Genomic DNA, 144,179 nt, shown 5'->3' on the forward strand with positions numbered 1-144,179 from the left:
GGTGTCACATGACTCAGTGAGTGTATATTAAATCACTTGAGACATATGGATTACTTTTATGCTGCCTTCATGCGCTTTTGGAGCTTGAAAGGTATGGCCACCATTCACTTGCATTGTAAGGACCTACAGAGATTAGATATTCTTCTAAAAATCTTTATATGTGTTCTGCAGAAGAAAGAAAGTCACATAAATCTGGGATGGAATGAGGAGATGAGCGAATTTTAGGAGTGGTGGTGGTGCTTTTGGTCTAAGCACATAACTGGTAATCTGGTAATCAGAAGGACGTTGGTTCAAGCCCCACAGCCACCACCATTGTGTCCTTGAGCAAGACACTTGACTCCAGATTGCTCCAGGGGGATTGTCCCTGTAATAAGTGCACTGTAAGCCGCTTTGGATAAAAGCGTCTGCCAAATGCATAAATGTAAATGTTTTCATTTTTGGGTAAACTATCCCTTTAAAAGTGCCATTTCTCTGACAAGCTCTTTTTCTTCTTCTTTTTTTTTTACCATGAGAGTTTACGGGAAAATGTGTGTTTCTGGGTCACTTTGTTTGTGTTTTTTCTTTCTTTTCTTTTTTAATCTTTAAACAAATCTGGAGAACAGGATGCTATGGATTCAACTTTGTCAGCTCTCATTCCTAAATAATATGTATAACATTAGCAAGGACCTCAACATTTTCCAAGGTAAATAATTTAGCTAAAAGCTAATCACATTACTTTAAATCATTTATGTATTGATTCAGGTCTTAGTACAGGTGAGTTCACAGCACCATAGTGAGGGTATTATGTTATGCAGTTCTGTTCACTTACACTAATATCATCCGGTGTTTAATTGCCATCAAATTACTTTTTTTTTCTTTTTAAGTGACTGTAATAATCGTTTGCTTCAATTCTGATTCACAGTCTCCACAGTTTTCAATTAAATCACTGTATAATTAAAAAATGTCTTATATTATCCATTTAGTTTATGAGAATATTTTGGCAAAAGCCATGCCGTACATGGCAATCTTTCATTCATTCCTATGGAAATTTCTGCAAAGCTTGTCAGAGTGAGCAATGGTAACCAATGGGGATGGAGCTTAATGAAGGGTCAATTGAAATTAGCATCCAAAAATATCTATTTGAAAGCAATATATAATTGTGTTTGATCATCTGACAAAGGAAAGCTGATGTTCTTTTCAATATGGTCTCTAATTTAACATATGTAGAGTTTATGAATTGTTGATGTACTTTTTTAATTTAAGGTATAAGACAAAGAGTTCATTTGTATTTTTACATTGCAAGTCACACAGTACATACCCTACAAGTCACAAAACATTTTGAGAAACATGCAAGTAAGATTACCTCATTGTGTGAAATTCAGCCAGTGAGAACACAGAACTTTATATACCCATCTCACAAATTTTTCAGAAATAATTGTTGTCAAGATTTAAACATTATGGTGTTTTCTGCCTTAACTCTGCCTAAATATTGTACCTATACTTTACGTTAACACTTTGTATCATCTGTATTAATATTGTGCCTCACCAAAAAATAAAGTTTTTTTTCTGTTCCTTCTTTGGAACTAACTCTATATGACTGTTTAAAATCCTCATTCTTTGACTAAACTTGAGCCCAGATCCTAGCTGTGTGTAATGTGTTACTTTCCCGCCACAATTTTTCCAAATAAAGAACTGAGGATGCTGAACTATGGATGTGACCAAATGTTATACTGCTATGATTGTCTAGGAAATAGTAGGAAATTGGTGTCAATATCTCTCTCTCTATCTATCTGTCTGTCTGTCTGTCTGTCTGTCTATCTATATTTTTCTTACAAACAACAGCCTTGCATTGTTGCGCCTTAATTAAAATGTCGATTTGCATGGAGCTGAAGTATCCAGCATCTAAACGCACATGCGTAAGAGAACAGCATTGTGTCAAGCATTTCAATTAGATGTTTTATTAAAGACTAGATCTTCAATCGCCACCAATCACAGCTCTGGGAAATGTGTCTCAGTTGTGCCAGTTCCAGGTAAGGGGTGAGAGAATAGAGAAAAGATAATGCTATTCCACATTCAGCCACTTCTAGCAGAGGATGGAGAATGGATCAAAGGATTCAGTGTAAGCGACTGGAGTATTGGTGGACATCAGATTCAACTACAGAGGAGCCTAACAAAAGGGATGCAGGCTTTGTGCTCCTCTGTTAATTACCAATATGAAAGACCAAGAATTTTACATCACATGGAAAAAGGCTTATGAGTGAAGAACTTTGTTCCTAACCTACTATAGTAGTTGACAAATAACATGGACATGAACTTTCCTTTTTTTAATATCAATGTTTTAAATGATAAATGGGGGCATGTGTATATTATGTACTTTATATTTTATATATATTTTACACTCACTATTCATGCTATTGTCTAATCAGTCAACCATGTGGCAGCAGTGCAATGCATAAAATCATGCAGATATGGGTCAAGAGCTTCAGAATGTGGATGAAATGTAATCTCAGTAATTTCGACTGTGGCATTACTCAGTGTGTGCCAGACAGGCTGGTTTGAGTATTTCTGTAACTAATGGTCTCCTGGGATTTTCACGCACAACAGTCTCTAGACTGGTTTGAGCTGACAGAAAGGATACGGTAACTCTCTGTACAATTGTAGTGAGCATCTCAGAAGGCACAACATGTCAAACTTTGAGGCAAATGGGCTAAAACAGTAGAACACGTCGGGTTCCAATTCTGTCAGCCAAGAACAGAACGCTGAGATTGCATTGGGCACAGGCTCACCAAAACCAGACAGTAAAGACTGGAAAAACATAGCCTGGTCTGATGAATCTTTATTTCTGCAGAGCTTTTTTTTATATACAGTTGAAGTCAGAAGTTTACATACACTTAGGTTGAAGTCATCACAATTCCAGTGGGTCAGAAGTTTACATATACTAAGTTAACTGTGCCTTTAAGCAGCTTGGAAAATTCCAGAAAATGATGTCAAGCCTTTATCAATTAGCCAATTTGCTTCTTATAGGAGGTGTACTGAACTGGAGGTGTACCTGTGGATGTATTTTAAGGCCTACATTCAAACTCAGTGCCTCTTTGCTTAAGATCATGGGAAAATCAAAAGAATTCAGCCAAGACCTCAGAAAAAAATATTGTGGAACTTTGTAAGTCTGGTTCATCCTTGGGAGCAATTTCAAATGCCTGAAGGTACCACACTCATATGTACAAACAATAGTATGCAAGTATAAACACCATGGGACCACACAACTATCAGACTACTCAGGAAGGAAATGCATTCTGTCTCCTAGAGGTGAACATAGTTTGGTGTGAAAAGTGCAAATCAATTCCAGAACAACAGCAAAGGACCTTGTGAATATCCTGGAGGAAACAGGTAGACAAGTATCTATATCCACAGTAATACGAGTCCTATATCAACATAACCTGATAAGCCGCTCAGCACGGAAGAAGCCACTGCTCCAAAACTGCCATAAAAAAGCCAAACTACAGTTTGCAAGTGCACATGCCGACAAAGATCTTACTGTTTGCAGAAATTTCCTCTGGTCTGATGAAACAAATATTAAAATTTTGGCGATAATGACCATCATTATGCTTGGAGGAAAAATCATGAGGCTTGCAAGGTGAAGAACACCATCCCAACCATGAAGCATGGGGTGGAAGCAACATGTTGTGGGGGTGCTTTGCTGCAGGAGGGACTAGTGCACTTACAGATGGCATAATGAGGAAGGAAAATTACATGGATATATTGAAGCACATCTCAAGACATCAGCCATGATGTTAAAGCTTGGTCACAAATGGGTCTTCCAAATGGTGGAAGAAATGTGGTCAAAATGGCTTAAGGACAACAAAGTCAAAGTATTGGAGTAGCCATCACAAAGCCATGACCTCAATCTGATAGAAAATTTGTGGGCAGAACTGAAACCGTGTGTGTGAGAGCAAGGAGGCCTACAAACCTGACCAGTTCTGTCTGGAGGAAAGGGACAAAATTTCAGCAACATATTGTGAGTGTGTTGAAGCGTGTGGAAGACTATCCAAAAATATTTGACCAAAGTTAAACAATTTAAAGGCAATGCTACCAAATACTAACAAATTGTATATAAACTTCTGACCCACTGGGAATGTGATGAAAGAAATATAAACTTTAATAAATCATTCTCTCTACTATTATTCTGATAAATCACATTCTTAAAATAAAGTAGTGATCCTAACTGACTTAAGACAGAGAATGTTTTCTACGATTAAATGTCAGGAATTGTGGGAAAACAGAGTTTAAATGTTTTTGGCTAAGGTGCATGTAAACTTCTGACTTTATTTGTGATATTATATTAGCTTTATGATTGGGAAGGTCTTATAACTGAGAAGGTCAACTTAAGACCATTGCTGTGCTCCCCACCTCCCCCCTCCTTGTATGTAGTGCGGCCTATGCATTTCATTGTCTTTTATTTGAGTATTTTCAATGTCTGTATGTATGTCTTGCCACAAAATCAATTGCCCTCCAGGGACAAATAAAGTTGAAACTGAAAGTGAACGTAAGTTACACAGATGGTAAGCCCACTGCAGCCTCAGCTTTCGTTTCTTTGCTGACAGAATGAAACCCGACATGGTCTTCTGCTGTTGTAGCCCATCCACCTCAAGGTTCGACATGTTGTGCATTATTTCCCCATTCTGATGGTTTATGTGAACATTATCTGAAGCCCCAGACCCGTATCTGTATGATTTTATGCATTGCAATGCTAACACGTGATTTGCTGATTAGATAATCGCATGAATATGTAGGTGTACAGGTTTTACTAATAAAGTGGTCGGTGAGTGTGCGTCTGTGTGGCTGTAAACTAAAGCCTGTAGGCTATTTTTTAAAATGAGTAGTTCAACATATCCCGCCCCCACTTCCTGCTTCAGTAGTGAATACATCAAAAAAGCAAATGGAACTGCGCTCATTAACAGGGACTTTACTTCTACCTTATGTGCTATTGGAGTTATCCTACTTTCCACTTTTAAAGTGGTAATTACGAGCAAGTCACTTTCAAGTGCTTTGTTGTCGAAAAGAACAGGAAACAGCTTGCTAACGCTAATGGAATTTGGGTCAAATACAAGTTTTGAAAATGTACAACATGCATCAAATGATTGTTGATATACATTAATGTATATGACCGAAATGGCAATGGCTAACAATTAGCTTTATTCAGAAATAAATAATAAAACCTGTCATGCACTACCAGGGACTAAAATCTAAAGGTTCACTCAGAGCAGAAACTGCATTTTTTCGTTCCAGTTACAGCGATCCACTGACAACTTCCTAACTGGTAACCGGTTAGAACAAAATTAAAGCACTGTTAATAACATTTTTTTTTAAATGACAGTACTCTGTGCTAAGCGTGTGTGATGCACCAGTTGCAGTTTTACATGATATCTCAAGGAAAAAAAGGGACCTGGTCTGGAAAAATACACTCAAAATGAAGGACTTCCCTCAACCAAAATAAGTGATATAAAGCAATACATTTTTTCCCCATGTCTGGAAATGATCAAAATAGAAATCATAACAAGCAAAGTACAAAGTAGCCTATATAAAATAACGTAATTTTTTTTTAAATGTGTTTTTGATATTAAATATATCCCTAAAATTATTTTAAAAAATTCAAAAATACACCTGGTCATCTAAAATTACTTCATAGACAAAATCTCTCTCTTCTGCATGCATGCACACACTGCTTGGGCGTGTTTGGACTAAATGTCATCTTATGCAGGCCAAATTATTTTATTTTAAACATGTAATAATTATTTAATAGTGTCACAGAAGGCTACAGTCATTGCATTAAGGGGGGTAAAAATGGTAATTTAGCAGTTTCCTTCAGAATCAAGAAAGAAGCCCAATTTTTAGGGCAACAGGAAGTGTTGTAAAAAGATGTAAACCAAAAATGTACTGTAATAAAATATTTAGACTTTGGTTTCAAGAAAAAAATTATCGGAACTTAATGAACCGGTTACCAACATTTAAAAGGTTTTCACTCCAGAACAACTGAAAGAGACTTCCCGTTCCAGGTTACATTTTTTGTTCGTTAATGAAGACGACAAGGAAAAGAAGATTATGACAAAAATGTTATGATTTTAATTGGTAACAATACAAAAAAAGAATAATCGATTGTATTAAATAATCCAGGCATAGTGTTGAGGATTTCCCTGCTTGAGCTGTGAATTGAGCTGATCACCATTCACCATCTAAAACACAGAAACTTAATAACAGTCCCTAAAATGATTAACAACACCATAACTTCTAAATAGATAATGCTACTAACTAAGACTTTATACTCTTGAAATGCTTTTATTTCAGGGTAACTGTTTCAAGGACAGTTTTCATAGGCTGTGTTGTATATTTTCTTAGAACATAATCTTAGAAACACTCTGTGGAATCTATAATATATATAAATTAACAGTGCTGTCTGATCGTAATCTATTCACTTTTATATTCTAAATGAGTTGTGGTGGTGAGAAAAATGGTTTGCATCACTAGATTTATTTAATAAGTTTGTTTATAACTTGTATCGTCTATTTTTCAGTTTTGCTTATAAGTGTTCTTTCCACACTGTTGGTAATCATGATTGGCATGGCAGTGTGTGTCTACAAACCTCTTCGACGCCGGTGACAGGCCCTATGGATGAGAGATTTGATTCACGCAATGGACTGTGTGGGAATTCTACTATGGTGGAGGCTTGGTTCCTAATATTCATGAACTAAGCCTTCGCCATTGGACAACAATAACACAACGTCAGCACGAGCTAATTAATATTCTGGAGCCAAGCCTTTACCATTGGACAGCTACGTCAATAATAATGTTAATATTGATGAAGGACCCATCGTATTCTTTTCAACACTGTTGTCCATTAAAATCTTTTATCTCTAATTAAACGTCACTGGAATGGTGACCCCACCCCACCCCCTAAGAATTTAATGTATATCTATGATAGAGTAAAAATTTTTTTAAAAACAAATACAAAATACATGCATAAATAGTTGAATTGCATGTTTTTTTTAAGCTGCTAAATTATTTACTGTCTGATTTATCACATGTACTTGTATTTTTTTTTATTTATTATTGTTTAAGTATTGTAAAAGTACTGTATTTTATTTGGTGTATTTATTGTAAGATGTTTATTTGACTGGTTTTGGCATTTCAAGCATCTTTTGAATACAGGATAAATAAAAATCGAAACATGAATCTGTATGAATCACCAACTCTTTAGATTGTGTTTAGATAAAAAAAAACTGAGAAGTACTTAATGAAACAGTAGTCCACGAGTAAACACGAAGGCCAATCGACATATCACCAATTAAGCAAATATCATAAATATGACATCTGAATAGTTAATTAGTACTGTATTTGCCTTACAAAAACATACTGGGATGGTACCATGGAACAGGGATGGCAACTCCATGATACTTTGATCTATGTACCATGGTCATAAATTATTACTGTATACATGTACCACGATATTTACATGTTTGCAGAGAAATAAAACATGTAAATTTACATATAAAGAGACATTATAGGTTCTTAAGGTTAATAATGCTGCCAAAACAAGTTAAAAACTCTAAATAGAGGTATGATAAGGTACCCTCACCCCAGTGATGGCCCTGTATCTTAAAAGCTATGTTTCATTTTGTTTTGTATTTTTCCCTGAGAGTGTGCATGCTACATGTACAATAAACAAGGTAATACAATTGTAATGTGGTTGTAAATGCCATAATTAACAATGGTTGTACTATGGAAATTTGTGGTGTTTTTGTTTTCTTGGCTTTTTTTTGGTAAGTATAGGCCTAATATTTTTTCAATCTTAGTTAACAGCAGAGCACATTTAAAGCCTGTCTACTAGAGAAGAGCTGACAAATCCAATTCAGAAACAGCTCCAAATTTCACAGATAAATGTGGACAATCACAAGAGAATTCTCAAATTTCAGATAGATCAGGATTTATTCATGTCAAATTTGCTCTAATCATTACTTCTTTCTCCCCCTCTCTCTTGTCTAAGTGTGCTCACTGAGAGTAGCCCCACACTATATTGGTGTAGTGTGTCCTCTTCTCAATCCCATCACCCCCTCTGTGAATTTCTTCTGCTCAATAGGGGAGAGAGAAAGAAGGTTCGAGAGACACACAACTCATCCTGCTTGTCCAGCTGCATGGAAACAAGACAGCATCTGCTGAGCACGTTATCTCTGTCTCAGATTACAGAAAGGGCAGGTGGATACTTTATATGTATTTTCATCATATTATGGAAATATGCATTCATTTAGCACGTGGCTCGAATAAGAACACAAGAGTTTTGGAATCAAACTGTAAACACCTGGTTTGTTGAAGTCACTGGAACGGTTAATAGAAAGCTTCTTCATGTAATTTGCCAATATAGCACAAGACACTTCAGCTAATTAAGTCAGGCAACCCAAATGAGAGAAAGCAGCCATTTTCCTTTAAAAGCTTTTAAAGCCAATGAACACAAGCTTAGAATTCTCAGAATCTGTCTGTATTTTACATCATGTAACAAAAGATTTGCAATTCTATCTGTGTTCAGCAGTGTTGGGTCAGTTACTTAAAAAAGTAATAAACTACTAATTACTGATTATTTCTCTAAAATTGTAATTATTACTTTACTGTTAAATTCATTGGAAAGAAATCATATTACTAATTACTCTACTTTTAAGCTGCTTTCTAAAACCCTATTCAACTCAACAAATTCAAAATAATGTCTATTTTCTCCTTGTCGCACACAAGTCAAACATTTAGCACCTCACATTTCTCCCGGACAACACCCTAAAGGGATTACACCCAGCACATGTAAACATGACTGAATTGTATTCTAGTTGCATAGAAAATAACTGGATCATTTTGTTGTATTGTCACAACAAATTTAGGATGTACATTATTGAATTGAACATTTACATTAGGAGACAATAATAACTTTTTAGGAGTGTCCAATTATATGTTTGAAAGCCAAACAAATTTGATGTTAAAGGTTCAGTTTGTGTTAATAAATCATTTCTACAATACTTAAAACTACTTACAGGAAAATATTTGCTATAATGGTACAAACAGTCCCTGTACAAAAGAGACTTTCAGTTTGTTTTGTCATAAAAATATTATGTACACTGTTAGGAATGGTTCACCCAAAAATGAAAATTCTCTCATCATTTACTTACCCTCATGCCAGATGTGCATGACTTTCTTTCTTCTGCGCAACACAAATGAAGATTTTTAGAAGAATATCTCTCTTGAGATAGCTCTGTTGGTCTATACAATACAAGTGAATGGTGACCAGAATTTTTATGCTTCAAAAAGCCCATAAAGTCAGCATCAAGTAATCCATAATAGTCCAGTGATTTAATACATATCTTCTGAAGTTATCTAATCAGTTTTGGGTGAGAATAGACCAAAATGTAGCTCCATTTTCACAATGAAACTCGACACCAGTAGTCTGCTTGGCGATCATGATTTCAAGCTCAATTACACTTAGCACAATTCCACTGCGCATGTATCAAGCACTAGATAGTGTAATTGAGCTCGAAGTCATGATCGTGCCTAGAGACTGCAATGGCAAGATGTACAGTAAAAATTTGTAACATTTTGGTCTGATCTCCAATTAGAAAAAACAATAAGATCGATTCTGAAGACATGGTTTAAACCACTGAGTCATGTGGATTACTTAAATGCTCCCTTTATGTGCTTATTGGAGCTTGAAAGGGTTGGACCCCATTCACCTGCACCATATTGACCTACGGAGCCAAGATATTCTTCTAAAAATCTTTGATTTTTGTGGGGGGTCACACACACACATCTGGAATAGCATGAGAGTGAGTAAATGATACGAGAAATTTCATTTCTGGGTAAAATATCCCTTTAACTTAAGACTGAGATGTTATGTATTATGCATCCTTCCACATGCAATAAGACAGAAGGATGAGATTTACTGCTCACTGCCTCAAACCACTGCTGACATACAGCTTTCCTCTGCCAACAAATGGCACTCAAAGGTCTGTTGGGATGGGAGAGCAAATGAGGTAGCAACTGTTTACATCTCTTAGAAAATGTCACATGAGATTTCTCAATGGGAAATTGTATATTTATATGAATAAACAACCTCCTCCACGCACAAATCTGTTCCATAGAGATCGCCTTTCTCACACATATTTCTGTGTATCACCAAACACTAGTTTAGTTTTTTTCTTTATGTTTGATAAATTTCACTGCAGTTGGTGTGATGCACAGATGCCTAGGTCTAGATGCCATAATCGAATTGGCTGACTGTAGAAGGAAGACCAGAGCAGACATACTTTTGCTTGAAGACATTCATGATGGATGAATTAATATGTTTATGAAAAACACAGATGGTACAAGAGCACTCAAGATAACCCAAAACTACTGAGAGACTTGTTGTGAATCAGAACAGCGCCATCTGTTGGTTTGTGTGACAAACTCATGAAGCATAGCAGAGTCTATATTAGTTACAATATAGCCTATTATTAGAAGCTTCCAGTAAATTTGGAACTTGCCTGTGTCATGTAAAATGTGTGCTATATAGTTAATAAAGTGCAATGATGTCAACAAAGAGCTTTTATTAAAGTAAAAATATATATTTCTTTTCCTCAAACAACATCAAGTTTACAAATGCCTTCAGGATTTCAACATGCTCAGACAGGATTTTAACTTGCATTTTGCAGTGTGACAACTAACCGAGAATCAAACCACTGCTAACCCGGATACAGTAAAGATCATTAAACATTTTGGCAATTAGTTAGAGTTAAGACTTAGACCCAAGAAAATATCACAAGTTAAGTTTTAAAGAATGAATGGATTTGAATTCTGTGTCCAGTAATAATGTTGTGTTGTTATTCATAGTCAGAACTTTTTATTAATTTTACATTTTATTTATGTGCAGCATAGGAATAACAGGAAACCTAAATCAACTCCCTGTAAAAAAATAATAACCTATTAGGAATGCCCATTTGAAATGCATGTGAACTACCACCATCCTGGTGAAGCAGAATGACTTTCTACTAACATCATATCGTAATTAGACAGAGGACACTGTCAAAATCAGTTCAAGCACACACGTCATACAAAAGTAGTAAGAGAGATACTGCAAGCCCTAAGACAATACTTAGACATTTTTGAGTCTCACTAGGCTTTAAAAACACTCACAGAAAGAAGATGACAAAAGAAAGGACATTCAAGACATCAAGACAATATTGTGACAAAACATAAAACACTGTCAGCTACAAGAGGAAGGAACAGCGAGAGACTCCCTATCAAGCAGCCGGAAAATGTTGTACCACTGCAGCATCGATTCCTGAAGAGTGCAGGGCAGGTTCTTCCACATTTATACCACATAAGAACCTAAGTCACCAAACAATGCTGTCCAACCACAATCAAATTATTTTTACAACACCTTCAAACACACACTCGGCTGGTTTTCCTTTCACATTCAGCTAGTGCTTTAGTGTAGAATGAGGTTTTGTTGGTGCCAGAAAAGTGACCCAGTACTGCCACATTCATGCTTTGCATTAAAAGATAGTTATGGTGGTATTTGCTGTTGTATTGTATTATTTAACAAATTAGGAAGACTAAAAGCTTGAGGCATACTTGCTTGCATCTTACAGTCCATGTCAGGAATATTACGGTCTGTATGAGTGCCTCTTTTATCCTGGGAGGCACGGTGGTGTGAATTATTGCCTTTACAGTAGAGGTGCTTAAGTCAGTTGTCTTAAGTCAATAGAACACATTGAAAAATGTGTTCACCCAAAATGAAAGTTGTGCCATCATTTACACACCCTCACTTTCTGCAGTGGAACATGAGGAGAAAATCAGAAAAATGTTGATGCTGCTCTTTACCATACAATGACAATAAATCAGTCTGTCAGTCACTAACATTCTGCTCATCATCTCCTTTTTTGGTCTTGCAGAAGACATAAAGGTTTGGAACAACATTAAGATGAGTAAATGATGACAAAATTATTAGTTTTGGGTGAACTGCCCTACTGTTTTGTATAAAAATGTAACCTCTCATTTTACTTGGCTGTATTTAAAATGGTTTTAAAAGGAAAAGACAACTGATGACCAGTAGAACCCTGAGATACAGTATTAATATAAATCTAAAGCTAATGTTAATGCTAAACAAACGTATTCCTGTTTGTCACAAACGAAATTCACACCGTTTCTGTCAAGACACACACACACACACACACACACACACACACACACACACACACACGCAGGTTCATGTTTGGACTTTCAAGGACATCACATTACCTTTCTACCACATAATCTTAAAGCAACAGCGCTGCATTTTTTTTGTAAAATACAAAAAAGACTGAATGATCTCCTCTTTTGAGGAGGAAAATAAGGTGTAGCTCATATGAATTGTAAGATATTAATCTGTGATCAACAAATAAAGTAAAAATAAAATGCATGCTTAATTTTTTGGGATAAGGAACCAGAATATTTCCGATCGCCTCCATACTTGAAAATCCATACCTATAAATGTAGTCATATGTTTGTCAGAGGCAAGACAGAACTGCATGAATCTTAGGAGTGGTATAACTAAAAAGGTTGAATGGCAATGACAGGAACTCCCTTTGTTTTTCCTTCTCTCATCTTAACTGGTCACTTTTCTTTTAGTGAGAGCTGTATAATTCTCTCTAATTCTTCCTCTTCTTCATTCCTTCTCCTTTCCTCCTCTTCCTGTGCCCGTGCAGAGAGCTCCATAGCCAATCGCAGGTCAGTGTCGGGGCTAGAGGTGGAGCCAGAGCTTGAAGGTGTGGTGTCACTAAGATCTACTAGAACTCCCTCAGAACCGGACCTTTAACAAGACACAATGAGACAATTTATGGAAATGTACAAAGAAATTTCAAAAACTGCAAAAGATGCTATTGGCTAAAATTAAAATAAAACTTATTTTAAAATCCGGTAATAGAAACACGGAGAAAAATGCATTTGAGCTTTATTGTATCAGCACATCTCATTATTAAATAGGGTACACAGAAAATAATTACATAAAAATGTGTAGCCATTTAAAAGTAGGTTTAAGAAAACTTTTTTTGTTAACAACTCAACTGGATAACGAAGCAGCAAAATGAACAGTAATTCCACTGAAAATCTTCAGTGAACATGAAGGTAGTTCTGTTGGAAAGGTTTTCCCCCACATTAGCCCCTTTCCCACCTACAGCCCCAGTACATTTTCCTTAGTAAATTTCTATAAGAGAACTCTTATGAGGAACAGCACACCCAAAGAAAACTATTCCTCTTTTGCATTCACACTCACAAAAGTAATCCCCATAGTGACGTCATCTAGTATAGACCATTTGTCTTCTAACGTTTCTGGCCTACTCAACAACAACGAAATCAACAACACCGATGGAGGACGCCAGGATCAGAGATACATTTTTGTTAGGGCTGTTTTACATTAACTTTGGCTGCATCCGAAAACGTAGGCAGCTGCTTAATCCATTAATGGTTTAACCAACAGCATTTTTGGATGAATGAAACTCTTAAGGAAACTGGTCTCTGAACAGTTTAAAAAGCATCTTATTTCATTCTACCTCATTGTATAGCCTGCGAAGGCAGCATTTTCCTGTTTTCAGACACAGCCTGTGTCTTCATGTTACAGTTAACATAAAGCAAGAAAGAGTGATGCTGCGTCCTGATGCCGCAGTGAGAGAGGAAACAAGGTGCTCTGTAACCACGCTGTCAGCGTACAACATTTTGAAAATGCATTACAAACCTCTTTATCAACAATCATCTTTGTTTGGTGTATGTAGATTGAAAGCACTGATAGTACAAATTTTGGTCTTGTTTAGGGATTTAAAAAAAACTCTAAACCAAGTGTTGTCAAGCCAACATACATACTCAAAGCAAATGAAAGAAAAACATGTATTTCTGGGTAAATTGGACTATAATAAAAGGAAAATTACCCATCACTCAACCTGTTCTCGACAGTTTGTGTCAGCATCCCATCGGAATCACTCCAAGTGTCCTAAAAACCAGAGGGAACAAACAACCTCCTATTAGAGACAGGCAACATCAAGAAATGTACTAAAAGCAAATCCAGGAAGCTTTCTGACCTGTGTATTAAGTCCACTAGACTCAAGTAGGCTCTGGTGAATGGCGTATTGAAGCAGCTCTTCATCATGACTGGTAGGGTTGTGATGGCGTGTGTTTGAGTGGCGGTAGCCCCCTCTGTGGTGATAGTGTTCAGGTGTTGTGAATACAGAGGGACACACCTGGAACGGAGCAAGTCCTGCAGGTAAAAGATACACTAGGCTGTCTTTATAACATGTTGTGTTTATAAAAGAAAAAAAAAAACTGCATTGACGAAACTTTGTTAGAATCTTTCCATGCTTCATCAAAATAAACTTTTGATTGGGTGACTAAGGCCCAAATGTACTACAGGCAAAGTATGTCTACGTTTTAACCTTAAGTTTGTGGGTGGTAAATTAATAAATTAATCACTTTCTGAACCTGATGCCTGACTGCCCTCTCCATCTCCACACTTCTCCTCTGTAGGCGTTGGCGTAGAAGATGATTGGTTGGTGTCCAGAGGCTCATCTGTACTGGATTTGTTGACGTTTCCAAATGTGATGCGGGCATTCAACACGTGAAACAGTGGGATTTCTAAAGGAACAACAAAAATGATGGGCATTTTGTAGAATATTAACCTGACAGGTTCATTTTATTCTCCCATTATGGCCTTCTACATAAGTAATTTCAATGAAACAGGTGTTATATTAAAGCCATTCACACAAAAACAAAGAATGTATTAGTCGCATTTGCCTGTCAATAATCGACTCTCTTCAACTCAAGATTTATTTATATTTATTTTACCCTAAGAGGGTTTGGCCTTCTATTACATAAAAAAAAAAAAAAAAAAATGAAAAGTTACAAAGACTAAATGGAGGACCGCAACCCTTACATCATCAAAGAGGCCAAATCACCCCCAAAAAAGCAAATGTTAGTCCCCCAGCCAAAGGAGAGAGCCAACAGTTAACTATTTTCTTTCAACAAAACACCTAATTTGAGGCTTGAAACGTGACAGCAGCCTTGACAAATTTTGAGAGCTGAATATAGGTGAATTCATATCAAACCCCTCTTCCCTACATATTTTGCATATGTTTATTCAATTAAAAGTATCTAGCAGTAGTTTTGTCTGTTAGCTATTTTAAAATGCTTGGACCGCATATTACATTAGATAATATTCAAGCTGAGGCATGAAATTACAATACAAACCTTATGCCAGACTGGGTTCAATTTCAAAGCTGAAAGGTTGGGTCAATTATAGTTTGAAAAGTAAACAGACATTTACTCACCAATCTTCACAGGGAAGCCAGGGGGAAACTTGAGGTTGATGAAGTCCTTGAGTCGGGCGAAGTGAGTGCTGGTGCGGGCCATCAGGTCAATAATGGGCGTGACCTGCTCCACTAAAGACAGAGGATGCTCCTCACTCATCCACAGAGTGCCTTTAAATCTGAGAGGGTTTCATCAACACAAACTCAACCTGACTTTTAATTAAAATTATGTCATTGATTAGGACTGTCAACAGGACTGAGAAACAAAATTTATTTTGTAATTAAATATTGAATATAGAATTGTAGCGATTGTTAAAGAACATTTCTGACTGCTAACTAATGTATGTAAAATTTTAAATTAAAAGATTTACCCAGTTCAAATTCTCAGATATTTAGTTAAAGTAAAACAAGAAAAGAAAACCTTCAATAGATGGCTCTATGTGTTGCACATTAGCCTATACCGGTGCCATAGTAGGCCTACTACCATCTGTTTTAGGCCAAGAATGCAAGACATCATTAGTGCTTGGCAGACATTCAAAATTCAAATGCTCATTTAAGCATTCAAATGTGCATTTTTATCTTAAAAACGTCAAATATTCCAAATTTTCACTGATTTTCAGCCTTTTCACTGATATAACTATGCTTTTCACATTTCTGTCAAAAACTTACATTGGTTCTTCTCTATCAAAATATGTAAATGAAGTTTCTGAAACACACATTTTAACCTGCAGATATTTCTCCCGGTAAATAAAATCATCCAACCTAGATACTTCTCTAATATTTTTCAGATTATTTAGATGGTCAAAAAAACTACTTAAAACTGTTGTAGAGTAGCATGGCTTCGGCACAGACTTTTAAATAAATTAAAAACAATGCAACACCGAAAATGTTATAAATGTGATCGGGTTGTCCTTTCCTAAGAAGGGAAATTTGGAACTTCATCAGATTATCTGAAGAGATTTTACAAATAGATATGTGAAAATGATATTAACAAATTTGTTGAAACTGTACCATTTCTAGTTGGGTCAACAAAATTTGCAGAGCAAGATACTTAATTGGAATTAACTTAAGAGAAGTCAAGTGAAAGGGCCTTTCTTACTTCTGTGTTCTGATGGAGAGCTCAATGGGTCGGCCAATGTCTCTGCCCTCCAGGTCAAAGTTGGGGTTAAAGTACTCCTCTGGAGTAATGGCTGTGGGGTTTGTAGCTGTGGCAAACTCCAATGTCATATCCTGTAATCATACATCGGACTCAATTCAATATTAAATATATTCAGCTTTTGTAAAACAGACAAGAGAATAAATTCAGTTTGAAACTGCAGGAGTATGTTTTGTTCACTTGTCTTACCCCTTGAGCACCGATCTGTTGTTCTACTGTGCCGAGCAAAGATTCCAGAACATTCCTTTCACCTGAGGTGATCAAAAGCACCAGTAATTAATAGTTGAACAGAGTGCAGTTACCTTCCACTAAGAATCCTAAACTGTCTTGAAAATGTCAGTTGAATGGGTTTCAAAGCTCTACTATCTGTTCTGCAGGGATACTGTACAGTCTATGATATTTTTAGTGTAAATCTTAAACCGGGTCAATTACTTTTTATCCTGGCCTTCTCCTCGTCTGTGAGGTGCTCCGTCCTAGTGCGAATCACAACATTCACATTGTTCACGGAAAAAACCTGCCAAAAGCAACATCATCACCCATAGGACAAAGACTGCCTTGTCCTGAAACTCATTGCTCTATAGTCACACATTGGCTTTAATTACTTTTTATTTTTATTACTTTTCTCTTCCTGTTGTCTTTTGGCATAGAAGAAATTCTATTTACAAAAATGAATTCAAGGTCTGTAACCCTGCTTACACCTGGTATTAACATCCATTTTGGGTAATCTGATTGTGGTCAGAAGTAATTACAGGTGTAAACACTCAAACCCCATACTGATGTAGTCAAAAGTGCATGTAACCACATTGCATTTGTAGTGCAAACACTGAAAAACCTGACCTGATATGTTCTAGATATCAATGAAGGACCACCTACTCACCTGTCAATCAACCATTGCTCAACTTAAAGGTATAGTTCACCCAAAAATGAAAATGTTCTCATCATTTAGTCACCCTCATGCCATCAGAGATGTGTATGACTTTCTTCTGTAGAGCACAAAGATTTTTTGTAGAATATCTCAGAGCTCTGTAGGTCCACTGTAGGTCCATACAATGCAAGTGAAGACAAGTGTATAGCTGCAGGCATTGCTCAAAAAGGGGCATGAGCTCCAAATAGCCATTGAAGATATAGGGAGCCCCTAACCTAACCCTTTCCCCAACCTGAACAGTTAGTGAAACCCCACCCCATTTTGGAGTAATTCTGCCCTCATTTGGAGGTCTCCGGCCTGCAGCTATACCTACTTGCTAGTGAATGGTGTCCAAAACTTTGAAGCTCCAAAAGGCAGCATAAAAACAATCCTTACAACTCCAGTGGTTGATTCAATGTCTTCTGAAGTGATACAATCAGTTTTGGGTGAGAAAAGACCATACAATAACTCCTTTTTACTGTACATCTTGCCATTGCAGTCTCTAGGCATGAGCATGATTTAAAATTATGATTGTCAAGGAGACTGCTGATTTCAAGATTTATATAAAATAACAAAAAACATTTTATTTGGTCTGTTCTCACCCAAAATCGATTGGATCGCTTCAGAAGACATGCTTCCTTTATACTATTTTTGGAGCTTCAAAGTTGTCACCATTCACTTGTATTGCTTGGACCTACAGAGCTGAAAAGTTCTTCTAAAAATCTTTGTTTGTATTCTGCCGAAGAAAGAAAGCCGTTTACATCTGGGTTGGCATGAGGGTGAGTAAATTATGAGAGAATTTTCATTTTTGGGTTAACAATTCCTTTAAAAAAAGACAGCAGCAGTGTGTTGACTTTGTGTGTTTTAGTTTTTTGTTCTTTTTCAACATGCAACAATACACTGACATGCTGCTAAAGGATGTATGAGTTCAGAAACCCTCCCCTTGCTGAAATCCAATTGCAAGTGGTAACAGGAAACACATATACTGTAAATAACAGATGTAAACAGTAATGTGTCTTGTCTGACCACTTGCCACATGAGACGGATGTTAATACCAGGTTTAAAAAAAGCCTGTGAGATTATTACTGATATAATAATTCAAAATCACAAAGTATATGCTTACCTTGGCTTCAAATCCATTTACTACCTCCACTCTGTCCGACCTCCAACCCCAGATACCTGACTTACACCTGAGTACAGAATAAACGTTCCCATTCAATGACATTAGACATGGAGACTCTCTCTCATAATATTTGAAAAGATCCAGCATCATGAATATGGAGCTTTACCTCTCAAACGCAATGTCCTTCGTGTCCAGGTATGTGTTAACAATGGACGTTGTCAGTCTCTTGGCTACTTCTTGTTCGGCAGGCTGCATGGAGTCGAGTGTGACATCTTCTATCTCCCGTGATATATCAAAGCGTTCCGTGTCCACCACCTTTTCCTCGTGATTAACTTCCATCAGCTCTGTGCAGTTGTCTGTCAAAGTCCACATGATACTGATCAATTGCACATAAACATCAGTCCCTCCATTCATCCCCATGATTACAAATGCACTAGTAAGCATACAAATCAAAAATACTGTAGATTGCTACTTGCTGGAGCTACACGACCAAATTCATATGCATTAACATACAAACAGAAAGACAGAGAGAGTTATTAACCATCTCCTTTGAAGATATAGCTTCTTCTTCCTCTGATCCAGGTCATGTTTTCAAAGCCAAGCAGGGTGGTATCCACCCTAAGACAGGCACCACTCTTCCAGATTCTACACACGTCGCTGGGACACACGCGAGACACAAGAGGGACTGAAGTAAAAAACAAAAAAGTAGATGAGAATCATTGTATATCTTATAAAAGTCAAAGATTCACATACAGAAAATAGGCTGAGAAGAAAAGGACTTACTCCAACTAGTAAATTCCCACTTCATCTCCATGTAGAAATCTGGAGACTGAGGACAAAAAAGGTTTCATTACGCTAAAGCACCTTTTAAAAGCCTCGTGATTTTTAGGAAGCAAGAAGCCAAAATGTACACATTAAATGGTTTAAACTGAGCTTAGAACAGAAAAAAATCCATTGTTACACCAAACAAAACAGACTTCTTAATCAAAATCGCAACATGCCTTAGTTGTGGCATCATACAACTCTTAAGGCAAAGTTCGGAACAGCATTGTACTCATATTATTTCTGTAGTACGGTATCTATATATAGTACTGCAGAAATAGTAAGAGTTGAATGGTAATATGCCATTCTGGACATAGCATATAGATACACAAATGATCAGTCTTTATTCTATCTTTAATGATATGCCATACACATTTTCCAGTAATCACTAGCTGTGCTTCAAAAAGTCAGCAGCAAATGCACTGTAAACCCTGAAGTTTTCATTACTGAAAAAAGTTGTCATTAATATTTGTCATAAATACATTTCTTGAAATGTCAAGTTTTGGGCTCATAACTCAAATATCTTTGTTCCTTGAACTTATTTTTCTAAAAAATCCATAGACTTAAGATTTTAAGTCTTAATAACTCAAACTATTGAGAAGCAAATACCCATAATGCCCTTGAATTATTAAAGTACGTTTATGTTGGTCAAAAGGAACATATTGGGACATTTAAATAGTTGTTATTAAGAATTCATAGAGGTTTTAGCTCTTTTGTAGTATGATTTATGTTGTATTGTTGTAAATAGTTGTTTCTTGTAATGTAAACATTAGAGAGATCTGTGTCTCCTTTGGTCAAGTTGGACCCCGTTAACACTATCTCTGTTTTTGAGCATGTGCAACTGCATGACAGGTGTCAATGCATTTCTGTGATGAAATAAGTTTATTTAATGATTGAGCTAGAATTAGTTTTAATATTCTTTATTTAAGCTGTGGTATTGTAGGACATACATTTCCGTTCAATTACAATTACTAAGTAGAAACAACAACATTTAAATAGCAAATCTGAGTTAAGTCTACTTGCATCTAGTTACCTCAATGTAAATAGCTAAGTCCATTCTCATGATCACTATGTTAAGTGAACTAAAATACACGTTTTAGAGACGCCATTACTAAATTCAACTGAGAGAACGAGTTTCCTCAATCAACTGAGTAAAGTCAACTTATTGGGGTTTTCAGAGTGGGCTCAAAATTGAAATGGTTTGAACTTTCATCATCATGTTACAATGCATGACCTGTGTGCAACACCGTACTGGAGGTAATGCAGTAGCTTGGCACTTTGGTCCATAGCATTTAATGAATTGGAAACATCGACCAGAGTCATGTGAAAGAGTCTTAATAGTTCTTAAACGACTGTGAATATTAAATTAATACTTCATAATATTAAGTAGTGTGAGAACAGGAGAATAATCATAATAAAGCAGATCAAAGTATTGAGCATATTAAGGGCATCAATTAAGCAAATAAGAGACATGGGGTGGACAGAGAGAGGGGAATTGGGTAAGAATGAATATCTGGGTGATAAAATTATATAAACACACCTCTCGGATCTTGCACAGTAACTCTGGAACGCCACCCAGCGCAGTGGAGGCTTTGAGAAAATCTCGCCTCTGGAGCACCAGCTGCACCATCTCTGGATCTCCAGTGCTGACCGCCTCCTGCAGCACTGCACAGACATCCTTCTGCTTTAAATTGTTCTTCAGCCCTTTACACACTCAATGAGCCCTTTATTATGTACACCTGTACACCTAAATATTCGTGTGATTATCTAATCAGCCAATCATGTGACAGCAGTGCAATGCATAAAATCATTCAGATACGGGTCAGGAGCTTTAGTTAATGTGCAAATCATCCATCAGAATGGGGAAATAATTAGATTTTTTTTTTAACATGGCATAATTTTTGGTGCCAGACGGGCTGGTTTGAGTATTTTTTGTAACCGCTGATCTTCTGGGATTTTCATACACAACATTCTTGAGTTTACTCAGAATGGTGCCAAAAACAAAATCCATCCCGTGAGTGGATGGATGCAGACAGAAATGCCTTGTTGATGAGAGAGGTCAATGGAAAATTACCAGACTGGTTCGAGCTGACAGAAAGGCTATGGTAACTCAGGTGACCACTCTGTACAATTGTAGTGAGAAGAATAGAATCTGGAATGCACAACATGTCAAACCTTGTAGCAGATGGGCTACAACAGCAGAAGACCATGTCGAGCACTTTATGGACGATAATGTTCCTAATAAAGTGTTCAGTGAGCGTAAGCCTTGCAATTGAATGGTAAAACAAAAGGTGCAGGTTCACAACTAGGTTGAGGCAACTCAGGAACTTGAGTTACTGAGATCTCTTAGCACTTAATCCTAAATTGTCCCTATGCTGTACTGTACTATATAATGTACTTAAAGTCGCATATGATAAAACACAACAGATAAATGACCAGTAAGCATTTTGAAAGAGTGTATGAACCTGCATCCTCGAAAGGTCAGCGTACAAGATCCACTGTGAGTCATTGAGTTATTAAACGCTTTCACTGGCTAGAAAAATCCACAGATGACAAAAACTGAGAAAAAATGTGGTGGTAATAGTGATAATACTGTTCTGTGAGGGCCAATGCAATTTACTTTTCAGAATGCAGCAGACTGCAATGTTGATGGCACTGATACTGCAACCATATGTAGTCTTATCGACAATCTAAATCTGATAAAACTTCAGTTGAAGTCAGACGTTTATATACACCTTAGCCAAATACATTTAAACTCATTTTTTCACAATTCCTGAAATGTAATCATAGAAAACATTCCCTGTCTTAAATCAGATAGGATCACTACTTTATTTTAAGAATGTGAAATATCAGAATAATAGTAGAGAATTCATTATTTCAGCTTTTATTTCTTTCATCACATTCCCAGTGGGTAAGAAGTTTACATACACTTTGTTAGTATTTGCTAGCACTGTCTTTAAATTGTTTAAATTGGGTCAAACGTTTTGGGTAGCCTTCCACAAGCTTCTCACAATAAGTTGCTGGAATTTTGGTCCATTCCTCCAGACAGAACTGGTGTAACTAAGTCAGGTGTGTAGGCCTTCTTGCTAGCACATGCTTTTTCAGTTCTGCCCACATATTTTATATCGGATTGAAGTCAGGGCTTTGTGATGGCCACTCCAATACCTTGACTTTGTTGTCCTTAAGCCATTTTGCCACAACTTTGGAGGTTTACTTGGGGTCATTGTCCATTTGGAAGACCTATTTGCGACCAAGCTTTATCTTCCTGGCTGATGTCTTGAGATGTTGCTTCAATATATCCACATAATTTTCCTTCCTCATGATGCCATCTATTTTGTCAAGTGCACCAGTCCTTCCTGCAGCAAAGCACCCACACAACATGATTCTGCCACCCCCATGCTTCACAGCTGGGATGGTGTTCTCTGGCTTGCAAACCTCTCCCTTTTTCCTTCAAACATAATGATGGTCATTATGGCCAAAGTTCAATTTTTTTTCATCAGACCAGAGGACATTTCTCCAAAAAGTAAGACCTTTGTCCCAATGTGCACTTGCAAACTGTAGTCTGTTTTTTTTAACGGTGGTTTTGGAGCAGTGGCTTCTTCCTTGCTGAGCAGCACTGCAGGTTATGTTGATATCGGACAAGTTTTACTGCAGGTATAGAATACTGGTCAACCTGTTTCCTCCATCACCTTCACAGGGTCCTTTGCTGTTATTCTGGGATTGATTTGCACTTTTTGCACCAAACTACGTTCATCTCTAGGAGATAGAATGCGTCTGATGGCTGTGTGGTCCCATGTTGTTCATAGTTCCGTACTATTGTTTGTACAGATGAACGAGGTACCTTCAGGCATTTGAAAATTGTTCCCAAGGGTGAACCTAACTTGTGGAGGTCCTCAAATATTTTTATTTTTATTTATTTATAAATAGATATATTTTGATTTTCCCATGATGTCAAGCAAAGAGGCACTGAGTTTGAAGGTAGGCCTTAATATACATCCACAGTTACACCTCCAATTGACTCCAATTAGTCTATCAGCAGCTAATTGGCTAACTGCCTAAAGGCTTGACATAATTTTCTGGAATTTTCCAAGCGGCTTAAAGGCACAGGTAACATAGTGTATGTAAACAATCTATCTGTAAACAACTGTGGGAAAAATTACTCGAGTAATGCACAAAGTTGAGTGGTTAAAAAATGTGTTTTAATGATTTCAACCTACGTGTATGTAAACTTCTGAATTCAACTATAAATGCAAATCTTTCTCACCTGTCCAATGTTTGCCATTTTCTTTGGTAACATCCGCACCATGTCTGAGCAGCACTCTCACCGATTCCAGGTGCCCTAGCGAGACGGCCAGATGTAACGGGGTTCGACCTCTTGGATCAACCTCTTCGATGTTATTCTAAAAGCAGTGTAAACAGACATATCACAGACAAAAAACTTTTCTCCACCCACAAGGCATGCAATTGCAACCAATTGAAATGCAATGAAATGGCATGTCTACTTTCTCTTTGATCTACAGCATAGTGCAGTAAGCTCTACTGATGTTAGGGTGAGATCTCCAGCTTTCTAGTGCAATTCAATACAGTGGGAATGTGATTAACAAGTGGATTAAAAAGCTGATGAGGATCTGATTTTCACTAGACTAGATTATATACATGACAAGCATGTGATGACATCCATTGTTTCAGTGTACTGCTATTCCACCAGAAAGCCCACTAACTTTCTAATGTAACACTCTGAAATGCGCTGGGTCATTAGTTAACAAGTGGATGGTCAGTTAGTGAAGCACCAACTGCAATGCAGGAGATGGTTAAATAAATGACAAGCATGTTTGACATACGCTAGAGACAGACAGCTGCAGACCAATGACTTTACTACTAGCTGCAAAGACTACATACATCAGCGTTTACAGAAAGATATTTGACGCATACCGTCTGTATGTCGTTCTCCAGCCTCCTGTAGTCGTTCTCCCAGACAAGGACATGCAGTGGAAACCTGAGGCTGAAATCCTCGTCGCTGGCAGCACTGGCGGAAAGCATTCTGCCTCGATCAAACTCTCCGCTACTTTGGTTGCAAAATCAAGAGCCAGCCTGCGAGCTAGCAACTGTCACGAACCATTAACGCTCTTCATGCGTTTAATTGAATATAGCTAAATGTACACTGACTGTGACGGTTAAACAGGTGGATTTTTAGAAAGCTTGACGCCGAAAACGCAACCAACTTTTATCCAAATAAAACTTTGGAAAAACAAGGAAGTGGCAGGTTGACACTATTCTGGGCGGGGGTGTAAGAAGTAATTCCACAAATAACGCTTCTCCCAGCTTTTGCGTTTGATTCCATTTCTAATTAATGTGTAAAGAAAATTCTAATTAAAAAGTGCGATATCTAATTATCTAAGTAAAACAATCTTAAATGAGAAATCATCATTTAAAAAACATGTAATGGGCAAGCCCAACGTCCGACTGAACCATTTCATATGTAGGAGGGGTGATTGTACTATAAATCTGAGGCTAAAGTCTGCTCAAGTCAAACTGTGCTTTTGTGTGAATTTATTAGAACTTAAATAAAAAAAAAAGTAGAAATGCTTTTTTTGAATGTTTTCACACTAAACGATTTAATAATTAATCTAGCAAATTGTGGTACTATCTGAAATTCGCTATCTCACGCCTCCAGAGATTCTTTAATAAACTCTGCAGCTAGGATAGAGCAAACGGTCAACTAAAATGTTACGACAGCAAGTCACTGTTTGCGGAGACCACACAAATGAATGTGGAGAGCCGTAAACTGATACCTAACTGTTGCAAAACTGCCCGTGCCTTCACTTATAAAAACATAAAATGTCATACTGAACTCAACACAGAGTCAATTCCAAAAATATTTTTTTAGTTTAAAACACGTTAAAGATTCACAAACAGGGGGAAAATTCATTAAGTGACGAGCTGATCTTTACAAAAGCAGTTTACTCAGCAACAGCACACTGACGCATCTCTTTCATTGTCATCCTTTTTTTGTTTTTAATCGTCCTCGCCACTGTATCACCCACGGTCCGCCGCGATATGCTTTTGGAGCTTTTCAGGCTGTAGTCCAAAAACCGGAAGAGATTTCGCCATGGGTTCCCTCTGGATTTTCCTAGGTTTTTATTTATTTAAAAACAAAATGTATGTGTTTTTTCAATTTATGAGTAAAATAAGGTATGTGGCAAACATTACTTGACGATACGTGGACGTTTTGTTCTACAACATAAATTACACACAGTCGTACCTCAAACGTGAAGTTTGAAACTGTATTGTATTGCTTAAAATAAACACGCACACACAAATGGCAGATTCAGCAGATTCAAAATTCACGTTTCAGGTATGAAAGTGTGTAATTTATTTTGTAGAACAATAACGTCCACGTATATTCTAGTAGTGTTTACCAAATACCTAATTTTACTCATAGGTCGAAAAACAAAGGAAAATCTAGAGGGAACCCATGGTGAATTAGACTTGCTGCTTCGCCTACAAATTTACGTCATGGCTGATTAGGTCTATTTTATGCTAAGCCTGTAGGTCAGGGTAGAAGGGCTCTGGCTCGTAGGGATCGGTTGAAGCACGTCTGCGCCTGCGCGGACACAAACGCGTAAAGGGACGGTTCGTTCAAATTGAACACGTTTTGGCGCCGTATTTCAATTGTTTTTCTAAGTACAAATGTCAGACAAACGTCTTAGACCGTTGCACCACGTCTCCCTATTTTTAAGCGTCTCACGCAGCAGTGCCGAGTTTTTAGACGAAGTGTCAAGTCGTCAACTTTTAAAACGGGTATCAAGACAACTGCGTTCCGGTCTGCAAATTGTTCTGTTTTTTGGCGCAAGAACGATTTCAGTGTGAACAGCCCCTTATGCTATATAGATCACGTCCCATATGCGTTAAATATAATTGACAACAGTGTCTGGCCAGTTTATAAATATACGCCAAACATAAAATGTGGTTTATTATTTCAGAATGGAATATTTAATGTAATCCTAGAACCGCCTGAGAGTGAATAAACGGATGAGAATTGAGGAAATATATCACGCGCTGCACTGTCGCGTCTCTCCACTGCGTGTCAGGCAGCGATAGAAAGCTAATTAATCGTCACTATGAACTCAAATGTGTTTTCAGGTAAGACAGATGGCACTGTACTGCGATCTGACGGGTTGCTGGCAAGCATTTCCGTAGTGTAGTTTCTAATGTATTTTGACATGGGCTTCTACTGCCTGTCCTAAATTCAAGCTAGACATACATTATTTCATATCCAGCACCCAGTGCAGACGAATGCACGCGTTTAACTCTTCTGTATGCACGTCCTCTTGGGGCACGCGATCCTCTTTCTGTGATACAACAACACTATACGAATCCGGTCATTATGTCAAAGCGGTGGTGCATGCTTTAAATTCACCCGTGGATATTGTGGTCTAGATTATATATGGTAAAAGCCACGTTCCCGGAGACAAGGATGTCGAAACGGCTGCGAAATAGCGAAGTTTGTGCGGATTGCAGCAGTTCGGGTGAGTATAGTCCGTTAAATTTAGATTTTTAATAAATGATTTTATAGCTGACAACTTGCATTTGACAGCCAGATGAAAATAATAACTCATTGGAGGGAATAGTAACATTTATCTTAAATATATTGCATTCTGATACGTTTTCAGGCAAGCCTCTAGTCGCAATAAAATTTTATTTAGGTGTAAGATTTCTTGATTTGTAAGTGTTTAGGAGTATGATGTCGTGGCCCTGGGCTGGGTTTCACCAAAAGCATTGCAATCACAAGCTTAAATTGATCGTAGGCGCCGATGGTTTGTACGATCTACTTAGGCTGACGGTGGTTTTGGAAAACGCAGCCCTGGTTGTTTTTCAAAAACTAGTAAGCTCCCTACCCAGACAGCAACATAGGCATCATAGGTGCGTTCCAGGTCAGCTCATCTGATTCCTGCATGCATTTGACGCCCAGAAATGCGCAATTATATGCTCTTATGATGCCTAAAATGCTGTCTAGTTTGGAAGCTCACTTGGTTTTGAGACACAGTCACTTTATATGCTGCGTTGACTCAACTCTACTGGCCTGGCTCTTTTTTTTTTTTCTCTCCTTCAATTGATGCTGCACTCTATTTTATATGTATCTTATACACCATTGACTCTATATTTTATATTCTGGGGATAAATAGATACATGTATTTTACTGATCCACAAGGGGCCTGTTGATTAGTCTAACCAACACAAGCATTGGAGCAAAAATAAATGGTCACATTCTTGTCCTCATTATAATGTTCAAATACAGTTCATTTACTGCACTTGAGAGAAAGAAATGCACTGACCAAGACTATAAATAATAAAATCAGATTCAGTCCTATGGTGCTTGTTTAAACTTGAAACACTCACATTTATGACCTCCAGGCTCCATACCTGACATGAGACATGATAATCCACAATTTCCATTATAGAATAGTGTTCAAAATAATTTTATAGACTGAAACAATTTGTGAAATATACCCTTTGGGATTGACCTGTTTGGTACTTGGACTATGAAATATGGCTTACTTTTGTCCTATGAGGGAAGGCCTGTCTCTGGCTTTGATTCCCCTTGATTAGTTACGCCCCAATCGCCAGCTGGCCTGAGCTGCCCCAGCATGTCAGTATCATTGGGCAGTTGTTGTTACGGTGTGAATATTTTTAGTAATTCTGGACTGGGATTTTATTTTAGCTGCAACAGCACTTGAAGGGGAGCACTTGGTTCAGACAGAAAGCAAAGAGAGGGAGCGAGAATGAGGGTGAGAGGGGACTTATGCTTGTGCCAGGTGCTTGATTCTTGGCCCTTGCCTCTTTGCAGCTGTTGTGTTATACTTCCTGTGTTTGAAGGGAAGTGACTTTGCTTCTGTGCACTCTCAGCTTATCAGTGGATCAGTTTTTAATTCTGATCGTTGATCTTTCTGACAGTCTGATACAGTTGCAGTTTCAAATATCCCTCACTCTGGCTGTGAATTGCAAATCAATAACTTAAGTATGGGAAGCTGGCTGCATTACACAGTAAACAGGCATGTTTTCAGTCCCACTTGAAAAAAAATTTGTGTAAGTTGATTCATTTTTCTGCCTTGTTTGAATCATCTGTCAGGGCTTAACTGTAAGGATGTCCCGATGGCCATTTTGGGAGAGTTTATTACATTACAGGTACATAATGCCTGCTCTGACCCACCTCAGCCCCTAGTATCAAAGGCAGTTCTGAATCTGCTTTGGTTCTGTGTAAATGAAATGCAGCATCAGATCTTCCTTAAGCTTTTGTTGTTGTCATGATAGAGCATGTATTTATAATTTATAGTTTCATATTTAAAAGTATAATTTAATATTAAATGTTTTGTATTGTTATATGTAAAACATGAATCTCAGATCATTTAATTACGCAATTGTAATTCCTGTGTAAATGCACCTAAATGTTACTTCAGTTGCTGCTTCTGTGCCACCTTTGCAGTGTAAAGATGGCTTTGATGTAGGGCTGTACAATTTGGACAAAAAAAATCATATTGCGATCGCAATCATGTTGCGATTTGAACTGTAATATGAAAAACAAAACTAGTTGCGGAGAAGTTTACATACACTTTGTTAGTATTTGCTAGCATTGTCTTTAAATTGTTTAACTTGGGTCAAACATTTTGGGTAGCCTTCCACACACTTCTCATAATAAGTTGACAGAAATTTGGCCCATTCCTCCAGACAGAACTGGTATAACTATGTCAGGTTTGTAGGCCTCCTTGCCCGCTCACGCTTTTTCTGTTCTGCCCACAAATTTTCTGTCGGATTGAGGTCAGGGCTTTGTGTGCCACTCCTATACTTTGACTTTGTTGTCCTTAAGCCATTTTGTCACAACTTTGGAGTAGGGTTTCACGGAATACCACGAAATGAAAGGTACATACCATGTACATTTGCTTATCTACGATATTGAGAAAAAAAATGCAACCGGACGGAGAATCTCACCTGCACATGCGCATCTCCTTTCCTCCTCAACTGCCTGTCAGACTCATCAACTTGCACCACACACACACATGCAGTGTGTCAGAGGAGGGGTCTGACATAGTTTCTCAGCCGGTGGGTTTGCCACCCAAAAGTGGGTCGCAGGTCTCTGCGGACTGGGTCGCGGATGGCAGGGAAAGAACAATGCCATGGTTCTCCCATTGAAGATATTTCTGTGGCCGCCCAAGAGATAGCCTAGTACTGCTGTGGCAAATTGAATGATAATCTTGAAATCAGCAAAAGGCTTCTCATCTGCACATTCACAGGAGTTTAACAGAACCAGCTCGCAATCATGATCTACTCTTCTCTCTGGCACTCACGTGCAACAACCAGGCTTCTCTCGATATTGCGAAGAGCAGACTTAAAAACTTTTGTGACCAATTTCAATTCTAGGGAGACTTTTCTAGTCGAACCTCTCAAACAGTAGGCAGCCCTGATATGCCAAACCGCATTGAGAAGGAAAAGAGCAACACTGTGCTATGCAGTGATTTGTATTTAATTACCTTTACAAAATTGTTTCACTATTTTACATGAGTAAAAGTAACTGTTATGTTTTGACAATGTTATAGTTTCATATTAAATAATCTAAAGTTAGAATCTATTAGATCTCATTTTATATCAACAGTGGCAGTTGTAGTTAAAGTTTCAATATGTGTTTCAGCTAGTACTTATATTTTCAAAAATACTATAATTTATTATTATTATTTAAGACTAGCTACACTGAACTTACCATGGTAATGAGGAGCCTTTCCTCCTGTGTAATATTCATGTTCTGTTTGAATTATTTTTGAAATTAGGAATTAAACAGGATAATAATGGGCACATATAAGTAAATATGCTCTTCAATTTTTAAAAGGGGGAGAGAAAACTTCCAGTCACTACATCAACAACAAAAATAATGTCCCTTGATGCATTTCCTTGAACTTGAAAACCATGAACAAAACTATGCAACATAAATGGAAATGTGACCCAGGATACATTAAATACAGGTTATGTTTTTACTATGGTGGGTCCCCACTGATTACCCATAAAAAAACTGGGTCCTAAAGCAAAACCAGTTGAGAACCACTGAGTTAAAGAAACAGCCAGGAGCAGTCTGGCTGTGCTGTCACGCTCCTACAGTATATGTTAATTGTTAATAATCATAGGACATTACTTTTAAGCTGACACAGCTGATGTTATTTTTCATTTAGTAGTTAATTTAACATGCTATGCTAACTTGTAAACTAACGTGTTTAGTTGTAAGTTATAGTTACATGCTATTTTTTTATCATGTTTATAATTCAGTTTATTATTTTAATTCTTTTAGCTTTCTTATTTATTCAATTTATTTTATTTTATTTATTTTCAAAAGGGACACTTTTTTTTTTTTACACATACTTCCATTAAAAGAAAATTGTTTCAAGTTTCAGTTATAATAAAGCTTTTGTTCAACAACAAAAAAAATCCTTTAAAGGTCATTGTAACTGATGTGTAATACCATATATCTGTTTTCACTCCTTTAAAGGTCATTGAAACTGATGTTTAATACCATATAACGTTTCTGAGACGTACCGTGAAAACCTCATACCGTTGCTTGCAACCCTACTTTGAAGGTATGCTTGGGGTCATTGTCCATTTGGAAGATCCATTTGCGACCAAGCTTTAACTTCCTGGGTGATGTTTTGAGATGTTGCTTCAATATATCCACATAGATTTCCTTACTCATGATGCCATCTATTGTGTGATAGATCCTCCTGCAGCAAAGCACCTCCACAACATGATGCTGCCACTCCCATACTTCACAGTTGGGATAGTGTACTTCGGGTTGCAAGGCTCACCCTTTTTCCTCCAAACATAACAATGATCATTATGGCAAATGGTTAAATTGTTGTTTCATTAGACCAGAGGACATTTCTCCAAAAAATAATATCTTTGTCCCCATGTGCACTTGCAAACTATAGTCTGGCTTTTTATGGCTGTTTTGGAGCAGTGGGTTCTTCCTTGCGGAGCAGCCTTTCAGGTTATGTCGATATAGGACTCGTTTTACTGTGGATATAGATACTTGTCTACTTGTTTCCTCCAGCATCTTTATAAGGCCCTTTGCTGCTGTGCTGAGATTGATTTGCACTTTTCGCACCAAACTAATCCCTAGGAGACAGAATGCATCTCTTTCCTGAGCGGTATGATGGCTGCGTGGTCCCATGGTGTTTATACATGCATACTATTTTTGGTACAGATGAACGTGGTACCTTCAGGTTTTTTGAAATTGCTCCCAAGGATGAACCAGATATGTGGAAGTACACATATTTTTCTGAGGTCTACGCTGATTACTTTTGATTTTCCCATGATGTCAAGCAAAGAGGCACTGAGTTTGAAGGTAGGCCTTAAAATACATCCACATACAATTGACTCCAATTAGCCTATCAGCAGCTAATAGGATAATTGCCTAAAGGCTTGACATAATTTTCTGGAATTTTCCAAGCTTTTTAAAGGCACGGTTAACTTGGTGTATGTAAACTTCTGTCCCACTGGATTTGTGATATAGTCAAATAAAACTGAAACGATCTATCTGTAAACAATTGTTGGAAAAATTACTTGTGTCATGCAAAAAGATGTCCTAAACTATAAAAACTATAGTTTGCTAATATGAAATCTGTGGAGAGGTTAAAAAAAATTGTTTTAATTACTTCAACCTAAGTGTATGTAAACTTCTGACTACAACTGTAACTGTGAGAGCATACAGAGGCAGTTAGCGCATGCACGCTATGACTGTTATGAAACACAGTATTTTCTCTTCAAGAGTTTAGACCCATAAAGGTGTCTTTATATTCCTTCAGACTCGAGCTTTGCAAATGCAGGTATCTTCAGACCTCCTCACACACACGCTCTCTTGACTTGAACATCCACTGTTGTTGTTTTTACCTTCATCTCCCAATTTTTAGAGGTGATTACATCTTTGTGACTGCAATAGCTCAAAATGTAAGTGTTGCCACCTTGCGGACCCACTAATTAGTGCAAATATCCCAGGCCCATGCACATTCTGTGCGTTCAAAGAGCCGCGGTTAGAAAAAAATCGGGCTCTGCGTGTTTAGGGATCTCGCACTCTGCTGATGACTAGATTTGCATCACGCGTCCTAAGCATCCACGTCTGATCAAAGCATACTTTTGGCTCTAGGCTACTCTTTGAGGGTTCACACTTCAGTCATCTTAAAAAGAACCAAACTGACATTTTTCACTTCAGCCACAAATAAACAAATAATAAATAAAACATGAAACAAAGAGATCATATTCACATTGTACCTGTCCACTGTGTACTTGTTTTTGTCCACTTTGTGATAGGGTCTCATCCCACTATTCATCATCATTATTCTTTGGAACTCAGTCAACTTCAATATTATATTGATTATTATTATTATATAGTAATGCATTTCTGTAATAAAATATTTTCTTTCAAAAATATTATCAGATAACTGCACAAGAATTCCTGTGTTGCTGAATTCACAACAGCTATATAATGTGCTCCTTATTTTAACGTAATTTCCTCATCTGTCCAGAAATACTTGGAATTATGCAAAATAAGTAAATTAAAGTGAATCTGGAGTACTTTAAATACGAGATGAATGCAAATGGAAACTAACTCGGAGCACATGTTTTACTCTTGAGCATAGGACCACTCTGAAAACTCTGTAATAATGCACAATACAGACAGAGCAGCGCACAAACTTTTAAGCGAGCAGATAATTTGTTTTATTAAACTAAATGCCAGCACTTTGAGGTTTAATAATTGCACAATGTCATATTGCGATTTTCAGTCTTATTTCAATTATTTGTGCAGCACTTCTTTGAAGTAATGTTATAGCTTTTGCATTTAAAGAAAACATAAGATTTAAAAATGAACTTTTTATGACACAAATGTTATTAAAATATCTACAGTATTTACTTGTATAAAAGTTTTTGCTTGTAATCAGTCCTTGGGTGAAAATAAAATCCTCAAAATTCTCAGTTCTTTCTAACATTCCCAAGCAATGACTCGCATAATTTTTTCTGAAGGAAGTGAAATTGCTAGTTGGCCGCAATTTGCCCTTGGGACAAGTTGGGGGAAGGGTTGGAGAAAATACGATGCTGAAAATACAAACACGTCTAGGGCTGCTCAGGCACATTAGTCATACCACTAGTGTTATTGGCCTCACTTTCACTGATTTGGAATCATGACTCAGTGAAGGAGTGAGTCTGTGACATATTCTATTAAAAAACAACTTGGTATGGGGCGTCCATGAATGACGAGGGCCAATGACAAGTGTTAACGTATGAGGATTCTGTCTTGTTGAGCTTGTCTGTGGTGGGGTATCTCTGATAGAGCCTTCAGGCCTTTATGTGCAGCAGAGCAGTGATTCTCAACTGCTGGGTTGCAACCAAAAAATGGGTTGTGTTCTTCACACCAGGTGGAAAAAGAAAGATTGCAAGATGTTTGGCAATGAACAAGGGCTTGGGGCAAATATTCCTCAGAAACTGACAAAAATGGCACCAAAATAAATGGGCAAAAAATTACCCCGCAACGTTGTTTTATTCAATTGGCATAAAGGACTTGATAACAGTTTTGTTTAATAAAGGGGCTTTTCCACTGCATGGTACAACTCGACTCGACTCGACTCAACTCTGCTCACTTTTTTGGGGTTTTCCACTGTGGATAGTGCCTGGTACCTGATACTTTTTTTAGTACCATCTCGGTCGAGGTTCCAAACAAGCCGAGCCGATACTAAATGTGACGTCAAAATCCTGCAGATCACTAATTGGTCATGGAGAATCGTCACTACCAGCGTCACTGGACTTCTGACACACGACATCAATCCGCTAGTTTTAAAGTTAGTAACAGCGATAGCAGTATCATTTGTTCATGTGACTTTCGAATTGTGAAAAAAGAAATGGCTGTGCGCAAAACCATGCCATGGTCAATAAACGAGGTGCAGAGGGTCCACTCATAAGTGATGAGCGAAACGATAAAGTCTCTCAGGAAGTGTCTCAGCTTTTGGCTGCACACAGTTACCACCGGACCTATCAACAGTGTAGGGAGAAGTAAAAAAAAACTTAAACGTGATTACAGAAACATCAAGGAAAAGTGGAATTGGTTCGACCAAATGGTTGCTACCTAAACCGGCGAGCGATGGGAGGGAGAGTGCCCTGGACGCAGCCACAATGGAGGATGGCACGTTTTGTTACGTTAACTCTATACTCTGCTTGAAAGCTTCACTTTATTTAGTTGACCAGCTACTGAAAGCTTGCTTCTAAAATAACCAGGCCAATTTAACTGTTACACTTGTGTAAAAAAACATGCAACAACTGCTATATGCAGCACAATGAGCTAATAGTTAACAGATAGCAGTTGTGTTATTGTTTTAGTTTGTGTCGTGTTTAAGATGATGTCACGGTAGTAGAGGCGGTGCAACTATGACAATCAGCCTATAATTCCACCCACGTTGATGCAGCTCTAAACTGCAGTGGAAATGCAAGCTCAGAAAAGTCAAGCGAGTAGAGTTGAGGTGAGTCAAACCGTAACGTGCAGTGGAAAAGTGCCTTAAGCTCCTTATTCCAAATATGGAGAAATGCTGTCATCTCCTCATCTGTGTCATTGCATTATATTAGTTTTGAAGGTTATGTTAACATAGCATAAATAGTAAAAAAAAGTGATGTGAATGTGTTTCAGTCACAATGCACATTATGCAATGCAGAGATAAGACAATATGTAATAATTGAAACATGCCTGTTGACATTGTAAATTAAATATTCCCCAATTAATCGATATTGAATAGAGTCAAAATTGGAGTCTAATTGAATCAAATTGGGCATCAGTGTCAAAACCCAGCCATACAAATATAAGCTAGTTAATTTTATAAAGGATTTTATAACATTAGAAAACAATTGCCCTCACAAAGGAAAATAAAATTCCCCTGGAAATCAATTCCAGGAGGCATATAGGCTATTGCCCCTAATGAAAAATGTCATTTCTGACCCTGTTTTGTACGATGAACAGTTTTGTTGGGTTGCCAGTTGATGTCCAATGTAATATTTGTGTGCTGATGCAAAACCATTTGAGAACCACAGAAGTAGAGGACCCTCTTGAATAATCTATGATAAGGCCATCTGCTTGCACTCTGGAAATAAAGCTCAGCAGCTGTGGAACTGCTGCAACATTTGTTGTGGTTTGAAGCATGCATATGTATGTAAGAGGAAGTTAGCACATTTACAGCCATACTTCCTTATAAGGAAGAAGTGAGCCCCACATTTTGTTGTCGTCATAGATAACATCACATAAATCTCAATTGTAATGATTAAAATAGCACATTCAATTAGTATCTATGCTACTGTTGTTGCTTTATCAGATTATGGAGTGATTTATACCATGTAAGCTCATTATTACAGTGTGTTTGAACTGGCTGAACTGGTGTAGAAAGGCTATTTAATGAAATGTAACATGTTTTTGGGAGCCAGTTCCAATTTAATTTTACACTGTTTCATTGCTGAATTTCTGAACAGTTGTTTCCTACAGAGTAACAGAGCCCAAGTTTACTGGCCGAATGTAGTTTATTTTCTATAGTGCATTCTTGTAAGAAGCAGCTTCATTGCATCAGCCTTTTAAACTATTATTATTTTAGTATTTTCCTATATCAGCCATAAAGCTCCATTAATGTTATTGTGTATTGATCAATGCACAACTCGCTGCTGAGACATGCTGTTTGTTTACTTCCTGTAAATCTGTTGATTTCCTGTAGATCCTCGCTGGGCATCTGTGAACAGAGGAGTTCTGATATGTGACGGTTGCTGTGGCGTTCACCGCAGTCTGGGCCGCCACAACTCACAAGTGCGCCATTTGTCACACACACCCTGGCCCCCCACCCAACTACAGGTGAGGCCACTCAAACAAATTTATTCTTCCCTACAAATTTAGTCTTCCCTTTGTTAGTCTTGTCTTAAAAGTCAAAATGTATCCAATTTACTTTTCAATGCACATTCCTGGCCTCTGATGGTGCATGATTCATTGGCGCTAGGGATGCAACAATGTTTTGCCGCTAATATTTATCGGCCAATTTTTTACCAAATTAAAAACATCTGCAAATAATTTTTAAGCAAACGCTGATATGACAAAACAATGGTTTATTTATAATTATCACACTTTGCAAAAACAATTGTTACAGATGTGACAGTTGTGAAAGCGGCTACCCATACATGATGAGGTAAAACCATCCAAAACGCTTTGAAACCAGCTAACTTTGACTTCTTATACGTTGGTATGGTATGGTAAATAGTCTGCACTTATATAGCACTTTTTTTAACCTTTATGTTAACCTTTAGGTTACCAAAGCCCTTTATACTGTGTCCCAATCACCCTTTCACACACACACACACACTCATACACCAATGGCGGCAGAGCTGCCATGCAAGGCGCTAGCCTGCCATTGGGAGCAACTTGGGGTTCAGTGTCTTTCCCAAGGACACTTCGGCATGTGGAGTCGTGTGGGCCGGGAATCGAACCGCCAACCCCGCGATTAGCAGGCTGTACCACTTGATATAAAAGATAAGATGGTGTATATGGCCACAGCCGCCCGTAATGGGTATCCATTAAGGCTACACAACTGATTGAGTTAAGATTGAAATCGATTACTAAAGCTTGAAAATAGACTGCATTTAGCAATTCAGGCCGTGGTTCAGTCAGCATTGTGTAAGCAAGCAGTGCTCTCTAGTGGTGTATATGGCATTATCCATTATACTACAATAGAACTTAAAATGGCATTTTGTTCCTTTGGTAACTTCTTATTTTTCCATAATGTGGTTGACATTTCCATGAAATTGCCCAACAGATGCATATGAACTTGTGACGTTCTATTTTATACAGTACAAACACAGTACGAACTGCAAAAACAGTTCAACATTTTTTTAGAATTATAAAATAGCTCTCACTGGATCGCTTGGCAGTCGAGTGTGAAGCGGCTGTGATGAGGATTAGCACCTCTAAATCTGAGGCCATGGTTCTCAGCAGGAAACCGATGGAGTGCGTACTCCGGGTAGGGAAGGAGGTATTGCCCCAAGTGAAGGAGTTCAAGTTCCTCTGGGTCTTGTTCACGAGTGAGGGGACAATGGAGCGGGAGGTTGGGCGGAGTATCGGGGCAGCGGGGGGCAGTATTGCACTCGCTCTATCGCACCGTTGTCACGAAAAGAGAGCTGAGCCGGAAGACAAAGCTCTCAATCTACCGGTCAATTTTTGTTCATTCCCTCACCTATGGTCATGAAGATTGGGTCATGACCGAAAGAACTAGGTCGCGAGTACAAGCGGCCGAAATGTGCTTCATCAGAAGGGTGGCGGGCTTCTCACTTAGAGATAAGTTGAGGAGCTCAGTCATCCGTGAGGAGCTCGGAGTAGAGCCGCTGCTCCTTTGCATCGAAAGGAGTCAGTTGAAGTGGTTTGGGCATCTGGTAAAGATGCCCCCTGAGCACCTCCCTAGGGAGGAGTTTCAGGCATGTCCGGCTGGGAGGAGGCCTCGGGGAAGACCCAGGACTAGGTGGAGAGATTACATCTCCACACTGGCCTGGGAACGCCTTGAGGTCCCTCAGTCAGAGCTGGTTAATGTGGCTCGGGATAGGGAAGTTTGGGGCCCCCTGCTGGAGCTGCTGCCCCGCCACCCGACTTCAGATAAGCGGTTAAATATGGATGGATGATGGAGTATAAAATAATATTTTTTCACAAAAACCATCATACTTTGATATTAGTTATTTTTTCAAATATATTTCTCTTCTGTTTATCTTTTATTGGTGCTCTCTTTAAAAATTCTGGCCTGTCATTTGTTTAACAGATCCAATCCATTCCATTATTCACTATTTATTTTTAGAACAAATAAAAAGCTTTTGTACCTGATTGTGCATTTTTAAAACCATTTCTATGCAAAACAGTGATCTGATAACAAAATAAGGAAAGTGGCAAAATATCGGTATTGGCCAATAGTTTTTGTTAAAATCTGTATCGTATTGGCTAAACATTTTCATTTTGGTGCATCCCAAATTGACGCACATTATTCCAAAGGAAAAGAAAATGACTGTTTATAGATTAATCTGTCATTGGAGTGTTTTAAATGATTGTAAACAAAGAGTTTTATTTGAGTGAGGTCTAACCTCAGGGCCTTGAGAGAGAGTACAGAGAGTGACTAAGAGACATTTAAGGAGCTTGTTGTCATCATGAATTTTTGTCTTGTGATGTATGACCCTTTTCTTTCTCATCCACAGATGGTTCAGACATTGTACAATAATGGTGCTAATGCAATCTGGGAGCACACTCTGTTGGACCCCTCATCCATAATGAGCGGCAAGCGCAAAGCAAACCCTCAGGATAAAGTCCAGTAAGTTTATTGTTAAACATCTTCATGACAAGATAAATTTATTTCGAGGAAACCAAGATATCTTTCAGCTCTCCCAACTTTGAGTCATAGATTGGCTCCATTACATGTATAAATACAATTTACATTGTTTCTTCTACCCAAAAGCCCCAATAAGGCAGATTTCATAAAAGCAAAGTATCAAATGCTGGCTTTCGTCCATCGATTACCCTGTCGAGATGATGACAGTTCAGCATCCACAGATCTAAGCAAGGTAAGAAAAGAGTTTCATTCTTCTCATTTCCCATCTAATAATTGGTCTTTGTCTATCAAATATTTGATTCATAAATCATTATCACAGCTTAATGTTTAATAAGCCTACAACATTTGTGGTCATGTAAACACATTAAGTGACTTTATGGGTGAAAGGTTATAATCGACATAAGAATAAACTGATCTACACAGGTAGATTTTTGCCCATTACCTTGGTTTTATGTTGCATGTAAACCTTTACCGGCATTCCTACTGGCTTATCTAATGTGCACAAGTGTTATGTGCATGACTCTTCACAGTTTGATGTCAATTATTTTGACTAATAATTTCAAATCCCATGTAAACGCGATTTACTTGGATTGTCAGATTTTTTTAAATAAGATGCTTTTTGGGAGCTATCAGCGAATTGGTGTGTTTATGTAAACGGCTCATTAATATCAAATACGATTTTACAGAAATTATCCAAAAAATATGTTGTTGCTGTTGGGGCACTTGTAATAGTTGCTGGGTTTCCATCAATATGTTTAGCATTTGTTTTAAGTGCATTTCAATTCGACTAAAGAAATTAAATATGGGTTGTTGCATATTTTTATCCACTACCATTCTTGTCTTGATGGAGCAGCTGAATGACCTCCTTGCTTTGGGGAGAGGTGCCAGGAGATGCTGCAAGATAAGTGTAATATCTGATCAAATGAGGGCTGAAATGCCCACACACCACCAGCCTGGTGCCCACACTCAAAACTGTTCTGGCAGATTCTGCCAGTCACATCAAGCTATCACACACTCATAACCCATTCACAAATACTCTAAACACATAGTGGTAATGATTTTGTGAATAAACTGTTTCCAACACATTAATGCACATTTTAATTAATGCAAAACTCTAGAAAACCCACCTCCTCTTAGAGCATAACACTTTAAGTGAATTTTGTGAATTTATTCTCATATCAATGATTGTTTCCCATTTAGGATTTATGCACAATTTTTAAATGCACAAAAATAGTTGAATGGAATTCCAGCTAGTGACACAAACTACCCCAAGAGGATATACACTGTATATTTTGTTCCATTTTCACATTTAATAAAGTTAGGCCACGTCCACATTTTCATAACACTCGTTTCATAATGAATTGATTTGGCTAAGTTTGCTCTTCTCATTCACACTGGATCTGGGTTTTCATTCACAGATGAAAGGAGTGTTTCAAAAATGCTCTTAATTACCATATGCTTTGCAAAACGTTGACGTGAGGAAACTGAAAACAGAGTTTGCAAAGGAAAGCAGATTAGTGTGGATATGTCCTAAATCTTGAAATTTACATGCCCTTGATTAAACCGTGTTGGCCCTCATTCCCAAATGAATGCAAATACCAGACTTAGCAACAGTAAGTAGAGGGCGGTGCTTGGCTAAGGGTCAATTTAAGGCCCGCCAAATCTGCTGTCGGCTTGTGGAATTGTTTCTATTAATGGACATTTTCTTTGATTCAATAGCAACTTCACTCCAGTGTTAGAACAGGCAATCTTGAGACTTGTTTGCGGTTACTGTCTCTTGGAGCTCAAGCCAACTTCTTCCACCCGGTAATACTTCTGATCTTGCCTTAATTCATCATGTCTATTTTTTGCACTCATTCAATTCAGAAATGTTTCGAAACTAAAACACTTCTTTTGAACGGTTCTGCACTGGTTTAAACAGGAGAAAGGGAACACACCGCTGCACATAGCAGCTAAAGCAGGGCAGGTTTGCCAGGCTGAGCTTCTCTGTGTTTATGGGGCAGACCCTGGGGCCCCAGACTCCAATGGCAAAACTCCCATTGACTATGCAAGGTAATCAATAGCTACCATGTTGAAGGACACAAGCCACTGGGCAATGTCTGCAATGAAATCTGCCTTAATTAATTGTCTTCATTTTTTGTCCATTGCAGCAAATTTACAAAAGAGTACTTAACATGGTCCCATTGTTTGTAAACAGGCAGGCTGGCCATCAGGACCTGGCAGATAGACTGGTGGAGGTACAGTATGAGCTTACAGATAGACTGGCCTTCTACCTCTGTGGGCGGAAGCCTGGTAAGTCAGCAGCTGATGTTGTTTTATCATAATGAGTACTGATGTTTCACTGAGGAAATGGGTTTACAGCTGCTCTTACTTTGGTCAGATTGGGTGATTGGCTCATGGTCTTTAATGCGCCAGAAGGCTCGATAAAAGCCCTCAATGATGAGTGAGCTTGACCGTTTGTGGTTTGCTTTAATGGTGCACATTTTTATCAGTAAATTGTCAATAGTAAATGTATACAATGCCAGTATGTTAATACTGTCAATACAATCTGTTTTTTAGATCACAAGAATGGTCAACATTTCATTATACCACAGATGTCAGACAGGTATAATTTTTTTGGGGGAGTTTTCCTGTTTATGTTACTTGTGCTTTCATCCTTAAAGATGTTTCTTCAGCAAAGGAACATTCTGGGATGTGTTCGGTCATGTTGTGGAACTTGCTGAATTGGAATCTACAGATCGCATCCCAGAATACTCCTCTGCACAGTCAGGATAGTGATCTGACCAAGTTTTTAAATGAGATAATCCACCCAAAAAAGAAATTTACTCATCCTGACGTTGTTCCAAACCTGTAGGACTGACTTTCTTCTGTGGACTATAAAAGTAGATTCATCATTCACGTTCATTGCATTCTTTTTTGAAAGTGAATGGTGACTGAGACTAACATACTGACCCCTATGCAATATGTCATATGTGCAAAGTCAGTAGACACAGTTTGCACGCATACACCCACAGATAATGCAAGCAATCCCACCCATGCCCATTTGCGCTTTGCGCTGGCATGAAAATTGCATTCTCATGAAAATTGGATAAGACCTAGCTTGTGGTCACAAAAATAGAGCCCACTGCCTTACATATCTGTTTTGTGTCATACAGGTTTGGAATATGATTGTGAGTAAATGATGACTGATTTTTCTTTTTTGGTTGAACTATCCCATTAAAGTAAATGTAATCCAAAGTTAATATCTTGTTATTCCCTTTTTTGCTGTCTTTGATGAAAAAGAAATGTGTAAGTACTTGCTAATGTGAATGGCAATGTATACTTTTCAAATATATATATATATATATATATATACATACACACACACACCCAGAGATCAGCCACAACATTAAAGCCACCTGGCTAATATTGTGTAGGTCCCCCTTTTTCCACCAAAACAGCGCCAACCCGCATCTGAGTTGATAGCCTTCTCATCACAATTGTACAGAGTGTTTTTCTGAGTTACCGTAGACTTAGATAACAACTGCCCGGCAGTGAGCCCCTCCTCACCTCGCAGACAGCAGCTGTTTCTCCGTAACCAGGTGGCCGGAAGCAACTCCTCCGCACACATAAACGCACACATGGCAGCTGCTTGTGGCGCTCTCTCTCCCCTGAACTGCCGCATTCCGCTGCACTTATCCTTGTCCTCGGCCTATTAGCCCAATTGGGGGCCGGGTGTGCGTGGTCACGGCCCGGCTTCACCCTCCTCCTCGTCACAGGCTGGTTTGAGTATTTCTGTAACTGCTGATCTCCTGGGATTTTCATGCACAACAGTTTCTAGAATTTACTCCAGAAACAAAAAACATCCAGTGAGCGGCAGTTCAGTGGATGGAAACGCCTAGAGGTGTGAATATTCACTGGCCTCATTATTCGATTCGATTATGTAAATAAAAATAAAACGATTCTTGATGCATCTTGTCCTTCAGTATCTTTCTTTTTTCAGTTTCTTCACATTTAATTTTTTACTATTTGTTCCCTTTCAGCTTTTTATTTAACAGCTGTTAACATTACATAAACTGGCCTTTTACATTCAGTTTGAGCTGTGAACAAAACATTGAACATCCTTAAGATTAAATAAATGGTTCTAAAGTTTAAAAGAATATCTCAGATTTTCAGTTTCTTTCTATAGCACCTTATAAAAAAAGTCTATTAAAAGCCCCAAAACAATATTGGTTCTCCATCAAAACACACTGAATACTATAACTTAAACAAAAATAATAATATAATCAGTTGTATTATTGTGAATCATTTAATATTATTTAATTATTATTTAAAATTAATCCATGCCATGCTATTCATTTTCATTTTTAAGCACAACTGGAAGATGCTCATCCAGGATGAGAGATATATCTGCTTCTTTGAGAGTGCAGCTGACAGCTTCTCCTCTCGCCACCTGCACAGGTGATGGTAAAGCTGTATAGCGCAGTTGTTGCTTCAGAAATGTATCAAGCATCCCGTATGCACTGTTCTATCTGTTTGCTCTGCAAGTAGAAGATAAAACCTTTGAGTGACCAGCAATGACAAAAGCCAATGAAATGGAGAGCGCGCAAGTGTAGAGAAAGGGAGAGGGGGAGGGAAGACAAAAATAATTAAACCAACACCAACATCTCCCGAACCGCTGCCTTGTCATTATTTTCTTCTATGTTTTCCCCCGTTATGTGCAAATCAGTGCAATTATCGGTGTGAGCTCGTCTTTCATGTTCGTGAAAGACGAACATATAACTCTCCCGTTGCTATGTTTGTGGGTATGTGAGTTTCATTTTGGGCACAAATTGTCATGTGTTTGATATAGCTGGTCTGCAAACAATCATTTTTGTGCACTTGACTTTAGTGTATGCTCTTAACGACGCTTTTATCCAAAGCGACTTACAGTGCAATTATTACAGGGACAATCCCCCTGCAGCAACCTGGAGTTAAGTGCCTTGCTCAAGGACACAATGGTGGTGGCTGTGGGGCTCAAACCAGCGTCCTTCTGATTACCAGATTACCAGTTATGTGCTTAGACCACTACACCACCACCACTCCATACTCACGTCTTTGTTTCCACATCTGTCTTTGGCACGCACCACTGCTCAGAAACGACTTGTTGATGAGAGAGGTCAACAGAGAGTGGCCAGACTGGTTTGAAATGACAAAGTCTACTGTAACTCAGATAACCACTCTGTACAATTGTGTGAGAACAATAGCATCTCAGAATGCTATTCTGAGATGTGAGTTGGCACTGTTTTTGCTGCACGAGGGGTACATACATAGTATTAGGCAGGTGGTTTTAATATTGTGGCTGTTCTGTGTATATATACTGTATGTGGCTGATCGGTGTATGTGTGTGTATATGTATATATATTTGTGTGTGTGTGTGTGTGTGTGTTTGTATATATGTTTCACCCATCATGTGTATTAAGTTCATTTTGATAAATTAAAAAATTCTATCTAAAGTTTTTTTTTTTTTTTTTTTACAATTTTATTCTATTTATACAGCAGTCTGGAGTTATCAGAGTTTGTGAAAGCTGCCAAAAGAAAACTACAGTCTGTGAGTCTGATTTTGTTTAAAAAAAAATAATATTTTACATACAGCATTACACTAAACAACAGAGGTGGACTAAGAGCAGAGGAAACCATAGGCCGATGACCACCCAACAACTATCATATGCCAGTGACTAATAAAAATGAGAAAATCTTTATTAGCTCTTTAACTTGGATAGTTGAATTCTCCTGATATGCTTTTAATGCAGTTTTACAACATTTAAAATTACTTATGTAGCACTATCAAATATCCTTGCAGCTCAGTGATCATTTGTTTGAAGAACTGGCAATGGATGTGTACGATGAAGTTGATAGAAGAGAGACGGATGCAGGTGAGATTTGTAGATCAGGTGAAATGGGCTAATATTCAGTATGAGTATGAACAATGGAAGCAATATATTCATAAAATCCTGTATAACTGAATGCAAAGTGTGTGAAGTGTAACTCTGCGTCATAGATCTTGATAATTTTCTCTCGTGTCTGGTGTAGTTTGGCTGGTTACTCAGAACCACAGCACCTTGGTAACAGAGACAACATTTGTGCCTTTCCTTCCTGTGAACCCAGAGTACTCATCAACACGAAACCAGGTAAGTACTTAACAGAAATGAGTTATCTTTGTCAGTAAATTCATATTAACAGGAAATAAAGATAGAGAGTGCATTTTTTTTAGCACTTTTTATGCAGTGTTTACATTTGAATGTGCAACATTCAGAAATGTGCCATATGAGCATACCAACTGAGATGCCACAAAATAATTTAAAGGAAATGGCATAAAAATTTCAACGTGCAAAAGTTTAGACAACCCAAGCCACTACGATATTATTATATTTATTCAGATAACAATGAAATGATCATACAATTTTTTTTTTCCAGGGAAGACAAAAGCTTGCAAGATTCAATGCTCATGAGTTTGCCACTCTTGTGATTGACATACTAAGTGATGCTAAGCGACGTCAGCAGGGCAGTTCATTGTCAAGTCCTAAGGGTACAAATGAGCATTTCTGCACATAAGACATTAGCCCCTGATGACTCACAGAGCTCTTCCTAAGTTGTAGATTATTCAAAATTGTTACTTTTTCTTCCTCCTAGACAATGTTGACGTATTCTTTAAAAGTATGAGTAGTCGTCATGGTAGTGAAAGCCAAGAAATCGACCAGCCAGACTATGACAGTGTGGCATCCGATGAGGACACAGACACAGATTTGCGAATTGGCAAAGTAGACCGAACTAAGGTAAGGTTGAGACTCCTCAGCACATACAGTGCATCCGGAAAGTATTCACAGCTTCACTTTTTCCACATTTTGTTATGTCACAGCCTTATTCCAAAATAATTCATTATTTTCCTCAAAATTCTACAAACAATACCCCATAATGGCAAAGTGAAAAGTTTGCTTGAAATCTTTGCAAATTTATTAAAAAAAAAAAAAAAAAAAAAAAAAAATCACATGTACATAAGTATTCACAGCCTTTGCCATGACACTCAAAATTGAGCTCAGGTGCATCCTGTTTCCACTGATCATCCTTGAGATGTTTCTACAACTTGGAGTCCACCTGTGGTAAATTCATTTGATTGGACATGATTTGGAAAGGCACACACCTGTATATAAGATCCCACAGTTAACAGTGCATGTCAGAGCACAAACCAAGCCATGAAGTCCAAGTAATTGTCTCTAGACCTCCGAGACAGGATTGTATCGAGGCACAGATCTGGGAAGGGTACAGATACATTTCTGCAGCGTTGAAGTCCCAATGAGCACAGTGGCCTCCATCATCTGTAAATGGAAGAAGTTTGGATCCACCTGGACTCTTCCTAAAGCTGGCCGCCCAGGCAAACGGAGCGATCGGGGAAGAAGGGCCTTAGTCAGGGAGGTGAACAAGGACCCGATGGTCACTCTGACAGAGCTCAAGCATTTCTCAGTGGAGAGAGGAGAACCTTCCAGAAGAAGCACAGCACTCCACCAATCAGGCCTGTATGGTAGAGTGGCCAGATGGAAGCCAGTCCTCAGTAAAAGGCACATGACAGCCCTCCTGGAGTTTGCTAAAAGGCACCCGAAGGACTCTCAGACCATGAGAAACAAAATTCTCTGGTCTGATGAAACAAAGATTGATCTCTTTGGCCTGAATGGCAAGCGTCATGTCTGGAGGAAACCTCATCACCTGGCCAATACCATCCCTACAGTGAAGCATGGTGGTGGCAGCATCATGCTGTGGGAATGTTTTTCAGTGGCAGGAACTGGGAGACTAGTCAGGATCGAGGGGAAAGATGAATGCAGCAATGTATAGAGACATCCTTGATGAAAACCTGCTCGAGCGCTCCGGACCTCAGCCTGGGGTGAAGGTTCATCTTCCAACAGGACAATGACCCCAGGCACATAGCCAAGATAACAAAGGAGTGGCTACAGGACAACTCTGTGAATGTCCTTGAGTGGCCCAGCCAGAGCCCAGACTTGAACCCGATTGAACATCTCTGGAGAGATCTGAAAATGGCTGTGCACCGACACTCCCCATCCAACCTGATGGAGCTTGAGAGGTCCTGCAAAGAAGAATGGGAGAAACTACCCAAAAATAGGTGTGCCAAGCTTGTAGCATCATACACAAAAAGACTTGAGGCTGTAATTGGTGCCAAAGGTGCTTCAACAAAGTACTGAGCAAAGGCTGTGAATATTTATGAACGTGATTTTTTTTATTTTATTTTTTATTTTATTTGTTTTTGTTGATTTTTTTTTTATTTATTTATTTTTTTTTATAAATTTGATTTCGAACAAATTTATTTCAAGTTGTCTTTATGGGGTATTGTTTGTAGAATTTGAGGAAAATAATGAATTTAATAAATTTTGGGATAAGGCTGTAACATAACATAAATTGTGGAAAAAGTGAAGCGCTGTGAATACTTTCCAGATGCACTATACATGAATAGGGAAAGGACTAATACAAATTAAGAATTCTGGATCATTCTGGTTACTTAATGATTCCATTAACAATTATTTTAGTATTGTTGTGGAAGTAATATTAAGAAATAGTTATTTTGGAAACAACTATTTTGCAGGAAACATTTTAGAGCATTTTAGAACTGTGTTCTGGAACTGAAAGTCATGAAAATAATTTATTGTTTTAAAAAATAGAGCCAGTTTTCAAAATAAGGTTCCCTTACTAGAGCTCTGAAATGGGAACCGATAAATGGACTGGGTTGGGGTTTGTAATTTAATAATAAAATAAATACACCTACCTAACTTGTTTCACACACGCACTGCACTCAAAGACGTGCAAACAGACGAGATGGGGACCATTCACGCCAAACGTGTTTTGTGTGCATGTCTGAGCTGTTTTCCCATTGTTTTTCTTTGTCAACACATGCTAGATGGACGTCTTCAACAATTGGACGGTGCTTTGCTGATTGTTCAGCATCTTGTGCAGGAGAACTGCATTTTTTAAAACATTTTGTAGAGTTAAAAAGAACTTAATATTTTTAAAACAAGGCACCTGCATTCTGTTTCATTTGTTGCACTGCGTTTAGCTTGTTTTTAGCACAGGTGTCACAAAGATTCAAAGTTCTGAACCAAGTACATTTTTGCTGCTTGATAAACAGTAAGACAGTGTTTTTTTTGTTCTTCTGCTCTGGTGTGCTGAGGGGCTGCCGTGCGTTGTAAAAACTGTGTATGTTTACTACAATACTGTTACAAATTTTGCCTATGATGCTTACATAAAATACAGCTTATTGGAACAATGCTTGCTTGGAGAAGTTATAAATAGAGTGAGCGATTTTGGGTCTGAATTGGGCTAAAATCTGACGGTACGGGTCAGGCTTAAAATTTGATGGTACCAGTTGGGACAGGTAAGGTAGGGTCACACAGTCTTGTGTACAGGTTGGGTTCGGATTTCATTTCAAGGCCCATGCAGACCACTACCCCTTACCATATACATTTTGAAGTCTTTCCTTTACTGTCACATATCAACTCAACAAACGAATTTGTGTACATGCCCTTGATCGTCATGTTTTCCAACCTCTGCATCTCTCCTCAGAGTTTGGACTCTGACCTGTCTGATGGACCAGTTTCTGTACAGGAGTTTCTGGAGGTGAAAAATGCACTTTCAGCCTCTGAGGCCAAAATACAGGAACTGATGAAGGCAAACAGTAACCTGAGTGAGGAGCTTAGACTGATGCAGAAAAAGGTACCAGAGATCCAGCAGTGAGGGCTGAACATCCTGGTCTGAGAAGCATTTCTTCTCTTAGTACCTCAGCAAAACAAGACTGTTTAAACCCCACATCTACACCACCTCTCTCGTGAGGGAGAAATTTTTTGGGTGCCATTTAAATGCCATCTAAAATCACTTCAGATTGAGTTTTGATTCCTAAAATCCTTCGGAATGTTCATGTGAAAGTAATACTTTAATAACTGTGCTTTATTGTTCAAATAACCAGCATGACCCTGACCAAGATACCTTTGGAAATTATGCTAACATTATGGAATGACAATGAGACCGAAGCATTCTGACTTTTTGGCATTTATTTGCAAATAATTAGTTGGCATGCTAACCTACCTTAACTGTAAACCTGATTCAGTGGCTGCAGCTGTATGTATGAGCATTAGATTAGACACAAATCAGTCCAACTGTTTAGAGATACATTATACATTGATATAAAACTAGTTTTTTTTTTTTTTTTTTTTTTTGTTTTGTCTGATATTTGCTCAGTGCTAAAATGTGAGCACAACCTACAGGCAACAGCCAAGCTTTTAAGGAAGTTACAGTTTAAGCCTATTTCCTGTACGATTTCTCAACCTGTTATAAGAGATGCTAGTATACAGAGAAATATTAAAGGAGGTTATGGATGGTTTTGGACTGTTTTATGACTGAAATCACTTTCAGTTCTTGGAACAAAATTACATATTGATAGAATTAATCTGTGTTTCTAAAGTTTTGAGTTTTTAAAATGTGTGAAACTGAAAGTGGTATTAGATTTCATGCATGGCCTGTACAAAATATCCAAAGATTGTGCATTATGTGCTGTAATTTCCAGATATTGTTGTACACGTTGGGTATTACAAAACAAATTAGATCATGGTGACTTTTTCTGTGATAAAGCTGTGTGACTTTGCATTAGTTGAACATCTGGCTGGTTTAAAATCGAGATGCCCAAAATCATGTCATCATCAGCCTTTCCCTTCTGGGTCTAAAGCTTTTCGGCCTCTCTAAACAGCAGAACATCATTCTCTCAGCCTTTAGTGTTTAAGCATCTCTGCTTTTCTCTTTCTCATTTAAAGGAATGTTTTTGGTTTTAATACAAGTTAAGCTCAGGCGACATTATTTGTGACATAATGTTGATTACCACAAAAAAATGTGTCATTCGTTTATTTAAAAATAGCAAAGATCGTGGTTACAGTTAGCTTAAGGCACTTGCATTAGAAGTGAATGGGGCCTGTCCGTAAACATTAAAATACATACTTATTTCAAAAGTATAGCCACAAGACTTAAACATTATACATGTTAACATGATTTTAATGTGATTAAAATCGCTTACTAACATTATCTATGTAAAGTTATATGCAATGTGGACTGGCCCCATTCACTTCTATTGTAACTGCCACACTATAACTAAAAATGTTTGCCTTTTTTTTTTAAATAAACAAGGGGTGTTGAAATGTAGTTTTATTATTATTAAAAATTTAGTTTTATTAATCAACAGTCACAAATGCTATCGATTGAGCTTAACTTGTATTGAACCTGTAACATTCCTTTAAACCTGATGTTGTATTTGTAAGTGCCTGCGCATGCTAGCCTAGACTCTTTGCTATTAAGAAGTTTAGATGTCTTTGGCAACTCCAAACCAGGACTAACCTAACCTCCCTAACCTTTTTTTGTCAGCTGAACTTAAATTATTTAAAGTACCCTCTGATATTTTAGATAATGTTAACCTTTCAATATATATACAACTCCAATTCCAAAAAAGGAGTTATTTGTAAATTATATTCACCTTTTTCTATATTGAAATCACTAAAACTAAACATTATTTGACGTTTTACCTTGTGATTTTCATTTGTTTATTATGTACAGAAATTTCAAATCATATGATTGCAACACACTCCAAAAAAGCTGAGACAAGGGCAATTTAAGACTAATAACAATCTGATGAGTTGAAATAACAATGCAATGTGAAACCGATGTTAAACAGGTGAGGCAATTGTGTCATAGTACTGTATACTGTATAAGGAGCCTCCAGAAACAGTGTAGTCCTTCAAGAGCAAGGATTGTTCAAGACTTGTCAATTTGCCAACAGATGCTTCTGCAAATCCAGCATTTTGAACAATGTTCACCAAAGACAAACATTTCACCCTCTGCAGTGCACAATATAGTTAAGAGTCAAGGAATCTGGTCTACTGTGAATATTCAACAGGCCTGTAGGGAGGCGACATTGTTTCAATTATATATTGATTGACGGTTTCTCTGTAAGCTCAGCTTTGCTACAGTTTCTGCTTTTCTCTTCATCTCTCTCGCTGACACGTCTCTCCCCTCAGCTGAAGTCTCTGCAAAGCGAGAACAGCTCTCTCAGGCGGCAGGTCTCAGCTCAACAGCCCTATCAGGCCCCTGACCACCCCAATTCCTCCTCCTCTTCCTTCTCCTCTTCCTCTGCCCTGAAACACCACCTGTCTGCTCGGGCGAGCCGCCCCATGTCTATGTATGAAACCGGCTCTGGTCTGAAGCCCTTTCTCCCCAAGGGAGAGACCCCTTACCCTGAGGAGACCTTCCCCACCTTGCAACCCTTCCCAACCCATGTAAGTAAAGACCTGCCTCTTGCCCTCTCTCCTCCTTTTACACCTTCTCTGTCTAGCTCTATTCCAGTATTGCTGCATGCTAGTATATTGATGGTTCGTTGTCGTTTTCAAAGTTTCAAAATTGCTGAGTTCACACAGTATTATGGAACCCTTTTCAGATTACCCTAGAGATACTCAATGTATTATTACCTCACTTGTAACCTGTTGGTCCACGCAGGAGCTATTTCGTCACATTTATGTTTCTTGTTTTAATTTCATGCATCGTCTTACTAGCCAACTCAATGCCAAAGTCACACAGTCATATTTTCATTACTTCATGTGCACTTGAACATACACTTTAATGTAATTTTTATTCCAATTACAGTGTTAGTTTCTATTTAATTTCAAATTAGAAGTTAAAGGTGCACTTAATTTTTTGGTTACTTATCAGTGTCCATATAGGGGGCTTATCAAGATAAATTGAGAAGTGTTAAGTTGGTCGTGTGATCTCAACATTGGGTCCTTGTGAGGGGCTAACCAGCCTTTTGAAGAATAGAAACATTCTGGGTTATAACACTTCATAAGAAAGTTGTATTTATTAACATGGACATACATTGAGCAATACTTTTACAGAATTTATACATCTTGGTTAATGTTAATCCATATCCATCTAAAAGCTTCAGTATCAGAGCCGATACCAATCCAGGTATTGGATCGGTGTATCCCTACATTTGACATTTACTTTGATCAGTGTGTTCATGTATAGTTAGACTTACTACATCTGTCTGTGCCTGTTTCAATTGTTCCTTGTTTTAAATTGTATGTGTATTGTTTTATGCAGCCATTTTGGGAAAAGAGATGTTTAATCTCAAGGATTAACCTGGTAAAATAAAGGTTAGAATATAATTAGAATATATTAACATTAGTTAAACATTATAACATGAAAAAATAATGAACAAGGATAATAAATGCTGAAAAAAGAGATTTGTTCATTGTTAGTTTGTGATGCCTAATTCATTAATAATGTTAACAAATAGAAAGTGTTACCAACATATTTTATTATACAAAATGTATTAATTTCTAGAGTGGTAAAACGTGTCTAAAATGGATAAAGTTATTTAGTGCACATTTAACAGTAAAGCAAGTGTTTTGGTTTACTTATTGGTCCTTTTTAACCTTCTTTGTACATGTCACAGTTAGTTTAGCTAATTAAATTTAGTAACCACTTGTAAAATTCCAGGTATTTTATTTTAAATAGTCTTTTATACAATGTAACAATTTCATTTTTCATTGTTTTATGACCTTTTGAGTGTTCAGTATTGTATTAAAAAAAGTTTTTTAACTCCTATGGTTTTCATCCCTTTTACTCCATATTAATGCTTCTCATTATATCAACATACATGTAAATATTACAGAAAATCTAATAACGACTTCTCAAACATTCATTAGTCATTATTATTTTAACCCTTGCACCTGACTGCCTGATTCTATACAATTACTACTATTGACCGACTGCTAATCCATAAAATTTGACATGGTCCTCTAGTCCAAAATTATTATTTAACGGTGAAGTATATAATTGTTTTGATCTCAAAATACATTGTTTTATCACATTTTAAAGGAATAGTTAACCCAAAAATGGATTCAAGATTTTTAATAGCTGTGTAGGTCCACACAATGCAAGTAGGTAAATTGTCACCAGAACACCAAAGCTCCAAAAAGGAGATAAAGTCAGCATAAAAGTACTCCATAACACTCCAGTGGTTTAATCAATGTATTTTACTTTCAATTGTGGTTTTGTGTGAGAAAAGACCAAAATTTAACTCTTTAACTTTTTTTTTTTTTTTTTTTTTTTTTCACTGTTCATCTTGACAGGTCTTCTTGGAGATCATGATTTCAAGCTCTATTAGACCTTCTATATTGCCATCTAGTGCTCTGCACATGTGTAAAGAGCTAAGAGTGTAATGGAGATTGAAATCATGATTATGCCTATAGAGACTGCAATGACAATATATACAGTGAAACCAATTGGATTGCTTCAGAAGACATGGATTAAACCATTGGAGTCTTGTGGATTACTTTTATGCTGACTTTATCTCCTTTTTGGAGTTCTGGTCACCATTCACTTGTATTGTATGGACACAGAGAGTTGAGATATTCTTCTAAAAATCTTAATTTGTGTTCTGCAGAAGAAAGTCATACACCTGGGATGTATGAAGGTGGGTAAATGATGAAAATTGTTTTGGGTGAACTATCTCTTTAACAACCATAAGTAAGCCATTTGTCAGTTTATTCCCTCTGAAAACTGTAAACACTGTGGTTCTGTGGTGCTATCAAAACATTACTATGTTTGAGCATCCAGCACAGCATATAGGCTCAACCAATAGCATTAATTTGGATCAGGACTATCAGTTTTTTGACCAATGAAAAACTGTGGAAAGTATTCAGGAAACCTGTTTGAAATCAGTCATTATTTTTGCAATTCTGTTTGTTGACACTATTAGTGCAGAAATTACACACTTCACCTTTAATCCACCCATCATGGCCAAGTATATTAATCACATTACATTTCATTTTACCATTTATCCTCTTGTCTCTTTAATCCTCTGTCTTAAGTCTGGTTTGCTCCCCTTTTTTATATCGCAAAGTGTTTGTTTGTGGCCTCTTCATCATCCCTTCCCATCCTCCCCATCCTGTTTGTGAGATGAGAGAGCACAAAGGTTTAATTAGACCTTCAAGTCTTCCGTACATTGCGGGAGCAGCTGAAAGCACCCAGAAACCTCTACATTCTCAAACTCCTCTGCTTCCTCTGCTGCCATCCCTCCCTCCTCGTGTCACCATGCATGAATGTTCCCTCCACCAACCCTCCAAGGGCTGCTGTTTTCAACTGATGCTTATTTCTGCCTTCATTATCAACCTCATAATCACCACCATGATCACTGACAGAACACCTCATGGACTTTGTCTTCAATTCCAAGCTGTGCTGCTCAAGGGTTGCCAGTGCTGCTACTGTTGCTGCATTCACAGATCTGTCGGGATGTCTCGCAGTGCTACTTGCTTTGGGCTGAAAGTAGAAAGATAAAAACTATTGAAAAATGTGTCTGTAGATGAGCTTGATTAGCATGGTTGAGTCAGTTTTGTGTCTGTAATTTGCAGATATTCAGCTTTCTGCAATGTTTGTGTTTAGCTTTGAATTTTGGACTGTGTGTTTTGAAGTCTTGTGAGTGGCTATTTAGCACTTGAGAGCCCAGTTTTGTATGACTGTCTCTAATTATTTGATTATGATTCTTTTAAAAACTGCATAGATGCATTGCAACTCTTCTGAGAAAAAACAGCATGGCCAGATGACTGGGTCAGAGCATCTCTGAAATGGCAAGGCTTGTGGTGTGCTCCAGGTCAGCAGTGGTGCTTACCTAATGACAGTGTTCCGAGGAGGGAATAACCACAAACCGAAGACAGGGTTTTGGGCACCCAAGGCTCCTCAATGCACGAGGGCAACAATCCCATCTGGTCCTAACCGACAACAGGTCTACTGTGGCACAAGTCACAGAAAATGTTAAAATTTGTTACGGGAGGAATGTGTCTCAACACACAGTGCATTGGCCCTTGCTTCGTATGGGGCTGCATAGACGCATACTGGTCCCATGATGACCCATGTCCACCATCGAAAGCACCTACAATGGGCATGCAAATTCAGAACTGGACATTGGAGCAGTCAAAGAAGGTAGCCTGGTCCAATGAGTCCCGTTTTCTTTTTCATTATGTGGATGGCCATGTACGTGTGTGCCATTTACCTGAGGAAGTGATGGCACCAGGATGCACTGTGGGAAGACAACAAGCCATTAGAGATAGTGTGATGCTCTGGGCAATGTTCTGTTCGGAAACCCTGGGTCCGGCCATTCACCTACCTAAACATCATTGCAGATAAGGACAACCCTTCATGGCAATGTTATTCTCTGATGGCAGTGGCCTCTTTCAGCAGGAAAATGTGCCCTGCCACACAGCACACATTGTTCAGGAATGGTTTGAGGAACTTGAAGAGTGTTGTCAAGCTGTTGCCCTGGCTGCCAAATTCCCCAGATCTCAGTCCGATTGAACATCTGTGGGATGTGCTGGACCTACAAGTCTGATCCACAGTGGCTACACCTCTCAATTTACAGGACTTGAAGGATCTGCTGCTAATGACTTGGTGCCAGATACCATAGGACACCTTCAGGGGGTCTTGTAGGATCCATACCTTGGCGGGTAGGTGCTGTTTTGGCGACATGCAGAGGACCAACAGCATATTGTGCAGGTGGTCATAATGTTTTGGCTCATCTGTGTTTAAAATAAGATTAGTGCTGTTAAAGTATTGCTTATTTTTAATTCATGTGAGATTATGTAATCAATGCATTTAATGTTTTTCATCAGATTGATGCATGTAACAATGCATTGCATTTTACACTCCTGCATGCAAGGGGTTATGTGTAGAGCAGAATAGATTCAACAGAACCGATTATTCAGAAATCATATGGCAGTGGTCCAAGCAACAAAACTAACCATGCCATCATAAGAAATTACTACAGTATTCCATCACCAGAATTTTGTAATATCGCAGTAGCTCAGAGTGCTGCTATAATTTGACCCCATTATCTCAGATCCTTAAACCCAGTATGTCAATCTCCAATGAGAATGTCAAATATCTTTACTTTTTGCTACATTAAGAAGGAAGCCAATGATCATACCCATGGCCTAGATTTGGTTCAGTACAAAGTAGTTTTACCCCTGAAGACACAGTAGTTACATCACAGCTCTGTTTACATTTGTTTCACATCTGCTGGTCTGTGCTTAAAAGCAAAAATGAGCTGCCATCTTTTGTGAACCACTTGCTTGTTCTCTGTCACAAATGTAATTTACAAAAAAACACTCTGGAAAGAAAAATTGGCTCAGGTCAGTGTGAATTTTCAGGCTGGTTGATGCTGCCTGCATGGTATTGGTCTTGCTGGTGAACTAGCATAGCCATTCTGATCAACAGCAAAAATTAGCTTCTGGTAAAGCTAGTTGACCAAGAGAGTCTTGCTTGGTAAGTTAGTTAGGGACGGGCCACCAGGACAAAAAATCTCAAGTATTTTAGCCAGGCTAAATCTGTGAACAATGAGGCTAAGCAGGCTTAATTATCCTCAATTAAGGCTCAATTAACCTCTTTGCTCACCTTGCAGTTTAGTGCTTTAAAGAATCTAGCATTCAACTAATGCTAAATTTTGGATTTCATTGCTTTAAACACCTGCCTCTGACCATTCCATTTCATGTCTCCTTGAACAAAACTGATAGAATTTGTTCTGACATGTTTGTCATTGACAGAATGACATGATGAGAGTTTCACTGCATGCCATTTTTAGAATGTAGTGACTGTCACATTATGTTATGTTGCCGTATCCTTTCCTGTCTCTTTAGGCCTCCAAGTTTGAAAAACAAAGCAGTGTGTCTGATGGTGACTATGATAACACAGTCAACGAATCTGACCTGGATGACTTGGGGTATGCATCACTTTCTTTTTCATAACCTGAAATAACTCCTGTATCATATCCTGCTGGCATCAAAACAAACTGACTGCAGTTAAGACATTTTTAATCTGAAAATAATAATCTTATCTGTCTGTCGAACACAGACTCTGTCCTTCACTTTTAGTCACTTTAACTGATGTAACACACTAATGATGCTGTTGAGCGAGGTGTCTGCAACTAACGATTTTTCATGAAAACATGAAAATGTATATTGAACATAAATATGGTATTAAGTTAAAGGAATGGATCACCCAAAAGTGAAAATTCTCTCATCATTTACTCACCCTCATGCCATCTAAGATGTGCATGCCTTTCTTTCTTCTGCAGAACACAAAGATTTTTTGAATAATATCTCAGCTTCGTAAGTCCTTACAAAGCAAGTGAATGGGTACCAAAAATGTTAAGCTCCAATAGCGCATAAAGGCAGCATAATTGGTAATCCATAAGACTCCAGTGGTTAAATGTTTTGTTGTTTTTATTTAGAGTCCTACATAAACTATGCCTACCCCTAAACCTAACCTTAACCCAACCACTAAATCTAACCCTAAACCTAACCTTAGTAACAGTGAATGAGACTCTTGCGAGGCTATAGTTGTGTCATCTAGACACAGCCATCAATCTCCACTTTTACATTCTTCTTTTGTTTTTGTCAATTTGCATTCTTTGTGTATATTGCCACATCCTTTGCAGGAAGGAAAATGTATAGTAAAAAATTACTTAAACATTGATCTGTTTGTCACCCACACCTATCATATAGCTTCAGTAGATATAGTAGATTTAACCACAAGAGTCTTATGGATTACTTTCATGCTGCCTTTATGTGCTTTTTGGTACCCATTCACTTGCATTTTGAGGATCTACAGAGTTGAAAAATTCTTGAAATCTGTATTTGTGTTCTGCAGAAGAAAGAAAGTCATACACATAGGGTGGCATGAGTAAATGATGAGAATTTTAATTTCTGGGTGAACTATCTTTAATTCAGCTAAGTTAAAGGTATTGCAAAACCCAAATTACTCTCTTTCTGCCATGAAACGAAACTAAGATATTAGGCAGAATAGCTTCCATCACCATTTGCTTTCACTGCCCTTACTTCCTGCTGCCAGGTGGTGGTGCTATGACTGTGACCCAAAATTGTAAATCCCCCAAGACTAAACCTACTTCTCAATTTAGATCTAAATCACACATTGCACACAGAAGATATGAGACACTTCCTGTTTCCCATTTTTCGACATTAATTGAATGCCTTTCCATGGCAACACCATTCGATATATCAAAATCTGTTCACAATTTAGCATCTTTGGTGTCTTGGCATAATGTTGTCTAAATGTGGTGACAATCTCATGAATCATCTAGGAGGAGAATTTAAAAGTTCAGAGACTGCATTATTAAAAAAATCAAAAATGTCCGACTTCCTGTTGAGTGGAGCTAATGACTGTTAGTATAAAAGTTGTTCGGCTTTATGAGAACTATATATGTACCAACTCATCATGAGTTTAGTTGTGGTAAATTAGATGTGATCTAGGATCTTTTTAATTTATTTATTCAGTGCATTTCATTAAAGAGACAAGTCTATTCTTTTACAACCTTGTTTTCATTCCCGCAAAAAAAATCAAAGATGGTGCTACTGTGAACAAGGTCCAAAATATGTAATTGGGGTCCTTGCTCCGTCTCTCCACCAAGGGGTCCTTGGCCTGAAAAAGCTTGAAGACCCCTGCTGTAGAGGCATATCAAAATATATCTAGCATTACTCATGCGCACTGTGACATTTCCTATCCTATTTATATTATCCCCCTCCCTGCAGGTTTGGCCGTAGGTGTCGTCTGCGTAGCAGTGGCTGGATGGGAGAGGGCAGCTCGATACCGGAGCTGAATGATCATGACTGTGAGCCTGACCCAAGTCTGCCCAGCACAGAAGATGTCATACGCAAAACCGAGCAGATCACCAAGAACATCCAGGAACTGCTTAGGGCTGCACAGGAGAACAAGCATGAGAGGTGAGGAACCCCAATATCATCATATCTTAGGGGCCAATCAGACCTGATCCGTTACTTAGAAGGGGGTGTCCACATACTTTTGGCCCTGTAGTATAGTGTATATATATAACAGCAAAATTTCAGTTCATTCTAATAATTTCTTCCAAGCTTTTTAACTTCTGTCACCTGCTTGACAATCATGTTAATTGTTATTGTCAATCACTGATTGTTATCCATCCATTGAACGAGTTCCTACATTCTCCATTTTCTTTCCTGCTTTGCTCAAACTGTGTGTGGGGGTCACACACCGTTTGGCCCCACTCTGTCTCTTTCCCCACCAGTGCACCATGTGAGCAGAGGGAGAGTGTTCGCAGACTTAGACACAGTCTGGGTTGTTTCAGCACACTGGTGCCTTGGGCAGACAAGCCCCCGTCTCCAATGCAGTCACTTGGCATAAGAGCTCCCCACGCTGCAAACCCCAACAACCCTGCCTCCTGGTACTCTGGCCTCTGTCCCTGCCTCACAGGCACAGTGTCTACCTCTACCTTTCTCTTCATCACTCAGCCACTAATCTACTCATGTACTCATTGGTTCAAGCTCAGCCTTGGACTCTGAACATGAATTAATTAATGTGCATGATTATTTGAATGTCTAATGGTAAAGGTCTTTATCAGTGTGCATTAATATCTTTTAAACCTCACCTTTATTTGCAGGAACTCATATGCACTGTTTTTGCAACAGCAAAAAGCATTTGTCTGTTACTGACATATATCTAACATTTAAGTTTTCTGTTTTGCACTGGTTTGTATTAATTTGTAAAGAAAGCAGTGTGATCTTCTGTGTGATCTTGCTTTCTTGCCATTATTTGATGAGCAGTTACCTGGATAAATCGAATTTTACCTTTTTAAAATCACTAGCATTGGGCATGCATCATGGCTACTGCACAAGTTTCAAACAATTCAGCATGATACAGTTTTTCTGGTGGAGATGGTAACTACATCTAGTTTTTTTACATAAAACAATACATTTGATAAAAAAAACAAACAAAAGCTAGAATATATATTATATATTAATAAAAGCTACATACTTTTGTAAAGTTTTCTTCAAACAGTTTATATGCCAGTTTGAAGTAAAAAGCACAATCTTTGATGGTCAGAACCTTTCCATTAAGAGGCACTATTTGCCCCCCTGGTTTTGATTTTCAGGAGCATTTTATTCAATTGTATAGGGTATTTTTTTCTGATACCAAATAAAAAATAATGAGATGTCATACGTTTATGACAAATACTTAAATGGAATTTAACAATTAACAAATTCTCATTATGGGGGAGTCATGTGACGCTATGTGAGGGTTTGTCACTTTAAGGCGAGCTCCGCTTAAACTTTGCTACAATTACCCATTTAAGCAATTTTAACTGAGTTTTATTTGTTAAATTGTGCTGGGAGGGCAGGACGACTAAAAATTCTAAATAGTCGGCCTGTGATGACATTAAAAAGCCAGATGCCTCAGGATCATGACGGCAGAGGTCCAGTCAATAGTGACAGCAGCAAGATTTGAGATGTAGGTCGAAACAATTTCGAACATTTATGCATCGTGATGATGATCTCGACCGTCATGGAGGGCCTCGCAGAAATACGTCGATTGATCACATCTATGGAGGCGAAACTTTCCACCCTGATCACAAGAATGGATGATGTTGAAAAATGGGTCGCGTTTTGAGTTGGCCGAAAGAGAGCTACAGTTCAACACATCTTCCAAGGCTGATGTGGAACACGAGTGGGGAAAAATGAGAGGATATGGAAAATCATCTCGATTACGTACGTAACCTCGGTTCCCTGAGACGAAGGGAACGAGACATTGCGTGCTAACTCATATGGGGATTTGTCCTTCCACACTACCTAGTTGAAACCTCTACAATAACAGCAATATTGTAATATTAACTATAGTGTTTGAGCCCCACCCTTTTTGGCGCGAAGCTGTCCGCAATAAAAGCAGATGCACAAAAACCATTCCTCCAGACTTTTTTGACTGAGGGATGAGCAAATTGCTCACACCTCAGAAGAACTCTGAGTCTTGTAGTGTGGTCAATGTCTCGTTCCCTTTGTCTCAGGGAACTGAGGTTACGTACATAACCGAGACGTTCCCTTATGACTCTGTACACTTGACATTGCGTGCTGGGCAATTGCATCAACGATCCAGTGAAAAAGTCTTTGCTTGGAGACAGACATTCCTTTCGTGTGTCCTCTATAGCTCACAAAGAGCTGATCAGACATTCTGAATTAGCAGGTGCGCTCAACGTACAGTCAGGTCCATAAATATTGGGACATCAACACAATTCTAATGTTTTTGGCTCTATACACCACCACAATGGATTTGAAATGAAACGAACATGAAGTGCTTTAACTGCAGACTTTCAGCTTTAATTTGAGGGTATTTACATCCAAATCAGGTGAACGGTGTAGGAATTACAACAATTTGTATATGTGCCTCCCACTTTTTAAGGGACCAAAAGTAATGGGACAATTGGCTGCTCAGCTGTTCCATGGCCAGGTGTGTGTTATTCCCTCATTATCCCATTTACAAGGAGCAGATAAAAGGTCCAGAGTTCATTTCAAGTGTGCTATTTGCGTTTGGAATCTGTTGCTGTCAACTCTCAATATGAGATCCAAAGAGCTGTCACTATCAGTGAAGCAAGCCATCATTAGGCTGAAAAATCAAAACTAACCCATCAGAGAGATAGCAAAAACATTAGGTGTGGCCAAATCAACTGTTTGGAACATTCTTAAAAAGAAAGCTCAGCAACACCAAAAGACCCAGAAGACCACGGAAAACAACTGTGGTGGATGACTGAAGAATTCTTTCCCTGGTGAAGAAAACACCCTTCACAACAGTTGGCCAGATCAAGAACACTCTCCAGGAGGTAGGTATATGTCTGTCAAAGTCAACAATCAAGAGAAGACTTCACCAGAGTGAATACAGAGGGTTCACCACAAGATGTAAACCATTGGTGAGCCTCAAAAACAGGAAGGCCAGATTGTGTATTTCGGCTCATAACACTGCCGTGTCTTCGGACAGAACCGTGGAAGACAGAACACTGTTGAAATGGGATGCTGACGTGCAAATTGGTTTGGATAACCATTCTCGTTCGTGTTTCCCATCGGTGCAGGGCTTGCGCTGCGGCGACTGCCTTCGTTTAGGCCATGGCTTTCGTGGCTTTACCAGTGGCTCGGCAGCAACATCTGGTGGCTTTATTCGCCACGGCTTAGAAAGATGAACCATGAGTTCCATGCCCTGCTACTTGCCAGGCAGAAATGTGCTTCTACCGCCTCTTCAGGGGGGTAGCTGGGCATAACCATTTTCTTTCCCGTGATCCACATTGGATAGGATGAAATTGCTGCATGGGCGAGCTGAATATGGCACGCACAAGGCTTTTGGCAATTCGCTATGATCTTCAGGGAAGAACGGGGCAGATCTATGAGACGCAGTCGCATAACAGCATCCGGACTGCAGGAACCATTCATCAAGGCGAGATTGTGTAGCTTCATGTGGAGGAGACCACTCGATATCAAGTTCTTCAACCACCCTTGAAAGGACATGAAGCATCTCCATGTCAGTGGCATGTATATATGTATATATATATATATACACACACACCGATCAGCCACAACATTAAAACCACCTGCCTAATATTGTGTAGGTCCCCTCATGCCGCCAAAACTGCATTCTGAGATGCTATTCTTCTCACCACAATTGTACAGTGCGGTTATCGGATTTACTGTAGACTTTGTCAGGTTGAACCAGTCTGGCTATTCTCTGTTGACCTCTCTCATCAATGTGGCATTTCCATCCACAGAACTGCCGCTCACTGGATGTTTTTTGTCCAATCCCAGGAGATCAGCAGTTACAGCAATACTCATACTAGCCCATCTGGCACCAACAATCATGCCATGGTCCAAATATCTGAGATAAAATGTTTTCCTCATTCGATGTACTGCGCTGTACTGCTGCCACACGATTGGCTAATTAGATAATCGTATGGATGATTGATGGTGCCAGATGGGTCGGTTTGAGTATTTCTGTAACTGCTGATCTCCTGGGATTTTCACACACAACAGTCTCAGAATGTGCCAAATACAAAAAAACATCCAATGAGTGGCAGTTCTGTGGATGGAAATCCCTTGTTGAGGGGCCAAACCGAGAATGGTTTGAATTGAAAGTCTACGGTAACTCGGATAACTGCTTTGTACAATTGTAGTGAGAAGAATAGCACCTCAGAAAGCTATTTTGAGATGCGGATTGGCACTGTTTTAGTGGCATGAGAGGGACCTGCACAATATTAGGCAGGTGGTTTTAATGTTGTGGCTGATCGGTGTATGTAAATATCACAGCACTTGAGCAATCTGGTAGCAGTAGTGGCACAGTGGGTCTCGTGGGCGGGCGTACATGGACCTTCGGATTTCCGGGCGGTTGACGCCGGTTGGGATTGTTGTGCGTAAGGTTGAAGTACATTTTTTTGTCTATTATGTGGGTTATTAAGGATGTTATGGTTACATCAATGTTGGATAGTGGTCTATATAATTTAGCCTTGGGTACACAATTAATCTTTTCATGTCTATGTGTCACAATTTACTTAGGTAAAATGTTTCTCTCCATATGTAATGTTTATAGGCTGGGGCACCCTATAAAAAGTAGTAAGGTTGTATCTTAAGTGTAACATTTTTGCATCCTATTATTTCACATATACATTCAGTATGGAGAAAGGATTCTTGCATGTTCTATTTAGGTACTTACCTAAATGTTTCCTCAGGAATATTGCTGATCCCCAAATTATGTATTAACAAGTCCCCCTTTTTCTTGAAATAATGGATTTAGAGGGGTGTACATTTTGTGACCTTTATGAAAAAAACGGAGCTTTGAGATCATTCGAAAATATAACCCAGAAATGTGGGATTGTTTTTGGTCTCCTTTTTTCAGGTACTTACTGTTGCGCCATTTACTTTGTACTATTTTTGGTGGTAGTACACAGCCCCCTAAAACTGCATACACCCTCTGTATGGAGCTTTTGGAAAGGTTCATGAAGCGTCAGTTTATTATTCCTCGTTGATTCAGAGTCTTGGTGACGGGCCTTAACTGCTCTTAAGAGGTTGTGGGAAAGACAGTTAATGGGAGTTAAGTTGATTCTGTGTGTATATTTTCTGTTTATTCCATATTTCACATAAGAATCAATACAAATATTAATAGCAAAAACAAATTCTCAATATGAATAGATTGAAAAGTTACAACAAAACTTGCCTTTAAAAAAACAAAAAAGAAAGAAAAGGCTATACAATACAATATTATGGAAACAATATTGTTTATGTTTGCTAAAAGGTTTACTTACTGATTGCTCTGTGGTTTGCTTAATTTCCACTCTCCTAACTAACTGGTTTATATTTTGAAATTGTAATATCTCTTTCTCTGTTTCTTCCCCAGTAGCTTTATACCCTGCGCAGAAAGAATACATGTTGCTGTAATTGAGATGGCTGCCCTCTTCCCAAAGGTGTGTAGTTTCTCCCCACACTTTATACATTTGAAATTACTTATTGCATGTCATTTTCTTTTCTCCATATTACTGTGTGCTGATATTGTATGTTTGCCCACTGACAAACAAATGATCAGTCTATAATTTTAATGATAGGTTAATTTGAATGGTGAGAGACAGAATAACAACAATAAAATCCAGAAAATCGCATGTCAAAAATGTTATTGCATTTTAATGAGGGAAATAAATATTCAACCCCTCTGCAAAACATGACTTAGTACTTGGTGGCAAAACCCTTGTTGGCAATCACAGAGGTCAGATGTTTCTTGTAGTTGGGCACCAGGTTTGCACACATCTCAGGAGGGATTTTGTCTCACTCCTCTTTGCAGATCTTCTCCAAGTCATTAAGGTATCGAGGCTGACGTTTGGCAACTCAAACCTTCAGCTCCCTCCACAGATTTTCTATGGGATTAAGGTCTGGAGACTGGCTTGGCCACTCCAGGACCTTAATGTGCTTCTTCTTGAGCCACTCCTTCGTTGCCTTGGCCATGTGTTTTGGGTCATTGTCATGCTGGAATACCCATCCACGACCCATTTTCAATGCCCTGGCTGAGGGAAGGAGGCTCTCACCCAATATTTGACGGTACATGGCCCCGTCCATTGTCCCTTTGATGTGAAGTTGTCCTGTTCCCTTAGCAGAAAAACACCCCAAAGCATAATGTTTCCACTTCCATGTTTGACGGTGGGGATGGTGTTCTTGGGGTCATGGGCAGCATTCCTCCTCCTCCTCCTCCTCCTCCAAACATGGCGAGTTGAGTTGATGCCAAAGAGCTTGATTTTGGTCTCATCTGACCACAACACTTTCACCCAGTTCTCCTCTGAATCATTCAGATGTTCATTGGGAAACTTCAGACGGGCCTGTACATGTGCTTTCTTGAGCAGGGAGACCTTGCGGGCACTGCAGGATTTCAGTCCTTCACGGCGTAATGCGTTACCAATTGTTTTCTTGGTGACTATGGCCTCAGCTGCCTTGAGATCATTGACAAGATCCTCCCGTGTAGTTCTGGGCTGATTCCTCACCGTTCTCATGATCATTGCAACTCCACGTGGAGAGATCTTGCATGGAGCCCCAGACTGAGGGAGTTTGACAGTTCTTTTGCGTTTCTTCCAGTTGCGAATAATCGCACCAACTGTTGTCACCTTCTCACCAAGCTGCTTGGCGATGGTCTTGTAGACCATTCCAGCCTTGTGTAGATCTACAATCTTGTCCCTGAAATCCTTGGACAGCTCTTTGGTCTTGGTCATGGTGGAGAGTTTGGAATCTGATTGATTGACTGCTTCTGTGAACAAGTGTCTTTTATACAGGTAATAAACTGAGATTAGGAGCACTCCCTAATCTCAGCTCGTTACCTGTATAAAAGACACCTGGGAGCAATAAATCTCTGATTGAGAGGGGGTCGAATACTTATTTCCCTCATTAAAATGCAATTCAATTTATAACATTTTTGACATGCGTTTTTCTGGATTTTATTTGTTGTTATTCTGTCTCTCACTGTTCAAATTAACCTACCATTAAAATTATAGACTGATCATTGCTTTGTCAGTGGTCAAACGTACCAACTCAGCAGGGGATCAAATACTTTTTTTCCCCTCAATGTATACCTCTAAACTGTTTTGTACAAACAACTCACTTAGCATTTTATTAGAAACACATTACTAATCACCAATGTTGGTGCCAGACGGGTATTTCACAATCTGCTCAGTTACTGGGATTTTCACGCACAACCATTTCTAGGGTTTACAAAGAATGGTGTGAAAAGGGAAAAACATCCAGTATGCGGCAGTCCTGTGGGCGAAAATGCCTTGTTGATGCTAGAGGTCAGAGGAGAATGGGCCGACTGATTCAAGCTGATAGAAGAGCAACTTTGCCTGAAATAACCACTCGTTACAACCGAGGTATGCAGCAAAGCATTTGTGAAGCCACAACACGCACAACCTTGAGGCGGATGGGCTACAACAGCAGAAGACCCCACCGGTACCACTCATCTCCACTACAAATAGGAAAAAGAGGCTACAATTTGCAAGAGCTCACCAAAATTGGACAGTTGAAGACTGGAAAAATGTTGCCTGGTCTGATGAGTCTCGATTTCTGTTGAGACATTCAGATGGTAGAGTCAGAATTTGGCGTAAACAGAATGAGAACATGGATCCATCATGCCTTGTTACCACTGTTCAGGCTGGTGGTGGTGGTGGTGTAATGGTGTGGAGGATGTTTTCTTGGCACACTTTAGGCCCCTTAGTGCCAATTGGGCATCGTTTAAATGCCACGGCCTACCTGAGGCATTTTCTGACCATGTCCATCCCTTTATGGCCACCATGTACCATCCTCTGATGGCTAATTCCAGCAGGATAATGCACCATGTCACAAAGCTCGAATCATTTCAAATTGGTTTCTTGAACATGACAATGAGTTCACTGTACTAAAATGGCCCCCACAGTCACCAGATCTCAACCCAATAGAGCATCTTTGGGATGTGGTGGAACGGGAGCTTCGTGCCCTGGATGTGCATCCCACAAATCTCCATCAACTGCAAGATGCTATCCTATCAATATGGGCCAATATTTCTAAAGAATGCTTTCAGCACCTTGTTGAATCAATGCCACGTAGAATTAAGGCAGTTCTGAAGGCGAAAGGGGGCCTCATATGACAATAATTCAATATATAATGATGAATAATTATACATAGTTATCTTTAAATATAAAATATATATATATAAAATAAAAACAAATTCAGATAATTAAAATGCATTACATTCTTGTAGCAGAAGTTTAATCATTGATAAAACAATATAAAAGTGGCTTTAGAATACAATGTATTGTTTACTACCATATTATTGATCATAAGTCAATCATTGGCATACAGTTCAAAGCAATCCATTTCACAAGTGACTTTGTCAATCAGTTCGAGATGTATTATGAGGGCTCGTTTAAAAACCCGTCAATGTACACCTGCATCAGATTTTTTTTTTTAGAAACAAGCCAGGGGTATACATAGTACACAATACTACTGATGTATTTTACAATAATGCCAAGATATTATATTCATTACATAGTGCAATGGTTTTCAATGCTTTGGAGTTGTTGGAGGTACAAAGAGTATTTAAATAATATTTTTCAAAAAACATTCTCCAAAATACTACTGCGTGGGCACATTCCCAAAAAAAGGTGAGGGGCAGGGACACGAGTGAGAGATAACTTACTATTATTGTACTAGGTGAATAAATATTGATTTTATATTAGATGTATTTTTGCAGTGATGTTAAATGTTAATGACGGCGCTGTGAACGTCACTCAGTTTGGCATAAGGTCTATGATACAAACTAATTTTAACAGCTCAGACCTACTCAATGTAAATATATTGAAGTGAAAATAATAATCTAATCATTAAAAAGCACATTTCCAAATAAGCACATCAATTCCACTATTAAAGACTAGAAAGATTAAATGCGTTCTTACCGTGCATCTTGAATTACATTTTTTTTTGTCTGATCTGGCAGCTTCGAGTAGGGCCTTCTCATTCATTATGACTGTAGAACTCCTGGCAGATGTAGGTGTTCACTTTCACCAGGAGTTCACTTTTGATGAGGTCCACAGATGCTCAGTTCCTTGTCTCTGTCCACGCAGCTGTCATCAGAGAAAACACCCTCTCCACGAACGCGTTGGTGACAGGAATGCTCAAAGCCAAAGATATCAGAGCTGTCATGTTTGGGGCACTGAACTGCTTCAGCAGAGCTGTCCGTAAAACGTCGGTGGCATACCCTGCACTCTCCTTTTTTAGGGTCACCTGTAACTGGTTTTAACCATGTATATATTTTCTCCAATTCTTTATTATACGAACAAAGACACTTTTTCTTCTCGGGAGCTCCGGATAGATACATTTTTCTGTTGCAGTTTTTTTTAATGCATGTTCAGTGTTTTCTTATATAAAAAAAAATGTTTATAGTGATTTTGTAATTAAAGGACGATGAAACAAAATGATGCCGAAATAATAATAATAAAGATAAAAAATTTTACAGACAAAATTGAAATGCGGGACACTGCTTATGACTTGTGGAACGCGGGACAAAGCTTCCAATTTCGGGACCATACAACCTGCGTCAGACATGCTTGTGTCGGGTCTCGGGTGTGTTGTGTCATAAAAATAAAATGTTTAGGTCACTGTGTCAGGTTAAATATAGGTTAATACTCAATCTTTAAACACATATTGAGATCCCTTAGTTCGCATAACTGTGTTGCTCACACAGCTGACATTTCACTTACTGCCCTCTGGAGTAAACAGGTGGTACTGCGATTAAATGCGTTAATTATTTTAACGCGTTTTTTTGTATAATTAGTCGCGCTTTATTAACGCGTTAACTCGACAGCCCTAATATATATATATATATATATATATATTACACACACACACACACACACTTAACACTTTATTTGGAACACTATGGTTCTAATAAAGTGCTCAACGTGGTCTGTAGCTCATCCATTTTAAAGTTCGACATGTGCATTCTGAGATGCTATTCTGCTCACTACAATTGTACACAGTGGTTATCCGAGTAACAGTAGCCTTTCTGTCAGCTCAAACCAGCCTGGCCATTCTCCATTTGACCTCTCTCATCAACAAGGCACTTCCATCTTCAGAACTGCCGCTTACTGGATGTATTTTGTTTTTGGCACCATTCTGAGTAAACTTTAGAGACTGTTGTGCATGAATATCCCAGGTGATCAGCAGTTACAGAAATACTCAAACCAGCGTGTCTGGACGGGGTCTGGGTAGCTTAACGAGTATTGATGCAACCAAATAGGCCTCCTTGTGGTCGTGATTAAAGGTTCTCGCTCTCAATGTGGCGTCTGGTAAGTTGTGCATGGATCGCAGAGAGTAGCATGAGAGCCTCCTTTCGTGCTGTGAGCCTCCGCGGTGTCATGCACAGCAAGCCACGTCATAAGATGTTCGGATTGACTATCTCAGAAGCGGAGGCAACTGAGACTTGTCCTGCACCACCCGGATTGAGGTGAGTAATCGCGCCACCAGGAGGGCCTACTAATTAGTGGGAATTGGGCATTCCAAATTAGGAGAAAAGAGGATACAATTTAAAGAATAATAAAATAAACCAGCCCGTCTGGTACCAACAATCAAGCCGATGTCAAAATCACAGAGATCACATTTTTTCCCCATTCTGATGGTTTATGTGAACATTAACTGAAGCTTCCAACCCATATCCGCAAAATGTTATGCATTGCACTACTGCCATATGATTGGCTGATTAGATAATCACATTAATATGTAGGAGTACAGGTGTTCCTAATAAAGTGCTCTGTGAGTGTACATTTAGCAAATGAAGATCCATTACTTGGCTCTTAGACCAATATAAAAGTTACTTTTATAGTGGTTCAAGATTCATTGAAAGATTGAGTTGATCTTTATGTAATTATATTTATGTATTTTCACCTTTGTCCACAGAGGCCACGCTCTGAAACCGTGAGGAGCTCTTTGCGGTTATTGACGTCCAGTGCGCACCGACTTCAAAATGAGTGTAAGAAAGCATCTCCTCTAGAGAGCAGCCCCACAGCAGACATGCAGTTGGTCACCCAGCAGGTGATCCAATGCGCGTATGACATCGCCAAGGCTGCGAAGCAACTTGTTACCATAACCACCAAAGAGAACAGCAACTAACCCTGTTTCTGCCTATTTCCAATAGTAATCCAACCCTGACTATTTGCCCCATGTTAATCAACTGATCATTTTAAGGCATGCCATTTAAGATTTGTTTTTTGTATGCTGTATTTGCATGTTTTTATATTTATTTAAGCTGTCAGTTAGCAGTGTTATTTGGCTTAAAGCCATAATATAAAGCCTGAAATGCTCTCAAGGAAGGGTTGTATAAAAAGATGTGTGTATGTTGACATGAATCATCCGTGGAGCAGCCAATCATACATTAAATATTGAGTAAATGCCTCACTCTGAAAACATTGATTTTGTAACCAAACACTGTTCACAGGAAGATTGAATGTCCAACATAAAATATATACCACATATAGTATAAATTTTAATGGTATATACAGAATTTAATGAAGTATTTAATTAAATCTGCCTTGTCTTATTTGAATTGACCAGTCTGAGGCATCTATAATGCAATTATTTTATGGTTTAATTTGGTGATTTAATATTTTTTGTTCAATACTTTCACTGCAGATGAGTGCAGAGACAATCAGGTTCTCTACCAGTTGTGATTGTGTTGAGATGTGTGTTAGTTTCAATATTTTTCATACCAGGCAAATATAGTTTACCAGATTATATGTTCATTTCAGTGTTTTGGCAGCTCTTAATGTGTTATTTCCTCTACAAAGTAAGTTTAAGTTTTGTTCTTAGTCCTGTCAATAAGTTGAGAAGTGGGCCGCTCATAGCTCAGTGTTAAAGTCCCCTAGTTTGAGTGTTTGTAATTGTAAAAAAACTCTGGTCTTCCACTGATTAATAGTATTGCTATTCATTTAAAAAGTAACAAATCTTTTCTTTATTTTTAAAATAAACCTAATTTATTATTTTGACCCTAAGATGTTGCTCCAGAGCTCTTTATGTTCATATCAGAAACCAAATAAATTAACCTCCTATTCCAACAAAACTCTTCTAAATCAGCAAAATAGTACTGTACATTTAATTAGCACTTTGGTTTAATCTTAATATTGGACTCATCTTGAAACTAGCATTATAACAGCATTATTATTTTCTCCCCTTTTCATCCCAATTTGGCATCTTCAATTCCTCATGGTGGCGTAGTGACTCGCCTAAATCCGGGTGGGTGGAAGAATCTCAGTTGCCTCTGTGTCTGAGAGTCAATCCGTGCAAGTTATCATGTGGATTGAGCGCGTTAACGTGGAGGCTTCATGCTATTCTCCGCAGCATCCACATACAACTCACCATGCACCCCACCGAGAGCTACATAATAGCATCCATGAATAGGTTACCCCATGTGACTACCTTCCCTAGCAACTGGGCCAATTTGGTTGCTCAGGAGACCTGGCTGGAGTCACTCAGCAGTTACTCTGTATACGAACTTGCAACTGCAGGGGTGGTAGTCAGCGTCTTTGCTCGCTGAGCTACCCAAGCCCCCCTACAACAGCATTATTTTAATACTAGAGGTATTATCTTAGACCTTGCTGTCTGCTTTGAAATTCTATAACAAAGCATCAGTAAAGAACATAAATATATACTTAATTTACAACCCTCACTTATTACTTGTACCAAAGCTACCCTCCAAGTGAGGAGCGCATCGCTTACAGTTAGACAGATTTGTTTATTATAACACTCACTTGCAGAGTAGATTGGATGTTACTTAATGTGCATATTACTAGTTGAACTTCATGGTAATGGCTATTTAGAATGCTTTTTCATTGCAATCAAATGCAGTTTATAAAACAAATTATTTATAAAAAACCTTAGTCAGCATTGAAATTGATCAATTAAAAATACACAGAAACAAACCTATGAACAAATAAACACTAGTGTGATGCATACAGTACAGTACGTAATAAAGAGGACTTACCAACACAACCATTTTTTAAAGGCATAACGTAAATCATAAATTACCATAAACAATTTATGATCCATAAATATTAAAAGCATCTCTGATAACTGGCTGGGAGAACTTGTTTTGATTTAAACACAAATTCCAAGTCCAAGATCGACATAGACAAAGATATCCCAGATTATGAATAAAACAAAGTGCTAGAAGATACTCCTAACATCTAGCAGGTGATGTGGCATAAAGACTGAACGTCCTCTGTAAAATGCTTTTATGTCCATGCTGACCTGGGTCTGCTGCAAATCTGATGAAAGAATTTATGATCAGATTATCACACTTTAAATGAAAAACTAATTTCAAGGAAACACTTTAAACTTGACTCACCCTCTCCTGGTAACCCTGTAGAATCATTCTTTCAGTCTCATGATGAAGCTCCTCCTCCTGCAGCCTAAGCTCCTCCCTCTCCTGTGCGTCTTCCTCCTCAAGTCTTCGCTGCTCCTCCCACTGTTCCTTGCGCCTCTGCTCCACCTGTTGGACAGATATATTAATTTCAAGACCTTTGCACATATTTAAAGCATAAACCATAAAATGATGGCTTACTTTACACAATATTAACTGAAAGTCACTATTTGAATGCAGAAAATGTGCATTATCCATTGACAAGGTTGTTAGTAGAATGACCACTTTTAAAGTGTTAGTTCACCCAAAAATGAAAGTTCTCTCATCATTTACTCACCCTCATGCCATCCCAGATGTGTATGCATTTCTTTCTTTTGCTGAACACAAACAAAGATCCATCCAATGCAAGTGAATGGTGACCAAAACTTTGGTCCAAAAAGCATATTAAGGCAGCATAAAAGTAATCCATACAACTTCAGTGATTTAATCCATGTCTTCAGAAGCTAAATTTAAGTGTGGGTGAGAAACAGATAAATATTGAAGTCCTTTTTAACTATCAAATCTAGGGCAGCAACTAACAATTATTTTGATGATCGATTAATCTTTGATTATTTCTTTGATTAATCTTGTAAAAAAAATCTATAAAAAATATTTCCTGTATTTTATTAACATATAATAATAAAAAAAAAAACAGAAGTGATAAAAGGCGTAAGGATTTGGTTCGATTTATGGTTCTGAATTACGATTATTTACTCTCATAAAACTTTGAACAAAGCCTGAATCATGAAAAGTTAAGTTTGAATTGATTATGTTAATTACTATCATTATTATTACTTTCTTTCCTTTACTTGTAAAACATAACAAAACTCAAACTTGCATTTGGCATTATCAGGAGGACTTTAAAATATCAGGACTGTTGCCATTATTATACATTATATACAGTTTAATATAGCACAAAAATCTAAAACCTGTGGAGATTTACTCATGTTATATATTCTCATTCCCGTGCTCACTGTATTTCATGAGCTGCACAATTGTTTACATTGAAACTGAAATTGTGGTATGATGTTGCACACTTTAATCAAAATTATTGCACACCCTTTCTCCGTTGCGATCGGTTTGATTGACATGGATGTGCGCAGTCACTCAAAGTTTAACGGATATTCAAGTGTGGTAAAAACAAACGGTTTTGTGAAATATGCACTTGATTTTCAATTCATAACATGTATTCATTATAAAACATAGAAATTATCAGTAAAATGTAAGTGATGCGCTGGAGAGAAACAACTTGAGCATTAAACAGCACATGCCTTCTGTCAACGTAGGCTATCTGATACAGCAACGGTCCTCATTAATCTGTATGCTTATGAGTTGCACTGGGCAACTTTGGTTGTGTTTTTCGCTTCAACTTGTCTCAACTGACTTTCTTTCGAATAAGCATGCAACATATTTTTCACTGGGCTGTAGTGACATCAATGATAGGGCTTCTCCGTGCTTACCGCAAATATCCAACTAATCGATCATTAAATTCATTTTCGATGATATCTGTTATCGATAATTATCGATTTTAACTATTAGTTGTTGCAGCCCTAATAAATTCTCCTCCCTGCCCAGTAGGTGACAATATGCACGAAGAATGAAAATTGCCAAAAACAAAAGAATGTGAAAAGTAAAGTGGAAATTCATAGTAAAAAATGACGTAAATATTGATCTGTTTCTCACCCACACTTACATTGCTTCTGAAGATATGGATTTACCTACTGAAGTCTTAAGGATTACTTTTATGCTGCCTTTATATACTTTTTGGAACTTCAAATTTCTGGCCACCATTCACTTGCATTGAATGGACCTACAGATCTGAGATATGTTTCTAAAAATCTTAGTTTGTGTTCTGCAGAAGAAAGTCATACACATCATTAATCACCAATTAATTGGCCTGACCAATTTATCAGTCTAATACTATAAGTTACATACCTGTGCATTGATCTCCAGCATGCGTGCTGTGCGGGATCCCTCCTGCTCTTCCCTCCCCTGGTGTAAGGTGAGTCTCTCTTGCTCCAGCTGTTGGATGAGCTCCTCTCTGCTCCTCAGAGACTCCTCCCTAGCCAGCCTGTTCTCCAGCATACGTTCCTCCAATTGCTGCTGTCGTCCCGCCAGGACCTACCAAAAATAGACCAAGAAAATCTCAAAACCAAACAGACATTTTTTTAAATGAAGAAATTACACACTTCATCTTTAGGTGCCAGTTATGTAATAGTATCACCTTTCAAAGTGATAATGTGATCATCCTATTTACATGTGGTATTTAAGCAAAGAGCAGGGGCTTCATCAAGATAAGAAAATAAGATGATAATAAAATCTCACAGTCGGAGCATGTGACTGCTGATCACGCTGTGCTCTGTCTCACCTCCCGCATGAGTCTCTCTCTGGCTCTCCTCTCTTTCTCCCATTCTGCCTCTCTCTTCTCCCAAACACGCTGAGCTTCCTCACTGATGGGCGGCAAGCAAATACAGAGAATGAGCTCAACTTACAGGTAGAAACACGAGGAGAGTCTTTAGGGTGTAATCAAACATCTTGACTCTGCTCACCGATATAATATATCAAACTCGGCCTCTCTCTCCTTCTCAAGCTGGAGCTGCTCTTCAATGACTCTCTTCATCCAGGCGGCGTCCGCTACCGCTCTATCTCTCCTGGCTTTCTCCAGACTCTCCTCCTCCATCTCCCCCTCCAGCAGCGATGCCAAGATCTTACGGTCTGCCTCCTGGTGTACATGTATGGTATTACAGTCACTTAATCAGCGTGTATTCAGATTTATGATAAAAAAAAAAATCAAAGAACACAAAGTATTGGGCAAAAACAATAAAAAAGTGTAACATTTTCCGCTGTAACCTACCAACTCCTCCTGCACCTGCTGTGCTCTCCTTTTTAGCTGGGCACCGAGTCGAAGTGCCTATGGGAGCAAAGAAGCATTTTTATCACACACAGAAACAGAGAATTCACAGGGACTTTAGCCTAAAAGCAGGTGTGCAGAAGGAAGTCTAACCACTTTACCCAAACTCAGTTTTCCTCCTGGTCTCCTCCATCCTCTTCCTCTCATCCTCCAGTTTCTCGAGCTCCCAGCGCTGTGACATCAGAGCATTTTGTTCCTGCTTAAGATGCTCAGCCTGGACACATACACACAAACATAGAATAAATTAATTGCAGATTCTAAAACTAATTCTGACTGAATGAGTCATGTTGGAAGCCATAAAATAAAATGGCAATATGCACACACCTGTGACTGCACATCCGTTGAATTCTATATTAATGCGCTATAATCCTACGTTGTTCGGCAACCATAAACGGTCTACATTTAGGGTAATGATGAACTGTATTACTTGGTGGACGAATTGTTAATTCTGATAATTGTTTTTAATAAATGTAACTTTATTGAAAATTCTCATATTGCTGTTGCCACTTCGCATCGTGCCCAAGATCACGGACCCCGTATTCCTCCCGTAAGATCTGTTTCGGGTGATCCAATAACAAGTGGTCAGCATTAAAGGAATATTCCAGGTTCAATACAAGTTAAGCTCAATCGACAGTGCTTGTGGCATAATGTTGATTACCACAAAAAATTATTTTGTCTCATCACTTCACTTTTCTTGAAAAAAAGCAAAAATCGAGGTTACAGTGAGGTACTTGCAATATTTGTTTGTTGACAATATATTTTCATGGCAACTAAACTGTCAAATTTGCTCAGATTAGTAAGCGATTTTATCATACTAAATTCATGTTAACTTGCATATTGTTTATGTCTTATGGTCGACCGATATATTGCCGAGGCCTCCTCAACACTTCCCTGTAACTATTAACTGTCTTGTCTAATAATAAAAAGGCAAATATCAATAAAACTAATATCATAAACCTGTCTGCAAATATGCAGAAACAGATGCAATAAACAAAACTCACAAAACTTGAGTGAGGAGTGATGGGAACTTTTAAGGAGAGGAGACAGTGGAGAGAGACATGGGTGTTGGCCGCTGCCGTTTTTATTTATGTTGAAGCACCTTGAGTTGAGTGAAGCTGTACCATTGCGCTTTGAAGCGAACGAGTGTTCTAAAGACATTCCTGTGTTGGAATCACCGTCTCCTGATTCCTCATTCCATAAACTTCAGGATCATGCTACAGCAATATTGCTATTTTTTATTGTAAGAGTATTGTAATACTTGTCCCGTAAAAGAGATATTAATTACATACTTCTTGTTCTCGTAGTTTGAGCTCCTCCATCTGCTTAAGGAGATCCTCGGCTCTCTTCACTTCCTCCTGTCTTCTCTTCTCCTCTTCTTCCTTTATTCTTTTCAGTGCCTCCTTTCTGGCCCTCTCATACTCATTCTCAACATTCTGTTTCTCCTCCTGAGCTCTCTCTTCAGCCTGAGGGTTACAGAACACAGTTGCACTGTATTTGCAAATTGCAACACACAAATGATTTAGTTAAATGTGCTAAATTAGTCAAAAAGTCAGAAACATTGAACATGGTCATATTATTACTCAACAATATACAAGTGTCGGTGGTATACAAAAGTAAACAATTTTAAATGTTACATGATGCTCAATGGCATTTAATACCTCCAGTGAACTACTTTACCTGTTTTTTCTCCTGCTGTTGGACCTGCCACTGGCTCACAACATGATCTTTGTGCAATCCTAACTCAACCTGTGACCAGAGCAGACAGGCATTAATAACATCTGAGTAACTGAGATGTCTGATTAATGGCTCACAAGTGGTTGCGTGTGTCCGGAACCAAATCCTGAGCTCAGAGTTACAGATCAGTCATGGAAGAAACACATCAAAAGCCCTATTAAATTATAGTCACGTCTGGATCTTGAGCTAAGGGATTAAAAATAAACTCCCACAATTTTGGTATAAACACCTAATCTGTAGAGACAAGACAGCTTTTCTATAAACTAGTAAGGATTGTCATTTTGACCATACTCTTCTCTAACTGACAAGTCATCAACATTACTAATGTATCTCTGACCTTCTGCAGTTCTGGGTTGTTCTGCTTCCAGTGCTCCTTCAGTAATTTCTGTGCCAGCTGGAGAAGATACAAAATCAACATATCAATTCATATATGCATTATATGTAAACAGAGGGGTCTGGGGGCAACATAAGATCTAAAAGAAATCATTAATATTGAAATATCCATACACTCTTCCTCCTCTCTTCCCTGGCAGAGCGGAGGGTATCTGTTTTTTCCACCAGCTGTCTGGTCAGCGTGATCCTGTCTGGGAGAACAGTTCTGAGCTCGGCCTCCAGCTGGCCTCTCTCCTCCTGGAGCATCGTCCTCAGATGCTCTCTGCGCTCCTCCAGATTCCGCTGTTTCTCCTCCATCCGTTCTCGCTGAAATGTTGACATACTAGCAAGCCAATAAAAGGAGAAAGTTTTTAAACCTATTATACTGCCCTACAAAGCCAAAACATAGCAAACAGTGTTGGGTAAAACACTTAAAAATAGTAATCAACAGCAAATTACAAAATGGTTCTCTAAAATTGTAATCAGATTACTTTACTAATTACTTCATTGAAACATTAAATCACATTGCTAATTACTTTACTTTTTAGTTACTTACTAAAACACTTTTCCACTCAACAAATTCAAAATAATGTCTATATTTCTTTCTTTTTCAATGTTACACACAAGTCACACTCAGCACCTCACATTTCTCCTTCAAGTTACTGGGCCATAATTTTTGTATTTTACATAAATTATATTTTAGAAATAAGCATAACCCCTTTAATGTACTTAAAAGTAATTAATTTAAAGTCAGTAACTGTAATCTGATTACAAGAATTTCACATGTAATGCATCACTACTTTTTATACTAAAAGTAATTAGATTGCAGTAACTAATTACTTTGTAATTGGATTACACGCAACACTTGTAGCAAGTAAGTCAACACTGAAACTGAGAAAAATGGCTTAAAGGTGTTGTTATTTTGCAAACAAACATAGATTTAAAACAGTCTCAGATTTTTCTCTGAATCTGACAATACAGTACCTGAGACAAACCCATCAGTCACAGGACATATTATAGCCTACGAGACCAGACTTCAGTTATTTCAGACTTCATTTTGACAAAATGTGTTCTTACTGTGTTTTTTGCCTTTGTAGGGCAGTATAGAAAGGCAATTTCAAAACCTTAAAGTTATTTAATATTGTTTGATAAAACTAAGTGAATCTAAGAATGTAAGTGTTTTCAAAAATGTATGAAGTCTAAAAGTGTTACCAAGCTATTCTTCCAACCAGAAGCTTGGCACTTGGCAGATGACACCACAGAAAGTAAAACAAAATTAAACTGTATAATTGGGTCAACTTGGAATAATGTTATTTACCTCAGAAAATGTACCTGCATCTATTTCATTAGTTTTCATTTGGTTGAAGCTACAAAGTTTGTAATGGAACACATTAAAACTTGCACTGGGCAGTCTGTTGAGGTCCATACAATGCAAGGGCAAGGTGACCAGACATTTCAATCTTCAAAAATCACATAAAAACAGCATAAAAGTAATCCATATCTTGAGAAGCAATATGATAGGTGTGGGTAAGAACCAGATCAATATTTAAATAATTTTTTTACTATAAAACTCCCCTTTCACTTGCATTGTATGGACCTACAGTGATGAGATTTACTTCTAAACTAAATATATAATTTAAACTGAAATTCTAAATCAACCAGATTCAGACAGTAGTGAAACTTCATCAGCACCTTCGCTGGAAGGACTGCCGTGAGCTCCAGTGCGCCTGTTTGCTGCTGCGGACCTCCTGCTCTCTGAAGTACTGAGAGTGCAGCTCCCACTGCTGCCTCCATCGAGCCTCCTGCTCCCGCTGGCGCACTAGCTGCCTCTCCAGAGCCCGTACTCTACCCGGCCAATGCGCCGACAGCGTCGGTAAAGCCATGAATCTGACTGCTGAATCAGTCTGCACATGCAGTTTAGTTTTCAAGCTTTATTTCTGACCAAAACCCGGCCTTTTCACATATGCCTTTAGTTAAAACACTTTATTAACCTAGTCAGTGTTTTTTTTTTAAATGCAGCAATTGTAAAAAAAAAAAAAAAAAAAAAAAAAAAAGATGAGCTTAATATTTATGACATGCATTAACCCTTTCACGCATAGTGGTCACTACAGTGGGCAGCTATTAAAAACCCGTTTTCTTGCATGGGTTTTGATGGTCTAGTTTCACATCAGCCACCTCAGCATCATCCCATACATCGCCACCCACTGGCCAGCCATTGTAAGTGCAACAATCCTTCTATAGGAGACCCTCGCAGGTAAATACAATTTGGTAACATCAATTAACTACTAAGGATTAATACAATTGTAAATTTTTTGAAGTATTGCATTTATTTTGGTAGGAAATTACAATTAATAATATGCCCACTAAATTGAACATCATGCATTGTTGGCTATATTTCAACTACAATTCCTTCTATTACTGCGACTTTGTTGTTCTTGAAAATACTTAATCTGCAGTAACTTGTTTGGCTGTAATCAATTGATTTATGTTTTTAGAATGTAACTTGCAGTTTATGTGACAAAAACAAAAATGTGTGCAGATTAGTAACAGTTAGTGTCTTAATATTTTGTAGATCTCAAGTGCAGTTCGAGATAGAAAGACTACAAGATAGTGGAGCAATTACCATTGGAGTCAATTGAGGATGATGCTAATGGCAGTGATGAGAAATGGTTGCCAGAAAAAGGATTAGGAATGCTAGCAGTAGTGATAGTGGAGTTGAGGATGCAGAATGTGTTTGCATTACATTGAGCAGTATAAGGTGTTAAAATATTTGACACGTTAATTTTAACAGCATAATATATAATTTTGGTCATTGGTTCGCCATATTTCTTCAGTTTCTTATTTCTTGACAACACAAACGGATGTTGTCCACCTGAGTGGATATATAAAAACTCTTTGAAAAACGTGTGTATGAAAAAAAATAATGTTAATTTTTGTATATGCCTAAAGAGGATTAAAAACAATTGGGGGGAGATCCTGACTAAGGTTGCCATAATTCATGCATTAAAGGGTTAATGCGGTAAAGCATGTACTGCAAACAATGTAAACTCTGCTTGACACATTGAAAAATCACGTTGAAAGCTTTTACATTACCACAATGAGGCGAATGTCTTGTGGAGTTCTTCTGAAATAAATCAGTAATATGAAAGTGAAGACTGTACTGCTTTTGTAAGAAAAGCAGCGACCGCTACTTCGTCAACAAAACATTAACAGACGCGGTTACGGCGAATCTTCCTGGTTACCTACGGCGAGCAGTTAGGAAAAAACAAAACGCTAGGTCAAAGGTGTTTTCAAGGCAAGTCAGTCCACTCAGCTGTCATCTTGGGAACGCACCCGAGCAGCTATTTTCTATGGTTACAAACGGCATGAAAGTACAGCTCCTTTCTACTTGAATGGGGAAAGACCGAAATCTCCAAAACGTTTGATCGAGATTACTATCAAAGAACATATTTCAAATCATCAGTAAAAATCTGATTAAAATGGTTTAATAAATTGTGTTTCTTTACATCAGATCATGTTCCCTGACGGGCAATGTCTGTATTTAAAATGTAATTGGCTCTTTTACTTAAGGAGCTCTAAAATACCTGTAGAGAGCTATCAGTTAGCATAGCATTTCAACACTACCCGCACACCTTTTCAGTCTGGGTCCAGTATCATGAGAGATCGAGTTCTCCCTCTGACATCACAGCAATTCTATTGGATGAGGAATCTAATAATTGGTACTATATTCACTGCCTGAGTAGAAATCCTTTAAAATCATTTTATAATGTATGTTGATATAACTTTTTAAATACGATATTTAATGACGTTTAAACTATACGTTACACATAATAGTAAATAACTAAAGTTATAGATTGTGATATTAAAGATGTGTTTCTCAGTTAGCCTAGACTTCAATAACATGCTATCACGATAACAGGATTTCAAATGGTTACCCCCCTGGTGAGTCGATTTACCAGGCAGACTCAATTTATCATGACCGGACAATTTATCATTACACCGGAAGTATTTTTCCCATTTATTTTTTCCATAGGCTCATCCTTAAGCCATGAACCAAACCAACCAACTCTGTGGTGAATCACAACATTAAAAGACATTCGAAATTCAGACAAAAAGTCAAAGGTACAAGACTGTGTATTTACCATCTTTCACAAGTGTACGAACTACAATTCCATTGTAATGGAATGACGAAATGGAATAAAAAACTATGGAAATATATAAAACAATTGATTTTAACTGAATGATTTTAAGTATAGAAACAATGTATTTCAAGTTTACTTCAAAATAGTCTGACATATATGTAGTTTGGGCCTGTATGGAGACCGACTGTAATGCATCATTCACAGTGTATCATGGAAGATGGCACTCGCTGCTGGACTTGTTTGGTGGGCTTTGTTGGCCGGTTCTCTGTTTCTTTTTCTTTCCATGGGTAATGCAGTTGTTCACCAGGAATTCCACTATTAAACACTATTTTTAAACAATTCATTTGTAATAACACAGACAACTTATAACTCAATGTGTGTGCGGTAATTGTTCATGCTGCGTTACATTCAACTCAGAAAGTTAGATTTTCCAACTTCCTACTGGGAAAAGTGCAATGGAATGCCACTTGAAGTCATTATTAAATAAATAAACTCTGATTTCGCCAAGATGCTGTGCGTGACGTCACCCAGGCACGTCAGCACCCAGGAAGATATACAAAACACTATACCACCGAAGGAATATGCCGTAGTGTTTGATGCAATCCCTTCTGGTGCTCTAATGCTTCTTAGAAACAATATAGTATTTGTACCAACTTTTTTGCCACTGGATCCTTGTGCGACTGCTGTTGGCCAGACCTGTTTCTCCTCTAACTTGAGAAACAATAACCAACCTATACGTACTCTGTTTCAAAAAGAAATAGTCTCTGTTCCAAATGCTGTTCCTTATTGAAATAACCTTTCTCCAAATCTGGACTGGAAGAAAATGTGGTGCTTACCTTCCAAATACCTAATTTTAAATAAGATTAAGGAAGTATCTTTTAAAATGTTGGATCGCTATTATCCCTCCAAGGTATTTCTACGAAGATATAAGAAGGACATTGATGTGGACTGCTCATTTTGTCAAATGGCTCAAGAAGACCTGCATCATTTATTTTGGACTTGTCCCCACTCTTGCACTTTTTGGCAAGATATATGTACATTTATCTCCCAATATATTGACTCTGAATTCTCACTTTCCTATGACAATGTATTGATTGTTTTTTTTACATACACTTCTATCAAGGCAAATAATTTCTATATCATCAATCTGATGTTATTGCTGGCAAAATCACATATTCACAAATCTAAGTTCTCCATCTTTGAAAACGAAGTCAAACAATACATTAAGACAATCCTATACTCTAAAAACAGGAAAGCTATCAAGACCTTGCATCTATTTACCCTGTTTAACATCTTTCAGTGCTGATTTGTGATTTTTGTTTTTTGTATTTTTATTTTTTTGTTAGCCCTATGCTCCCCTGGTATTGTCTGCCTTTGTGAATTATATGTGTTCCATACTGTTTATCAATGAATGCATTAATAAAAAAATAAAAAAAAGATATACAAAACATGGTAAATTATACTCTCTTTTGATAATCATACACCTGTAGCACAAATGCTAGCATTGCAAATTGTTTATAAATTGGGTTGCTAGGAGACATCACTGGTGACAGTCAAACACCTGCTAATCTAACAGGAGCATTGCAGTTTTGTTTCCTTAAACTTCATCTTCTTGAATATGAGCTGTGACATCAATAGTATGATTCAGGAAAAAACAAGTAGCCTACATTTCAAAATCCACCAAAAAAAATCAGTCACCGGAAGAAAAAAAAACTAGTGCAATGAAATGAAATGTTTGTAATCAAAATATTGCTTGCAAAAAAAAAATAAATAAAATAAACCATTTCGTCAAAGTAAATGGTTATTTTTGATTGGCCATCAATTGGGAAACATGCTCTTAAGCACCAAAGCACTAAATTTACCAGCAGGAGCTAACTTAGCTGCTAATCAGCCAATTCCTGCCCCCCACTTTGACCTGTAAGGTGACTTCCTGTTCTACATCTGCCATATTGGGCGTTTTCCAAATGGCATTTTTGCACCCTTGAAGGGCACTTTAAAAAGGGGATGCCATTCAAAAGGTCGTTCCAAACAAAATGTCATACAGTAATTTCATGCTCCCATCAGAGTGCCCACCTCAAGAGCTCTGTCCTTTGGAGTGAGTTGGGCATATGGATGAACACTTTCGACTGGAATTTGCTCATTGAGTGTTCCAATTTCTCCCATTCATTTTATTACAAGTGCTCCATCTGGGGCTAAATAGTCTTTTGCTAGGTCTCCAGATAGTGCGTTTCATTCAAAAGTGGTCATACCTCTGCCCTATTCCCTTTGAAGAATTTACCATCCACTGTGTGAGCTTTGGAGAACTGAAAGGTGTGGGGGCCAAAGATAATGGTCATTCAGAACTCACTTTTAACTTTATTAATTGTAAATTCTCTTTGAAACGACCTTGAAGCATGGCTATCATGATTATTATCCCTTTGAAGTGCCCTCTGAAGGCATAATTTTTTCCATTTGCAAAATGGGGGTTACTGAGTTCAGAGTTGACAGAGCAAAGAGATTTTCCTCAATGTTACTTGTGGGTTCTGAAGTATGTGAAACACTCACCAATTACTACAAAACTGAGATATTTAATATTCAATACAAAATTAAATTTCTATACAACTCAAACAAGAGTAAAGTATGACTATTCCAGATGAATTACTTGATCTCTACAAAATAGAATGCTAAAGTGGATTCTTTACATTATAATCTTATTACAGAAACAGTCAAATACACTTATAATGAATGTTAGTTTTAATATAAAATAGCTATTGTAGCCTACAATACTTCATGTTTTTTTATCCATAACGCTCTCTCCCCCAATGGCCATTTAAAAAATGTCAGTGACAAAATGTACCAATAATGCAGGCATGCTAACACTTACATAATATTCACAAGTCTGATAACACTTACATAATATTCACAAGACTTTTAATCTGCATTTGATCATGACATGCATAGAAGGTGACATCATTGGCTAACACTCCCCTTTGAAAGATTAATTATTGATTAAAAATGAGCAGCCAGTCAGCTGGTGTGAATTAAAGAGGAGATTCTAGTGGCAGTATTAATAAAGAGAGAATTAAATTACTTTCTGGGTCATTGTAGGTCAAGCCCTACCTGTGAATGAATAAAACATTGCAGGTGAATGTTTAATGGTCACCAGATAATCGTGTCTAATTGTCGTCAGAAAGACACCCCGCTTAAACGTCTAATGTCAGTAACAGGGTAAAGGGCATTTTAATTATTAACAGGACGAGGCCCCTAATCTTTCAGCAGAGATTTAAACCTGAGCTGCTCTTTGATTATTCTCTTCCTTTATAATAAAACAGAAGTAAGAAGCAATTTTTAAGTGGAAGGAAAAAAGACATATAGATTATTTATCAGCCCTTTAGTAAATGATTTAACTTTTTTATCTGCATAAAGATAATACATAACAAGAGAAGTAACTTGTAGCATTTTTTTTTCAATAGACCCCCAGATAGCACAAGTACATCTCTGAGATTTACAACAGTGAAAACAAAATCATGAGCAATAGAGGAAATGTGAAAATAAAGTGAAACAACGGAGAACAGAAAATAGCGATGTAGTCCTCTGATGCCATGTTCGTTATTAACAGCAGGGTCGTGGGGAAATAATGATGCTAAACCGCTTGTATACTGTAGTAAAGAGTACACTACTTACAAAGTGTGTATATAAACATAAATGTCTATTTTGTGTCTTAAGCAGCAGTCTAACAATAAATGGCTTTCTGACCATGTAAATGAGCTGATCCATTCGATCTCTGCTGAAGTTATTACTCCCCTGCATAACGTCATTAATGATGCCACATTGTTGAACCAACTTGGTTCAAATGATGGATGTGCAACATTTGGACTAGGGTTTCGGGAAACTGTCAAGACTAGCTAGTTAGTTTCTCTAACGATGGATCGTACTATGGTGGTTCAACAACGAGTTACCTCATTGGGAAACGCAAAATACCAATACATAGCTACACCTGATTTCTCCTGATACCCCTTGCTTTGCTGTAGGGTATTCTATTGATATAGAAAGCCCCACCCACAATTGACAGGATTGGTTCCTTAGGTTTGTGATGTATGAAGCCCTAGCTGTCTGAATGCATGTTTTTTAGACTGTCTTTGGTACACTGCAGTTTCAAGGCGAAAATGCTCAGCCATGGCGTTGACTGCTGATTTGGCTGCTCATGGTATGTCTTCTAGCATTTAAAATAAAAAAAAAAATAAAATTAAAAAAAATAAAAAAAGATGTATTAGATTAATTCAATTTAATAAAAAGCAATGCAAACTTCTTTAAGTTATACAAACACATCACTTTTACAGTATCAATAATTAATGATAAATAGACTCAAATGTAATAATGTTTAAAATGCCACCTATAGTAAATTGTATTTAATTTATTTCACTATTTTGAATCTATTTGGAGTTTTCTGAAAACAATGTGGTGGACCATTTCTGATGCTGTACAGCAAAAACTAAATATTTTAATGGCTATATAAATAAAAAAATGTAATTAATGTATTTTTTATAGAGAGATTTTTTTTATTTTTTTATTATTATTCTACCTATAGGCAAATGTGGTAAAAAAAATTATAACCTAATTATTTGTCATAAAATGTGACTGGAGTGGTGGTGGTGTAGTGGGCTAAAGCACATAACTGTTAAGCAAAAGGTTGTTGATTCGATCCCCACAGCCACCACCATTGTGTCCTTGAGCAAGGCACTTATAACTCCAGGTTGCTCTGGGGGGATTGTCCCTGTAATAAGTGCACTGTAAGTCGCTTTGGATAAAAGCGTCTGCCAAATGCATAAATGTAAAAATGTAAATGTACTCTGACTAGTATGACTGTATTAATAAAATACATACTTTTTGTTAACCAAAGTTAGGCCATTCCAATGCTTTCTGCTAAATTAAATAATTTAGTGGAAGTCTTCTTCTTCGTAGATCTCAATTAACTAAAAACAATTGTACTTCCAAAAAATATTGAAAACAATCTTCATAAATGTAGCTTTGTGAATAAAGAATTTAGCTAGTATAATAATGCAATTTATAATATACTCCTTGTCTTTGTTTATTATGAAATAAAAAAACCGTATGTGTTCGTAACTGCAAATAAGACTAGAAAAATCTAACGTGGTGGTAGCGTTTTTATGAGATAAAGCATCTTCAGTTTGAGTCATAAACAGTGTGTGAATTGTAAACGTTAACAGTTCTGGCCCCGCCTCCAGTGATGTGATTGGCTCTTCCGCACCCACTTGTTGAACGTTTCCGTGATGAGTACGCATATATTTGCATAAAGGGGCGGTAAAGGGGGCCGCCCAGCTGTTCAGCGCCTTTAGTAGCAGAAGAACTAGAGTAGCGAACGAGCTGTTTGTCCTGTTGGAGTTCCGGGTTCCTGTCTTCTATTTTTGCTTTGTAGTCCTCATCTTACGTTGTAGGCAAAAAAGTAACTTTGGCAAACTTCAAGCAATCATGGCTCTTTTAATGGAGCACCAGTTCCGGCAACTTCCATCCGACAAACAAGTGGAAACTCGGCCGTTTCTTGAGGCGGTGTCTCATCTTCCTCCTTTCTTCGGTAGGTCCTTCCGTCATCTCTCAGAGTTTGAGAGTTCTGATTTGAGCGTGAACTCTGAGCTGTCCTGACACGGCATGATGTGCTGGATTTTTACATTTTCATTATGGCAACATATAATCATGCAGTTTTAAAGTTTATTTTAGTGACACTTTCATTTTATTCGTACACGTCCTCCCAGTCTTATCAGTAACTGGCTGAAAACCTTTCGAAAACATTTAAGTGGCTTGGATATGACAAACATTTGTTTATAAAACAGCTGTTACAATATGTTATGCTAAAATAGCTATTGTAAAATGTATATTGTTTGTACTCCTCATTGGCCATTTAAGAATGTTTCATTTTCACAGTGAATCGAAAATGATGGCATCAAAGTAATAATGAAATGCAGGTATGCTGATCCTTTAATAGAGACTTTAAATAATGGGAATGTAAGTGTTTCTATTACATGATAATAAACTTTTTATTACAGAAACCAGCATTACTTCTGTAATGAAAGCATTACTGTCATCTGATTTACAGGGATTTTGTGTGAGATTTTCCACTCCTGATTAACATCTAAAGTGCTCTGCAGAAGTTGATAGTAAAGTCTGACCAAGCCTTGCTGTCAAGTAGAAGCCATTGTGTGCTATGAGAACTAATCTTTTTTTGGATCAAATTTCTTTTCACAAAGCAGACCACAAACCTATTGCATGCATAATTTAATCCACTGCCCTCGATTTTAAGTTGAGAAAATTGATTAGCATGGTGTTGAGTTGCCCTGGTCTATTCACTGATGGAACGGAATATCAGAATCTTTGTTCAAAGCCTCATTTGCTATTACTATGAAAAATGCATTTAAAATGAATTTGCCACTTGAAACGCCAAGCCTAAAGTGTTCAGATTAGCTCTCAATGTTCTCTTCTATTCTTTTTTTCCCCTCTCAAATCTCCCTGAAAAGTGTAAGTTTCCCAACCACTGTGCAAAGATTGTCAGGTGTGCTGTGAAAAATTATAAAATTCCACAAAATAATGAAATGCATGAAATAAAAATTAATTTCAGTGATCCAAACTCCTTTCAAACTCCTTCCAAACTCACCTTTCGGAGAAATTTGCCATTTTGAAACCATAAGCGGTCACTTTTGTGATTTTGAAGAGCAATGATTAATGTGCTAAAGTGAATGTATTGAAGTTTATGAAGTGACTTTACACCAAAGTGTTTTTCACACATGTTTTTGCTTCACCAATAATGTCTACTAAGCAACAAGAAATATTAAAAACTGTCCAAATTTGTGAGGAGACATTGAATGTCTCATCATTTTGTTTAATTAAATATTACCTTATCGTTTAGGAATATCAGAGACCCCAGTTATTGAACTAATTTAAATTCACCAAGAAAACGCTTCAACCTAAACATAAACTAGTCATTTTATTACTTTCTGTTAAAGCAACTGCAAGCTTTTTTCTCTCTCCCAAATACATGTTTTCAATGTTTATTGTGCACACCTCCCACTTTTGTACATGACAAACTCGTAAAATCGCCCCTTTGTGACGCTATCTGCCACTCTTGTCACGTGAAGTGCGATGCGCCGCTTGACGCTGCCGTTGACGCCTCGACTCAACTCATGTGAAATATGCTTTACAATGACGAAAGAACATTATTGAAACTCTAAATTATTATTATTTGTCTTTTATTGTGGTCTTTTCTGATAAAAGCCATGCTCAGCAGTTGAAATAGGCTACTGTAGGAAAATGACACCGTAGATCTATATTGTGTTAATAATTATTTTACTGAAGTTAGTAGATTTGTAGCCATGCAAGTTTTAATAAAGGAGAAAATAAGGTTGTTATTGAAACTCACTATTATTAGAATATGATTGTCTTTTTGGATGAACAGTCATGCTTTGACTGAAGGAAGACTATAGATATCTATTGTTCTTTTAATGCTTAAAAATGATAAAGTCTCTTGGTAGATTTCGGTCATGAACAACTCAAAATGATTCACTGACTCACTCACAGCACATAAGACGCTCGTTTGTCGCCACCTAGTGACATTTCCAGAAGGGGTCAATGACCTAATCAGTTAATAAAATTTTACAAATTTGTAAAACAGAAGAAAGCCCCTCCAAAATACTCTTTATTTTGCAGGTAATTCTGCACATTTGTAAACTTGAATAAACTTGAATCACTAAAATAGCTGGAATTGATGCTTTTAGCTTAGCCTGGATCAGTGATTGTCTTAGCTTTTTCACCCCTCATGAGTTTGCATCCCTGTAATTTATTGTGGCATTGCAAGAACAAATCTACAAATTAGAAAAGAAGCAAATTTGTTGTTTTTTCATTACCTATTTAGTGCTCTTGCCACCTGTGACCTCACACAGCATAGCCTACCTATGTGATTTATTTATTTTTTTTTTTGCATAGCCGAATTTCAAACATTACAAATAAACACGCTACTAAGACAGACAGAAAACATGGACAAGTTCTTGAAAAGGAAAAATATTAATGACGGTTAGATGTGGGATAGTGGTGTGCCATATAATTTTTTAGTCGTAAGTGTGCCGTGACAGATAAAAGGTTGGGAAACAACACTGGTTTAGAGTTCACAATGAAAGACCTGTGTTAAATACAAACACCAGAAAGAGCAGCAGGGAGGGGTGGTATTGTTAGACATGAGAACAGAATGAATGTGTGTATTTTTTGCTGAAATTGTAATGCATTCATTCATCCACAGTTAAAAAGCCTGAGTTTATGAACTTGTTTGGAGTCCACAGTAAGTAGAGATGCTACATTACTAACAGGATATAAAAAAAAATAAATATTACAGTTTATTAAGCTAATGGGATTTTTTGAGTCACAGATACTACGAAATGATAATTCTTTGCATCTACATAAAAATCCATGTTAGACCAACAATTTCCCCCCAAATGTTGTCCCAACTAGCCTAACCAGAGTTGTCTGAATGAGCAATTTAAAATTGAACAATGTTGCTGATCTGGAAGTTCCCAGCATGCAATACAACATTAATAAATTATGTTGTTGTTTTTATAGTCTTATTTGTTGCTGACTTTATTTATACTGTTATTGTTGTTTTTTGTTGCCTTTATAAGTCAGTTGTTGTGTGGTGATGTAAAGAGCTCATCTTTTAAATTAATGAGATTTGTTGAATGCTACCGTTTTTTTTAGGTTTGTGTGTTAAAGGTTGAGGTCTATTGAGTGTCTACAGTATGTCAAACAATTCTACATACTGTTTTGACTTGCAAGACATTCCTCTCTTCAGAGGCAAAGACTGCAGTTAACTTTATGTAAAAGGAATTGAAATTGTGCCAAAATGAATGTTCTTGTATTGAGAAATGATAGTTGGCTGAATAAGAATTTAATATTTCTTTCAAGAATCATTTTTGCATTTTGTGAACAAACAAATTCACATTGACTAAACAAAGCAATGGTACTGAGAACAATTATTAAGACTCAAAAATCTTACTGCATTATGTTGGGTTGAATTTTTAAGTTTGCTCAACAATTATGTTTTTAAAGTGTGGGTACAGTGATGAACCAGGTGTTTCCTGTGGGCTACTTCGGTTTGTACCCCAGACCGCAGAAAATATACTGTGCTTGGAGATATACTCTAACTTGAGAAACATGTGCTGTATATTACTTTCTAAGGCCTTTTCTAGTCTAGGCAATGAAATGGCTGTTGTTTGATCACATTAATCTTTAGGGGTGGGTAAAAATATTGATTTCCCAATGCATCATGATCTTCATTTGGAGTCTTAAATCCCAAGATCAATCTTTTACTCTATGTGTAGCATTTGCAACCAAATTTCTCGCAATGTGACTCAAATTTATATTTATAGTTTATTACAACCAGTAATTGTGCAGTATGGTAGTGGAGTATTCAGCAGCGAGATCCTTTCACTGCGTGTTGAGAGTAAAAGTTGTTCCATGTGTCCAAAGACGAAATCCACGCAACCGATTTGTCAATGGATTATGTCCCTGTGGAAGCAAGGGCGTGGTAGAGCGTTCATCTGGGAAAAAAGTAAGCGGTAAGGGTTCTCACCTGAGATGAATTGCTGGTAATCGCTTGTTTCTGTGTTCGCAGTGAGAGACGGGGGAAATAAAAAAGGGCCAGACCTCAGAGTGTGGAGAGAGAGTGAGACAGACACTAGGGTTGCAGCAGTATACCGGTTTCACGGTATATCACGGTTTGAAAATTGATGGTTATCATACCATGTACATTTGCTTATCTACGGTATTGAGAAAAAAATGCAACCGGACGGAGATTTTCACATGCGCGTGCGCATCTCCTTTCCTTCTCGACTGTCTGTCAGACTCGTCAACTTGCGCCACACACACACACATGCAGCAGATGTCAGAGAGAAGCGAGGCCAGGGGGTCTGACATGAGTGTGTGTGTGAGGGAAATAACAATGCCAAGGTAACTTCTCCCATTGAAGATATTTCGGCTGCCGCCCTAGTGATCGACTATTTAGGACTGCCGAGGCAGATTTAATGATAATCTCGCAAACAGCTAAAGACTTCTCATCTGCACTTTCGCGAGTGTAGCTCGCGCTAATGATCTGCTCTTCTCTCTGGCGTGCACGTTCAACAACTGAGCTTCCCTCGATATTTCGGAGCGCAGACATCAAAACTGTGACCAATTTCAATTCTAGCGAGACTTTTCTAGTTTAAAGTGTTACGGAGATTGTCAATTCAAACCTCTCAAAAAGTAGCAGCCCTGACATGCCAAACCGCACTGAGGAAAATAGCAACACTGTGCTATGCGCCAACATTTTTTTAATTACACACCATCACCTTTACAAATTTGTTTCAGGATTTTACAGTAGTAAAAGTAACTGTTATATTTTGACAAAATGTTATAGTTTCATATGAAATAATCTAAAGGTAGAATCTATTAGACCTCATTTTATATCAACAGTGGCAGTTGAAGTTAAAGTTTCAAGATCTGTTTCAGCTAGTATTTATTTTTCATAAATACATTAATTTATTTATTATTATTACTATTATTTAAGACTAGCACACCTAACCATGGTAATGAGGAGCCTTTCCTTCTGTGTAATATGTGTATAAATATTTAATATTAGGAAACAAATGGGATAATAATGGGCTCATATAAGTAAATATGCTCTTCAATTTTTAAAAGGGGGAGAGACAACGTCCTGTAGATTTTGACATCAACAACAAAAATAATGACACTTGATGCATGTCCTTGTACTGGAAAACCATGAACAAAACTATACAACATAAAAGGAAATGCAACCCAGGATACATTAAATACAGGTTATGTTTAATCTATGACAGGTTGACACTTGATTTCTAATGTTTCCTGAAGCAAAACCAGTTGAGAAGTTAAAGGTACAGACAGGAGTTGTCTGGCTGTGCTGTCGCACACCTACAGTATATGTCAACTGTTAATAATCATAGGACATTACTTCAAAAGCTCACACAGCTGATGTTATTTTTAATTTAGTAGTTAATTTAACATGCTATGCTAACATGCTTTAGTTATATAACATGTTATAGTTACATGCAATTTTTTTATCATGTTTATAATTTTGTTTATTATAATTCTGTTAGCTTTCTTATTTTTTCTATTTATTTTATTTTCAAAAGGGAGACTTTTTTTTACACATACTTCAATAAAATAAATGGTTTCAAGTTTCAATTATAATAAAGTGTTTGCTCAAAAATAAATAGATAAATAAAATAACCCGTCTGTTTTCACTGATAATAGTAATTGTTTAATACTGTATACCGTGATACTGTGAAACCGGTTGATACTGTAAAAACCTCATACTGTTGCAACCCTAACAGACACCCGAAGCTGTTTGTGTATTGGCAGCTGCCGTATGTTATTTGAGTGAAATTAAAGCTTCACATTTATGCTTGATGCGAACGTGTTTTATTTTGTGTTGAATAAAAAGTGACATTCCTGAGTTGGAAACGCTGTCTACTGCTTCTTCATTTCATTGAACCTGTTACACAGGGTCCAAAACCAAGGAGAAGAGGAAGAAGGATACGCTGCCATGGAGACATCCTCACTGAAGGAAGTCTTTAGGTCCTTTGCCAGAATCTACCAGGCCCAACACCAGGACGCTGTGACAAAGGAAAATACAACCCAGATGTTGGTACAAAAGAGCCGTTGGGGAATGTTATTCCAGGCGTCTTATCATAATCCGATGGCAGGTCCCTTGGGACAGGGGAAAACACTTAAGTCGTCTCATGGCCTGTTTCATGGGGATGTTCGCCAGTGGTGTATGGCATTCCGTGAATGTCAGCTGGTGAATCTGCCGGCCACACCAAAAGCGCCATTGCGCCCCCTCATGTTGGTTGGGGTCCCCTTCGAACAGATTGGCATGGACCTCCTCTGGCCATGTCAATCCGTACATCTCAGCAGGTAGTGTTACGGAGGCACTCTTCATAAGTAACTCCCTAATGTAGATTCCGAAACAATCCTCACTGATCAGGGCACTGCTTTTGTGTCACGTACACTATGCGAGCTGTACGAATTACTGGGGGTTAAATCGATTCGGACAAGCATGTACCATCCACAAATGGATGGCTTGGTCGAATGATTTAATCAGACCTTAAAAAACATGATTCGTAAGTTTGTGCACAAAGCAGCTCGGAACTGGAAAGTGTTAAACCCCTGTTATTTGCAGTGCGAGAGGTCCCGCAAGCCTCTACAGGGTTTTCCCCGTGTGAATTGTTATGGGCGTAAGGCCCGTGGTATGTTAGACATCATGAAGGTAAACTGGGAGGAGGGACCTTCACAGAACAAAAATGAATTCTTCAATACGTTCTTGACCTGAGAGCAAAACTTTACACACTAGGGCAACTATCACAGGAGAATTTGCTACAAGCGGCAGTGTGGGGACAGAGCGAGACAGACAACCAAAGTTTTTTGTGTGTTGGCCGCTGCCATCTGTTATTTGAGTGAATTTGAAGCTCCACCGTTACGCTTGATGTGACATTGTTTTATTTTGTGTTGAATAAAAAGTGACATTCCTGAGTTGGAATAGCCGTCTCTCGCTTCCTCATTTCATTGAACCCATTACAGTCCCTTTTCTGTTCTTTACAGTCAGATCAAAAATGAAAAAAAAATTAACATTTAATTTTAATCAGGCATAGCATATATGAGATAAAGCCCTTTGAGTCTCTCTCGTTAACATCTGCTCATTTACAGACGCTCTTTGCAGAAATTCTGTTTTTCTTAAAGAGAAAGTTCCGGTTTTTAGCACATGCTTAACAAACCAATGTAAATATGTGTAAATAATTACAAATGATGCAATTAAACAATAAACATGTAACACAATATAATACATTATATGCAATTTAATATAATATTTACTGATTAAATACATTGATTTGTTCAAATGTGACCAAAATTTGATATGTAAATTGTGTTGTGTAAGTATGTTGTTTACTGTAATTGGTATATGTCTCATCACTGTCATGACTGCTATGTTGCTCGGAACTGCACACAAGAATTTCACCTACTGTTGCACTTGTGTACATGGTAGTGTGACAATAAAGTGATTTGATTTGATTGATTTGAAAATTATGTAAAACTAATAAAATATAATTGGTAAAATGTAAATTTTTATATTGTACCTAGTTAAAAGGTCCACTGTATAATTAACAGCATTAGCTGGGAGAGAATTTATTTTATATGCAAGCATCTGGGACATTATAACTAAAATATACCCATATGAATTGATATTGAAATCATAATCAAATCAAGAGCTTGCGAATCGGAATCGAATCGAATAATGAAATCTGTATCAATACTCCGCACTAGTAACCATTCCATAGCAAAACAAGAACCCTAATGCAGCATTTGTCAAAGAATATACATTAATTCGTTAGAAATGGAAACATTGGAGGTGTGGTGTTTTCATTTCCAAAGGTGTTTATTTCAGTATCAGACCTGCAGTTCATTCGGTCTCAGTGTGATAATGGGAGGTACTGAAACTTTAATGAACCGCATGGGTGCTTTCAGAAATCTGTCATGCTCTCTAACCATGCTTAATTATTCAGAGTTCTTTTTTTTAAGGCGGTAATGTCAGACTTCACTCCCGAGTTCTTGGGAGCAGAAATGGTGGTACTTTTACAATGTATCTGCCACATTCCTTTAAGGTTCTTATATGTCAAAAGAGAATTACTTCACAGCCCCTGCAAAAGAATGTTAAATTATTTTGCACATGGGTAGTGCGTGATATAATAACCTACTTTTCATGTTAAACAGTTGGTTGCGTGGCAACCATTTCATGTGAGATTTCAAATACATGCAAATTTGCCTATGTTGAATGGATTATCTTATGTGCAAATCTTACCCACCTGTTCTTCTTATCTCTGCATAGATTGCCTCGGTTCTGCAGTTTTCTCCCCCATCAAGGCTGATATTGCGGGTAACATAACTGTAAGTTCAGCACATAAAACATAGATGGTTAAAGATAAGCATCAAACTATATAATATTTACAACAAGAACTCCACCCACCCATCTGATGTTTCTCACAGAAAATCAAGGCTGTATATGACAGTAACCCCACCCGGTTTAAAACCCTGCAGCAGATTTTGGAAGCAGAGAAGGAGATGCATGGAGCTGAGTGGCCAAAAGTAGGAGCAACACTTGCCCTCATGTGGCTAAAAAGGCAAGCCTTTTTTTTTGAGAAGTGAAGTAGACAGTTATGAAAGGATTTGAAAGTGAAGATACATTTTGATTAATTTAGACAAAGAATAATTCTAGATAAAACAGATAAAAAAAATTGTTTTTATAACTAAATGTATGAGCTTCAAAACAGTGTCTGCAAATGAAAGTAATTTTTTTAGTTCATAAAATTAAAATGTGCTACACTTAAATGAATTGTTCACCCAAAAATAAAACTTATGTCATTATTTACTCACCTTAATACTGTATAATTCTGAACCTATGTGATTTTCTTTCATTCTGAGGAACATAAAAGATTTTTTGTAATAGAAATTGAATTTCCAAGCTTCTTTTGTTCTTAAAATGATAGCGAATGGGATCTTGGGATCTTAAACTCCAACAAAGACTAAAAACAAACTCCAGGATGTCCATATGACTTGTGCACTAAATCAAAAGTCTTCTGAAGCCATACAACCTAAATTTAAGTTGGTATTCAGTAAAATTGTTCCCCCCTCCTTAGCTCTCAAATCTCATTTGTGTTCATCAACTGTAAATATGGCACTTAGTGATCAGTTATAAGACACGCAGAAATCAGTGGCATTTGTCATTGCTGATGTCAAACCTGCCACAATTTTTGGGACAAATATTCCTTTAAAGCAACAGTCTCCACCCAAAATGAAAATGATCTAATTTACTTATCCAAAGATGTGAGTGACTTTTTTGTTCTGCAGAACACAAACTAAATTTTTTTGAAGAATATTTCAGCTCTGTAGGTCAATGCAATGCAAGTGAATGTTGACCAAAATTGTAGCTCCAAAAAGCACATAATGCAATCCATAAGACTCCGATAGTTTATTCAATGACTTCTAAAGTGATCCAGTAGTACAAAAATATAACACATTTTCACTAAATCTTGACATCTGCAGTCTCCTTGGTGATCATGATCTTGAGCTTGATTACACTTCCTGGTGTTTGATGCATGTGCAGATCAGTAGATGTCACTAGGAAGTGTAATCAAGATGTCAAGATTTATAATGGAGTTATTTTTGGTGTATTCTTATCCAAAATCAATTAGATTGCTTCAGAAGACACAGATTAAAACACTGGAGTTTTATGGATTACCTATATGCTTTTTGGAGCTTAACATTTTGGTCACCATTCGCTGTACTTTATGGACCTACAGAGCTACAGAGATAATCCAAAAAGGGATGGCGCGAGGGAATTTTTTACATTTTGGGTGAACTATTCCGTTAAGCTTTGCACAGCTCTGTTTATTATCCTGTAAATTAATCCTGTTCACCTAATTATTCTGTTAGGGGGCTTCGCTTTATCCAGGTTCTTCTCCAGAGTCTAGTGGATGGAGAAAAGGATGAAAACAACCCAAACCTCATCAAAGTCAACATCACCAAAGCTTATGAAATGGCTTTGAAAAAGTATCATGGCTGGTTTGTCCAGAAACTCTTTACAGTAAGCTTCTTTTAAAAAATAAAAATATGTACATTTGGAAAAAGCTTAGTGTTGAACAATTCAGTTTAAATATCTTTTGAAGCACTATTGTTCATTTTCCAACAGTGAAATTTAGACATTTCTCATGACACTACATGGTTGGAGAAAACCTATTAACGTTGTTCTGTCTTTGATTTTTTAGGCAGCACTGTATGCAGCTCCGTACAGATCAGATTTCCTCAAAGCTCTATCTAAAGGGCGAGAGGTTAAGGAGGAAGAATGCTTGGATAAAGTACGGCAGTTCCTGGTTAACTTCACAGCTACTAATGACGCCATTTATGAAATGTACACCAGGATGAATGCAGAGCTGGACTACACTGTGTGATCTCTCGTTTTACAAATGAGCAAACTCTAAACCTTATCTTCTGGTCTCCCAGCGGATCACTGTTGCCTCCCATTAGACAAATCTGTCTCCTCATTGGATGTTTCTTCTCTCCTACTGGATCCTGCATCTCTGCAGTGTTTGGTTTTGCTTTCCCTTGGGGGACAATTAGGGTCCAGGCTACTGAAGACTCTAGGGAGGTTTTTTTAGTCTGTCATTGTTTGTACTGTTGTTATCTTTGGGTGATGACTGTTTAAATGCTTTTGCCTTTCTTTAGAAGAATGGTGTTCTTAAAATCAACTTGTTTGCAACTTGTTTAGTATATTTCACTAATAAGAATTTGATTCTGCTTTATTTTTACTACACATGCACTTCAAGGACGTGTGTAATGGTTGTGTATGTGTTCCTTTATCCAAATGAAAGTTGTAATTGTACCAAATTATGTTTCTAACCTCTGCATTCTCTTTAACCAAATATCTGGCATTGACCACATTGCTGTAATTTTTTACTTTGGCTTTGTTTTATGGAGAGAAAAAAATAATACTTGTATTTGAACAATTGTTTAACATAAAATGTAAAGAAAGGATGGAGCCACTCTATTTAGTGGTAAAATGTAAAGAGTAAATATAAATATATGTATCTGTACCTGGTTCAGTTCTTCAAGACATTTAATGCTGAAATGACTAAGAATCCTCATATACTTATGTCACATGTCACTTATGACTCTGTTTTCTGCTCCCTAACATCATTGTTTTTCAAAGTTTGCAGAACTATATGTTTTCAAAGGTCTCAGCTTTAGAGGAAATGCTGTTCCAGTGTGGAAAAGAGGCACAAAAGTAGCTAAATCAATGCGTTTTCATCCAAAAATGTGTTCTATTTATGTAATGTAATGTAATTGAGTATTGTTGGTTTGAATTTTTTAATTTCCTATATAATCAAAGGCTATAATTATACAAACTGTCTAGAAATCTATGAAAATGTATTTAATTTATTTTTTATTCTAATTGACTGCTTCTTTCTCTGAAATTCTCTGACCCTGCTGAGAACTACTGTTATGAAAAACACTGAAAATCAACATTAGTTCTCTAACAATGTCATACATTTCAGTTTTGTCACAGCTGTAACCATTGTAGCAGCGATGTTTCATAGCAACTGGACATTATCTGGAGATGCTATTTTAACCAAAGGACTTTTCCTGGTTTTTGTTTTGTTTTGTCAGAAGACTTGACCTCAGTGAAAGTTAATTTATTTGACTCTATCATATTTATGTGTAGTCTTTTTACAATCTAATTAAAACCACATCCTTGCATAAACCTTTTTGCTGTGTTTTCTTTTTATTCATGTGCTGATGGATGAGGTATGTAGTTAATTATGAATTTATGCCAGAATTCCCATTCTTTTTCCACACGTAAATGCAAAGTTAAACACTGAATTTTATAGCTGTGTTCCTTAAACCCGCCTATTGCTTAATAGGTCATTTTTGAACCGGGAGAGGTCGATAATATTTTTTAAATACCACATACTTTTTAGTATGGGAACCAAACTTTGTGACTTTGTCAAGACTATCAAAATACACATGATAATTTGTTTTCTTTTCAGATTTGTTTTTATTATAATTACTTAAGAGATATAACCGTTTAACATCTTTCATGTTCGTTGGTCAATTTTAACCCGGGCATCAATTGTGGCTTTAAACATGATTTTATGTAGATTTAGTTTTTGTACATTTATGAATTAGTTTTTTCTTATAAACACATCACTTACATTTAGCCTCTTTCCCAAACTCTCTCACACACCTTTTGTCTCTCACTGGGACTGCATCTTGTTTAAAAACATAATCTGCAAACACATACACCTACAGTCAAACACAGACAAACACACTTCTGAACAAAACAGACATAACAGATGTAACAAACATAACAAATAAAATAAATTAAAGGTCATATTGTCTAAAGAGGGTGTGGCAAGATTTTGATTGTGCAGATTAGTCCAAAAAGGGCTTGAAATTGGAGATTGTCCTCATTTTATTCTGCAGCCATCTGATGCCAAACCAGCTTGCAGCATACTCACACATCAACATTCAGTTCATGCAAGTAAATAGAACACATTTAGCTTAAAATAATAGCAAATAAGTATTAAAGGTGCACTCAGTAATTTGTTTTATGTCATCTTGGACTTACACTGATACCTAGTGGCGTGACTTTAGCATAATTCAAACACAATAGTTTTCAATTATAAATGCCATAGTAGAAATAGTATTCACAATCAGCAATGATTACTTTAATCCATGAGTGAAAGTGTCCAATAATAGAGTGGTTACAGAGGTTAAGTGAGAAATGTTTGCAGGTCATGTGATACAACATGGCAGCCCCCATGAGTAGCCTCTCCATGTATAATAAAACAGCTTTTATAAGACGTCATCTCATGTGAGTGCTCATGATTTTATACATTTGTTTCAAAACTACATTTTAACTTATTTAGGAGTAACTAATTACTGAGTGCACCTTTAATGTTGTATACTTAAGTTGCACAGTAGTTTTGACGATGTTTCGTTGAAAAAACGTATATGTTGCTCTCTTACGAGAGGTTCTCTCGTAATGCGTAAGCTAGCTTACGCTACGGGAAAGATTCATCTTTTCTGAGATATTGAAGCCAAAAAATTATCCTTAATTTTGTATCCATTGTCAACGCAGTGCGGCAGCTGCAGACCTTGAGCGGGCTAGCTAGCGAGCTCATTGGTTGCTCTGCGGCAACTGCTGCAGCCTATAGACGAGCTTGGGCGAACTCGCATCCAATGAGAGGCGTCCGCGCTCACTGCATCAAAGCCCGCAAAAAGGGCGTGACTAGAGTGCATATAAGCGTAGTTCGTAGGCTGGAACCCTGATTTTCATCTCTTCAGCGAAGCTCTTCGCATCACTGAACCGGAAGCCGCGTCGCCGTTCGAGGGGCATCAAGCAAGCATGGACAGCGCTCAAAGAAGCCGGCCGTCTTAGCCACCTTCAGCCGTCCTGCGAGCTCGCCATCGGCGGCGTATCCTTTTAAAAGCAAGCTAGTTCTTAAAGAACTTCACAAAAAGTCTGGCGTCTTTTTAAGATGCCTCGCTCCACTTGCGCCTCATGCGCGCTCCTCTCAGCACCGGAGACCGCCACATCGTCTGCGCTCTCTGCCTGGGACTGGGGCATGCAGAGCTGCGCCCTCGCCCGGCGGATCACGATCTCTGCGAGAGCTGCCGATGTCGACCCTGCGGGCTCGACTTCGAGCGCTCAGGACCGAGCCGCCGCGCGCCTTCCGTTCAGCAGCGCAGAAAAAGCGGCGCTCTCAAAGGCTGCGGAAACAGTGGTAGAAGCGATTGCCTCGCTGGAGCCCATCCCTCGAGCAACGCCTTCGCCCACCGGGGCCAGCGCAGTTGCTGCCGGCGGCTGCTCTGCTGCCATCTCCGGACGAGAAGCGGAGGATAAGGGCTGTTCCATCATGGCTTCGGACAGCGAGAGTGGTCAGGCTCACGCGCCTCCTCCTCGGCCCAGGAATCCAGCAGGACCAGCGCCCGAGTCGAAGGGGAACTAACACGCCTCCTCACACAGGCCTTCGACCGCCTCGGGCTCGAGTGGTCACCGCCCCTTGAGCAGGCACCCAACAGACTTGGCGGCTGCTTTCTACAGAGCCGCCGCGCTCAGCACCGCTACCCGGGCGCTCCCTTCCTGCGGAACTCCACGCCGAGCTTTCCAAATCATGGAGCAGCGCCTTTCTCGACCAGGGTCCGATCCCACGTCTCCATCGGTGGGCGGCGCCACTGAAGGGCTACGCTTCCATCCCTCCGGTCGAGGATCGCGGTAGCAGCACACCTTTGCCCGCCCTCCGCGAGATGGCGGTCTAAACCAGTGCTCCGTCTAAGGCCTGCAGAACAACTTCCGCCTGTGTTGGCGCGCCTATTCCGCCGCCCGGCCAAGCTGCATCTGCTCTACACTCTATGGCCGTCCTACAGATCCTCCAAGCGGACCTTCTGCGGGAGTGGGATGAGGAAAGTAGGCATCCAGAGGCGGTTGCAGACATACGAGTGCTACGGACCTGCGCCCTCCGTGCTACCAAAGCTGCAGCCCAAGCTATAGGGAAGTGCATGGCGGCTGACTGTGACCGAGAGACATCTGTGGCTAGCGCTAGCCGACATGGGAGAAGCAGAGCTCTACATTCCTCAGCGCACCGCTCTCTCCATCCGGTCTCTTCGGCTCCGCGGTGAGTGGTATCATTGACCGGTTTTCAGAGGTCAAAAAGCCACACAAGCCATGAATCTCTTTCTGCCTCGTCGTGCTAGCTCCTCTGCAGGCCGCCCACGTGAGCCTCCTGCACGAGCCTCTTCACAGCGCCCAGCTCAACAAAGCCAGACTTCTCAAGCGTCGACAGGGCGGCCGCCCTCGATCAGCGCTCAGACAGCCGCCGCAGACCGCCGCCCCAGCGGGCCTCGGACTAGAATTGCATTGAAACCTGAACAACCGAAGTCCTCCTAGCTTTGTTGACAAAACGACGGATCAGTCCCGCTGCGGCCGGACCACCGTCAAAGCTTCGCCCCCTGTCAGTCCCCTTCCTCCAGGCTACTACAGTGGTAGATTCAGCAGCCAACAAGCCGGTGTTAACCGGTTAAATCTTGACCAAAAGGGCCATAGAGAGAGTGCCGCCTCCCCTGAGCGAGTCGGGGTTTTACAGCCGTTATTTTCTTGTCCCCAAGAAAGACGGCGGCCTCAGACCAATATTAGATCTCAGGGTTTTGAGCAAAGCGCTTGCAAAAAGACCGTTCAAAATGCTTACAACCAGCAAACTCCTCGCGCATGTGCGCCAGGGGGACTGGTTTATTTCTCTCGATCTGAAAGATGCATATTTTCAGATTCAGATAAATCCCCGTCACAGGCCATTCTTGAGATTTGCCTTCGACGGCCAGGTTTATCAATACACCGTCCTTCCGTTCGGCCTGTCCTTAGCACCCCGTACTTTCACGAAGTGCATGGACGCGGCGCTCGCACCCCTGCGGAGTCAGGGTTTGCGAATTCTGAACTATTTGGACGATTGGCTGATTTTGGCACAATCACATACGGAGCTTCTGTCTCACAGGACAGTTCTCCTCAGTCATCTGAACAAAATGGTCTGTGTTTTCAAAATGGTGCACCGACAGAGACCTGGACCCACGGACATGTGGGGTGTCGCCGCTGCTCGTGTTTTTACAAGAGCTGCTGGATAAGGGCAGATCCCCATCCACGCTCAAAGTGTACGTGGCGGCCGTCGCGGCGTTCGTGAACCCCTGCACGGCCAGTCACAGGGTAAAAGCGAGCTGGTCATCCGGCTTCCTCAGGGAGCTAGAAGGATGAACCCTCCGCGCCCCATCGGTTCCTATCTGGGACCTTTCTATAGTTCTCGAAGCTATGAAAGCCCCCTTTCGAACCGCTTCAATCCGTGGATGTGAAACACCTCTCACTTAAAACCGTTTTTCTAACTGCCCTATCATCAGTTAAACGGGTGGGAGACCTTCACGCGCTATCTGTCAGCGCTGCGTGTCTTAAGTTTGGACCAAGTGACTCCAAGGTCATTTTAAAGCCTAGACACGGCTACGTCCCCAAGGTGGTCGGTACTCCTTTCAGAGCACAGATCATTTCCTTGTCGGCGCTACCAGCATCTGATAGCGAACGCGACACCAATCTCCTTTGCCCAGTCAGAGCACTGAGTTTGTATACTGCGCGCTCCGCATCTTTCAGAAGCTCCGAGCAGCTTTTCGTTTAGATTCGGGGCGCACCAAATGTCTCGCCGCCTCGAAACAGACACTGTCCAGATGGATAGTGGACGCTATTGCTGCAGCGTGCGGCGTCAAAAGACCTACCATGCCCGCTAGGCATTAAGGCTCACTCCACTAGAGGCATGGCCTCCTCGTGGGCATGGTCCAGCGGGATTTCCATTCACGACATATGTGTGGCAGCGGGCTGGGCTTCCCCTCCACCTTTGTCAGATTTTACAATCTGGAAGTACCCGCTCTGCAGGCTAAACTGCTAGCGGTTTAATCACGCTACAGCTCCCTGGTGAGCTGCATTAATGGGACACAGTCCACACAGACCGGCACCGCCGCTCTGTCTATGTGCTTATGTACTACACAAACACTGGCCCGCACTCTTGCCAGCCAAATATTAATTCCCCACTCACAAGGGCTCCCGGGTCCCCTTAATTCCCTGGGGCTCATGCAGTGGATGCTTAGCGCGCGCGGCGTTGACAAAGGGTTCCCGTAGCGTAAGCTAGCTTACGCATATACGAGAGAACCTCTCGTAAGAGAACGAATCGGTTACTAACGTAACCTCGGTTCTCTCTAGATGAGGGAGCGTGTATTGCGTAACCAGCGTGCTTCAGCGCCACGGCGATTTTTCAGCTTCATTCAATAAAAACCAGGGTTCCAGCCTACGAACTACGCTTATATGCACTCTAGTCACGCCCTTTTTGGCGGGCTTTGATGCAGTGAGCGCGCGGACGCCTCTCATTGGATGCGAGTTCGCCCAAGCTCGTCTATAGGCTGCAGCAGTTGCCGCAGAGCAACCAATGAGCTCGCTAGCTAGCCCGCTCAAGGTCTGCAGCTGCCGCACTGCGTTGACAATGGATACAAAATTAAGGATAATTTTTTGGCTTCAATATCTCAGAAAAGATTAATCTTTCCCGTAGCGTAAACTAGCTTACGCAATACTCGTTCCCTCATCTAGAGAGAACCGAGGTTACGTTAGTAACCGATTCGGTTTCATAACTTTTGACAACCAATCTTGAGCAGTTTTGTATTCAGCAGTTATGAGTAATATTACATTAATTCAAATTATTAATAATTCTCACATTAGACGTTTATATAAATGTTTATATTTAGATCAAACTCCACAGAAATGTTGATAAAAACAGATGTCTTCACGTTGTATCAAACTGGTTTTGCTGTATTTAATGTATATTTTGAAATGTCAAATACATTTTATTACTGCTAAAAATAATAATAATACTACTTAATTAATTTTATATTTGTCAGTCAACCTGTCCCAAATATCATTTTTTATTTGTTTTTACATGTATGAACAGTTCAGAACTTATTAATGATTTACAATATAGTTTTAGATGAAAACCATCAGAATATAAATTATTTATAAGCTTGAATTCCACCGAGTTAAAATTTGGCCCGCGAATACAAAAGGTGTATGCAGATTCTAAACGCAATATGAACGTTAAATTCACGCATTTACAAATACTTGTGCAAATGAATGAGAGCCACAAATGAGCTGCTGAACAGCAGATCACTAGAGGACGCTGCTCCCAATGGGTTGTATTCAGAAGATTCAAAGACAAAAAAAAAAAAGCTTAACAGAAAGCCCCATGTAAATTAACCAACCAACCAACCAACCAACCAACCAACCGGTCATACTTGTTTTGAAAGACCTTATTCTCCGAAATATAGCAATACATTTTTCAAAAAATTATTCAAATCATCCAACCAAAACTATTAATGACATATTATGCAAAATAATTCGGCAAAAAGTTGTTCACGCACGCACACACACACACACACACACACACACACACACACACACACACAAATTAGCTAGGAAATTAGTTTAAAGAAAATACATCATTCACTTACTATGTTCTGTACAAAATATACTATTTTTAACCAAACAGCGGAACGGTAGATATGTTTTGTGTTTACATTGCTTCAAAACAATTATTCAAATTTCTACGTAAATTACCAGTTAATATTTTGCGTTTACAAGACTTTAGACGTTAGAAGGTCTTGTGTAGGTTTTAGGTTTAGAAACTAAACGGCATTTTTTTTTTTTTTTAAATAAGGTTTGAAAGTAACAACAACAAGTAAAATGTTACGAGTCTACATGCTGTATAGAGGTTCACACCACACCTAACGCTCATTCCTACAGGTTTCCATTTAGTGGGCGGTGAGAAAACTAAACTCCACACGATCTCCAATCACGTTCTCCCATTATCCGTCTGAAACACCAAGCCGAAAAGATGAAGCCGCTGCGAAAGTTGTTCAAAGCGCTGTACAGAATCCTGTATGAAGTATGAATGGATGGGGAATGAACTACTGATTCTACTGAAAGTTTTTCCAACTGTACAGGTGAGGTGCTTTTTCTTTCAGATTTTTTATGGTGTTTCTAAAAGTCGAGAGATTACTGATCCATTTTAAATGGTGTTAGAAGAGTTGAACATGATTGTAAATGTTACTCAGATATGTAAGGTTTGACTTACTAGTACATCCTCAAAAACTGAATAAGTGTACTGACTAATGTAGCTCTGGTAAATGTTTTGAATAGTGTAATTCAAACTACACAGTCACTTTTAAAGAAGTCCTGAACTTCCTCTTCCTAGTGTACCTGATTATCTACAAATCAGAGTGTTGTTTGTTTATATCCACATTCAGTGTTTTACATCAGGACCTGTTTGAAATCCACTGATCAGTAATGCAACATGCTCCTGTGTGTACTACCTTCTTAAAGTTTGGAAATGTACAGTCATTGCATGACGTCAGAACTGTGGTTGAACTGTCAGCAGAACCAGCAATGGAAACGGTTTGGATCACTTTAATATTTCCCAAAACCTCATGCTTTAGCATCAGCTTGAGATAAACCACAGCTGTTTGGATCCCTTGAGGAATCAGCTTTGGCACTTGAGAAGGAAGTCTAAATTTTCCTTTGGGGCTACGAAATGGGATTCTGTCTTTTCCAACTCCTATCTACTGCTATTCAATGTAGATAAAATGTCTTTTTTCACTGTCTGTCCTATTTCTCATTAGGTCTACTGGTTACGTGGTCTGATGCACCATCAGTACATCCTTCTTATTTCCAGTACACATAGAGATGACATACAAAGGCGTCACACACCCACATTGTCAGATCTTATTAAATCCTCTGTTTTGACTAATAATAATGATAATAGGCTGAATTGGAGGGAAGCCATAGTTTTCTGAAGCCATGTCAGACACTCTTCTCTATTTGGATAGAGCTTGCCAGGCCAGTGGCTGTAACTGTGGGGTTTTGTATTCGATTTTCCACCACCCGCTTAAGCAAACAAGAGGTAAACGAAAACCTCCATTCTGAACAGAGCCCAGCTTAGGAAAAGAGTGATAAAGCCTGCTGCAATGTCATTGGTTTAATCTTGTTATTTAAAATGAGATGATATTTGTGATGCATGAAGGGATACTTGTTAGTGATTACACTTAAACGTCCTCAGACGGGACTCAAACATGCCTGAACAGGACCAGTGCTTGTTGTTCTCTACTCAATCACAGAGATCCAGAAGTCAACACAACTCTATATAGAAATAAAATCTATATAGAAAAAAAGTCATACAGGTTTGTAATGACATAAGAGTAAATAAATTAGATCATTTATTTACTCTTATGTCATTACAAACCTGTATGACTTTTTTTCTTCAATATTAATGGAGGAATGTTTAAGAATGTTCATACTGCTCTTTTCTACACTGTGTGAATACCCTTCAGTAATGACCAGGAGTGCTTTTAAAAGGACAAAAAAAAAACTATAAATGTAATTTAAAAGTAGTCTATATGACTTGTGTGCCAAACGTCTTATGAGCCAAATGATAGTTTTGTGTGGAAAACACCCCAAAATGTAAGTTGTTAGTAGTAAGAAATTTGCCCTCCTGCATTGATCTCAAATCTCAAACTTCTGCATATTGGAAATTGCCGCATGGCATTCAGAGACACAGTTAGGAAAAACGCGACATCGCTGATGTTAAACCTGGCGTGACGCATTAGGTTTGAAGGCAAACTTCAATAAGGTTTAGTGAGAAACAAATCAAATTGATTATTTCGTGAAAATCTTGACTGACCATTTCTCTACTTTGCACGTTCCTGAGAGTGCACAAGAGCAGCAGTTATGAGAGGGGGAGTTCAAGCAAAAACTCACTTGTTTTGAACAATTGGACCACCACAGAGATTTTAACAACAAAAACTGCACAACTGCACACAAACCAGAGAACAGAACTTACAAAACATGTCTGAAGAGTTTGTAATCGAAGAGGAGATACATTGCTATGCCATGTCTTATTTTGTATGAACCAGAGTTACAGAAGAGATGCACATACACAAAAAAACTACAGTGAGTACAGGAAACTGCAGGGTTTTGGAGGTTTCGCTTATCAAAAGTAAACTGGAAGAATCGGAGAGAAAGACTGAGTGTGCCGGTATGTGACTCCATTCTGAACCTGTGTGTGTGTGTGTGTGTGTGTGTGTGTGTGTGTGTGACAAAACTGAAGAGAGCGAGACCTCAGCAAAAGAGTTGGTAGGCGTGACACCCTTTACCAAAATCAAGTTGTTTTTATCCGGATAGTGAGATGCTAGCTTCAATATACTATTATGACAAAGATTTTTGACTGATGCATAGTGGACAAGGCTGCACGGCGAGATGGCACAAATAGAAACCAAGCAGTCGACAGCATCCCGACTCTCATCGTGGCTGATTAGGACAAAAACTCTGATTAACATAGAAAAGATAAGTGTTATTGCATGTCGTTTGGCATCTAGTTAGGAAACGGTGTTAGTGTGGCTTCCTCCCATCTCTCTCAGTTTGATTTCTGAGTTCAAACAAATTTACTCCGGTTCAAACAAATAAGGCTGGGCATAAAAATGCACCTCGTCTTCGACTTCAAACTTTTCAGACATGTTTTGTAATTTCGATTATCTGGTTTGTGTGCATTTACTGTTGTTAATATCTCTGTGGTGGTCCAATTGTACCAAGCAAGCGATTTTTCGCTTGAACAAACAATATCACGGGCAGGGGCAGCATAACTGCTGTTCTTGTGCACTCTCATGAATGCACAAGGAAAACAATGTTCGGTCAAGATTTTCACTAAATAATAAATTCGATTTTGGCTTGTTTCTCACCAACCTTATCGTATGCCTTCAGGACAAGGAACGGGTCACATAGTACAATTTATCAAACTTTTGAAATATATTTTTGCATCCTTTTGAAGCTTGAAGAGGTGGTCACCATCCACTGCCACTGTATGACATCACTGAGAACAAAATGTTTTCAATATTTCTCCCTTGCTGAAAAAGATAGAAAGTCTTAACATACAACATTAACTTTTTTGTTGAACTATCTCTTTAAGCAGCACAGGAATTAAATGCAACATCAGCAAAGTGGTTCTTTGATGTCATTGTTTTTTTACCTGAGGATTTGAGACTTGTAGATTAATGGATGTAGAAATAGAGGAATTTCCCCTTGAACTGGAAAGAGAATGGGACAAAGGGAGCGTTAGTCACGCCTGTTCTGGGAAATGAGGGAATCAGTTTTGGACTGAGATGAGCCCCACAATGGATTGTGACATGTGGACAATGTGTCTGGAGTGGGACATCTTTGTGTGTGTGTAGGTGGGTGGGGAAGGGATATGTGGGATGAACAGAAAGGTGTTTGTTGACGAAGTGTCTTAATTCATAACATTACATGACAAAAGCGCCAGCATATACATCTATACCTAAATGTTTAGTTAGGAAGAAAAAAAGAAAGAGAGATATTTCCCCTAAATTTCAATGAATTTGTTTTTGTTAATAGTTAATACCCGATACAGTAGACAGTGAATGAACTCTTGGAATTGAGTTTGGGCTGAAAGGATTTCGCAAATTAATGTACTGAATTTTTTTTTAAAGATTACATTTTTAATGATTCATAGAAATGACAAAGAAAAGCAAAACAATTATATACAATTAATCAACATTTAACTCCCAATACTTCCCCTCCCCAATCAACAACCCCACCCTGACCCCCAACCTACATCCCTGTGGATTTTGGTTTTAAATAAATAAATATAATAATCATATAGATCTTGAACTACGCATCTCTCTCCATAGTCCCTCCCTGAGAGTCCCCCATAAACGTCAAACAACTGTCTCATTTTCCATCTATATGGAATATGTCTACATCCTAATATTCCCTGATCCCCAGCCTTCTACACGAAACCACCTGGAAAACTACCATCCTCCCCATCTCCTTGCACCACTCCTGAATTGAGGGCGATCTAGTTGACTTCCATCCCCTTAAAACAATCTGCCTGCCTATCATTACACTGGTCAGAACCCAATTCTTTATGTGTTTATAAGTCCTTTCAGTGGCCCAAACAGGGCCCAAAAACATTTAAGAAAATAAATAACCTTCCTTCTTTTTATGGGATGCCCCAACCATTCACATTCCACGTGGACAGAGACAATCCATTCATATTAACATCTGATATTTTGACATATTAGAAATAATAGATTGTGTGTCAAAAATACAATTATAATGATCAGATTCCAACATTAGTGCAACAATCAAATCCCTACGTTCCCCCCGAACAAAAAACACAGAAAAAATAAAAATGTGTGCATTAACCCCATGCACAGTGGCAACCGGGAATTCTCAGTGAAGTTAATCTCCATAGCAGTGATTGGTCAACGTATTAAAGCAAGATCCTCCAAGTCAGCAAAGACTTTCGCCAGCATTGCCGACATGTTCAGCAGTTGACGCTGAATCTCTTTCACCTCACTGTCCAAATTGAGTCCCAGGCTTGCGGCCTCCTTGGACTTCAGCTTGAACACTTAAGTGTCTTTTAATGTTTCCAGAGCCTGAGGATTTTGAATTCTTTGACATATTGCCTTCCTAGAACAGTCCCTTCCTAGAATGAGTGTATCGAATTCACCGGTTTATGACACACAATTATTAAAACTAAGTGCGCAGAGCTCGCAGTTCACATGTCCGACCCTCACACAGTGTCACGCAACTCAATTAATTTACTGATTAAGTATTTGTACATATAAACAGGAAATGCAAAACAGGTGAAAATTATTCAAAATGGTTTCAGAATTCTTGTGATTGTTGTGTTAAATTGGAATGCAGGCATGGTTCGTATAACACTTGGCAGTTCTTATTTTGGTCCAGTCAGTGTCACAATTCTGTTGTTTAAACTTTAACATCTTAATAAATTTGTTTACATTTTTTTTTCCAGATTTGTTTGGGACCGTTGACCACCTGACACATTTTGGGTACCCTGAGGAGGAACTTAGTGTTGAAGAACTGTACACGGGATACAAGGCAATGAGTGAAGTGAATAATGTATGTATTTCTGCTCAATTTTGTGCAAAGATTTTAATCACTTCCAAAACTAGTGAGATTCTCGTTAGTACTTTCTTGAGGTTTATCTTGGCTTAAGAATGAATGATATGATTGATCTATCAATGTAAGAAAGAATAGAAAGTTTAAACAAATATGTATTGTACATTTACGTATGAGGTATTTAATATAAAATAGTGAATAATATAGATCTAAAATAATGAAATAGTACCATATTAATCTGAAAGTGCCTGAAAGGTGACCAAAAAATAAATACAAAATTTGCAAAGGTGACAAATCTGCATTTAAAGCAGTATATTCACAACAAAATAAGTTGCATTCACACAGACTTTTTCAATTTTATCATTTTAATTTTGAATGCAGCACATTTGCAGGTGGCACAGATTTGCCTCAGCCACCTTAATTGTGATGTATCTTTTTTAATGAAGTCGGTACGTTAAGTGGTTTCGGGTGAATTATTTACAGAATAGTAATATTTAGGGTTGGGGTTTCTTACCAGAAAGTTTGAGAAATATCAATACAGTGCTTTCTGGCTAGCATTGTAATGATGCAACAAAGGTTATCTTGCAGAATAAAAGGCTTTCAGAAGGACAGAATGCTTTTGATTAACATCCCTGTGTGTGTGTGTGTGTGTGAGCGTGTATTTATCACTTTGTGGGGACCAAATGTCCCCATAAGGATAGTAAAACCCGAAATGTTTGACCTTGTGGGGACATTTTGTTGGTCCCCATGAGGAAAACAGCTTATAAATCATACTAAATTATGTTTTTTGAAAATGTAAAAATGCAGAAAGTTTTCTGTGAGGGTTAGGTTTAGGGGTAGGGTTAGGTTTAGGGGATAGAATATAAAGTTTGTACAGTATAAAAACCATTATGTCTATGGAAAGTCCCCATAAAACATGGAAACACAACATGTGTGTGTGTGTGTGTGTGTGTGTGTGTGTGTGTGAGCGTGTATTTATCACTTTGTGGGGACCAAATGTCCCCATAAGGATAGTAAAACCCGAAATTTTTGACCTTGTGGGGACATTTTGTCGGTCTCCATGAGGAAAACAGCTTATAAATCATACTAAATTATGTTTTTTGAAAATGTAAAAATGCAGAAAGTTTTCTGTGAGGGTTAGGTTTAGGGGTAGGGTTAGGTTTAGGGGATAGAATATAAAGTTTGTACAGTATAAAAACCATTATGTCTATGGAAAGTCCCCATAAAACATGGAAACACAACATGTGTGTGTGTGTGTGTGTGTGTGTGTGTGTGTGTGTGTGTGTGTGTGTGTGTGTGTGTGTGTGTGTTTTAAAATATTTTTATTGATTTATTTAATAAGTCAGTCAAGCCACAATGAGAGAAATAAAGATGTTTAGTAGTTAGCCCAGACTAACAAAACTCTTCAAATATCACATGGAGTTGCCAATGCAAATGAGCACTAACTGCCATGACTCTGGAAGGCCAGTGTAAGTTGTTTGGTAGTACCAACAGGGTACAATGATTCCAACGGCCTTATTTCTAGAATGCATCTTTATAGTCCATGTGCATGCAGGAATAAATATATTGTTATAGTGAAATCGATTTCACTGTCCAGTACAGCTTGATTACAGGAAGCTTAGTTTTGGAATGCATCTCTCGTGCAGAGTTTTAAGAGATTTGGTTCTGTTCATGCTAACGTGTATTTGATCTGGGTAAATTTAGGGAGGCTTGACCAGAAGTGCATCCAATGTCCAGATTCTAGACCTTTTTTGTTTAGAAAAAAAAAAATAATAATAATAATAAAATGACCTACTTTCATTGTGTTTTTATGGTTCTTTAATGTCATTTTTTGAGCTTGATGGTAACGAACATGACTAACACAATATATCGGATTTGGAATGGACTCATCGGACCGATACCCGATCCGTCTAAATGCTTCAGTATCGGAGCCGATACCAATCCAGGTATCGGATCGGTGTTTCACTAGTCAATTCCAAACTTGTCTTTTTTTTAATTTTTTTTATATTGTTTAGTGAATTTTGAGTACATATGGCAGGGGTCGGTAACCTATGACATACTGTATGAGGGGGTAATTACTGGCAAGCGAGGAGTAAATATTTTAATTATATGTCCCTAATTATATGTCCCTAAGTCCATCACACCTAGTTTGAGCTTCAAAATCTAAATAACCAAAGGATCACTGAAAATGTTATGACATAAATGAATAAGAAATATTTAAGATTCCACACAATTTCTATAGCACTAATCATTAAATTAGCAAATTTGTGAGATTACCTGTAATAACTGTTCCCACTAATTAGTAGGTCCTTGTGGTGGCGTGGTTGCTCATTTATATCCGGGTGGCGGAGGACAAGTCTCAGTTGCCTCCGCTTCTGAGACCATCAGTCTGTGCATTTTATCACGTGGCTAGCTGTGCCTGACACCGCGGAGACTCCGCATGTGGAGGCTCATGTTACCCTCCGCGATCCACACACCCCATTGAGAGCAAGAACCACTAATCTTGGCCACAAGGAGGCTACCCCATATGATGACTCCACCCTAGGTCCATTGGGCAACCGGGCCAATTTGGTTGCTTAGGAGACCTGGCTGGAGTCACTCAGCACACCCTGGATTCGAACTCGCAATTCCAGGGGTGGTAGTCAGTGTCAATACTCGTTGAGCTACCCCGGCCCCTGTAATTGGTTTTGTACAAAATGGTAGTTTTTCTTGTTTCCATTGCAGTACTCAAGATATTCTGTAGAACATTCCCACTTCATGCTGGGATAACATTAGGTTTTTCAAATTGTTATGCTGATAATATAATTTGCCATTAAATATAAACTGTATTAAATTAGAAAATGCTAAATAGAAGCATTTTTACCTGTGCACTCAAATGTTTGAAACACGGATATATATATATATATATATATATATATATATATATATATATATATATATATGCATATGGGGTGTGGTGAGACAGTGATTCACAAAGAAAATATAACAAATTTCACTTCATGCCAAAAAGTTTGCCGACCTCTGACATACGGTGTAAAAGTGAGACTTCATTTCAGTCCAGCAGTTTTTTTGTACATTTCATTTGCTGTCATTTAATTGTATCATGTATATATTTGCATTATATGGATCAACCCGTCCTCTAGATATCAGTATTGACATTCAGAGTCACTGAAAACCGAGATTGTCTTGTATTACCAGTTTCTCACTTAATTCTTAACGTTCCAGCAGGGATTCTCTGCTTCCACTCTACTAAAGCGCTATCGTCTGGCCATGACAGAGTCGGACATGTCCAATTCTGTCTTTACGCCATCTAGGAGTGCTGCCCAGGACTCATCGGAGGGTAAGGACCCTTCAGCAGATGGGGATCCCAACTTCCCCATGTCTTCTCTGGCAGAACTACTGGAGAAAGATGATGAATCACACCCAACCGAAGATTTGCCCATGCAGGATCCAGCTCGACCTGGGCAACAGAATGACAGCAAGCAGAACCTACGGATAAGATTCCCGGGGGCCTTTAAAAGGGGTGTTCCTAACCCCATGGACCTTCTTGATTCCACCTTGTCAGATTATCCAGTGGCACCTGGCCCAAAGAAGGCACCAATGGACTCCCTCTTTGACTATGGCACATGTAGAGAGGTCAACAACCAGAAAAAACGCAGGAAGAAGCTTCCACGGGGGTAAGAAAAACTACCATCTTTTTTTTTTTGTATATATTTAGGGGGTTTTGATAGATGACGTGACGATAGATCATACTTGACATTAATGTTCACTACTGTGGAAATGTGTCTTTGGCTTCTCACAAATATAAAAAAGAACAAGCACAAAATTCACATTAAACTGCATAGGATCAGATAAATAAAATGAGAACCACAATTCAGTTAAATAAAGGAATAATTAAGTAATTAGAAATGGCAAGACACTATTACATTCTTTCATTAGCCGCTTTTCCACCATTGGGTTGAACTGGGCCATTTGTCATGGTTGCTTTTTCCCCCTGGTGTTTATTCTGCTAATGCACAGTAAAATATAGCCCATGTTACAGAAAGTAAACAAAAAGTAAAAGGTGAGAGGTTTGTCACCATATGCTAAGGCAGGGCTCGGGACCCTTTTTTCACTAAGGAGTGAATTGTTTTTTTTTTTGGTTGATGCATTTTTTCAAAAGAGACATACCATAAATGAATAATTTACTATTTTCCAAAACAAAGTTTTTCTATAAAATAAAATGTTTATATTGCCCATAGACTACTCAAAAACAAACAAATATGCAAATATTAATAGGTAACATGTTGCAATATGGAATTGAGTACACGTGTTTGTGCGGGTCTCCATAAAATTACTTCATTTTTCTTCTTGAAAAATGTTACATCCCTTTGTGCTGGGCAATATGTAAAAAACATTTGAATGATAATCGCATTTAAAATATCAATATCCGATTATATGGTCAATCCCCAAGGTCGGTGAATATTTTTGCTTTAAAAATTTTATTAATTTATTGAAACAAGAAAAACTTGAACAAAAGAGAGTGAACAGTGTATCAGACACGAGCATTGACAGCTTTTCATTTGTCTGTTCTTAAAAATATAATAAAGTGTTTTTCTTCAAACACTTCAGCATTTCTTGTCATGTGTCACTCCGAGATATCTTACAGGTCATCCACCTTTTGCAGGTAGATGAGCAAAATGACTCGTGCATGAAATGCATTTGGAGAGGAGATTGCGAACTGGATTGAGTCTTGGTGCATTTTGCTTGTGCTATATCACACCCTGGTTACACGTAAAAAATAACGAACGTTCATAAAATAGCTTGTAGAAAATGCTCTTAACAGCTAAGATCAATAGTTATTGGGAAATGAGTCCCAGAACTCTATGAATGTTCGTGTGTTGGAGAAGCGCTTTCATTGCACTCAGAGTTCACTGCGCGCACACATCAAATCAGACATGAATTGGCGGCTTTTCTTTTCTCTGTTCTTCAAAATATAATCACGTTTCGTCAAACGTGTGTCTTTGCGTCTAATTTCTTGCTATATATCTCTCTGAGAAGTCTTACAGGTCACCTTCCACCGTGGCTGGTACATCAGCAAAATACTCGGCATGAACTATCTGCATTCGGCGGGTGTTCATTTCAAACCTTGTTCACCAGAAGTAGGCAGAAAATTTGGGAGAAAGAAAATCAAAACAGTGTCATTGACTTCAAGCTTTGCAATCGCACCCACACTTTCTGTTGGAAAAGTATCTCTAGGAAGTTTTAAATGTTCATGTGTTGGTGAATGGTGAGAGACCGGGCGAGTCACTTGATTTTTAACAAAGAGCCACTTGTGGCTCGCGAGCCATAGGTTCCCGACCCCCGTGCTAAGGTGTTGTGAATGCCACCAAACACGAACACACAGAAAAATAAGGTCCCAGACTAGCAAAACAGGACATAAGTTAGGACATGCTAGCTTGCATAATCTACCCTTATGAAAAAGGCATGTAGAAAAACAATGTATTATACTACTAACGTATTAAACCATGAAATCACGAAGATACAACAAACATACACTAATTTTGGCTCACCATGCTCAGAACCCGCCATTCAGCCCAAAGGTGGAAAAGTGCTTAAGTGGTCTGATTGCTTAGGGCAGGGGTTTTCAAACTGGGGTCCGCAAGGGGGTGTACATTTTTTTTTTAATGAAATTATTATTGTTTCATTCTGAAAGCATGAGATTAATAGCAATTATTTTTAGTGGTCGACCGATATATCGTCAAAGCCGATACATTTTCAGATGCAGCACAAGGTAAAAGTTCTTCACGTGTGCTATAAGTAAATGTCTTATTCACTATGAACTGTATGTACAATTGGTTTGATTCTGTGTTTTTGGAGAAAATGCAATTGCTAATGTGGACATGCCATCCATGGTTGCTGAACTACTGTGTGTACTTTTATTTCCTATTATATTAACAATTTCTTCGTGCAAATAAATTACAAAAATGTAACGACTAAACAGAAACCTGAAGAAACTGCTAGCTACCATTTAAAATACAATATAATTGTTTTAGTCCTAAATAAGAGTTTATTATTATTTTTTAGCAATTTTATGTTTATAGTATTTACTGTATTAAATTGTGTGATATATCGGCATTGTATCGGCCACCCTGCTCTTTGGACATCAGCATCGGCCCCTTGAAAATGCACTTTCATTAATTCAAGAGTATAGAGTGGACGGGAAATGGTGGGCAGAAAAGCAGGAGAATGAGATCATACAATGTTGCAAGCCAGAATCGAACCTTTGTCACTGACTTGAGCATCATAGCACATGCACTAACTAGAAGGCATGACTAAAATGCTGCTTTTTATTAGGTAGACTAACAAACAGTGACATAGTGTCGAACATCCTTCAAGTGTATACATTCACCTCCAGGAATGTTAAAACAGAGAGGGGCACATTGTTTACTGAGTGATAATGTGCAGAGTGAAGTCTGATTAGTGTTATGATAATACTGCTTTTTTGACGTTGATGTTAGTTGTGTAATGTTCCGCAGTTAAAATGTTTTTTAAGATCGTGAAGTTGTGTTCGTAAAGATAAACCAAATCAAAATGCATGCAAACAAATTCAGCTGGTAGGGCCAGGTTTTTAAACAACATTTTCTGCATTCAACAGTAAGGGTGGTCCATGGTCATTGTAAGAGAGTTTTAGGCCAGTTTACAGTACTTGCACTATTGGGCCAGTCGTAAGATGTAGTATTTGCTACATTTGGTATTCTGTGAATCACTAAACATGGGTCTTTATTGACAAAGCATTTATATCTATTACAAATGGATCTACAAAATGCCCAGATAGTGTCATATTTTCAAGAAAATAATAAAAGTTTTATATATTATGTTTTCATTTTCATATATCAAAGAGAAAATAAGGGCACATTTAGAACAGGATTCATTACTTTCACACTGAAATTTTATGAGACACAACTACCTGTCAAAAATATACTTGAGTTTCACATAACACATAAGATACATAAGATAAACGTAAGTATGTTTTCAGGCACTTATTGAGTCTAAATAAATGCACAACTTAAATAATTTCAGAAGTAGACCCAAAGACAATTGTCATATCATACGGTTGTAAAATGTAAGTCAAGTCAAACAACAGTGCCACCTTGAGAAAGAAATAACATGTATAATTTTTAGTGTACATGCATGTGGAATACTGATAATTTTTAAGATCGTGAAGTTGTGTTCGTAAAGATAAACCAAAAGGAAAACATTGTCAATGAAGTAACTCCTTGCTTTGTTACTGTGGTGAAACTATGGTTAGATCATACCTATGTGGTAGTATCAGAGCATAGAGCTGAAGTGTCACTTTAGTATAAATTATGTTTCATGCGGCAGTCCGTCTACTAATGATTTACACTCTATATGATCATGAACATTGGGGTGACTGAATGTTTGTCATTGTTTCCAGTTAAGCTTTTGGAGTAATGTTTATGTTGACGTCATTTAAGGCAGTTCAGTTTTTTCCCCAGTGCAAAAACTTATGTAAAACCTTTTCCCCTGGTGTACACCAGAACCTGGGTAAGGTGAAGTTTAAACCAGTTAGAGGGGGCACCTCAAAACAACTCTTACAAATATACATGCTACAGTTGAACTAACCTTAAGGTTGTGAATGTACAGGTGCACCCATGCAAAAGTATAACTATATATATAATGTGTGTGTGTGTGTGTGTGTGTATATGTATATGTTGACCTGAACTCATGATGTTTTAACTGAGGTTACTTTAAAAACACTATATCTACCCCTGCAGAAAAGCAGAGATTGAGGTGTCATGTGATGAGGGATCCCCAGACCCCCCTATTCTCAAAGTCTTCAACCGCTGGCTGTTGTTTGAAGCCGTATCTCGAGCAGATCCAAGAGCTCTGGATGGTCTCTTGCAGTATCTACAGTCACATGAAAAGAGGTTAACAGATGAGGAGTTCAAAGGTACATTCTGGGAGTAGTTTAGTCTGTAAAAGCAATGGGTGTACTCATGGTCCGACACTGTCATGGTCCGAAATGTCCGAAGACCTACAGAACCCACTTGATGACAAAACTGGAACATATATATTATTTTACAAGCTGACAAAAAAGCGCCTGCCAAAGTGTCATATGACACAGTGAAATTCACTAGCCAAATGGAAAATGTACCCACATTTGGCGCTTGGTGGGTGTTACTTTCGAACCCTGGGTATACTGTGCATGTGTGTGTGTTTAAGTGTATATATCTTGTGGGTATGGCCACAGCTTTAATTTTGGGCAACTTCCCAGAATACAAACTGAAACATTTATGAACTGCTACTTTCTTAATTGATTTAAGTTTTTCCTATTTAAGTAAGACGAATTAAGATTATTTGGTAATTCTTGTTTACAAACCTTGTTATAAAAAAAATAGCCTTAGGTGGTTTGCTGGTCAAAGCTGTTTTAAACTGGCTTATTTGGTCTCACAACCTGGACAAATTGGTGTTCGACTGGTTTATCTGATGACCTGCTGATCTTCTAGCTAACCACCTTTTACACTTTTTATTTTCAGCATGGTAGTAATGCTCTCCTATTTTTATTAAAAGTCAAAAACTTTTACACAAATTAATTGAACAAGATCATGTCCCAGAACAGATATCCTGTGCTGTTATAACCTATTCCCTTATGTGTCAGTTATTTTTGCTTTTGTTCCTATTTCATGAAGTAGAGGAAATTGTATTATAGCAGCTACTGTGACCCTGTGATGTGTAGCCAGGCTTTTAACTTTTAACATAGAGAAGTAAGAAATCACAGCAAACTGTCACAAATGGAGTAAAGTATTCTATTTGAGGACATCAGACACACAACTCAAGTATCTCAGGCTAAATGTAAGCATGGAAAAAGGTATCACTTGACCCTGGAGTAGAGCAGATGAGATTTTAGCAGCTAGAAGAGACTTCCAAAAATCCCATAGACTTACTTTCAATGAAGGACCAGTGCCATATTTAGGGATGAAAATATCATAGATATTTGGGGGTGGGTTCTCTGACCAGTAAGCAACCACCAAGGAAAGCCCTGGTAGATACCCACGATAAGCTGGCATCATGGTGGCGAGTTTTGCTAAAACAAGTTCCACTATAAATCTAGTTGGTAACAGTTTTTATTTCCTGTATCTCTCCTAGAGCTTTCTACAGGGAAGACGTGCCTGCCAAAAGCACTGCTGAATCTGCACAATGGTCAGAATGAAACCATCCCTATGTTGATGGACATTGCAGAACAGACAGGAAACCTCAGAGAGTTCATCAACACACCCTTCAGAGACTTCTATTACAGAGGTGAGTCTGTCAACCTCGAAAGACTGACCAAATTCAAAATGCATGCAAACAAATTCAGCTGGTAGGGCCAGGTTTTTAAACAACATTTTCTGCATTCAACAGTAAGGGTGGTCCATGGTCATTGTAAGAGAGTTTTAGGCCAGTTTACAGTACTTGCACTATTGGGCCAGTCATAAGATGTAGTATTTGCTACATTTGGTATTCTGTGAATCACTAAACATGGGTCTTTATTGACAAAGCATTTATATCTATTACAATGGATCTACAAAATGCCCAGATAGTGTCATATTTTCAAGAAAATAATAACATTTTTATATATTTTATGTTTTCATTTTCATATATCAAAGAGAAAATAAGGGCACATTTAGAACAGGATTCATTACTTTCACACTGAAATTTTATGAGACACAACTACCTGTCAAAAACATACCGTCACCTTCCTAAAATAATTGCCTAAGTCATTTTTTCACTTTTCTCAGAAAACACAAAACACTGAACCAATAATTGAATATATGATATTTATTGATAATGTCACTCAAAAGGTAGAATTGCGTGATCTGTTCAACTGAGGATGTGGGCGATTTTACCAAAGGTGGCCAGCATCATGAGGAGATGACTTATGCAAAAAAATCATTTTTGTCAAAAAATGACTTAGGCAATTATTTTAGGAAGGTGACGATACTTGAGTTTCACATAACACATAAGATACATAAGATAAACGTAAGTATGTTTTCAGGCACTTATTGAGTCTAAATAAATGCACAACTTAAACAATTTCAGTAGTAGACCCAAAGACAATTGTCATATCATACGGTTCATGTGTTGTACTTGCGATAGTTTACTTCCACATTGTTTCATCATCAAATAGCAATGAAAAATGTAAGTCAAGTCAAACAACAGTGCCACCTTGAGTAAGAAATAACATGTATAATTTTTAGTGTACATGCATGTGGAATACTGATAATTCACAATTGTTGATAATTCATTGTTGCACAGAAAATCAACATGTTATAGTATTTATTTGTATGAATGTAGTTCTAATTTCTCTTGTAATAAACAAATAAATAGAAATCCTTTGATACACAGTAGATATAATTTTTGGAAGTGCAAAAGGAGGCGGCGGCGGGAACTGGCTGAACAGTCAACATAAGTTTTAATGCAAAACTCAACATTAAACAAACATAAATCAAAAACAAACAGACACGCACACACAACGCGGCCACATGTGTCTCTCTCTCTCTCAAACTGGCGCCTCCAGCTTGTCTTTATCCCCCTCCCGGCTGATTAGCCCGATTCAGGCCCCGCCCTCCTCCTCAACATACAAACCTAGTGTCTCTAATGACGCTATACACTTTTAGTACTTAAACCAATATAATTAATTTATTTTGTGCAATTTTGGCTTTTTTGCTTTTTTTTTTGTCACTAAAGACCTGAGGGTTAAATAAGTCACCACTGTAATGTTATGTGGCTAATATACACTGAACAACCACAACATTAATACCACCTGCCTGATATTGTGTAGGTCCCCCTCGTGCCTCCAAAACAGTGCCAACCCGCATCTCAGAATAGCATTCCACCTCAGAATTAAATTGCACCTAACCCAGCCTATTTACATGGGCCATTTTGCCAAACCCACTTGCACCTAGACTAGTGCATGCTTGCAAGAAAATAAAAAAACTACTTGGCCATGCCCACTGACTTTGCCCTTATGACTTAAGGCATTGTGTTGCGCTTAACGCTATCACTCTTAAAATAGGGCCCAAAATCTTTTTTAGTGTTGGGGCCAAATGTAAGCAGGGAAATAAGTTGTATTCACTTTTAAGTGCTTCAGGATGGGTCCTTGGTGGGGTACTGCAATGTCAGGTGGAGGTGGAATTTGTGATTCTTACTGAGCTTAATGTTAATGATACTACCCAGAGTTGGTGTTGAGATTCCTGTCTCCACCCTACTCAGTACACAGAGTCCTCACATTAATGCTGTTCCTCTGTGGCTTCTCTGTCTTTAGGCCTGGACAGTAAGACATTTAGGTTTGCCAGCACCACACCCAATGCAATATTACCTAACTTTCCTTTCCCTCAGTTGAAAGAAAAAGTTGTCAGAGTTGATGCCCATGCTCAGTCAAACAGTATTGAGCTATGGTGCTTATGCAGGCATCACAAGTTTGAGTCCTGCTCATTCCAGTTTTGATTGTCTGTATCGAATTAAAAAATGACAGAGGGCCACAAACAAAATATAGAACATAAGTTTTATCAATTCATTTTCATTAATATGTTCTGGACATAGACCTAATTTTATTACATTTGAATCCTTCTCAGACATGTCCGCATTGTGATGCAATTGCATTATAAAGACATTTCATACCGGGAAGTTACAGTATAATACTTAAATTACACCATATATGATCTAACATCAAACTTATGTAGTCAACCTCTCTAGTGAATTTCCTCAGGATATAATAATTTGCACATTGGCCGTATTTGTATAGCAGTGTTTGTATCAGGCCTCCAGACAGAAAAGTGTATATAGTATACCAGATCTAGATAGTCTTATTCTGTCTGTTAACAGATTTCCTTGTGCAGACGCACTGCCAAAACACATAGAAATGCACTGAATCACTAAATTCAAATCTAACTATACTGTCAAGTATAGTAGAGGAAATACTACCACCCCTGGAGTCACAAGTTCGAACCCTGGGCATGCTGAGTGACTCCAGGCAGGTCTCCTAAGCAACCAAATTGACCTGGTTGCTAGGGAGGGTAGAGTCACATGGGGTAACCTCCTCATGGTCACTATAATGTGGTTCTCGGTGGGGCGTTTGATGAGTTGTGCGTGGATGCCACTGAGAGTAGCGTGAAGCCTATGTCTTCGTGGTAATGCGCTCAACAAGCCATGTGATAAGATGCATGGATTGATGTTCTCAGATGAGTAGGCAACTGAAATTTGTCCTCCACCACCCGGATTGAGGCGAGTCACTATGCCACCACCAATACTTGGAGCGCATTTGGAATTGGCCATTCCAAATTGGGGAGTAAATCAAAAGAAAAAGTATAGGAAATAAACATTTTCATGAGTCTATTCGTTTTCAGGACAATATAAAGACATGTCGTTAGTTAAACATATTAGTTAAACATAAATCTTCTAACATTTATACTACAATCAGACATATTTGAAAATATTTGTTAATTTAAAGCCCTAAGGTACCTTATTTCTAAAGGTGAGTATTATTAGCATTTTCTGTATTATGTACATTGTTTTGTAAATCGAACTAATGTCATTTGAAACAGATGACTGATATGGGTCATTTTCATTCTTACAAAACTAAAAGGCTACAAGATCTGATCTATGCAAAACATTGGAACTGAATCAAGGGCTGTAACATGAATGCAGCACAAATCTACTAGTATGCTTCTACCTGTAAAATTTCTGTAATAGCATTTCCTTTAAGCTAATATAAAACTACATTTTCTAGAGTGAAAAGTTTTACAATTCTGCTGCTTCCTGCTGCTCTTTGTGATGAGATGTATCATAGGTATTACTTTTCCTGTACCATTAAAGAATGGATTGTTTTGATCGTTGTGGTCAATTCATTGTCTGATACATCACTGGCATCTTTATTTATGCAGAAAATATGGCTTGTCTGTAGGTCAGACGGCACTACATATTGCCATAGAGCGCCGTTGCAAACCGTATGTGGAGCTGCTGGTGGAGAAAGGGTCAGATGTCCATGCACAGGCCAGGGGCAGATTCTTCCAACCCAGAGAGGAGGGTGGATACTTCTACTTTGGTGAGTTTGTTAATAAGGACAGTAAGAGTGATAACAAATCTTCATAACGTAAATCATTTTGTTTTTTGTGTGGAAAACCGGCTTCCTGATTTTATCAGTTACTTTCTCCATTGCTATGTCAATTTTTTGTTGTTGTTGAATTATAGAGCACTAAGCAATTTCCTGAAGATCTTGACCTCCAGTACTTCTCTATTAGGCAGTCATGAGTCAGACTTGCATAGCTTTGCCAATGTATAACCAATATGAGTGTACAAGACATTTGAAAATCCAACAGTATTCATGGTAACATCAGTTGATGTTCTTGACTTTTCCTAAACTCACTCCCTTGTACTTTGATTGGCAAAAGTGAGGTGCATGAGACAGTTTATGCATTCATGAAATGTTTAGCTGTGAGCAAAATGGTTTATTGCACTTTGAAGAAAGCCAACAAGACATTATGTCACAAATAAAACAAGTGTACTAAGGATGTAAGAGAGAGAAAGGACCCTTTGTGTTGCAATGGAAAATACAGTTAAAAAGGTCTTCTATTTGGGAGGCCCCTTTTCGTCTGCCTGACACCATTCTGCCTCCTGTTGAGGTGATTGTGCTACTACAGTTCTGTCAGCCTATAACACTGGTATTTTAATGGTATCTTACCATTTGTCTTATCATAATCCTTCATCAAAATATAATGTCTTGTCTCTGAAATTACTTTGCTTTTTGGCCAAATGGGCGATGAAAATAATGTTAACAAATTGCTATGTAGGCATTGTTTTAAACTACTGTTGTAGGCAATATTTGTATTGTATTTTTGGTGAATAATGAACACAGTAATTTAATACTGTTAATATAATAAAGGTTACAGCAATAATAAAAAATAACAATAGATTTGAAAAAGAAGCGTTGCCATTGCAATACATCGAGATACTCTCAAGGGTGAACCGGGCCATAATGGCCAAAACATAGCTATGCAATTACGTAAACATAGATGTATCTTGCAATGCAACTTGAGATTGTTGCGCTCTGAAATGAAATGTTTGAGATGCGGACAGTTATCCCATCAACATGCACTACCGGGACGGCAGTTCCAAGTTGCGCACTGTCTCTGTGTTTTAAAGGTCGTAGGTGTGTTCGACTTGAACTGCATCTCGATTTGCTGATCTGCGATATTTGCCCAATAGAGTCTAGGCAGGGAAGGATTTGAAAAGAGATCCGTCAAGCCGGACACTTTGCGCTTCCCATTGTCTGCTGAACCCATGCCAGTCATGGAAGATCGCACAATGTTTTATTTCTTTTATTACAGACGAAGTGGAATTCCAATGTTTGAATTTTACATAAAATAACCAGAAACATTGTTCATATGAAAAGATTGTGCTGCTTAATACAGTGTCTGCAGTGTACAGGGCCGGCCCAAGCCTTAATGGGCCCGAAGCAGAATTAGATTTTGGGGGCCCCTCGGTGCCGCCAATACCATTGATTTATTGTCAGTGCTTGACACACTATAAATCTAACACCCTCATTGTCAATTTTATTAGTTGTAGCTGTGTTGCTGACATCATACCAATGTCTGCCTGGCATGTTTTTACCCTTCTACGGTTTTTAATTGTAACAGGAGAAAACCCACAAGAAGTATAAGGACCTAATAAGGAAATTACAATATAAATATAATTAGAAATATTAATCTCAGGAGATTTTATAGTAAACTATAAAGGCTGCAAATACGAAGGCTGCTGTGCTATTATCTTACCTGCCACGTCCGCTGAGGTTGAAACAGACATGGAAGGAACAGTAAGATCAGTGGATGCAGTTGCTGGTTAGTGCTCCTCGTCTGCAGAGGACGGACCTGATGAAAGATGAAAAATATTATAAAAATAATAATTATTTTGTTTTAGCCAAACTGGAGGTGTCAGAATAAACACCATGATAATGGCATACAAATATACTGCTATTATTTCTGCCATAGACTGACATAGCAGAAGTAGTAAGAGTAGTATGTGAAGTATGCAATTGCGAACGCAGCCCATGAAACATGTGCAACCATTTCACGTTGTGAGTCTGGGCATTTCTGCAACAAAAGTTGTTTGGGGGCGGGGTTGTGGGTGGTTGGAGATGAGATGGATGGTGGGCTTCAGGGGGCCCACGTGTAGTTTATATTATTTAAGTTCTAATGATTTCCGTCGTTAATACGCTGAGATGCGAGCAAAAAGCACAGGCTAAAGCATCTTGACAGAATGCACACGCATGAGAAGTTGAAGAGAGAGGGATCCCTTCTAGACACGACAGGTGTGTTCGACTTTATGCAGCACTGCGCAGACATCCTTTGGGGGGGGGCATCCTGGGCAGCTGCCCATGTCGGCCATGCCTAAAATCCGCCCCTGCCAATCGTGAATAAGATCATCAGAGCAAAAACAAACAATCAAGATGTCTGCTTTGGAGCTGATTGAAAGGTGCAAAACTATTATAATATAATCCTAGGATGACAAAATAGGATTATCTTTTCTGGTGCCTGCCAGAAGTTCCTTGCTCTCTTTTATTCACCTGCAAATTATTTTCATTTGTATTCGACACGGCTGTCAGTGTTTAATCCCTCCTGATCTCAGCACGAAGGGAGTCATTCATTGCAGAGCTTCCCGGAGACGTGAGCGCAAACCTGAAAACACTGACAGCTAATGTGATTTAGCAGTACCGCTCTCTGAACACGTGCAAATCAATGAGAGGGAAGCGTTCACATAAGAAGTGACATGAAAATAATCTGTCACCCCTGTAAAAAAAAAAACATTTTTTATTTAGCACTGCCCTGAAGGATTTGACATATCAGATAAACAAACATCAAACAAAAAACAGTGAGCCTGCTATGGGGATATAATTCTGAGGGCGCAAACATTTTAATTGGAGCGCGCAAAATGATATTTTGTGCGTGCAAGTTGGTATTTTGAGCGCAAATGTCCTCGACAATTAATTAGCTAAAAGAACAAAGATGGTTTGCAAAGATGGTTTGCACTCTGAAAGTGTCTTATTTTATTAAATGCACTGAAGAAGGCTAAAACAACATTATTACTCCTATTCTACTTCTACTAATAATAATAATAATTCAGTGCAGGGCATCTATTTTTTCTTATTTCTTTTTTGTTTGGTCTATGCAAGAAGACTTACTGGAATTGCCCTAGACTTGCTGGATATGTGGTGGTGGTGTAGTGGTCTAAACCACATAACTGGTAAACTAGTAATCAGAAGGTTGTTGGTTCGAACCCCACAGCCACCACCATTGTGTCCTTGAGCAAGGCACTTAACTCCAGGTTGCTCCGGGGGGATTGTCCCTGTAATAAGTGCACTGTAAGTCGCTTTGGATAAAAGCGTCTGCCAAATGCATAAATGTAAATGGAAATGGATATGCTGATACACTAGCTAGACCTGCACCAAACCAGCACTAACTCTTCAATTGAAAGTGTTTTTTCTAAGAATATACCAGCACTGACTGTCTTATGCTGTTGTTGTATTTTAACTGGTCAGGTGAGCTGCCCCTCTCACTCGCAGCTTGTACCAACCAACCAGACATGGTGCACTACCTGACTGAGAATAGCCACAAGAAGGCAGATCTGCGAAGGCAGGACTCCCGGGGAAACACAGTGCTGCATGCCCTAGTTCATATTGCAGACAACACTCGAGACAACACACGTTTTGTCACTAAAATGTATGACTTGCTGCTCACTAAATGTGCCAAACTCTACCCTGACTGCAACCTGGAGAATATCCTCAACAATGATGGTATGTCTCCTCTCATGATGGCTGCCAAGCTGGGAAAAATTGGGGTAGGAGCCTGCCTTTTGCAAATCTTGCATTGCTAGAGCATAATAGTGAAATGGAAATACACTCATGGCAGGTAGTCAAAGTAAACTAAAGTCTACAGTTTTTACTCCTCAGGTGTTCCAGTATGTCATCAGGAGAGAGATCAAAGATGAGGAAGCTCGTCATCTCTCCAGGAAGTTTAAGGACTGGGCCTATGGACCTGTGTATTCCAACCTCTATGATCTGTCCTCCCTGGATACCTGTGGAGAAGAAGTCTCTGTTCTGGAGATACTTGTCTACAACAGCAGGATTGAGGTGAGAAAAGAGTTAAATATAGAAGGTTTGCTGTATGTAGGTTTTCTTCATATTTTGTGATGTTATCACACTTGAGATTAAAAGCCTTGGAAATGCGTTGACTACATAAATGTGGAGCTATAGCTCCATATTTTTTTTTTCTCCATTGGTAAAGATTAAAGCTCAGAGCTAGTTACAAGCCCCAAAAGGAGCGAGCCAATGAGCAATCCATTGTGCCCTTGAATAAGGCAAGGGGGATAGTTCCTGTAAGAAGTATACTGGAAGTTGCGTTAGATCTCGTAAATGACTAACTTCAGGTGGTTGTGAATGTACAGGAGGGAAATTATGGAAAGCACACACACATATATATATATGTGTATATGTGTATATATATGTGTATATGTGTATGTATGAATGAAGTCAGAAAACATACACCTTAGCCAAATACAATTAAACTCAGTTATTCACAATTCCTGACATTTAATTTTAGAAAACATTACATCTTCGGTCAGTTAGGATCACTACTTTATTTTAAGAATAATTTCAGAATAATAGTAGAAAGAATTATTTATTTCAGCTTTTATTTATTTCATCACATTCCAAGTGGGTCAAACGTTTTGGGTAGCCTTCCACAAGCTTCTCATAATAAGTTGCTGGAATTATGGCTCATTCTGCCAGACAGAACTGGTGTAACCGAGTCAGGTGTGTAGGCCTTCTTGCACACACATTTTCTATCGGATTGAGGTCAGGGCTTTGTGATGGTCACTCCAATACCTTCACTTTGTTGTCCTTAAGCCATTTTGCCACAACTTTGGAGGCATGCTTGTGGTCATTGTCCATTTGGAGGACCCATTTGCGAATTTCCTGACTATGTCTTGATGTTGCTTCAATATATCCACATAATTTTCTTTCCTTGTGATGCCATCTATTTTGTGAAGTGCACTAGTCCCTCCTGCAGCAATACACCCCCATAACATGATGCTACCACCCCCATGCTTCACGGTTGGGATGGTGTTCTTCGGCTTGCAAGCCTCACCCTTTTTCCTCCAAACATAACGATGGTCATTATGGCCAAACAGTTACATTTTTGTTTCATTAGACCAGAGGACAATTGTCCAAAAAGTTCAATCTTTGTCTCCACGTGTACTTGCAAACTATAGTCTGGCTCTTTTATGGTGGTTCTGGAGCAGTGGCTTCTTCCTTGCTGAGCAGCCTTTCAGGTTATTTTGATATAGGAATTGTTTTACAGTTGATATATATACTTGTCTACCTGCTTCCTCCAACATCTTCACAAGGTACGTTGTTGTTGTTCTGGGATTGATTTGTACTTTTCACACCAAACTACGTTCATATGATGGAGACAGAATGCTTCTCCTTCTGGAGCGGTATGATGGCTGCATGGTCCCATGGTGTTTATACTTTATACTATTGTTTGTACAGAGGAATGTTGTACCTTCAGGAGTTTGGAAATTACTACTACATGACTTACCAAAACTATAGTTTGCTAATATGATATCTGTGGTTAAAAATAGTTTTAATGACTTCGACCTAATTATATGTAAACTTCTGACTACAACTGTATATACTGTATATAGTATACACCGATCAGCCACAACATTAAAACCACATGCCTAATATTGTGTAGGTCCCTCTCGTGCTGCCAAAACAGCACCAACCCGCATCTCAGAAAAGCATCACATCCAGTGAGCGGCAATTCTGTGGATAGAAATGCCTTGTTGATGAGAGTGGTCAACAGAGAATGGCCAGATTGGTTAGAACTGACAAAGTCTACGGTAACTCAGATAAACCACTCTGTACAATTGTGGCGAGAAGAATAGCATCTCATAATGCTATTCAGAGATACGGGTTAGCCCTGTTTTGGCTGCGCGAGGGGGACCTACACAATATTAGGCAGATGGTTTTAATGTTGTGGCTGATCAGTGTATATACACTAGTCACATATACATAAACAAAAAACTGTGCTCAAGTTATACACTGTTTGAATGAACAATGAAGTAAAGGAAAGCATAGCTACTTCAGTATTGTAAACTCTCTCAAGTGTTCCATCTTTTCTAACCTCAGAATCGGCATGAGATGCTGGCAGTGGAACCCATTAATGAGCTGCTGAGGGCCAAGTGGCAGAAGTTTGCTGCTGTGACCTTCTACAGCAGTGTGTTTTCTTATCTTTTTACCATGGTTGTCTTCACCCTTGTGGCCTACTATCGCCCATCGGTGGGAAAAGTGAGTACATTGCGCATGTTTATCATATGAATACAGTGATTCCTCTGTGAAGTGATTGAAATTAATGTTAGTGTAAGCTGTTCTTTTCAGAAATTCGGGGAATAAACTGCAGCCTCATTAATAAAGTTATAAGATAAAATCTTTAAATTATCTTAAATGTGAACATACAACAATTTCCTAAAGGTTAAATAGTTAAAAATGTTATTCTTAAAGCAAAATTAATAAAGCAAGAATGTTCAGCGATCCCTCGGCCGGGGGTTGACGATGTAATTGAGTTGTGATATTTAAAAAAAAATAAAATATATCATTAACATATTTCTTGCATATCGCCCAGCCTTAGTCCTTAACAACAGCAGACAATAGGCTGAAGGATGAATTGATGAAAAAATGTAGGTGAGTTTTAGATATGATACTGTTGCTTTCAACCATCTGTTCTGCACATTGATTTAGCTATGTCTAAGGGCTGCAAACTATAATCACAAAAATGTGCTTGATATATTACTTATAATTTATTAAACCTGACTGTTATCTTGTATGTCTCAAAATGTATTTAATATGGAAACATGCATATACGCTGCAACAGAATATTATTTATAGCCCTATATCTAAAATAAAGCATTTATATTACATATGCATAATCTGAATATGATCACATTTGGACTTGTATCAGAATATTTTTGGTCATGTAAACATGCTCACTCATTTATTAATAAATTCAGCCAGTCAGTGTCTGACTTTTTGTTTTTGCAACACTAAAAGTAAAAAAAAATCAAGTCTGTGTGCACTGGCACACCAGAGCAAAAGCATAAATATCTTTTGTACACTGCTTGTCAGTTGAGGTATGCATAAGAATATTTTCACAAATCCCGATTTGATCCTCACTTTTGACGTAGGATAAAATCCATGGAATTTAGGATCAATGTATAAATGAGGCCCTTGATCTGTAGTTGTTTTCTAAGCTATTTGCCCTTTCACAGCCCCCTTACACCTACAATACTACAGAAGACAAGCTGCGTTTGGCAGGAGAGATCATAACCGTGGCGTCTGGAGTCTTTTTTTTTGTAACGAACGTAAGCTATACATACAGTACACAATGGCCTTATATTTGTAATATAGTGTTTTTCATTTAGAAGTGCACTCTTAGCTTGCTGAAAGAACACCAGTATATGTTTCCTATATCCTTGCACCCAAATTCACTCTCACATTCTTTTTGTTTTCTCGTGGTTGTCGTCTTTCTCACTTTAACTTGCACAAAATATCTTTTAGCAGAGTTTCTTGGTTTTCTCCCCCGATTTAGATTAAGGACCTTTTCCTGAAGAAGTGCCCTGGGGTGAATTCTTTATTTATTGATGGATCCTTTCAGCTCCTCTAGTAAGACACTCAGTCCCTTTCTTTGTGCCCTCCTTTACTGTCTATGTCTTTCCCTAAGGCGATTTTTCTCCTTTTAATTGAGCTGTCTAATTAATTTCACAAACTCTTTCTTGGCATGTGTTAATAGTTAATCTCTTTGCATAAAAACAGCACTATCCAAGCAAAGATGACTGCAGTTCACTGATATGTTTATGTTAATTATAATTAATATGTGGCATTGCTAAACCACAGAGGCATTTTAAATGTAAAAAGTGAATCTAACATATTGAAACAGTTTTGCTTGGTAAGAATCAAAGTTGAACCCAATGAACCACTTCTGTACTGACTAGAACATAATAAAGCTGCCAGAGCCCACAATATATTTATTATAGTGTATATTGAACTTATAATTTATCAGCAGTCAACAGTATCATCTGTAAGCAAATGGACACCTTATGAGTTACTGAATGAAAAGTACATTTCCTAATGATCATTGTGTTATTTCCATAGCTTCATCTACTCTGTGTTGGTGCTGGTGGCTGCAACGTTGTACTTGTCAGGAATTGAGGCCTACGTGTCCGTGATGGTTTTTGCTCTAGCGCTAGGTTGGATGAACACCCTCTATTTCACCAGAGGCCTTAAACTCACTGGAACCTACAGCATCATGATTCAGAAGGTATGAAATAGGCAGGTTGGGGACCAGTTCCATTTAATTTGTCTGGGTAGATGTTTAACTGAAATTGTCAGTTTATATTTTTCAAACAGTGAATCAGTTAAAACCTCTGAAATAAAATAACATTCCCAAGTCTGTATATTTTATTTCTTGCTATATACACTGACTTAGCACTTTATTAGGAACACTATGGTCTAGTGTCTGGTTCGAGTCTACTGTAAGTCAAGTCAGAGGGCAAAAGGGGTGGAGTCGGACTTAAGGTCGAGTCGAGTCCGAATGAATCTGTTCATGAATCTGAATAAAAATTGTAACTGTAAACTCAACATTAATATTTTAAGCTTATTTTAAACTTCACAACTAAGAACAATATGTCAATATAAATGTAACAAAAACACCTCACTTTCATATACACATTATATGATAAGTATCTTGCTGAACAGACTTAAATGGTTTCAGAATGAAAGCATATGCTATAGGTGTATGAAAACAAACTGTTTTTCAACACACTTCTTATTGTGTTCTGGTGACATTTTAAAGGAGTCATGACATGGGTTTTTTTATTGTATTATTATGTTCCCTTAGGTGCAATTATAGTATTAATATATTTTTTTTGAAGAAAAACTTTTAAAATCTAGTGATTTATGACCTTTTCCCACCCTGTTTCTCATACTCTGATTCAAACAGTCTGTTTTGGGGGCGTTTTCCATTTAAGACTTCAGTGTTAACGCCCACTGTTATGATTGGCTAACGTCAGTGCCTATGTATCAATTATTGACGCCCCAGCCAGAACAATATGCAAGTAAACTAAGTAAAAACACTGTCATTATTCATAATGAATGAAATTGCGCTTTAAAAAGTAGTTTAAAGTTTAAAATAGATTACTTACAGTTTGCGTCGTCGTTGTTCCCAGAATAGTCGGCACGGACTTATCTTTGAGCAACAGTTTTCTGGCAAAGCCAGCATCATATTGAGATTTGTTCTCAAAACAGTCATCCTTAAATTGTACAGAACAAACGCTTAAGTTAACACTGCCGTGACTGGGACGTCCGCAAAAAATAAACTGCATCCATTTTTCCCTGACGTCTGGATCTTTCGGCAGCTTATTCAGAGGTTTTGTTTGACCACAGCCAGGAACAGCACATCTGTGTGGCATCGTAATTTTCCTGTGCACAAGTAGTCTCTGTCAGAGCTCGCTGTCCATCGACTGAACACTTGTGAGGCGCACGGCGATACTGAAATGAGCGTAGTTGTCTTGCGCTTAAAGCGTAGTTATCTTGTGCTGGAGGCGGTCATATGCAAACGCTGGTACGTCACTTCTAACTGTCACGTCACTTCTAACCATGAATCCAGAACGAGCTGTATTTTGAGCTTGATTAAATAAATGATTCGTTTAGAATGGGGAGGACGTCTTAAAATATTAAACTTGCAGGACGTTTTAATGATACAAAGACCTCTTATATACCAAAAGATCAAGGCAAATTTGGTTTCTCATGTCATGACCCCTTTAAATTATTTGTTGCTGTTTCCCCTCCACTCAAACTTAGACAAAAAGAGATGAAATCTGCATTAGTCATTACAATTAGTGTTATTATGTTTCTCATTTTTATATCTACTTCAAAATTAATTTGTCAATTAAATTTAGTTTAGTTTTATTTGAAATTATCCCTGTCTAAAGAAATAATAGTTTATACTGAGATTTCTTTCTGTGTCTCTATCTTCCAAATGATTTGGAAAAATACATACAAATGAGTCAACAAAGCAGTAATTAGCACTCGCTGAGAAGTTACATCTTACGATTTGACTGCAAATGTTACATCCAAAAACACTGGAGAAGCCCACTGATAATATTAGGGCCATTTAACACGGACTTGATGTGGCTCAATGTGGGTCAGTTCTGCGTATTGCTCATGCACCAATAACCCTGATGCGTCCGTGTGCATCTCTGGCTTCTTGCAGCAGCTATCGCCGAAGATAAAAAATATTTGATGTTTGCTTGAGCAGCCGCCGCATTGGTCTGCAATCATTATGAAATATTTAAATCCCAGCCAAATAAAATTTCACTTAACTCTTATTTTACCACAAAAAACATGGAGAATAATGATATTGAGTGGTACATTTTAGTGTTGTCAAAAATACCGGTACCCCGGTACCAAGTCGGTACTCAAACAAAATATTATTTACGACACCAGAATTTCTGAAGGTACCTGGGTACCGAATGCCGGGTCTACCGGATCTATTGAATAGCAAGTCCATACGTGACCTCAATCCGGGTGGCAGAGGACCAATCCCAGCTGCCTCCGCATCCGACACAGTCAACCCGCGGATCTTATCACGTGGCTTGTTGAGCGAGTTGCCACCGAGATATAGCGCGTGTGGAGGCTTCACGCCATCCACCACGGTATCCACGGTGAAAAACGATATGACAAAAGATATGACAAAAGAGAGATATTAAAAAAGAGAAGTCGTTGCGAGGGGGCGGGCACGTTACTGTTTTTGATTAAAGATTACAATCTTTAAAAAAGTATTGTTAGGAATATTTTGGATCTGGTTGCAATCTCCAATTCCCCCGGTCCCGTCAACCTATGTTCGTGCCCAGTGAAGCGCAGTCATGAGTCTGAGTCTCTGTAGACTTCGCGAAGGAAATAGAAAGAATGACACACACACACTCGGTCTGTATTCAATCTATTCAATGTTTATTAGGACAAACATGTTTATATGTTCATGAGACAATAAGCAGCCAATGGGAGAGCGGTAACAAGGGGAAAAATGGGTGTACAGAAAAGAGGCCATGTACAGATGTTCCAGCCTCATGGTTGACGTCGGTGGAAGGGTGTGACCTTAATCAGATCACAGAAATAAGTATGTGGAACATGATAAAGAAAAAGAGAAAACTGTCAGCAGTTGCTAAATATACTGACTCACTATCGTGCGCACTGCAGCCTGCATCTGGGGTCAACAGATCATACATGGGAGGCAAAAAGACTCGTACACAGAGCAGAACAGCATGAAAAATTTCATATTTCTCACAAGTATGCACATGGATAAATAGTTTATAATAAACACTTCATTTTTCCATAAAAAATTACAATTATCAGTTTTGATATCATGGCGACTTAAATAGTGTTTAGGCTCCCATTCATCTGATGAAAACACGCTGCATGAGCATGAGAAAGGATTACATAAAGATGTAGGTTGAAATGCAGGGGCGAAAAACTTCATATAAATAAAATAGCCTGCCCCTCTCTCGCTATTGCTTGTGTGCTAGTGATTACATGATTATAATGACAAAATATAAGAAATAATTAAATCACTGACTTGAATGCGGCCATACATTTGTACATGTTATCTTTCGGTTAATACCAATAGATTACTCCAGTGCTATTTTTAAATTATCCCATATTTTCCAACCATATTATCAAATCCATTCAAAGTTGTTGGATCCATTAAGTTACCATTGATATAATCACAAATTTATTTGTAAGTGTCGTTCAAATGATCTTTTTATAGTTTCTCTAGAGACTGTTTCCACTGATAGAATGTTGTTTATTCAATAACTGAAAACATTCATTGGTACATCTGATATGTTGTATGTTTTTATCTTGAACTAGAGTATAATGAACTATTGTTCTGCTTGTTAAGTTCAACAGAATGTCAACTTGGTTGACCAAAACAAGCTGCTGTCTGCAGTAATGACTACATCCCCAGCCTGTTATTGTCAGAGATTGACATATGTATACTATTTGGATATTGTTTTCAGATTCTCATCAAAGATTTGTTCCGCTTTCTGCTGGTGTATGTGCTCTTCATGATTGGCTATGCATCAGGTAATGTGTACAGTTTTAATTTCTCTTCATGCCTTCATCCTATTAGCAAATCCGAGTTTGTTTGGTTTTAACTGAACAGACCTAAATTGTTATTGCTTTCATGGAAAGTTCAAATTGAAGGAATCTGCATTGGTGGGAATGGGGAAATCCTTATTAATTAGTGACCGACCATTTCAACTTGCATTTGACAACAGCATTAGTTTCACTGCTGACCATCTGTCCTGATGAGGCGACATGCAAGGATGCTTGCCCCAAATATCCCGAATGCAGAGATGCGAACACCTTCAGTGAATTCCTTTTGGACTTGTTTAAGCTGACCATAGGCATAGGAGATCTGGACAGCATGCTGAAAGGCGCACAGTACCCTGCTGTCTTCCTCATTCTCCTAGTCACCTACATTATTCTCACCTTCGTCCTGTTACTCAACATGTTAATCGCTTTGATGGGGGAGACAGTGGGACAGGTGTCCAAAGAGAGCAAGAAGATCTGGAAACTACAGGTGAGTGGTATATGAAAGGTAGAATGTTGTGGTCTGAAATAAAGATGAATTATATAGTCACCTAAAGGCACAGATGTTGTCAACTTTTACTTACCCCATTGCCAACCCTGTATTATTTTCAAAGATGAAGTAAGGCAGAATGTCAGACTTCATTTTTCATGCAATGAAATTTGATGGTTTCATACTGCCAAACTTGGTCTAAAATGAATAAAAAGCACCATATATTGGCTAAAGGACTCTTTATTCAATATATAGCATTTACAAATCTCCAACCAGTTTGTCACTTCCTTTTTTTTTTCATCAGTGGGCAACCACTATCTTGGATATTGAGCGTTCCTTCCCTGTGTGTCTGCGGAGGTCCTTCCGGGTTGGAGAGATGGTGACTGTGGGCAAGAACATGGATGGAACACCAGACAAACGCTGGTGCTTCAGGTACTGTATAGCTTCAACCTCTGCATTGAAAATGACAGCCAAACCTATTAATCAAGTAATTCACCAGAGCTATGGCCCTACATATTTCGTGCTTTAGAGTCGACGAGGTGAAGTGGTCCCATTGGAATCAAAATCTAGGGATCATTAACGAAGATCCTGGCCAGAAAGATTATTACGAACAAACGCAGGGAGGGCGAGGTCTTCGAAGAGGTTTGTATGATGCACAGACTCCCATAAATGCACATACTTACAAAATCTGACAAATGCCATTTCTTTCCATTACACCAACAGATCGCTGGTCTACGGTTGTCCCAAGAGTGGTTGAACTGAATAGGGGCTCCAGAGATCATGTTCTAGAGATGGAGCCACTCACAGGCAAAAACAGACTTAAGTCTGAAAGCTAAATCAGGTCTATAGAGGGCCACAATCCCTTGAAACAGATTTTACAGGGCAGACAATTATGTATATTATTCAAGATGTCAGAATTTCTAGAGTTTTTAATAACTATAAGGATGCATACAAGAACATTTCTGTCCTTTTATCCTGAGTTTAAAAGTATCCTGTTATTTTTGATGATGATAGTGATGACAATTTTTACATGTATATTTGGGCCCATGAGACACTCAGGGACACTTTTTTGTTTTGTAAATCTGAAATGGGCTAGAGATTTGTTAAAATAATCTAGAGTAGTGTGCAATGCATTTTTATAAACACAGCTTTTTTTATTTAAATTTATGCAGAAAAACAGAACACACCACAAGGTCTCTGGCCTGGGTGTCAGACTTGTCTGCTTTGTTGCTTCCTACTGACAGATCTAGCATGAGGGATTTTTGTAGATGAAGAGCTAAAAGGTTAGGTTTTAATTGATAATCATGCCAAATTACCTCAGTTTAATGTGCCTTGATATAATCAGTTTGAACATTTTTAATGAAAAATCATTGTTATCATATTTTTTGGTTATATGGCCCACCCATAATGGAAAAGACAAAAAAAAAAAAAAATGGTGTTTGGATTTGGCTCTTGTTTTGTAATAAAGGTCATGCAGAAAGCAGATGTGGCACCCACACCAGTAGTGTGCACATTGCCAGACTTCAGTAAAATGCTATCTTCACCTCAGTATGCTGGCAGTAGTGTGACACTGGATTTAATTAGTGTGATTTATTTAAATGAAAGTGAATATTTTTTTCACAGGTAAAGGAACAACACCACATTTTGAAGGAAAACTTTCTTTACCTTCAGTTTCCTGTTCTGTTTGTATTATTGTACACATTGTATGTACTGTTTTATCAAAGTGCAAAAGACATTATCTGTCTGCTGTAGTTCAGTGCAAATACTTGACAAAGTAATTCTGCCTTTAGAAAGAAAGAAAGAAAGAAAGAAAGAAAGAAACTGACCATTTGAAAGCATTCATTATGCTGTTTTTGATGTCCACAGTGTGATTTAGCAAATTTATAAGGACTGGAATAGGGCTCTGGATCTATTTTCTGTTTACAGGCCTTTTTCCACATTCTATTTCAAATATTCTTTATATTTTATCAGATATCTTTTACACAAAGTATTATGTAGATTAGGTATAAGAGGATTGTAAAGAAATAGATGGTAATATATTCTTTATCTTGCCAGTATGTTAGGCTGTTGGTGCTGCTGTTGATAAGACAACTTTTATGTCCCGGACTGGATGTTACAATACAAAGGGATTTTTTTAAAACCCTCAATAAAGAGAGATTAATCCCACTCCCTTCGTAACCATCACAAGGAGCAGCTTTGTTTTATTTTCAAAAAGTTTTATAAAGTTTATTTATGGTTTGTATTTTTATTTAATCTGACTTGTTCCTTAATGGAATAATTTTCCTTAAGTCAACCGTGTTTAATGGAAAGAATTGAAATTCTTCAGTTATTACCTTTATGAAACCACATAACCCAACCAGTATTTTAATAGTCTGTAGAACATAAGGCTTGCCAGTTCTACTCATTCAGTCTTTTTCATTAAGCCTTTTCACATGCTTTTGCTTTGCAAAAACACTCTCCGAGTGCTTTATTTAGATGACATTTTGCAGACAACTCATAACAACTTGGTGTACACTAATTGCAGGGGAAGTCCCCCTTGGAGCAACATCAGTAGTTTGGCACAATGGTGATCAAAACTGGCTAGTAAAACCGTGCCATAATTTTCCAGTTCACTCCAAATTACACCTGAATCTGCAACCTTTATATTAGCAACCCATGTGCTTAATTGTTGAAAACAAGTATCAATGCAATTTTTTTTTATGACTCTTAAAAAGCATTTTAGGCAGAAATAAAATAATTGATTTAATGACTTAAATATTGTGGTGTAAACATCAAGTAAAAAGTATTAAATTACTTCCCCTCTACCTTGACTACATGCAAGTGTACACTTAAACTTAATGATTAAATTTAAATACTTTTTCAAACACATATTTCAAGGTAATTCTACTGCCATGTTAGAATCACATGACCTGCAGAATACTTCTCACTTAATCACAGTAACCATCCTGTTATTTGACACTTTCACTCATTGATTAAAGTATTCATGGCTGACTGTGAATACCACATTTCTACAGTGGCATCTGAAACTGAAAACTTCAGTTAAATAATGATGCATCCAAGCCACTAGGTGTCACCGTAAGTCCAAATGACGCAAAGACAAAAGTTACTGAGTGCGCCTTCAATATAAATTAATTAGAAACGATAATTCTGCACTACTTATGCCAACAATTTTTTTTATTAATAATTTTAAGGAAGGTTACACCAGATTACTTTTTTTATTTTAAGCCCAAGAACAAATATCAAAATGACTTTAAACGCGGAAACTTCAAGCAGGTAAATTCAGGTGTGAATTGCTTTTATATATATATATATATATATATATATATATATATATATATATATATATATATATATATATATATATATATAAATTTTTTCAATAATTTAATAGAACTGGACAAAAATGAACATCTGAGTATCACATTGACTAAAATGAGTCATAAACAAAATGTGACAAATATTTATATTAGAATGCATTTAGATCTCATTATAAATTGATCACGGCTTTACGATAGTAACTATAGTACTTTATGTACATTTTGTAAACGGTATTCGCTGCTAACTGCTAGTTAAAATTTCCCGCCACAGCTAGTCCGAATCATTTGGACCTCAGAACAGTCTTTCATTTCCGAATATTGTTGGTTTGGTGTTATGAACTGCATTTCACACCTTCAGGGCCGCTTTTCTTCTGAATAAGATGAAATACCACCAAAAACATACCGTTCAAATTTTAAATATTTTTGTTCTGGTATGTTCAGAGTTCTAAAAAAAAAATTAAAAAGAAGAAGAAAAGGTTTCACTCCGGCTTCCTCCCACCATCCAAAAGACATGCAGGCTAGGTTAATTGGTGTCTCCAAAAAAATTGCCCTTGGTGTGGATGTGAGTGTGAGTGTATGTCTGTCTATGTGTGGCCCTGTGATGGATTGGCGACCTGTCCAGGGTGTCCCCCGCCTTTCGCCCAATGTTAGCTGGGATAGGCTCCAGCCCCCCGCGACCCTGTACACAGGATAAGCGGTTGACGATGGATGGATGGATGGATGAAGAAAAGGTTTCATCAGCAAAAGAACGAGAATATTGAACGGCTCTAAACGGATCTTTTAGTTTTCTGGTTGACCACCAGATGGCGATAGAGTGTTAACTGTGGTTCAAACACATCAACCGTTTAAAACGTGCAAATCTCATGTGTACACACAGTCAGTAACTATTCTTGCTATTAGACTTTATTATTTAATTATAAGTATTTTTAATCTGTTGGTTATGTTCTGAAAAAAGCACACTGGCAGTAATTTCATACCTTGACATTTAACTTAATGTTTTAAGGTACAAGTTAAAAGAATACCATGATGCTACCATGGTTACATGGTTATGGGAAACCAACACCAACAACATATGGTAGTACGTTGGTACTTTATTGTTAGTGGAAACAGGATGCAAATTTGTGCTCTTCAAACCAGATCTGTAAAGTCACAACTCTAAGCCTCAACAATAAACCAAGAATTTGTAATCCACATGCACAAATATGCCCTCAAACTTGAAAAGAGACAATTGTGACTGTAGGAGACTGGCAGAAAATCACATGCTTGAGTAATGATTCGCAAGAATGCTGCTACACTGCCCTTGTGTTCACCATAATTTTCCACCTTGGTGTCAGGGAAACAATGTGCATAATCTCACCCTGCAAGACATGACTGTTTTTTGCATGCCCCACATATTTAGTGGCAACCTCTGAACTCCCCTTCTCCTCCTCTTCCACCGCTGAAGGACATGCTGGATCTATTGCCACCTCTCTGAGGAGGCTAATCCTCTTTAGCTCCAACTTTAACTAGGCCATTAATCCCACTGGAGTTTATCTAAGCACTGAGCACCTCACACTGCTGACACTTTAGCCTACCCACCCTCCTCCTTTCCTCTCTCTCTGTAAGTAGGGCATGGTCTGGGCCAGCAAGTGTCACCGTCAGCACCTTTGTAACCACAGCAGAACCTAAGTGGCTCAGCACCCAACCGCACGCTCCTCTACGTGAGAGAATGAGAGAGACAGACCACAGGTGAGAAATGCAGGAAGGAGAAAGTGAGAGAATGATGCAGGAAGGAAATGAAGATGGATGAGACGAAGAAAGATTTGGCCTAAGAATTATGGTGCAATAGCTAGATGTTTGCCAGTGCTGGACTAACGTTGATTTAACTCTGCCCCCCAGGCCTGAGTAGATGGCTTATTATTTGCAAGTACTCTGATACTAGGAATTGAATGTGTGTGAGTTTGTGCTCAAAACTGAAAGAGAATAAACACTGCAACAACAAAAAAAAAGTTTACAGTAAAAATATCTAAATATCCATAAAAACAAATTATTTTTCCTATGTTAAAATGTTCTTTCTCCTGTCCCATATTAATATGCAGAGACAACTATAAGTAATACTTATAAAAATCTACCATGTAATAAACAATACTATATACACTTATAACCTATACGTATTTGTAAGTTAATTTTCCAGAAAAGCATTAAAACCATTTGGTAAAGCATGTGGTGCATAAATCACACAATTTTTAGGATTATTCTGGGTTTAATACAAGTTAAGCTCAATCAACAGCATTTGTGACATGTTAATTACCACTAAATATTATTTAGACTCTGCCTTTTTTTTAAAAAAAGCAAAAACCGAGTTTACAGTGAGGCACCTACAATGGGAAATTGGGCCAATTTTTGGAGGGTTTAAAAGGCAGAAATGTGAAGCTTATAATTTTATAAAAGCACTTATTAGTTTTAACTACATTCTTCAATTTACACTTGTGAACTATATGAACTCTGAAGTTATTTAAATTGTTGTTATTTTTTAAGGCATGATGTCATCATAGCTACAAAGTTGAGTCATCTCCAATGGGTGTATCATCAGATCCATGACTTATCAGGATGCTCATTTGCTTAGACACTGAGCATACGGCTTGGCTAATACTAGCAGGACTGGGCCCTTTGACCTAAAGGTGGCACACACAGATAAAGAAGGTAATAGTATTGACATTGAAAAGGAGTAAGGGGGTAGCAAGGTAGCTAGCTTGAAGCCAATGGGGCTGTCGGTAAGAACAGGTCCAGTCTAGTCACTCAGGTATCAAATTCTTTATTTCTTTTGTGTGCGTGTGGTCTCTACAAAGGAACATAGGAATACAGCATTTAAGGTTACAATATATGAGGCATCTACTCATACTATAAAGTTCATCAAATATACATCTAAATAACTAAAGACAATGCCTAAACAGAAAATATAGCAAGCCTAAAAATAAACACCTTCAAAGACAAATTTAAGAAATACAGAGCGATACTAAATATCAAACAAAAGGCACTTACATGGTCAATTACGCACACGCAGGAAAAAACAAAGAAAGGAGAAACTCAGTCCTCTGCACAGTACATCCATGTGCTACAAACAGAAGTAACATGCTGTGGGCACAGGTGCAGTAAATAAAGCCAGATATAGAGTCCTGATTGGCTAAGAAATCAGGTGGGTGGAGCTAGAGTTAATATGAAAATGAACAGGCTAAGAGGGGTGTGGCACATGCTTTGCACCTTATGAATTAAGGGACACAAAACTTCTCAACAGCCGCCCCCAAATTTGTATAGCAAATTTGATAATTTGATCAGTCAGGGCATATCAGGTAGGGTTGGAAGAGGCATGAGGCGAGCAACGGGCCTTGTATATGTCCTGTCCTTGACTTGTACATCAGCCACCCTACAACGACCATCCTTGCTAGGATGAAGGGCGATGACCTTACCCACTGACCATTGGGATCTGGGAAGTTGAGGATCTAGAATCAGAACAACAGTATTAGGTTGCAGGTTAGGATGGTCTATGTGCCATCTGGACTGAAAAGAGGGAAGATAATTTCCAAGGAAATGGGCCCAAAAATGATCAGAAAGGATCTGGCTGTGACGCCATTGACTGTGACGCTCAGAGTCTGGATATGTAACCAGAGGAAGGGAAGCATCATGCCGCCCCATAAGCAGCAAGTTAGGGGTCACAGGGTCAGGATCAGCAATGTCAGATGACACATAGCCTATGGGCTTGGAATTTAAGATGCCTTCAATTTCAACCATGACTGTGCATAGTACCTCCTCACTGAAATTTGAGCACCTAGGGTAGTCTCCAGAGCAACTTTGATGGAGCGTATTTCACGCTCCCAGCTTCCACCAAAGTGAGGTGCGTGTGGAGGATTGAATTTGAAGGAAATCCTCTGCCTGGCCAGAGTTTCCTGAAGGTCAGGGGTTAGGGATTGATAGGCGTCTAGTAGCTCTCTCTTGCCTCCAATGAAGTTGGTACCTCTATCAGACAGCAGCTCAAATGGTTTATTGCTCGCAGATGTAAAACGCCTGAGCGCCATCAAGAAGGAATCTGTATTCATGTGACTGAGTAGATCAAGATGCACGCACCTAGTTGTCAGACATTTGAAAATTATTCCCCACCTTTTTTCAGCTCGTCTGCCAGTCTTGACCATGTAGGGCCCAAAACAATCCATCCCAGTAGAATAAAACGGAGGTTCGTGAAGGCGAGCGGGAGGGAGATCTGCCATTTGGGGAATAATGGGTTGTGCTCGGAATTGTTGGCATTTCGGGCACCTATGCTGATATTTTCTGACTGCCTCACGACCCCTCAGGATCCAGTACCGCCTCCTTAATTCCGCAAAAAGCCTTTCTGGCCCAGGATGTTGTAGGTGGTCATCACAATCCTTAATTATAAGCATTGTGATTGGATGGGCAGGGTCCAGGACTACTGGATGAACGGCATCAGGGGGTAGATCACTGCTTTGCCGTAACCTTCCGCCTACTCGAATGAGCCCTGATGCTGGGTCTAACTCTGGGGCAAGGGAGAGTAAATGACTTGAAGATAGAAGGGGCTTTTGGATTTGAAGGCAGGCTAAATCATCCCTGAAGGAATCCACCTGGGCTTGTCTTAGCATGGCAATCTCTGCATCATGGTAGTTTTCGGCTGATGGAGGCTTTGCTGCCCCATGAAGGGATGCAGCCATGCAGTCAAGGAGATCTTGGAG

At 38.4% G+C, this 144,179-nt stretch overlaps 5 protein-coding genes across 14 annotated transcripts; 3 read left to right on the plus strand and 2 right to left on the minus strand.

The window, feature by feature from the left end:
• Positions 1 to 10,593: 10,593 nt before the first annotated feature.
• Positions 10,594 to 24,782, minus strand: ankrd13a (ankyrin repeat domain 13A). Of its 4 annotated transcripts, none has more exons than XM_052101293.1 (15): positions 24,255 to 24,782; positions 23,587 to 23,722; positions 20,863 to 20,987; positions 19,284 to 19,329; positions 19,042 to 19,185; positions 18,667 to 18,856; positions 18,501 to 18,567; positions 16,906 to 16,987; positions 16,663 to 16,724; positions 16,417 to 16,547; positions 15,339 to 15,496; positions 14,485 to 14,646; positions 14,097 to 14,290; positions 13,959 to 14,008; positions 10,594 to 12,835 (listed from the first exon to the last, which is right to left on the minus strand). In XM_052101293.1, the coding sequence occupies exons 1-15, from the start codon at positions 24,360 to 24,362 to the stop codon at positions 12,640 to 12,642; spliced, it is 1,851 nt and encodes a 616-aa protein (XP_051957253.1). In that variant the 5' UTR covers positions 24,363 to 24,782; the 3' UTR covers positions 10,594 to 12,639. The 4 variants fall into 4 exon arrangements, with proteins under 4 accessions (XP_051957253.1, XP_051957245.1, XP_051957262.1 ...); XM_052101285.1 differs by having other exon boundaries at positions 13,947 to 14,008; positions 24,255 to 24,781; XM_052101302.1 differs by having other exon boundaries at positions 13,947 to 14,008; positions 14,097 to 14,272; positions 24,255 to 24,780.
• A 1,655-nt stretch (positions 24,783 to 26,437) lies between these two features.
• Positions 26,438 to 70,261, plus strand: git2a (G protein-coupled receptor kinase interacting ArfGAP 2a). 4 transcript variants are annotated; one of them, XM_052097935.1, is made up of 20 exons: positions 26,438 to 26,851; positions 36,095 to 36,228; positions 38,598 to 38,710; positions 38,855 to 38,960; positions 40,448 to 40,534; positions 40,650 to 40,780; positions 40,926 to 41,020; positions 41,288 to 41,333; positions 44,246 to 44,297; positions 44,550 to 44,622; positions 44,780 to 44,877; positions 45,164 to 45,275; positions 45,380 to 45,522; positions 48,311 to 48,460; positions 50,803 to 51,060; positions 56,473 to 56,555; positions 58,384 to 58,575; positions 58,896 to 59,051; positions 64,028 to 64,094; positions 69,592 to 70,261. In XM_052097935.1, exons 1-20 carry the CDS (start codon positions 26,770 to 26,772, stop codon positions 69,802 to 69,804), a joined length of 2,391 nt encoding a protein of 796 aa, XP_051953895.1. In that variant the 5' UTR covers positions 26,438 to 26,769; the 3' UTR covers positions 69,805 to 70,261. The 4 variants fall into 4 exon arrangements, with proteins under 4 accessions (XP_051953895.1, XP_051953916.1, XP_051953902.1 ...); XM_052097956.1 differs by having other exon boundaries at positions 58,896 to 59,080; positions 64,031 to 64,094; positions 69,592 to 69,726; XM_052097942.1 differs by lacking the exon at positions 58,896 to 59,051 and having other exon boundaries at positions 26,439 to 26,851.
• A 979-nt stretch (positions 70,262 to 71,240) lies between these two features.
• LOC127623569 (trichoplein keratin filament-binding protein-like) lies at positions 71,241 to 80,331 on the minus strand. The gene is given in 13 exon segments (XM_052097960.1): positions 71,241 to 71,954; positions 72,035 to 72,178; positions 74,024 to 74,209; positions 74,457 to 74,538; positions 74,638 to 74,810; positions 74,943 to 74,984; positions 75,061 to 75,213; positions 76,289 to 76,462; positions 76,677 to 76,745; positions 77,071 to 77,127; positions 77,241 to 77,448; positions 78,798 to 79,009; positions 80,199 to 80,331. Coding segments are annotated over 12 exon segments (1,512 nt in total). The 5' UTR covers positions 78,989 to 79,009; positions 80,199 to 80,331; the 3' UTR covers positions 71,241 to 71,921.
• Positions 80,332 to 86,567: 6,236 nt separating this feature from the next.
• gltpa (glycolipid transfer protein a) lies at positions 86,568 to 98,600 on the plus strand. The gene is made up of 5 exons (XM_052106737.1): positions 86,568 to 86,819; positions 95,178 to 95,236; positions 95,336 to 95,469; positions 96,782 to 96,932; positions 97,114 to 98,600. The coding sequence occupies exons 1-5, from the start codon at positions 86,717 to 86,719 to the stop codon at positions 97,294 to 97,296; spliced, it is 630 nt and encodes a 209-aa protein (XP_051962697.1). The 5' UTR covers positions 86,568 to 86,716; the 3' UTR covers positions 97,297 to 98,600.
• Positions 98,601 to 105,291: 6,691 nt separating this feature from the next.
• On the plus strand, positions 105,292 to 138,744 carry LOC127625158 (transient receptor potential cation channel subfamily V member 4-like). 4 transcript variants are annotated; one of them, XM_052100255.1, is made up of 17 exons: positions 105,292 to 105,421; positions 110,305 to 110,411; positions 113,637 to 114,088; positions 118,190 to 118,365; positions 119,562 to 119,714; positions 123,358 to 123,498; positions 126,988 to 127,286; positions 127,399 to 127,578; positions 129,640 to 129,798; positions 130,776 to 130,868; positions 131,096 to 131,169; positions 131,659 to 131,824; positions 135,579 to 135,645; positions 135,840 to 136,144; positions 136,449 to 136,576; positions 136,674 to 136,786; positions 136,868 to 138,744. In XM_052100255.1, exons 2-17 carry the CDS (start codon positions 110,394 to 110,396, stop codon positions 136,978 to 136,980), a joined length of 2,637 nt encoding a protein of 878 aa, XP_051956215.1. In that variant the 5' UTR covers positions 105,292 to 105,421; positions 110,305 to 110,393; the 3' UTR covers positions 136,981 to 138,744. The 4 variants fall into 4 exon arrangements, with proteins under 4 accessions (XP_051956215.1, XP_051956224.1, XP_051956241.1 ...); XM_052100264.1 differs by having other exon boundaries at positions 113,640 to 114,088; XM_052100281.1 differs by having other exon boundaries at positions 105,390 to 105,421; positions 113,726 to 114,088; positions 136,868 to 138,743.
• Positions 138,745 to 144,179: the final 5,435 nt, after the last annotated feature.

This window comes from Xyrauchen texanus, chromosome 3, assembly GCF_025860055.1.
Source record: "Xyrauchen texanus isolate HMW12.3.18 chromosome 3, RBS_HiC_50CHRs, whole genome shotgun sequence".
NCBI classification, from domain to species: Eukaryota; Metazoa; Chordata; class Actinopteri; order Cypriniformes; family Catostomidae; genus Xyrauchen; species Xyrauchen texanus.

Bases quoted from the DNA above. Each gene is read 5' to 3' on its own strand.
- ankrd13a (XM_052101285.1), bottom strand. From the start codon at position 24,362: ATGCTTTCCGCCAGTGCTGCCAGCGACGAGGATTTCAGCCTCAGGTTT. The intron at 19,330-20,862 runs GTGTGTTTATAT...TTTTGTCCTCAG, and splicing joins TACTGTGCAAGATCCGAGAG to TCTCCAGATTTCTACATGGA. The intron at 16,548-16,662 runs GTAAGACAAGTG...GTATGATTACAG, and splicing joins AACAGATCGGTGCTCAAGGG to GATATGACATTGGAGTTTGC.
- git2a (XM_052097935.1), top strand. From the start codon at position 26,770: ATGGTAAAAGCCACGTTCCCGGAGACAAGGATGTCGAAACGGCTGCGA. The intron at 38,711-38,854 runs GTAAGTTTATTG...TCTACCCAAAAG, and splicing joins AACCCTCAGGATAAAGTCCA to CCCCAATAAGGCAGATTTCA. The intron at 56,556-58,383 runs GTATGCATCACT...CCCTCCCTGCAG, and splicing joins TCTGACCTGGATGACTTGGG to GTTTGGCCGTAGGTGTCGTC.
- gltpa (XM_052106737.1), top strand. From the start codon at position 86,717: ATGGCTCTTTTAATGGAGCACCAGTTCCGGCAACTTCCATCCGACAAA. The intron at 86,820-95,177 runs GTAGGTCCTTCC...ATCTCTGCATAG, and splicing joins TCATCTTCCTCCTTTCTTCG to ATTGCCTCGGTTCTGCAGTT. The intron at 96,933-97,113 runs GTAAGCTTCTTT...TTGATTTTTTAG, and splicing joins TTGTCCAGAAACTCTTTACA to GCAGCACTGTATGCAGCTCC.
- LOC127625158 (XM_052100255.1), top strand. The intron at 114,089-118,189 runs GTAAGAAAAACT...CTACCCCTGCAG, and splicing joins AGGAAGAAGCTTCCACGGGG to AAAAGCAGAGATTGAGGTGT. The intron at 135,646-135,839 runs GTAATGTGTACA...ATTTGACAACAG, and splicing joins CATGATTGGCTATGCATCAG to CATTAGTTTCACTGCTGACC.